This window comes from Stegostoma tigrinum, chromosome 23 (assembly GCF_030684315.1).
Source record: "Stegostoma tigrinum isolate sSteTig4 chromosome 23, sSteTig4.hap1, whole genome shotgun sequence".
Classification (NCBI taxonomy): domain Eukaryota; kingdom Metazoa; phylum Chordata; class Chondrichthyes; order Orectolobiformes; family Stegostomatidae; genus Stegostoma; species Stegostoma tigrinum.
The window spans coordinates 6,959,086-7,103,264 of record NC_081376.1 but is presented as its reverse complement, the minus strand read 5'-3'; the positions used below and the strand labels follow the sequence as shown (position 1 = coordinate 7,103,264).

Below are 144,179 nucleotides of genomic sequence, written 5' to 3'. Positions count from 1 at the left end.
AAATTGTCCCACCCCACCATACATACCACATGGGATGTACAGTGATAATATGGGAGCTCTATAACTTAGTGTCTGAAGTTCTGCATTCAGAATAATGTTTTGTTATGGTCTGATGCCAAATAAAGACAAGACTCACAATGCTCAAACTATTTTTAGCTTCTTTTTACTTAGGTTTAGTAGAACAAAAATCAAATCAGACTTACTCAAGGATGATCAAAAAGAATGGATCTAATTAGAAAAGAGCAAAATGCATTTAAATCTAACAAAGTAAATCAAATAGCCTGATATAATTTACCTTCTTGAAGAAAATCTTCAGGATCTCAACACTTACACTTGATGATAAATAATGCAGAAATAACTATGTATTTAAAACTAAACTCATTACCTCCTCACATTTCCGGTGGCGCTGGTAATGCTTTCACCTTGTGATTAGGCTGTTTGTTTGTGAATAACATATCTGAAAAATTAATGGACAGATTGCAGCAAAACTTGGTTGCACGGAGTACGGCCTAAGGAAGAACCGATTAACTCTGTTTTGGGGAAATGTGAATCGTGATCTATTCATATTGAGAGATATTCAAATTGGAATGTTTTGGCTGTTTTATTTCAAATGTTGTTGATTGTTTTAGAATACTGTAGATTGTCTCAGTGATGGAATTTGTCATAGCTGAGAAAATATGAGCAGAGTCTTTGGAGCAGATTGAAACCTAGAACAAAGAACAAAGAACAGTACAATACAAGAACTGGCCCATCTGCCCTCCCAGAGTGCAGCAAAACAGGATGCCTTTCTGAACTAAAAACGATTTGTCTCAATACAGTCCATATCCCTCTATTCCCTGCCTATTAATATATCTGTTAAGATTCCTTATAAACAATACTATTGTACACACCTCCACTACTTCCTCTGGCAGCATATTTACCTTAAACCTATTCCCTGTAGTAATTGATATTTCTATCCTGGGAAAAAGTCTCCAACTATCCATTCTATTCATGCCTCTCATAATTTTGTAAACCTCCATCAGTTTGCACCCTCATCCTTCGAGGTACAAGTAAAAACAAACTAAGTTTGCTCAATCTCTTTTCACAGCTAATAGCCTCCATACCAGGCAGTATCCTGATTAACTGTTTCTGTACCCTCTCCAAAGTCTCCAAATCCTTCTGGTAGTGTGGCGATCAGAACTGGGCACAAAATTCCAGAAGCTGCCTAGCTAAAGTTCTAAACAGCTGTAGCATGGCTTGCCAAATCTTATACTCTACACCCCAACTGATGAAGGCAAGCATGCCATATGCCTTCTTGACCACTTTATCCACTTGTGTTGCTACTTTCAGGGGCCTGTACACCTAGATCCCTCTATGTTGATGCTAATAAGGGTTCTGCCATTTACTGTATACTTTCCTCCTGCATTAAGCCTTCCAAAATGCATCACCTCACATTTGTCTGGATTAAACTTCATCTGCTATTTCACTGGCCTATCTATATCCTGCTGTATCCTCTGACAATCCTCCCCCTTATCCTCAGCTCCTCCAAGCTATGTGTCATCTGCAAATTTACTTATCAGACCACATGTGTTCTCCTCCAAATCATTTATATATATTACAAGTACAGGAGTCCTACCACAGATTCCTGCTGAATACCACTGGTCACAGATCTCCAGTCAGAAAAACATTCTTCCTCCACTGCTCTCTGATCTGTATGTGTAAGCGAGGTCTGTTTCCATCTTACCAACTCACCACTGATCCCCAAGTGACTTTGTCTTTTGTATCAGCCTGTCATGAGAGACATTGTCAAAGGCCTTGTTAAAGTCAATAGGAGAAGCATCTGTTGCCCTGCCCTCATCATTCATCTTTGTCACTTCCTCAAAAAACCCAATAAAGTTTGTGAGACAAAACCTTCCCCACACAAAGCCACGCTGCCTATCGCTGATAAGTCCATATCTTTTCCAAACGTAAAGAAATCATGTCCCTTAGAATGTTCTTTAAGAATTTCCCTACTACTGACTTAAGGCTCACTAGCCTATAACTTCCAGGATTATCCCTGAAGCTTCTTCGGTTAGATGGCAACTTTTATTAAAAATATTTCCTTTTTTTAACTTTGTGATCACAGAACATCAACCAGGCAAAGAGAAGTCTTAAGGAAGTGTTGCTTACTTGTAATAACATTGTGTTAACACAATGTGGAGGAGGTATGCACTCACTTAAATGCCCTCTTCACTTGTTCTTGATATAATCTACTAGTTGAAGACCTAGCAAGCCCATTTGGTTGAAAAATATCTGCCTGTCCACTCTTATCCAACATTCCAGCAGGTGACAACACAAGTGGAGATCTAGGTAACCTTTAAAACATACTGCAGATTTCTGCCTCCACCACCAAACTCAGCCTTGAATTCCAGAAGACCACCACTGTCTGGGTGGAAAGATTTTACATGTCCTCTCTAATTCAACTACCAATCAACTTAAAGCTGTGTTCCCTGGTACATGACCTCTCCTTTTGGGGAAAACAGGTCTTTCTTGTTCACTCTGTCTAGGCCCCTCATAGTTTTGTACACCTCAGCATCCTCTATTCCAAGGAATACAACGGCAATGTAACCAACCTTTCTGCATAGAAAATTTACAAACTCTTTTTGCAACATTACTGTCAATCTCCCCTGTATCTCACTGCAGAACATTCATGTGGTTTCTGTAATCCAGTAGCCAGAACCATACACAAAATTCAAGCTGTGACCTAACCAACTTTTTACACAGTTCCAGCATTAGATCCCTGTTTTTGTATTCGACATCTCATCAAATAAAGGTAAGCATTCCATGTGCTTTCTTTGCCACCTTCTCTGAATGTCCAGCTGCCTCAGGGACCTGCATTCCCAAGTCCATCACTTCCTTTCACTGACAATGAATTCCCATTTATTGTGTTTTCCCTAGCTTTGTTTGCCCTCTACAAGTGTATTACCTCATACTTCCCCTCACTGAATTCCATTTGCCACCTTTCCATCCACTCAACCAAACCATTGGTATAATTCTGGAGTTCATGGCTATCCTCTTCAACATCAACTAATCGGCCAACTGTTGTATTTCTTCAAATTTCCTAATTAAGCCTCCAAATCATTAATATATACCACAAACAGTCAGGGTCCCAGCAGTGGGCCTGCGGAATGCCACTGGAAACTACTCTTCATGTGTAAAACCATCTATTGATTATTACCCTGTTCTCCAAGCTGAGCCAGTTTTCGATCCAAGTCACCACATTCCTCTGTATCCCATGGACTCCTTCCTTGTCCAGCCTGCTATAAGGGTACTTGTGAAATACCTTACTACAATTCATGTGGACAAAATCCACTGTATACTGCCTTCATCCATCCTCCTGGCTTCATACAAAAAAAATTCGATTCCAACTATCCCTGATTAATCGATGCCTTTTTGAGTGACAGTGTATCCTGTCTTCCACCAGTGATGTCCGGCTGGCTTATAATTATTTGGCCTATCCCTCGTGCCCTTTTTAAGCAATGGTGCAACATTCACAGAAGCAGACAGAATATGGTTGGAGTGATTTGATGCAAAGGCGGGGGGCCGGACAAGTAGGCAGTCTTGGTGATAGGGAGAATGTGGGCCAGATGCTCAGCTTAGGGAGCAGTTGAACTGAACTTGGAAACAATAGAGAGAAATGGAACTACTGGAAAAGGGAGGTGATGGCCTAGTGGTATTACCGTTAGACTATCAATCCAGGAAACCCAGGTATTTCTGGGGACCAGTGTTCGAATCCTGCAATAACTGCTGATGGAATTTGAATTCAATAAAAATCTGGAATTAAAATTCATATAATGGCCTTGAAACCATTGTTGATTGTTGGGGAAAAACCGGGTTCAGTAATGTTGTTTAGGGAAGGAAATTGCCATCCTTAATTGGTCTGGCCTACATGTGACTCCAGAACCATAGCAATGTGGTTCACTCTGAACTGCCCTCTGGGTAATTAAGGACCAGCCTGGCCAGTGACATCCATATTCCGTGACTGACTTTTTTTTTAAATTTGAAGGGAATGAAGATTGTAATGTGGTTCAAAGAGAATGGTTCTGATTTTACAACTGTGACAGGAACTCTATTGTTGACAACGAATGAAGAACATCCTGAGTCAGTTGGGAATGCACCATTGCAACAGAAATACTTCATTATCATTTTAATTCCAGGTTTCTTGACACTAATTCCTGTGAATAATAACTTGCATCCTGACAATGCAATTTAACAACATAACTATTTGAAGGCCAGTTCAAAGATTGAATTTGGAGATTGAAATAATATTACTTGAAGGTGAAAAGGAAAACATTTGTCATATTCATTTGTGGCTGCCATTCCAAAGAACAACACTAGATGGAGCATTGAGGAGAAACAATGGAATGCTTGTTGAATTAACAGAATGAATGCTTGTGTTAATAAAGGAAACTAATATTCTGTTCTATTGTTTTCAAATTCTGAGACCAAAACACTTGTCCAAGTATATCAAATTAAGCAGCATCTATTCACCTCATATCATCAATCCACTTCCATGATGCATCACTGCCACTGCCACTGCCTCCGCCTCCAATTCTCACATCTGAAACCATCTCATTCGCCCCCTCCAGCCCTCAGCACATATCCTCAGGCAACACCATCAACACATCCCTCGAATACTGCCAGTGATGTTGGGCAGGCATCTGCTGAAACCCTCACTGAAATATCCTCCATCCATCAGAGGCATGCTTGCTTCAGAGACACCTATGCAGGAGAAAAGAGCACACAGATGAAGTCCCACAGATTGAACAGTTTTACCTTGAAAAAGAGGAGGCTTTAGAGATTTCCAGCTTCACTTTCTCCTGAAGCATCACAGATAGTGAGATTGTCCATTGCAGCAATGTGTCAACATTAACCTCACAGACCCACACCTTCTCAAGGTGATATAAGCACATTTTTAAAGATCCACGACAAAATCCTACCTGTGTTTTCAGGACTCTAAGCCTTTCATGCAAAGAAAATGGATTCTTCATTCGAGATGATATGGACACTTCAAAGGAATTTGATCTCGTCAAGGACACACCATGAGAGGACAATGATGTTATCAGAACCAGTGCAGACGTAAGCAGATCAGTGCACACTCTTAGACAGTAAGTTAAGGTAATGTGTATAACATAAAAGTGAGCCCACCCAGACACTGATGGCTCAGTGCATGTTGCTGAGCACTGTCCTGTCTATGCTCCAGCCAGCTAGACAGAGATCCTGGATTCAGGGCTGGACAAACTTTCTGAATCTGGAGTATGTAGCAAGCAGAGAGGTTCAGCAGCAACTATGTAGGGTAACGACAGTTCTAACAAGTGCTGTACACCAGGTCACAAAGGACAGAAGAGACCAGTTCAACATTTATAGAATAATGTCACAGAGCTCTTCATTCAATAATGGCCCTATGGAAGTGTGGTCACCTCCATGTCAGCTGTTTCAGTGAAAATAAGGCCCTGTAGATAGAGCTTTACATTTTTACTGGTTTCCAACATGCTGGCAGATATACCAGGCTCAGGCATCACTGAACAAAGCTGTTGTCCTGTGAGGAAGCAGGAGTGCTCTCCACTGATCTAATCCGTAGAAAACTGTGATTAGGTGGGTATAGGCTGCACACTTTTCATTTGTTTATCTCAGCCCTTCTTCCACATTGGTCTGATCTCCAGTACCTGAGTACCAAATATGCTACCTTCTCTACCGATGACCAGTCTCTTAAGTGCTGCAGCCATGGGCAGTGACCTCCTGGAATCCAACATCTATATGTTTTTCAGCGCAAACAATACAAGAAGAGAGTAAAGAACAGAGACGCCTTATACTACCATTGCCTAAGACACAGGGGCAGTCCATCCTTTCTGAAGGGCAATTCAGGATGGGCAATATAAATACTGGCTAGCCAGTGCTGCCTATATCCCATAAATAATTTATTTTAAAAATCAGGAAGTAGTGACAGAGAGGGATAAAGAAAAACTTTAAATTACATCAATGGTAAGCAATAGAGCATTTGATTTTTGTTATTTCAGTTAACATTTTACATCATATAAAATGCATTAATTGGTGCCAGTCTTAAATAGCCAACATGAGTTTAGATTTTCATTACTTTGGGGCTGAGTGTAAATTGGTCAGAGGACTGTTGGTGTGATTGATGGATGGTGAGTTTATTGGAATCCTGTGTGGGTGATTAACCAAATTTACAAGTTGTCACATGGCGCTGGCATTCCCACATAGCCATGTAACTGGCTGGTCTTGATTTGGGTGGCCCATCTCTTCCTTCTCACCAGATGTGACTATATTAGAGGTTTTCTTGCCTTCCTGGATGTACTCAGTTTCATACCATTTGTGGCTATAATGAAGATTTTGCATCACCCCACCACCCACCCCTCCCCCACTGAAAAGTTAGTCTACAATTGAGTACACTTTAAAATTCCCAAATATTTACCTGCTCTAAGTAGCTTGCTTAGTAATTTGCCTGGCTCTCAGCTCCTGGAATATATGAATTTTCAATCGAGGCCTTCTTCGTATCCTTTTCCAGCCCTCCATCCCAGTATCCATGCTCTATAGTGGCGGTATCTCATTAGAGCTATAAGTTGTTTTTTAAATTAATTTCCTTTCACCATGAATGACTGCATTGAGTAAGGTTTCCTCTATTGAAAACAGGCTTTTTGTTTTGACTCATGCGCAGGTTGACTCATTAACTTCATGTACGGTTCAATGCAGGACCTCTTCTTCAAACCACCACCTTGTGACATAGGGTTAGGAGCTGCAGATTTCTTACATTCCTGCAGGTCTCTCACAGGTCTGAATGGCCCATGCCATTCTCTAAAACTCTTTCATGTTGAGAGTTAACACAAGGTTTGAGGAGTTCATGGTCATCAGCAGTATCTGTTCATTTTGAAATCTTCTGGGTCACCAACCTGTGTCTCTTCCAAATTCTTTTCCTGAAGCCCGAAAGTCTCATTTCTCTTAATAAGCACCATTTAAAAATTCAAAAATGGTGTTGGTCATCTCGGCTGACTAAATTGTGGCATGAATCCACCACTGTCAACACACAACTGCTCACCATGCAGTATGCGGATTCCTTTAAGCCCAAATTGACCTCGTGTGGACGACAGCTGGATTTCTGGTCGAACTAGAAGAACCTTGTTTAGTAGGCAACATGAAGTTTATTGCATTACTGCAACTATTTCCAGATCAACATGACTACAGTGACCAATAGGAACACATTAGCCACACTGTATCCACTGTTCCTGAAGTGGCCTCCTCTACGTCGGGGAAACAAAGCAGAGGCCTGGGGACCACATTGCAGAACACCTATGCTCAGTTCGTGACAAACGACTGCACCTCCCAGTCACGAATCATTTCAACTCCCCCTCCCACTCTTTGGACGACATGTCTACCCTGAGCCTCCTGCAGTGCCACAACGATGCCACCTGAAGGTTACAGGAACTGCAACTCATATTCTGCTTGGGAAACCTGCAGTCCAATGGTATCAATGTAGATTTCACAAGGTTCAAAATCTCCCCTCTGCCAACTGCATCCAAAATCCAGCCCAGCTCACGCCGACTCCCTAACCTGTTCTTCCTCCCACCTATCTCCTACTCCCACCTCAAGCCCCACGCCCATCTCCTACCTACTAACCTCATCCCACTTCCTTGGCCTGTCCATCTTCCCTGGGCTGACCTATCCCCTCCCTAATTCCCCACCTACACTCACCTTTAATGGCTCCATCCCTGCCTCTTTGACCTGTCTGTCTCCTCTCCACCTATCTTCTCCTGTATCCATCTTCCATCTGCCTCCCCCTCGCTCCCTATTTATTGCAGAATCACCTTCCCGTCCCCCATTTCTGAAGAGGGTCCAGACTCAAAACGTCAGGTTTCCTGGTCCTCTGATGCTGCTTGGTCTGCTGTGTTCATCCAGCTCTACACCTTGTTATCTCTGTCTCCTATGAGTTTGTTTTTACTCTGACCAAGTCCTAGTGAAACCATCATAATGGGTGACATTTTCCTCATTAACTCTTTTAGACCTTTACCAATGCATGTATGAAGTAACTCCAGAGGCCAGCATCCTGTATCCAAGTAACTATTTATTTACATGTGGAGAGTCCTTGACAGTGACACAGATCCCTCAGAACCAGCTCTCAGAGTGAGTAGGATGTCTGATATTGCTGTTTATATCTGTCAGGCAGGGCTCCCTGATTGGACCAGGTTAACAGCCCCAATCAGGGAACTGATATTCTAAGAGGTCCACCTGGCTGACCTTGTTACTATCACTAAAATATATACAGCATCTCTAGACTAGTCCAGACACTTAAAGTATAGCTAATGTGTGTCAATGTCTTACTCAGTGATAATATCTGGCTGACAAATGGCTGCATTTGTAACGCTCCTGCCACTTCCTCAATATGTCATCAACCAGGTTTGAAGCAACCATTGTTCGCCACCTAACGACAACCCCATTTGTTCGAGCTTGGAACAGGTTGGAGATGCTGGGAGTTCACGGCAGCTGTGGCAATCTGGTGCAAACCTACCACCACTTTTATAGTTTCACTTTAGCTGCATTGAATTGAATCCCGTGCAGTCGATAAATGGTCCTGCTTCATGAGGTATGCTTGGATCTTGGGAAGCTAGTGAGAGACCCGGATCCAAGTCTAGGTTCATTCATCCCACAGTTATCACACATACGTCCCATATCATCAATATAGTTCAACTAGCTAACGGGAGGCAGTGAGAGGTAAATATATTGAGAGAGGGGTTAACGTTCGCAGCCAGTGACAGGGAGTTTGCCAGATTTAGCAGGCTCCATATACTGTATCCACTGGCTATGACAACATCAACCATTAGAAGCATTGTTGCTCCAACAAGTCACGGATTCTTGGTCTGCAGTCTTTGAGATGTGGATGGGGCGTCCTGTAGTCCTAACCCCTCTGATATTCTCTTCTCTCCTGGCCACCTATAGCTCTCTCCACAGTGCACCCTCATTGCTGTTTGTCCTTATTCTTCTCACCTTCCTCAGTTCAACTGAAAGCAGCTACAGCACAATCTATCATCAGTCTTTGAAGTGAGCACCTCAAAATTCTCCAAACACTTTCTCATACAAAGTACTCTCACCAACTATTAGTGGAACTGAGAAAGGATCAGCCTGAATGGGTGTGGCTAGCTCCCATATCTGGGGTTTGAGGTTTAGCTTGAAGCAGATGCTATTGGGGCCTCAACTGAGATTGAAGGCTTCAACGAATATCTCCTAGCTGCTACTCCCTCTGAATTTTCTCTAGATGTTTTTCCCTCCTGGATTGGAGAACTGCATGTGAGAATTTTTGTCTGAATCTTCCTTTTGCATAGGGGTGTGTTTATGGAATGTTACTACTTTGGAACAGATAATTAGTAATGGTTACTGCATCTATTTTTCTGTTAATTTTTTGAATAGAGTTAAGTTATTCTAAATGCTTGTTTCTTTGGTTGTATTTTAACTACAGTATTTAAATAAACTGTGTTTCACTTAACATTGAGTAGTTTGACCAATCTCATTGCGTCTGGAATAGGCACTTCAGGTTTGCATTTAAAAATAAGAAAAAGTTAACGTTTATGCTACCATCTTAAAGTATTTTGAGGATGTCTGGTCTGGTCCACAACACCATCCCAATAAAGTGTAAAGCCTTTGGGACGAGATAGTAGAAACTGCAGATGCTGGAGAGGCTTAGATAGCAAGGTGTACAGCTGGATGAACACAGCAGGCCAAGCAGCATCAGAGGAGCAGGAAGGCTGACATTTCAGACCTAGACCCTTCTTCAGAAAATGAAGCATTTTCTGAAGAAGGGTCTAGGCCCGAAACGTTAGCCTTCCTGCTCCTCTGATGCTGCTTGGCCTGCTGTGTTCATCCAGCTCTACACCTTGCTATCTAAGCCTTTGGGATCTTGGATTCAAAATAGAGCACACTGAGCAAGTTACACTGAGCCTTTATAAAGTTCCGGTTAGGCCACAATCAATAGAACATAGAACATAGAACATAGAACAGTACAGCACAGAACAGGCCCTTCAGCCCACAATGTTGTGCCGACCATTGATCCTCATGTATGCACCCTCAAATTTCTGTGACCATATACATGTCCAGCAGTCTCTTAAATGACCCCAATGACCTTGCTTCCACAACTGCTGCTGGCAACGCATTCCATGCTCCCACAACTCTCTGCGTAAAGAACCTGCCTCTGACATCCCCTCTATACTTTCCTCCAAACAGCTTAAAACTATGACCCCTCGTGCTAGCCATTTCTGCCCTGGGAAATAGTCTCTGGCTATCAACTCTATCTATGCCTCTCATTATCTTGTATACCTCAATTAGGTCCCCTCTCCTCCTCCTTTTCTCCAATGAAAAGAGACCGAGCTCAGTCAACCTCTCTTCATAAGATAAGCCCTCCAGTCCAGGCAGCATCCTGGTAAACCTCCTCTGAACCCTCTCCAAAGCATCCACATCTTTCCTATAATAGGGCGCCCAGAACTGGATGCAGTATTCCAAGTGCGGTCTAACCAAAGTTTTATAGAGCTGCAACAAGATCTCACGACTCTTAAACTCAATCCCCCTGTTAATGAAAGCCAAAACACCATATGCTTTCTTAACAACCCTGTCCACTTGGGTGGCCATTTTAAGGGATCTATGTATCTGCACACCAAGATCCCTCTGTTCCTCCACGCTGCCAAGAATCCTATCCTTAATCCTGTACTCAGCTTTCAAATTCGACCTTCCAAAATGCATCACCTCGCATTTATCCAGGTTGAACTCCATCTGCCACCTCTCAGCCCATCTCTGCATCCTGTCAATGTCCCGCTGCAGCCTACAACAGCCCTCTACACTGTCAACGACACCTCCGACCTTTGTGTCGTCTGCAAACTTGCTGACCCATCCTTCAATCCCCTCGTCCAAGTCATTAATAAAAATTACAAACAGTAGAGGCCCAAGGACAGAGCCCTGTGGAACTCCACTCACCACTGACTTCCAGGCAGAATATTTTCCTTCTACTACCACTCGCTGTCTTCTGTTGGCCAGCCAATTCTGTATCCAAGCAGCTAAGTTCCCCTGTATCCCATTCCTCCTGACCTTCTGAATGAGCCTACCATGGGGAACCTTATCAAATGCCTTACTGAAGTCCATATACACCACATCCACAGCTCGACCCTCATCAACTTTTCTAGTCACATCCTCAAAAAACTCAATAAGGTTTGTAAGGCATGACCTACCCCTCACAAAGCCGTGTTGACTGTATTTGATCAAGCCATGCTCTTCCAGATGGTCATAAATCTTATCCCTCAGAATCCTTTCTAACACCTTGCAGACGACAGACGTGAGACTTACCGGTCTATAATTGCCGGGGATTTCCCTATTTCCTTTCTTGAAGAGAGGAATTACATTTGCCTCTCTCCAGTCCTCAGGTACGACTCCAGTGGAGAGCGAGGATGCAAAGATCTTCGCAAGTGGCGAAGCAATTGCATTTCTCGCTTCCCAAAGCAGCCGAGGACAAATCTGATCCGGGCCTGGCGACTTGTCAATCTTAATGTTTGACAAAATTTTCAGCACATCAGCTTCGTCTATCTCTATCCATTCCAGCATGCACACCTGCTCTTCAAAGGTTTCATTCACTACAAAGTTTGTTTCTTTCATAAAGACAGAAGCAAAAAACTCATTTAGGGCTTCCCCTACCTCCTCAGGCTCCACACACAAGTTCCCTATGCTATCCCTGATCGGCCCTACATTTCTGAACATTTCTGATCACCATACTTCACTTATGATGTGAGGTCGTTGAGAGGGTGCAGATGAGATTTATCAGAAAGGTTCCAGGGGTGGAGATGATTTTAGTTACAAGATTAGGTCAGAAAGGCTGGAGTTGTTCTCCTTGGAGAAAAGAAGACAGATGGGAGAGCTGATAGCAGTCTAGAAGATTGTGACAAGTTTACGTAAGACAAATAAAGCTGTTTCCAATACCTGAGTTTGATTTGATTTGGTATTGTCACATGTACCTAGGTGCAGTGAAAAGTTTAGTTGCAGTACAGGCAAATCATACCATACAAAGTGGATTAGGGTAATCGAACAGAATGAGGAATACAATGTTACAGCTGTAGAGAAGGTGCACAAAGAGCGAGGTCAACATTACATTTAAAATTTGAGATGTCTGTTCAGAAGTCTGGTACAAAGACTAGGCGATTTAAGATTTTGAGAAAGAGTTACATGGGGGCAACGTAATCAAGAGCATTTTTATGTAGCACATGATAATGACACAGAAGTGATAACAATTATTTCAAAAGGAAACTGGATTAGCACCTGAGAGAAATAAACTCAGATTGATACAAGCACGGTAAAGAGCAATGGGGCTGACTGAATTGCTCTATAGCGACCTGGCATAGTTCAGGCGCTCTGAATGGCCTCCTTTTGTGCTGTTATAACTGTATCGCTTTCCAAGAACCCCAATTTCAAGTTTTTCCACAGCAGTAAATGTTGCAGATGCAAAAAACCTGAAGTAAAGCAGAAAATGATAAAGATTCTTATCATACCTGGCAGCATTAGTGGAAAGAGAGATAGAGATAGATTTGTGAAAAAGTTTTTTACGTAAAGTGCCTTTTTACATAAAGTGAAATAAGTTGGAAACATTCTGAGTTCTATTCAAGTAAAAAGGTGATGAAAGAAAAAAACAGAAGATCTGAAATAGGACCAGCTGCGATTTCATGCTGCAGGGCTAAAGGAAGATCATTACGATACAGTTGGAAACAAAACATATGTCAAAAAGAGATGTCACTAAAATAAAAGAATACCTAATTAAAATAGTGAAGGAATTTGGAATGAAATGGGGTCAGAGAATTTGATCTTCTTTACATTAGAGCGTCTAAATGCAGATTGGGTAACATTTTGCGAAAAACCTCTATTCAATTGCAAACATGACCTGAAAAGCTTGCAATCACCTGTAATACTAATTCTCTAGCTTGTTTCCACTTTGACCTCTCTGTTCTTGAACTGCTACAGTCTTCTTATACACAATGCAATTGTAACTCAATATTTTATAGCCTCTGGACTTAACGCTGAATTCAACAACTTCCAATCATATCCTCTGACCCATTTTATTTTGGGTTTTTTTCCCTGGTTTATTTTTATTTAGTTTCCCGGTTTACTGTGCATTCAGATGGCAGCTGTTGATCAAATGCTCTCTAGACAAAAAAAATTATTTTGTGTTACTTGCGCCATGAACCCCTTTCTCAATTAATTTGATGAAAAGTCACCTAGACTCAAAATGTTAGCTCACTGTCTCTCCACAGATGTTGTCTGATCTGCTGTGATTTCCAGCATTTAGTGTTTTCAGTACAGATTCCAGCACTTGCAGTAATTTGCTCCTCAATTAATCTTATCTGCCATCCACCCTATCACTGGCTTTCCTTTAAATTGCCTTTCCTTGTTTTCACTTGCTCAAAACTTACACCCGAAACTGACCATTTCTGACAAAATGCAACAAAATTGAAGTGTTAACTCTGTGTCTCTCTTCATAAATACCACCAGACCTGCTGAGTATTTCCGGAATTTTCTTTTTATTTCATGCCTTTCTATGTATATCATGTCAAATATCTGTGATTGTTGCAGCACAGACTCTGGACCAGCAATGGAAATCATACTGCAACTTTCTGGTTTCTGCACTTAGTTTCATGTCTTGTTTAATTTACTTCTCAATAATGCTGAATGCCAAATATTATCAGTACAGTTATCAATATACTCCCCTCCCAAATTAGTCACAATCTTTCTGGTCACTTTGAACCTGAAACCCATTTTGTTGCCTTTAACCATGTCGACCACAATCAACAGTGTCACAAAGTCTACCAACATTAAAATCAACATTTTAATGAGGTCTATGCTCTGGAGAAACGGCATAAGGTTTCTGCTTGCCATTTAGTGATATTTAAACTCAAAGCCTGGAAACAACTCCTTCCAAAATGAGCTGTCAATGCTAAGAAAATGGGACAAACTGCCGAATGCCTTGACAGATGCCATTAATGAATATGCACCATCCATACTTTCATTCAAAATTCAGCAGATTGCATCCAAAGCTAACAAGATTCTTGGATTTCTGAGAAGCAGTCTTTATAGGTGGCAACAAAAAAGTCAGTTACAGCTTACCAAACATTTGCTCATCCAGTGCTGGAGTACATGAGTTATAGGTGGTATATTTATATAGTGAGAGATATAAATAAGATTGAAGCATGTCGCACACAATTCATTCACAAATCAGAATGGTAGATACTCCAGCATTAGAGATGCAAGAGCCAGTCAGAGGCTAGGAGTACTGCAGTGAGTAACTTACCTCCTGACTCTCTAAAGCCTGTCCACCATTTACAAGGCACAGTCAGGATTGTGATGGAATACTGCCCAAACGCCTGGCTGAGCACATCTCCAATAACACCCAAGAAGCTTGACACTATACAGGACAAAGCAACCTGCTTGATTGGCACTACATCCAGAAGCATCCACTGCTGACACTCAGTAGCAGTGTGTACGATCTACAAGATGCACCACAGAAATTCACCGAAAATACTCAGACAGTACTTTCCAAACCCACAACCACTTCCATCTAGAAGGACAAGCGCAGTAGATATATAGAACACCACCATTGTCAAGTTCCCCTCCAAGCCACTTACCATCCTGACTTGGAAATATATTGCCATTTCTTCACTGCTGCAGGGTCAAAATCCTAGAATTCCCTCCCTCACAGCATGGTGCGTCTACCCACAGCAAGTGGACTGCAGCAGTTCAAGAAGATAGCTCATCACCACCTTCTCAAGAGCAACTAGGGATGGGCAAAAAATGCTGAGCAGCCAGTGATGCCCACATCCCACAAATGAATAAAGTAAAAAAAATTACATCCATGATTGAATATTTAGAATGGGAATCAATACGGCAATTGAAGGAGAAAAATAGACTAACCCTATTCTTTTAAATGCAGAATGCACGGATAGGAATTGATGAAAAAAGAATACTGGTGATTGCAAGACATAACGAAACATAATGTAGCCATCTACACAAACTTCAAAGACCATTTGTTTCCAAGACAATCAACGGTAATTTCTCCCAAAGAAAATTCCTGCCATTAAAAGAAATGGTCACAGCCTGATCACTTGAAATCTTCAAGGGCCATCCTCAGATTATTTCCATTCATAAGCTTTTCATTATGATGATTAGCATCTCAGCAGGTCACATCTGCTTCAGTTGGTGCTAAAACATAAATGTTGGTGGAATATGGCTATTAGTGTATATCACTGATCCAACCAAAGCAGAATCATAAGGAGACCACTAAAAATGGCTGTAAGCATTTCAAATCTACTTTAAGGAGTACATTTACCTATTTGAAATGAATGGGTTAACACCACAAATAAAATGCTAATTTAGAAGAATCTGATACAAACATGCCATTGGTCAAGAAAAAGAGGGAAGCATATGTCAGGTATGGGCAGCAGGGATTGAGTGAATTCCTAGAAGATGATAAAGACAGTAGGAGTGTACTTCAGAGGGAAATCAGGAGGGCAAAAAAGGGAACATGAAATAGCTTTTGCAAATAGGATTAAGGAGAATTCAAAGGGCTTTTATAAATACATTAAGGACAAAAGGGTAACTAGGGAGACAACAGGGCCCCTTGAAGATCAGCAAGGCTACCTATTTGTGAAACCGCAGGAGATGGGGGGGGGGATACTAAAGAAACATTTTGCATCAGTGTTTACTATGGAGAATGATATGGAAGATTTAGAATGTAGGGCAATAAATAGTGAAATCTTGAAAAATGCCCACAGGAGGAGGTGCTGAACATCTTAAAATGCATAAAGGTATTTAAATCTCTGGCACCTGATCAGGTGTACCCTAGAACTCTGTGGGAAATGAGGCAAGAGATTGCTGGGTCCCTTGCTGAGATATTTGTATCATTGATAGCCACAGGTGAGTTGCCCAAAGACTAAAGGTTGGCTGACATGTGCCACTATTTAAGAAAGGTGGTAAGGAAAAGCCAGGGAACTACAGACTAGTGAGCCTGACATTGGTGGTGGGCGAGTTGTTGGAGGGAATCCTGGGGGATAGGATTTACGTGTATTTGGAAAGACAAGGACTGATTAGGGATAGTCAACATCACTTTGTGTGTGGAAAGTCACGTTTCACTAATTTGATTGAGATTTTGAAGAAGTAACAAAGAGGATTGACGAGGGCAGAGCAGTGGATATGATCTACATGGACTTCAACAAAGCATTTGATTAAGTTCCTTTTGGTAGACTGGTTAGCAAGGTTAGATCACATGGAATATAGAGAAGAACTTGCTATTTTGATACAGAACTGGTTCAAACGTAGAAGACAGGGAGTGGCGGTGGAGGGTTACTTTTCAGACTGGAAGCCTGCGAACAGCAGTGTGCTATAAGGATCAGTGCTGGTCCATGGCTTTTTGTCATTTATATAACTGATTTGGATGTGAACATAGGAGGTATGGTTAGTAAATTTGCAGATGACACTAAAATTGGAGGTGTGGTGGACAGTGAAGAAGGTTACCTCAGAATACAATGGTATCTTGATCAGATGGGCAGATCAAGTTTAATTCATATAAATGTGAGGTGCTGCATTTTGGAAAGGCAAATCAGGGCAGGAATTATACTTAATGGTAAGGTCCTGGGGAGTGCTGCTGAACAAAGACACATTGAAGTGCAGGTTCACAGTTCCTTGAAAGTGGAGTTGCAGGTAGATAGGATAGTGAAGAAAGCATTTGATATACTTACTTTATTGGTCAGTGCAGTGAGCAATAAACAATAGGTGCTGGAGTAGGCCATTCGGCCCTTCAAGCCAGCACCACCATTCATTATGATTATGGCTGATCATCCACAATCAGTATCCTGTTCCTGCCTTATCCCTATAACCCTTGATTCCACTATCTTTAAGAGCTCTATCTATCTCTTTCTTGAAAGTATCCAGAGAGATGGCCTCCACTGCCTTCTGGGGCATAGGAGTTAGGTGGTCGCACAGCAGCTGTACAGGACATTGGTTAGGTCATGTTTGTATTACTGTGTACAATTCTGGTTTCCTTCCTCTAGGATGAATGTTGTGAAACTAGAAAGGGTTCAGGCAAGATTTATGAGGATGGTCCCAGGTTTGGAGGATTTGAGCTAGAGGGAGAAGCTGAATAGGCTGGGGCTATTTTCCCTGGAGGTTTAGAGGCTAAGGAGTGACCTTATAGAGGTTTATAAAATCATGAGGGATGTGATTTTCCCTGGGGTGGGGGAGTCCAAAACTAGAGGGCATAGGTTTAAGGTATGAGGGGAAAGATTTAAAAGGGACGTCAGGGGCAACTTTTTCATGTAGAGGGTGGTGCATGTATGGAATGAGCAGCTAGATGAAGTGGTGGAAGCTGGTACAATTACAACAATTAAAAGGCATCTGGATGGGTATATGAATAGAAAGGATTTAGAGGGATATGGACTAAATGCTGGCAAATGGGACTGATTTATACAGGTCAGGATGGACAAGTTGTTCCAAAGGGTCTGTTTCCGTGCTGCATATCTCTGTGACTCTATATGGTTGTTGCTCCTACACTCCAGGGAAACAAAGTCTTTCAAAGTTAGTATTGATAAAAATAACCTTTGAACAAATATACAGATTTACGAAATTTTTTTGGAGGAGTCCTTTAGTCTTCATTTCACATTCCTGTTCTTTTTTTTAAAATGTCATGGCCTTGTGGGTGGTAACAACATTTTAAACTGTGTGAAAACAGATTTTCATTACTTCTGTTTGAATCAAGAGTGCCATCTCCTGGAAACTGGCAGCAGAAGCCTAGCTAGACTGAGCTTGTTGTTATTCAACAATAATGCTGAACTGAATCACTGGATAACAAACTCGAAATTTCCATTTAGGCTCTCCAAAAATCTGAGGATCTCAAATGGCTTGCTTGCTTAATTTTGACCAATATATTCAGCGCAGGTACCTGATTCTGCAGCTACTCTTCTGACAAATTCTTTAACATGCAATTTTTATCTTAGATTTAGATTTTATTGTCACATGTATGGGGTACAGGAGTACAGTGAAAAGTGTACAATGTCGCCACACACAGCACTATCTTAGGTATAAAATACCTGGGTACAAAATCTTAGTTACAGAAGTACAGAAATAAAGAAATAAGTGAAAAAGTACAGCACTACAGTCTTCTTAACATAAAAAGTAGAAAAATAAAAGAAAAGTTGAAATGTCAAACATTACAATTTTTTCTTTAGCCATGGGACTGCAGGTGCTCCAAGCAGGGCTTCCCCAAGAGGGTTCGCTCTCCCCTGAGGTGGGCATGCTTTCACACACCCTGGGTTAAGACCCGCCCAGGCATACCGGGCTCAGGAGCCCTACTCTGCCATCATCTTGTGGGGAGAAACAACAGAGACTGGGAGAAAGATACAAGTCAGCATGGACTGGGAGATTTTATAAATACCCATGTAGGCCACTAGATCTGAATTAGAAACTTCCAGTCCCATGTTTGCAGCAAATGGTAAAATGGTTGCAGGTCCCAGTTTACCGCCAGCAGCTTTAATGTCTTTGTCCATCCTTCCAACAGATAAAAAAGAAATAGAATGATGGTGTATTTTGCATTGAGGCTAAAGCTGCTGCATGGCTTGAGATGGATAAATCTCAAATGCATTGTCGAATGCAATGCTAGAGAAACCACTAATCCAAATAAATAAAACCGCCTTCAGTGTAACAAAGTGTGAAGCTGGATGAACACAGCAGGCCAAGCAGCATCTCAGGAGCACAAAAGCTGACTTTTCAGGCCTAGACCCTTCATCAGAGAGGGGGATGGGGACAGGATTTTGAAATAAATAGGGGGAGAGGGGGAGAAGATATGTGGAGAGGAGAGTAAAGGTGGGGTGGTAGGGAGGGGATAGGTCAGTCCAGGCAGGACGGACAGGTCAAGGAGATGGGATGAGGTTAGTAGGTAGGAAATGGAGGTGTGGCTTGAGGTGGGAGGAGGGGATAGGTGAGAGGAAGAACAGGTTCGGGAGGTGGGGATAAGCTGGGCTTCACCCCCATCCCAGGCCCCAAGATGACTTTCCATATTAAGCAGATGTTCACCTGCACATCTGCCAATGTGGCACCCGAAGGTTGCAGGAACAGCAACTCATATTCCGCTTGGGAACCCTGCAGCCCAATGGTATCAATGTGGACTTCACAAGCTTCAAAATCTCCCCTTCCCCCACTGCATCCCAAAACCAGCCCAGCTTGTCCCTGCCTCCCTAATCTGTTCTTCCTCTCACCTATCCCCTCCTCCCACCTCAAGCCGCACCTCCATTTCCTACCTACTAACCTCATCCCACCTCCTTGACCTGTCCGTCCTCCCTGGACTGACCTATCCCCTCCCTACCTCCCCACCTATATTGTCCTCTCCACCTATCTTCTTTTCTCTCCATCTTCAGTCCGTCTCCCCCTCGCTCCCTATTTATTTCAGAACCCTCCCCCCATCCCCCTCTCTGATGAAGGGTCTAGGCCTGAAACGTCAGCTTTTGTGCTCCTGAGATGCTGCTTGGCCTGCTGTGTTCATCCAGCTCCACACTTTGTTATCTTGGATTCTCCAGCATCTGCAGTCCCCATTATCTCTGACCGCCTTCAGGGTAGGCCCTCTTCTAATCTACGATGAATATGGAAACAGGAGTAGGTCATTCATTCTTCAGGCTGCCATGCAGTTAGATCATGAGGGTAGCATAGTGGCAAGCCAAGAGACTAGTATTCATAGGCTCAGGCTGAAGTGCTGAGAACAAGACATTAAATCCCGACACTCCATCTGGTCAACGATCCTGGAATTGAAATTAAACTACCATTGATCATAAATTTGCTAATGCCCTTTCAGAAAGGAAATCTGCCATCCAAACGTACATGTGACAACAATGTCGTTGACTCTTATCTGCACTCTGAAATAGCCTTCCGAGCCATTCAGTTCAAGGGCAAATAGATATTAACAACCACATGTAAAATTCCATATAAGAATAAAGATTGGAATAAAAGGTCTGTAGGCAACTGAAAAATGGGTGACTTTTAAAGAAAAAATTGCTTGAGCACAGTCCAGGTATATCACCACAAATTGGAAAATAAGTACAAACAAATCCAGAGAAATAAAGGGGCTTATAAGAAAGGTACTGCAATAATTATAGGAGATTTTAATCTTCAAGGGCAACTAGGGAGGGGCAATAAATGCTGGTCAGCCAGTGACACCCACATCTGACACATGAATAATTAAAAATAAAAGATTGCGCAAATGAAATTGGCACATGTCATCCAATGATGAATTTATACTGTCTTCAGGGTAGTTTCTTAGAACAATGTATTTTAGAACCCATCGAGAAACAAGTTATTTTAGGTCAGTAACTAATTAAACACCTTGTAGCAAAAGATCTTTTAATCAACAGTGATCATAATGTGACAGAAATTTAGATTAAGGTTGAGAGTGAGAAAGAGAGTCTTAAAAATAAAGGTATGAAGACTGAATTATACTTTTTCCAGGTTGTTTTAAAGGTTTATTGCAATGAGAAACTAGATCTACATAGCAGATACACACTACATTCACGACTAACTAAAGAAATTTAGGAATGGTATAAAATTGAAAGAAAAGGTGCAAACACTGCAAAGGTTGGAGATAGCGTGGAGCTTTAGGGAAAATTTAGGAAACAGTGAAGGGTTACCAAAAACAGAGAGTGAATTCAGGGCATAAGACAGTGAGACGCCAGGGTAGAAAACAGCAAAACTTTGCTATATAAGATAGCAAGCTATCAGGCAGAAAGCAGTGAGTCTTTGGGCAGAAAACAGTAAAAATCTGATGTATAACTCTTCAAATATAATAGCGCGCAGGTGAATGGAGGCAGTCAGCATCACTTGAGTTACTTAGGAGAGCAGGGAGGCACGCTGTTTCAGTTGCAGATTGGTCAGAACGCCTGGGTTAAGAAATTAAACTGTGCCACTTTAGGAAAGTTGTAAACTATTCTTACTTAGGAGTAAGGCTAAACACTCAGGCGTTTAAAAAGATATAAAAAGTATCAAACGTCAATAATGTGAGAAATCAATAGTGACTGAGTCTTATTTTCTATCTTGACATTGGGTATATTAAGTTTCTGCAGAGCTTATCAGTATTACTATGGTTTATTAATGATTGCAAGGGTAATTATTTTTGGCTACGTTTTATGAGCATTGATAGAGCTTATTAGTAGTAACAAGATCATTCGTTAATACGGTAAGTAATGTCAGGGTGCCTCCCACCTTGAGAGTGCATGTTCTGTACCCTGTGGGAACTCCTGAATGCCTCCTTGGTCCTGGATTACCATTTGTGTGGGAAATGTCATCCATTGCAGTAGCTTGAGCTCTAGCTTTCCTAACTAAAGCAGAAACTGGTGCATTAGTGAGGTTGGGGGCCATCTGAATGACATGATTATGGATGTGGATACCTTGCAACTTATGTACTTGCAGGGAGAGGATGGCCACCAGTCAATCAAAAAGGAACAGGCACGTAGTGCGGGACTTCAATGAAGGTACTGATGAAAGTGATGGCTCATCTAGGGAATGAAGCCAGATCCATGCCCAGGGAAACAAGGGTGGCTTCGGGGAGGTGGCTTGGGTGGTGCAGAATGGAGAGGGTGAGGGGGTAGGGCCTGGCTTGGATGGGGTGGGATGGATGAGATCGGGCGTTGGGTCATGGTCTGATAGGAGCTGGGGGTTGGTGCAGATTCCTGGGGGAGAGGTTATGTTGGTCTGATAGAGAATGGGGTTTGGCGCAGCTTCCTGGGGGAGGGTAAGGGGAGTACTAGGGTGACAGGTGAGGGTGAATGTTATGGTCAGTGTTGGTCCTGAGAGAAGATGGGGGTTTGCATAGCTTCATGATGAAGGGGTGCTTATGGGCCTGTGGAAGGAGGGTGAGGGGGGGATATTGGGTTGACGGGTGGGGGTAGATCAGTGTTGGTCCTGATAGAAGATGGGGGCTGGTGGAGATTCCTGAAGGGAGGGTATCTGAGGGGTTATGGCCCTGTGGAGGGTGATGGGGGTATGAGAGGTTATTGGCCTGGGTAGGATGGGGGGGGGTGGTATCTGAGGGGCTATGGGCCTGTGGAGGGTGGGGAGGGGTAACGGAGGGGTTGTGGGCCTGTGGAGAATAACACAGGGTATCTGAGGGGTTATGGGCCTGTGGAGGGTGAGGGACTGTATCTGAGGGGTTATGGGCCTGTGGAAGGTGTGTAAGGGGGGTATTTGAGGGGGTTAATGGGCCTGTGGAGGGGAATATCTGAGGGGGTATGGGCCTGTGGAAGGTGTGTGAGGGGGGTATCTGAGGTGTTATGAGCCTGTGGAGGGTGTGTGAGGGGAGATTCTGAGCGGGTTATGAGCCTGTGGAGGGCGAGGGGGTGTAGCTGACGGGTTATGGGCCTGTGGAGTGTTGTGGGGTGTATCTGACGGGTTATGGGCCTGTGGAGGGTGAGGGGATCTATCTGATGGGTTATGGGCCTGTGGAGGGTGTGTGAGGGGAGTATCTGAGCGGGTTATGGGCCTGTGGAGGGTAAGGGGCGTGTATCTGACGGATTATGGGCCTGTGGAGGGTGAGGGGGTGTATCTGACGGGTTATGGGCCTGTGGAGGGTGTGTGAGGGGAGTATCTGAGCAGGTTATGGGCCTGTGGAGGGTGAGGGGCGTGTATCTGATGGGTTATGGGCCTGTGGAGGGTGTGTGAGGGGAGATTCTGTGCGGGTTATGAGCCTGTGGAGGGTGAGGGGGTGTATCTGAGGGGTTATGAGCCTGTGGAGGGTGAGGGGGTGTATCTGACGGGTTATGGGCCTGTGGAGGGTGAGGGGGTGTATCTGAGAGGTTATGGGCCTGTGGAGGGTGAGGGGGTGTATCTGACAGGTTATGGGCCTGTGGAGGGTGTGTGAGGGGAGATTCTGTGCGGGTTATGAGCCTGTGGAGGGTGAGGGGGTGTATCTGAGGGGTTATGGGCCTGTGGAGGGTGAGGGGGTGTATCTGAGGGGTTATGGGCCTGTGGAGGGTGAGGGGGTGTATCTGACAGGTTATGGGCCTGTGGAGGGTGTGTGAGGGGAGATTCTGTGCGGGTTATGAGCCTGTGGAGGGTGAGGGGGTGTATCTGAGGGGTTATGGGCCTGTGGAGGGTGAGGGGGTGTATCTGAGAGGTTATGGGCCTGTGGAGGGTGTGTGAGAGGGGTGCCTGGGTGGCGGTTGGGGCAGTCGTGTGTAGGTGGTGGTATGTGTATGGTACCTCCCGGCTCCGCGATCCTCTCTGATGAAGGGTCTAGGCCCAAAACGTCAGCTTTTGTGCTCCTGCGATGCTGCTGGGCCTGCTGTGTTCATCCAGCCTCACATTTTTATTATCTTGGATTCTCCAGCATCTGCAGTTCCCACTATCTCCGCGATCCTCTCTCGTGCGGCGGATGTGAGCGGCGAGCGGAAGTGCCTGTTGCCGGGGTAACCGACACCCGAGCCCGGCCCAAGGCCCCGACGAGAGAAAGTGAGAGCGATTCCAGAGAGGCCTGTAGAGTGGGGCCGGGAGAGTCCAGGCTGAAGAGAGCGGGAGAGAGACCGGCTGGACAACGAGTCGATGGAGGGTGAGTAACCCCGGAGCAGACATCCATAACCCGCGAGAGGCCTGAGGGCCGGGCCGCTCTCCCTGTGTTGCTCCCACGCTGCCCAGTTGCTAAGGTGCCGCCGGCCTTCAGCTCCCAGACTGATCCCACAGCAATTGCAGCCAGATTGACAAACCTCACCATCTCCACAAACAAAAATAAAAAAATCACTGGAATCTGTGGTGAGAAAGCAAGAGTTAACATGGATCAGTTCTGAGGAAGCGTCACTAGACCCGAAACGTTAACTCTGTTTTCTCCTCCACAGATGCTGCCAGACCTGCTGAGCTTTTCCAGCAACTTTGTCTTTGTTGAAAAGTTAACGTGGCCCTACCTCAGAACTCTCAATCTCCACAACCAGTTTCAGGGGGAAAACAGCTGTCTCTATTGATGTCGCTGGTGTTTTAACAAAAAATCTGGCTCAATTTTTATCCAGGGCGAACACCTCGTCCTGCACTGCTATCGCTGTCAGTTAATTCTATTTCAATCTGTCAGTCTTCCAGATAAATTCATGTAGTTGGGATCTTGTATTTGGACAACTTGTTATTTCCTAAAGATAGGGAGCAAACACTTGCATTTTTATATTACCACCTTTAGATTGTAAAACGTAAACATAAAGACCTGAAGGTGGATTTCAGAAGGAAATTAAAAAGTAGGACCTCAAAGCCAGTAATCTCAGGATTAATCCTAGACCCATGTGCTAGTGAGTGTAAATACAGGAGGATTCATTGAGTACGTAGCTGGAGAATTAGTGCTGGAGGGAGAAATCAAATTTCTGGGGAAGGTGAGGCAGGTACACACTGGTCACGTTATATATTAATGATACTGGAACTGAGATTTGCCAAATGTTGTTGGGCTGGAACTAAATTAACTTGACATGCAGGTGGGAACCTGAGGGATAACCGAAACAGAATGGAGGTAAAGTTATTAACAGGAAGTCAGAAAGCTGCAAAGGAGACTCGATGACAGGTGAAACAAAGCCAAGCGTCTAGTGTGCTTCAAATGTGAAATGATGTCAAAAAGACAAAGTTAAGTGCACCATTGATACAGTGTGGAGCTGGAGGAACATAGCAGATCAGGCAGCATCGGAGGAGCAGGAAAGTCAACGTTTCAGGTCAGACCCTTCATCAGGAGGGCACTCATCAAGTTAAGGGTACTCTAGCTGAAAGCAAAAACCAAAAGAACTGTGGATGCTGTCAATCAGGAACAAAAACAAAGTTGCTGGAAAAGCAACATTCTGAGGAAGGGTCACTGGACCCGAAACGTTAATTCTATTTTCTCCTCCACAGTTGCTGCTAGACCGGCTGAGCTTTTCCAGCAACTTTGTTTTTGTTCTAGCTGAAAGCATGCAGCATTCACAACAAGATTGATGAAAGGCACAGAGAAAGATACATGGGTATGATCCAATTGCCATTACAGAAAAATGGCTGCATGGTGACCAGAACTGCAAACGTAATATTCAAGGATATTCATGATTCAGGAAGGACGCACAAGGAGGTGAATAAGGTGGACGTGCTCTGATAAGAACAGATTGGCACAAAAATGTGTGGAATATGTTCGTGTGGAGCTAAGAAGCAGCAAAGAGCAGCAGATATTGGTTGGAGTTATTTGTTGGCCTCCAAATTGTAATGGCAGTACGGAGCGTGGAGTTATTGAGGATAGCAAGTTTTGAGAAGATTTGTAGCTCAGGTTGAGGTTCTAGATGCGAGTTTGCTCACTGAGCTGGAAGGTTCGTTTTCAGACGTTTCGTCACCATACTAGGTAACATCATCAGTGAGCCTCCGACGAAGCGCTGGTGTTATGTCCCGCTTTCTATTTATCTGGTTAGATAACCCAAGGAAACCTAACCAGATAAATAGAAAGCGGGACGTAACACCAGCGCTTCGTCGGAGGCTCACTGATGATGTTACCTAGAATGGTGACGAAATGTCTGAAAACGAACCTTCCAGCTCAGCGAGCAAACTCACATCCAGTTGTTGAGGAGATGAGAGAAGCATGTCACATGGATAACACAGTTATCATGGCTGTCTTCAATCTGCATATACACCATAAACATTGAAAATAGAAGCTGTGGAGGCTGTGTTTCTGGAAGGTGCAGGGGATCATTTTCTAAAGTAGTATGCTGATGTCAGGTAGAGTATGTGCTATTTTAGATTGAGCACCATACCATGAAAAAGGGATAATTGACAATCTTTGTTAAGGAATCTTTAGGGATGAATGCCCATGATATGGTAGAATTTTACATAATGTTTGAAGGTAAGGTAGTTCAACCTGACACAAAGGTGTTAAGTTTTAATGAGGGACATAATGACAGCATGAGGCACAAATTGCCTGAGGTGTGTTAGGGAAATACATTAAAAGACATAACTGTACATAGGCAATATATCATCTTTAAAGAACAATTTAAAGAACAATACATTTTGCAAGGGGTGCAAACCTTGAAAAAAAGTCAATCAGCAGTTGCTGAGAAAGCAAATTCAGGACTGTATAAGATAAAAAGAATAGGCATATAAAATTGCCAGGAATGACAGTAATTCTGATAATTGGGAGGTTTCAGGATACAAGAACTAAGAAACTGAGAATGAAATGGAGATTAGACTGTGAATGCAATCAAGTAAAAAGCATTAAAATGGAGTCTTAATGCATCCCCTGGAATATGAAAAAGAAACATTTGACTGAAATTGTTACAGAGATAGTAGGAACTGCTGAAGCTGGAGAATTTGAGATAACAAGTTATAGGGCTGGATGAACACAGGAGGCCAACCAGCATCAGAGGAGCAAGAAAGCTGACGTTTCGGGTCCGGACCATTCTTCAGAAATGGGGCAGGGGAAGGGGATTCTGAAATAAATAGAGAGAGGGAGGGAGGCGGATGGAAGATGGATAAAGGAGCATGTAGGTGGAGAGGAGACAGACAGTTCAAGGAGGCAGGGATGCAAACAGTAAAGGTGAGTTAGGTGGGGAGTTAGGATGGGAGTTGGTCAGCCCCACCTCAACCCCTACCCCCACCCCCACCTCCACCTCCTATCTACAGCCTCATCCCCTTGACCTGTCCATTTTCCCTTGACTGACCAACCCCGACCCGAACTTCCCACCTACACTCACTGGTTCCATCCCTGCCTCCTTGACCTATCTGTCTCTTTCCACCTATCTGCTCCCTCATCCACTTTCCATTTGCCTCCCCTCTGTCTCTATTTATTTCAGAAACCCCTTCCCCTCCGCCATTTCTGAAGAAGGGTCCAGACCCAAAATGTCAGCTTTCTTGCTCCTCTGATGCTGCTTGGCCTGCTGTGTTCATCCAGCTCTACACCTTGTTACCCTAGATAAATATAGTCCCATTTGCTAGCATTTGGCCTATATCCCTCTCAACCGTTCCTATTCATGTACCCATCCAGATGCCTTTTAAATGTTGTAATTTTGGCAGCCTCCACCACATCCATCAGGAGGTCATTCCATACACATATCACCCTCTGTGTGAAAAGGTTGCGCCTTAGGTCCCTTCTAAATCTTTGCCCTCACACCTTAATCATATGTCCTCTAGTTTTGACACCCCCTCCCCAGGGAAAATACCTTGTCTATTTACCCTATCAATGCCCCTCATGATTTTATAGACCTCTGTAAGGTCACCTCTCAGCCTTGATGCTCCAGGGAAAATAGCCCCAACCTATTCAGCGTCTTCCTGAAGTTCCAACCCTCCAACTCTGGCAATATTCTCGTAAATCTTTTCTGAATCCTCTCAAGTTTCACAAAATCCTTCTTAGAGCAGGGTGACCAGAATTGCACACAGCATTCCAAAACTGGCCTAAACAAAGCCCTGTACAGCTGCAACATGACCTCCCAATTCCTATATTCAATACACTGACCAATAATGGCAAGTATACCAAACGCCTTCTCTGCTATCCTGTCTACCTGCAACTCCACTTTCAAGGAACTATGAACCTGCACTCCAAGGTCTCTTTGTTTAGCCACACACCCCAGGACCTTACCATTAAGTCTAAATTAAACTCCATCTGTGACTCTTTGGCCCATTGACCTATCTGATCAAGATCCCGTTATACTTTGATGTATCCTTCTTCACTGTCCACTACACTTCCAATTTTAGTGCCATGTGCAAATTTACTAATCATACTTCTTATGTCCCCATCCAAATCATTTATATAAATGACAAAAAGCAATGGACCCAGCACCAATCCTTGTGCCACACCACTGGGCACAGGTTTCCAGTCTGAAAAGCAACCTTCCACCACCACCACTCTTTGTCTTCTACCTTCAAGCCAGTTCTGTATCCAAATGGCTAGTTTTCTCTATATTCCATGTGATCTAACCTTGCTAACCAGTCTACAATGAGCAACCTTGTTGAAGCCTTACTGAAGTCCATGTAGATCACTTCCACTGCTCTATCCTCATCAATCCTCTTCATTACTTCAAAAAACTCATCAAAGTTAGTGAGACATGAGTTTCCAGATACAAAGGTATTTTGACGGTCACTAATCAGTCCTTGCCTTTCCAAATACATGTAAATTTTGTCCCTTAGGATTCCCTCCAAAACTTGCCCACCACCGATGTGAGGTTTACTGGCCTATAGTTCCCTGGCTTTTCCTTATCACCTTTCTTTGTGGCCCAACATCAGGCAACCTCCAGTCTTTGGGCACCTCACCTGTGGCTATCAATGAAACAAGTATCTCTGCAAGGGACCCAGCAACCAGTTCCCAAGCTTCCCAGAGTTCTAGGGTACACCTGATCAGGCTCCAGAGATTTATCGACCTTTATACATTTTAAGACATACAGCACCTCCTTTTCTGTAATATGGACATTTTTCAAGATGTCACTATTTCCCACATTCTAATTCTTCTGTATCCTTCCCCACAGTGTGGTTTCACACATGTACAGCCTTGCTGATCTTTAAGGGACCCTATACCCTGCCTTTTGTGAACCTTTTATTCTCAATGTATTTATAAAATCCCCTTTGATTCTACTTAATCCTATTTGCCAAAGCTATCCCATGTCCCATTTTTCCCTTGCTGATTTTCTTCTTAAGTATACTCCTACTGCCTTTGTACTGTTCTAATGATTCACTTGATCTCTGCAGTCAATAGTTGACATATACTTCCTTCTTTTTCTTTACCAAAACCTCAATTTCTCTACTTATCCAGCATTCCCTACACCTACCAGACTTGCCCTTCACCCTGACAGGAACCCACTCTCCCTGGACTCTGATTATCTCATTTTGAAGGCTTCCTATTTCCAGCTGCCCCTTTACCAGCAAACATCCGCCCCCAATCAACCTTTGAAAGTTCTTGCCTAATACCGTCAAAATTGGCCTTCCTCCAATTAAGAAGTTTAACTTTTAGATCCGATGTATCTTTCTCCATGAATAATTTCAAGCTAATAGAATTATGGTCACTGGCCCCAACGTGCCCCCCCACTGACACCTCAGTCAGCTGCCTAGCCTTATTTCCTGAGCAAATGTCAAGTTTTTCACCTTCTCTAGTAGGTAAATCCACATGCTGAATCAGAAAATTTTCTTGTACACACGTAACAAATTCCTCGCCATTGAAACCTTTAACACTATAGCAGCCCCAGTCTATGTTTGAAAAGTTAAAATCCCCTACCATAACCACCCTATTGTCCCTAAACGTAACTGAGATCTCCTTACAAATTTGTTTCTCAGTTTCACACTGACTGTTAGGGGAGCCTATCGTACAATCCCAATAAGGTTGTCATCCCTTTCTTACTTCTCAGTTCTACCCAAATGACTTCCTGAATGTACTCCCAGGAATATCTTTCCCAAGTACAGCTGTCATATTATCCCTAATCAAATATGCCACTCCCCCTTTCTATCCTTGTTTCTTGGCCCTCTTTCTATCCTTCCTACAGCACCTGTACTGTGAAACATTAAGCTGTCAGCCCTGTCCATCCCTGAGCCATGACTCTGTAATTGCTATGATATCCCAATCCCATGTTCCCAACTGTACCCTGAGTTCATCTGCCTTAACTGTTAGGCCTTTCGCATTGGAATAAATGCAGCTTAATTTATCAGCCCTACCTCATTCTCTGCTGGCCTGACTGTTTGATTTGTTCCTTTCCCCGAGGTATCAGTCTCAGACTTAGGTGTTTCCTCACTGTCTCCCACACAGTCTTCCTCTCATTATTGGTTTAAATCCTCCTGAGCAGCTCTAGCAAATCTCAAACATCACTATTTCCACTTTCTTTGTAGCCTCATCTTCTACCCCAGAAGAGATTCCAAAGATCCAAAAATGTGAGTCCTTCTCCCCTGCCCCAGGTCCTTAGCCATCAGTCATCTGCTCTATCCTCTACCCTCACTAGCTCGTGGCACCAAGTGTAATCCAGATATTACTAGCCTGAAGGACCTCCTTTTTAAGTTCCTGCCTAACCTCCTATGTTCTTTCCTCAAAATTTCATCCTTTTCTGTTCCTATGTCATTTAGTTCCAAAGTGAACAATGACCACCTGCTGGTCCCACTCGCCTTTGAAAATATCCTGCACCTTCTCCAAGATATCCTTAATCCTGGTACCAGGGAAGAATTTCTTGCTGTCGGCCGCAGAAACGCCTGTCTGTGCCTCTGACTAGTGAGTGCCGTAGCACAATTGATTACTTGCTGGCGTTTTTTGATTATATTGCTGACAACATTGATAAGGGAGATTTGATGGGTATACTATACTTAGATTTTAAGAAGGCTTTTGATAAAACTCCCCACAGGAGGCTGGTTAGGGAAATTGAAGCACAGTGATAAGAGGTAATGTACTGACATGAATTGATGATTGTTTTCTGTAGGATGAGTAAATGGATCATTCTTATGTTGTCCGGCTGTGACGAGTGGGACACAACAAATATCAGTGCTTGGGTTGTAGATGTACATAATATATATTATACAACTGATTCAAAGCTGGGAGCCAAATGTAATATTTCCAAATTTGCCATTGGTACCTAACTATGAAGGAATGTGTATTGTGAGGAAGATGTAAAGTGGTTTCAGGAGGATTTGGACAGTCTTAGTGAATGTGCAAGAACTTGGGAGATGGAATATAATGTGGGGGAAAAAGGGCGAAGCTACTTAGAAGGCGAATGGAATGGTGGCCTTTATTGTAAGAGGATTTGAATACACGAGTAGTAAAGCCTTGTTTCAGTTGTATAGGAGCTTGGTTAGACTGCAGCTGGAGTATTGTGTACAGTTTTGGTCTCCTTATCTCAGAAAATATACTGTTTCTGTAGATAGTGTAAAATAGAAGTTTGCCAGACCTGTTCCTGGGATAATGTACGGTCTTAAGAAAGGTCAAATTAGACCTGTATTTTCAAGAGCTCTGAAGAATAAGAGGTGATCTAATTGAAGCCCACAAATTAATTGAAGGGATAGACATGGTTGATGCAGATAAGATGTTTCCCCTGGTTGGGGAGTTTAGAATCAGGGAGGATAAAAATAAGGAAAATGCCACTTAGGCCTGAAATGAAGAGAAATTTTGTTTAGTCTGAGGGCTGTGAACATTTGGAATTCTACACCACAGAGGTTGGTGAAAACTGAATCTTTTGAGTATGTTTAAGGTAGAGACTAATAAATTCCTGAACACTGACGATACACAGGGTTGTGGGAACGAGATGGGTAAAGGGAATTGAAGACTTTAATCAGCTATGATGTGCTGAGCCTATTAGTTCTTTGCCGGAGCATTCTAAAACTAACATCGCTACTTTCCACTTTCTTTATAGCCTCATCTTCTGCAACAAATATTTAACCAATTTTGTCTTTAAAAATGCCATAATGTTTGTGTCAGCTGCTGCTGATGGTATATAATTTCATGCTCCAACAGACTTCAGTGCAAAATTATTCTGAACCCCTCTCCTCAATCTTAGTGATAATTTTAAGATAATGACTCCTTCCTTGTCATTGATTCATCAAAATAGAGGAAATCCACTTTCCTTATCCAGTCTAAACATAATCATTGTTAACAATAACTATTAACTCTCTTCCTAGTCTACCATTCTACTTCAATGGAAAATCTGTTGAGTCTCTTCAGACTATAGATTTCCCTCTCTGCCATCGTCCTGGTGAATTCATAACTTTGATACAGCCTTTCTGTAATTGAATATTCAAAACTGCATTCAATATTTGGCTGCTGCTAATTAATATTTTGTATAAATTCTTTGTTACTTTTTAACTGTTGCTCTCTGTGTCAATGTCCACAGAATCGAACACTGCATGGCCTGTATTTTTAGATTAATATCTTTGTTCCTCGAACAAACTTTCCTTGTTTTCTATAATTGAGGGCACAGAAGCCAGGTTCATGCAACCTTGCCCCATAACTAGTTCAGGTACCCCAGCATGATACCATCTCCACAGCCAGTATATCCTTATTGGAGCACCAGCACTGAACAGAATACCTTCTGTGTTGTCTGATCCAAGATCAATGTATATAGTAGAAATTCCCCTTGAGATTCTGGCTAGTTTGAGGTAGATGCTCATATTAGCCTGTCTGAATTCTTTTTGTAACTTTAAATTGTTTGTTTACTTGCGTTCCTAAAGCTTTGTTTTTCTGTTTTCCTGTAATTCTCAGTTTCTCTCCAGTGAAAAAGTACTTTCTTGGGGCCCAAAGCCAATAGCCTCACACTTGCTCACACTGAACTCATACTCTCTCACAGTTACTTAATCTGTCTATGCCTCTCTACAACTTTTTGTATTGTCATTGCCATCTGCAGACTTGAATTTGCAATTCTCTTTCAACCAAGCCAGAATTAAGTATTGTGAAAAGTTGATTGCCTACAAAATTCCCCAAGGGAATTCATGTCACATCCTGACAACCTGAGTACCTACCTATTATTCCCATGCTGTTTCCTACTTTACATCCAACTGCCAACCAATTTAAAAAGATCACCACCAAGTGAACTGTGTGCTCACTGTCTGCCGCTAATTAATATTTTTTATAAATTCTTCACTACTATTTTAGTGTCTGTTCATTTCTACCAGCGATCTTTGCATGGAATCTTATCCAATCCATATAGATAATATCCATAAATGCTGCCATATCAGTGAACATCTCAAAAAAATTCAACTAAATAACTTGCCCTTTACAAAACCATTGGTTGTCTTTGATCACGTTATATTTTGTCTTGTTCTTGTTTATTACATCCAGACTGATCGGCTCTAGCAGTTTTCCCATAAATGCTAAAAGATCTAGGCTACCTAGTTTCTCTCTTGCACCACTCTTAAATAATGGAGTAACATTAACAAATTTAAAATTCTTTTTATTCATTTGATGGATATGGAAATTCTCTTTAGGGCAGAATTTACTGCCTATTCCTAATGACTCTTGAGAAGGTAGTAGTGAACTGTCATCTTGAACTGCTGCAGCCCGTGTCCTCAAGGTGTATCCACAGTGCTGCCTAGGAAGGAAATCCAGGATTTTGAGCCACTGAGAGTGAAGGAAATGCATTACAGATGAAAGTCAGGATGGGTGTAGATAGAAGGAAAATTTTCAGGGAATGGTGTTCCAGTGCATCATCTGCCCTTGTCTTTTCAGGTGATATAGGTCATGGGTTTGGAAATTGCGAAGGAAGGAAGTTGGTGAATTGCTGCAGTGCATTTTATAGATTGCACACACTGCTGCCAATATGCATTGGTGATGAAGGGAACAAATGTTGAAAGTGGTGAATTGGACTCTAAGCAAACTAACCATTTTGTCCTTGGTTGGTGTTGAACTTCAAGTGTTTTTGGAGCTGCACTCAGGCACGTGGGGAACATTCCATTACACTCTTGACTTGTGTCTTGTTAATAGTGGATAGGCTTTGGGAATGCAGGAGTTGACTTGCACACCACAGAAATAACAACCACTCTGAGTCTTCATGCACAAGTGATTCATGTTAGCTTGCCGATCATGGCAATGACTTCTGGTTCTGGGCGTTGCGGCCACGCAAGAACACAGAGGCCCCCTGAGTCAGAAGGAAATGAGACAAAGTGCTACTTGTACCCACAGTATTTATGTGGCTAGTCCAGTTCCATTCCTGATCAATGCTAACCTCCAGGATGGTGATAGTGGGGATTCCGTAATGGTAATACCATTGAATATTAAAGAGGTGATAGTTAGAATCTCTCTCATTGGAGACAGTCATTGCCTGGCACTTGACTGATGCGAATGTTACTTACCACTTATCTGCCCAAACCTGAATGTTGTCAAGATCTCTCTGCATTTAGGCATGGACTGCTTCATTATCTACACAGTAATGAGTAGTGCTGCACTTTGTGCAATCTTCTGACCTTGTGATGGATGAAAGGCCATTGATAAAGCAGAGAAGACAGTTACACCCAGTCTGCTACCCTGAGAAAATCCTGAAGGACTGAGATAATTGACCACATAAATCCACAACTATTTTACTGCGTGCTAGGTATGATTCCTACAATGGAGAAATAGCCTAGTTTTGTTAATGCAGGTTATCCTCATAACTAAGCATTTTGAGGCATGTTTAGTCTTCCATCTGTGTTTAAACTCATGGGAATTTCTATAAAAGTAACATACAAGAAAACTGTACTGTCAGTTAATGATTTTATGGTACACACTTTTGTTTGTTAATGTATTAAATATTTATGATTTTAACATAGGTGCTAGTATCTGTATGCCCAAGAAAAGTACTGCATTCTGCAGTGCCTTCATGAATTTCTTACCCTGGATTTGGGGCAATGTCCAAGTTTGTGGGCAACACTTGCTTCAGGCAAATTGAATCTTGCACCAATATAAAAGATCACAAATTACAAATGCAAGTAATTTGAGGTGCAGCTCAAATGAGTTTAAAAATTCCTTAATGTTTGCACTCCTCCATTGGGTTCTACCTAAAGTACACTAGAGCAAACAGATAGGAACTCAACTTCTCTTAGAGCAACAATGCAGTCTTTGTTAATATTTTTCACTAATGCTGAAATAATTGGGTAGGGAGATGAAAGTTATTTAGATTATACATGTTACCAAAACATTTCAAGGAGTGAAATTGTGTTCTGGATTTCTGGGAGCGATGTGATACAATTTAAGCCTTCAGAATAATAGTGGTGATGTACGCGTAGAGAAGTACATGCCATGTGCTCAGTAATGTACCATGCCGCATGCTGAGTAATATATCTGGAAGGAGGCTGACAATGCTATATTTGCAAAGGGTTTTGCATGCTCCCATAATGCCTGTCAGTAACGTGCACAGATGTCAATGGTCACCTGGCCAGACCAGTGACAAATAAAGTTCAACCACGAAATGTGTGATTGAATGCACTTGGAGAAGACTAACAAAGCAAGGGTTACAGTATGAATAGTAGAAGCCTGGAAGGTACTCAAAATCAGAAGGATCTTGGTGTGCATATCCACAGATCACTGAAAGTAACAGGGCAGATAGATGAGGCAGTTCAGAAGGTATATGGGATACTTGTCTTTATTAGCCAAAGCATTGAATGCAAGTACAGAGTTTACACTAGAACTGTATAAAAACACAGGTTAGCATAACTGGAGTGTTGTGTGCAGCTCTGGTCACCACAGTATAAGAAGGATCTGATTTCAGAGGATGTGTCTGAGCTAGGCAGAAAGCTTGGATTATTTAGGGTAGTTTTCCTTGGAGCAGTAAAGGTTGAGAGGGGACTAACAGAAGTAAATAAGATTACGAGAGGCATAGATAGAATGGTTAGGAAGGCACTTTTTCCATCAGTAGAGGATTCAATAACCAGGGGCATGGATTTCAGGCAAGAGGAAGAATGCTAAGAGGAGAGTTGAGAATTTTTTCACTCAGAATGTGGTGGGAGTCTGGAACTCCTGCCTCATAAAATGGCTGAGTCAGAAACTCTTGTAACATTTAAACAGTATTTCAATATTCTGTTTGTCATAGCTTCTAGGGCTATGGACCAGAAGCTGGAAAATGGGATTAATGTAGTCGGATCTTTGACTGATTTGGACATGAAGGGCCAGATCGCTGCCTCCTGTGCTGCTAGGAGTCTATTCCCCCATTCTTTAAAATTTTATTAGGGATCATAAATGCCACACTTGGTTAGACGCTGCCTTAATATCGAGGTCACAATCATTGTTGTCTCACCTCTAGAATTTTGTTCTTTCCAGATTTGAATCAATGTGGTTATGAGGTCAGAAGCTGAGTGTTTCTAATGGAATTCACACAGAGCATCAATGAACACGTTATTATTAAGTAAGTTCTGCTTGATAGGTGCCAATGATGGGGCTAGACTGAAGACGCGGTGACTGGCTGAAATTTGGTTTGTCCAGCTTTTTGAGAACAGGACATACCTGAAAAAGTTTTCTCCTTGTTCGGCGGATGCCATTATACTGTATTGGAAAAGCTTTATTGGGTGGGGGTGGGCATGGGGGTGAGCTAGTTTTGGAGAACTAGTCTTCACTACCACATCAGGATTTTATCAAGGTTCATAGCTTTTATGGCAGTCAGTACTCATGATTAATTGACTGAGCATTTGTTTCTATGATAAGGGAGATATCAGGAGGAGGCCAATCTGGATCATCCACTCAATACTTGTTGAAAATGGTTGTGACTTCTTCAATCTTTTCTTTTGCACCCATGTTTATTCTTTGAATACTGTACTGTATTTAAATATTCAGTAAACTAAGACTCTGAAATCTTTTATTTTCATGTTTTGGTACTTCAGCACCATTCATGGTAGGTGTTGGAGCTGCCCATATTTGAGAGACACAAAATAGCCAGAATTTAAAAAAGCCTGCTTCAGCATTTGGACACAAAATGGTTGACTAACTGCTGTTAACAAACTGATTAAAACAGAATTAAAAGCCTGCTCCACATTTAAGTGAATAATATTGCCTTTGAGAGGGGGTTATTCCAAGGCAAAGGGGAGCATTGTCTGAACAACAGCTAGAAGGAGTGCTGAGAGAGCCTTGGTAAAGAAATGTCCAAGAATAAACAGTTTGAAGATTTGTAACAAACACAGATGAAATAATGGGACTGTGGCTTGTAAAAGAAACTTTGAAGGATCATTAAACTACAATAAGTAATTAATTCCAGTCTCAATAATGAAAGGATGCTGTCCCATGAGGCGAACAGTGTGGGTTAAGCATCATGCAGTCATGAAAGCAGCAGCTAAAGTTATCTTGCAGAAATTAACTGTTTCTTTGAAACTATTTACAATATTAAGAAGTAGGTTCCAGTTTAAGGTTCTTCAAACAGTCACAGAGATAGATTTCAACATAATTACAGACACACTTATATAACCAAAGTATAATAAAAGCATTAGGGGAAAACATTAAACAGATGCCTGGCATATCGTCTCATTAGCGAAAGAGTGCCAACAGTGGAAGTAATTATAAAACTTTATAATTGAAGTTAATATTATGAATCTTGTAGCAGAACCAACATTTTTTTGTATATAAGAAGAGTGATAGGAATTGATAAAGATAGCAAGTGGAATGCAATAAACAATTGAATTCAAGCAGTCCTTAGAGATAGCAAGTCAGGGACATATCTGAAGGAATACCGTCTGTACATTTAAATGTGCATTTGTAGGTTACAAAGAAAGATCCCAGGCCTAACAATTACAATTTCTGTTAGGCATCATGAAAACCAAGGGAACCCAGGAGTGTCCACCATTGATCAGGTGTTTCACAGGATTGGTTGTATAGAGAAAGGGAAAGGGCACAGTAACCAGGCTGTATGTGATCATTATAACATAAAATGATTAAAAATACTGTATTTCACTGTAAGAACCAGAGAGTGCCATTGGTCCCAAGGGAACGATTGAGTTCTCATGTCGAGGCCAGACTCAGAGCAGATCTTTGTCCCTCTCTCTGCATTAACCGGTTGTTGATTGAATAAAGACTACCATGTACCTAAATCCTACCTGCCTCTTGAGTTTTTGTCCTGGTCAGGTATTTCGCTCTGACAGGTTGGCAAGCTAGCCAAGAGACTGCTTGAAGCTGGCATGCTTGGGCCACGATTTGGGTGAGTACGTTTATTCACCACCCTTTTAGGTAAGCATGGCACTCTGTATATGAAGACTTCTGTAAGTCAGAGCCAAAAATCATTTTTGATTGAGACAAACAGGAGGAGACAGAATTACTAAAAGGCCTATGCTTACTGATAAGCACAAGAGAGGCAAGAGGCGATGTCCTACCTTAAACAAAGCCTCGTGGTAATTGGTGAGTGCAGGAGAGACAAAGGATAGTATCAACAAATACCCTGGGGAGAATAAACGGCACCAATGCAACTCAATGCACAAAGTAAAAGGACTGGCCAAGTCTGACAGACAAGTGCCACTGGAGGCTGCCTCACCCATAGGCCTGGGCTGACAGATAAGCGCATGAGAGACAAAGGATTGTCTCCTTGTCTCAAAAAAAATTTATCAAAAAAACACTCCATTCAGGGTATGGAAAGAAACAGATGGAATAGTGAGGGCACAGAGTCAGAACAGAAAGCCAGGTAACTGGGTCAAAAAAAAGAACGGGAGCCAAAGGGACTGATCGTTCTCGCAGCCTTGTATAAACAAAGGATAGACAGGGACCACCAAGAAGCAAAGTAGCTGTAGCAGTAGCGCATAAGGACCATTAAAGACAAACTCTGATGGAAATTGTGTTTCCATCCCAGCCCTAAGCTCCGTAAGTCAACATTACCTGGCAGCAGTTGTGATGGTCCTGGAGACTGAGATCTTGATACCGAGAGAGCTTTGTGTGAGTACCACGATGATGATGGGCATGGGTTAGGGACTGGCCACCGCCACACTCCACGGTTGCCATCAGAACAACATACCACGCAGCTCCAAATGGACAGGTGACAGAAACACATATTGAAGCCCCACTGATCCCAGAGGCATTGTTGGACGGCCTCCCTAAACCTACCAGAAATTTCAAAAACTTGGACTTCTGGGGAAAAAAATAAAATAGCACGCTGATGGTCGTAGGTTGACCCTTGACGATCTGTAAGCTCTCACAAAAGTTAAAGTCTCAAGAGAGTTGTGGGAAAATGTAGCGACGCCTTTCAGGAACCACACATGGATTACAGATTAGGTTTACCTCACCACCACCGAAAAGTGAGAACAGTTTAGTGAGGAGGTAAGTTATGCCCTGGGCAAACCCTCTCCAAATTGAACAAAAGTGACTTTAATCACTCAGAAGAATGGGGAATCAGTAGGAGAGTACGCAGAATGAAAGTCTGAAGAATACAAAAATAAGAGGGTGATCCAGAACCCGAGACAGGACAATAAGATCTTCCTCCAGCAATTTAAAGATGGCTTAGGACCACAATTTAAAACAGTAATTGAGTTAGGTCTGCCAGTTGGAAATAACTTTAAGGAAATACTTTATTGGGCTTTGACAGTCAAAAGTAATCAAAACAACCAAACAAAAAGCACAAAGTTAGCAGCAGTTACTGCAAAGAATACCCACAGACAGGGAGAGGGAGCCCACCCAAAGCCAAGAAGGGTGTGCTACATGTGCCATAATAAAGGACACTACTCCAAAGATTGCCCCAACAGAGAACAAAGGGAATGGGATAACCGTATGTGTATTAGAGAGCTGTTAGGGGGCTGGCAGTGTGCTATGTTTGTAGACACAGGAGCCACTGTCTCAATTATTGATCTGGACTTACCGTCAAACAATAAAACTTTGAAAATACCGGTTGTGGACATTGGGACTTGACCAAATACTGTCAGCCAACGGATTGAAAAAAAATTGCATGTTGTGTGATTGATGCCTGTATGTATGTGTAAAAATACTGAAGGCAGTATTAGAATGGTTCTATTGGAACAGTTTGGAGCTATAATTAATGTATGAGAAGCCAAACCACAACCACAGAGACGCTGAACAAAGACTTCCCGACAGCACTAGAATCCACACCGAGAAACAATGGACTAAAAGAAGAAACACCACAAACAATCAGACAGAACATTATACCGCTACTGACAAGGAGAACACAAACAAACAGACTGAACAACAAAGAAAGGGATGCCCTGAAGAACCTCAAAAAGGACAAAAATATCATCATTGTTCCTGTTGATAAAGGCAGAATGACTATGATAATGAACAAAATGGACAAAAAGCCAAAGATCTACTTACAGATACACAAACCTACCAACAGAGAGAGTGGGATCCCACACCACAGGTAACAAACAGAATAACCAATACACTACGGAACCTACACAAAACAGGACAGATAACATATACAGAATTACAAAGGATGAAAACGGATGCCTGACATATCCCTCAAACCAATTGTGGCTCTACCAGGATCACCACCACACAAATTACCAAAGGAACTACAGCAAAAGCTTAAACATCTAACAGTGGTTCAACATACTCCATACAATCAACACAAGAATTCTTGGACAATATCAAGAACTCTAAAATACTCAAAGAAAAAATGATGACCTCATTTGATGTAACAGTATTGTTTACATCAATTGACAGACACCTAGCCAAAGAAACCATATCCAACCTACTAGACGAACAAAATAGACAACAAAACGAGGAACAAATCAACAAACACTGCATACTCAAATTACTGGACTTACGCTTAACAACAAATTTTTACATTCAATGGCAGGATATATGAGCAGATCAACAAGACTCCCATGGGCTGTCCTATCTCTGGACTGATAGCTGAGACAGTTATACAAAGACTGGAACAAACAGCCCTCCCACAGATCCAACCCAAGCTCTGGATCAGATATGTGGATGACGCTTTTGTAATTATGAAAAGAACAAAGATTGAGAGCACCCACCAACTCATCAGCACCATTCTCACAGGCATCAAATTTACTAAAGAAGAGGAAAGCAACAACAAGCTCCCATTCCTGAACGTGATGGTGGAAAGAAAAGAGAACGGTGACTTCACTACAAAGGTATGCAGGAAATCCACATATACTGACCAGGTCTTAAACTATCACGGCAACCACCTCAACTCACACAAGAAGACCTGCATTAGAATCCTGTTCAGAAGCGCCACTATACACTGCACACCCGACATGCAGAAGAAAGAAGAACACGTCTACAAGGTCTTTACCAGGAATGGATACCCCCGTAGCTTCGTCCATAGATGCCGAGCCAACAGACAACACAACCAGGACACACCAAAACCTGGAACAATAACAACCATGCCATATGTAAAAAAATTGAACTGTCAGCCAGACTACTCAGACTGCAAGGAATCATGACAACACACAAACTGGTAGCCACACTAAGACAGCAACTGACCAGGTTTAAAGACTCAATAGATAGCATAGACAGGATGAATGTGGTCTACAAGATACTGTGTTGAGACTGCATAAACAGTATGTGGGACAAACAATCAGACAACTAGCAACCCGCATCCTCGAACACTAGCGAGCAATTAAACGACACGACCGCATGTCCTGGTTTCAATACACACAGACGAGATAAAACACACTTTCAACATTGAACAACATTACTATCATTGGACAAGCCAAACAGAGGACAGCCAGGGAATTCTTGGAAGCTTGGCATGCATCCGCAGACTCCATTAACAAAAAACTGAATTAGACCCAATATACCAACCATTACAATGCACAGCCAGAACTAGCACCTACCAGAAGCAGCAAAAACTGGACTATATAAAGATAAGACAACAGTGCTTCACGGGAGGCTCCACAGCACCGAGGATGTCACCTCTTAAAGGGATAAAACATTTCCCATCAAACTTCCCAACTTGGCGAACTCACCAACATCCACAGGAAGCCAAAATTGGTTGGAATGCTGGTTTAAATTCAGCAAGTCAAGGATCGTGTACTTCGTTAAGAGTATCTGTGCCACCAAAATTGAATGGGAATGGCAATGATGTACCCCAAATTATGGACAAGCACCAAAACCGAATGAAGGCAATTGGACATAAAACCTATAGAGATACCTGGGAATGCACACCCATCTAAAGGACAGTCCCCCATTAGACCTGAAGCTGTTGAGGCAGTTAAGGAAATTGTGAAAGATTTAGAGAAACGGGATATCGAAAGAAACCCATTCTTCTTTTAACTCCTCAATTTGGCCAATCAAAAAATCTAACAGACTACTCAGTCTTACAATTGACTCTAGCAGCCTAAACAAATATGCAGATAAGACGGTGCCGATCATTGCAGACCCACCACTGTAACGAGCACCGTAGGGCCAGAGGCAAAGATCTTTCAAGTCCTAAACATAATAAAAGGGTTTAGGGCTGCACCTATAACCCCTGAACATCAGTATACTTTTGCCTTTACCATACGTAGCAACAGTACACCTGGCTGAGACTATCATAGGGGTTCCACAGTAGCCCAGTACATCAGGCAATGGCAGATGTAATAGCAAAAGTTCCCAGAACAGTGTGTGTAATATTACAATACATAGATTATATTCTGATTGTTTCTTCTACTGGGGTAAAGTGCTATAGGATGGTACTGAAGTGTTAAAAACCATCAGAGCTTTGGATTCAAAATAACCCTGCAGTAGTGTTACGGAGACACAGAGACGAGCTCCGGCCTTTGGGATACTACTTGGGTAAATGGACCCAATCATGTTGGGATGGCACTGGTGTACTCAAGCCATCCAATGTGCTACTTGGGCACTAACAACATCCTCCCTCTTGACACAACTGGGGAAGTTGATATTACATTCCTCCCATAGTATGGTCCAGCCATTGGAAGCTGGCAAACTGAAGGGTGACATGGACAGTCAGTGAGCCAATGGGAAGCCGCACTGTTGCCAAGAGACAACACATGGAAGTAGCTAAAGACAATAGAGAGAACCCAGCAAGCTACGTGAATCAGGAAGGAGAGACACATGATTGTATCTCCTACATGGAACAGGAAGAAGAGAGACAGGGTCGAATTGATGAAGAGCTGTTAGAGGGAGCAGATGTGAAATGCATGTTTGTAAATAGGATGTGGAAGTAATATGATGGTGAAGCCTGGACAGGATGGGCTGTTGTTAATTTAGCGGGACAACTGTTGGTGGATGATAGGATAGAAAGATGTCAGTCCGCCCAGGTAGCTGAACTAAAAGCACGTACTGCTGCTCTGCAGTAAGGTAGAGGACAAAGAGTAAACATCCACACAGACAGTGGATACGCCTTTGGTGCAGACCATGACTACATGGTGGCATAGGCAAGACAAGGTTATGTTACCTTGAATGGTAGTGTAATTTAGCATGAAACTCTACACAAGGACCTAGCAGCTGCAGCAATTAAGCTGAAAGAAGAGCGGTAAATAAAATTATAGCACACAGAAAGATTCAGCCATCAGAGAAGAAAAGGAACAACAATGCAGACAGTGCAGTAAAAGCAATGTTAGAACAGGAAGTGATAACGGTAGCAGGTGTGAGAGAATAAGAAACCAAAGTTGATGAACAGAATATTTTAATTTTACAAGCAGCAGCTAGCTCAGCGAAAAAAAGCAGAATGGATTAAAGATGGGGCAGCATTAGGAGCAGATGATATTTGGAGAAAGGAAGGCAAAGTGGTAGCTCCCACTTTCTGCCAACAATTCCTCTACATTGGGGAAACCAAGCGAAGGCTTGGGGACTGCTTTGCAGAACACCTCCGCTCGGTCCGCAATAAACAACTGCACCTCCCAGTCGCGAACCATTTTAACTCCCCCTCCCATTCTTTAGACGACATGTCCATCGTGGGCCTCCTGCAGTGCCACATTGATGCCACCCGAAGGTTGCAGGAACAGCAACTCATATTCCGCTTGGGAACCCTTCAGCCCAATGGTATCAATGTGGACTTCACAAGCTTCAAAATCCCCCCTTCCCCCACTGCATCCCAAAACCAACCCAGTTCTTCTCCTCCTCCCACTGCATCCCAAAACCAGCCCAGCCTGTCTCCGCTTCCCCAACCTGTTCTTCCTCTCACCCATCCCTTCCTCTCACCCTCAAGCCGCACCTCCATTTCCTACCTACCACCTCACCCCACCTCCTTGACCTGTCCGTCTTCCCTGGACTGACCTATCCCCTCCCTACCTCCCCACCTATACTCTCCTCTCCACCTATCTTCTTTTCTCTCCATCTTCGGTCCGCCTCCCCCTCTCTCCCTATTTATTCCAGAACCCACTCCCCATCCCCCTCTCTGATGAAGGGTCTAGGCCCGAAACGTCAGCTTTTGTGCTCCTGAGATGCTGCTTGGCGTGCTGTGTTCATCCAGCTTCACACTTTATTATCTTGGATTCTCCAGCATCTGCTGTTTCCATTATCTCAGATAGTATGCAGTGTTTCCTGTAGATTAGCATACGGAAAGAGTGATTAAATAACACAAGTAATATCTAATTGCTAGTGGTGGAGAGGAATGGGAAGAGGCATACCTAAATTTTGCCAGAGATGCACTGCATGTGCACAGACAGAATCAAGGCAGCAAATTAAAATCAAAATGAGCCATCAGTCCCCATCCACAGGGACCATGGGAACACATCCAAATGGACTTTGTAGGCCCATTCCCACAAAGTAGGAATGAGAAATTTTGTCTGATTATGGTTGACCAGTTTACCAGATGGGTAGCAGCATTCCCCACAAAGGACTGTGCTGCAACCTCGGTGGCAAAAATATTGGTGGCTGAAATAACACCCAGCTGGTGGTGTTCCCCTACAAGACTTAGACCAAGGGACCGACGTCACAGGCAAATGCCTAAAGGAAACATGTAAACTCTTGGGAATAACACAAAAGTATCATATTACCTACCACCTACAGAGCTTGCAAATGGTAGAATGAATAGAATGCTGAAAAATGCTCTGACCAAGGCAATGGTTGGAGAAGGAGTTAAATGGACCTTTTCCGTACCAGCCATTCTGATGGCCCAGATGGCAACACCTTTGAGAGCCACTAAACTAATACCGTTTGAGCTTAAGATGGAACAAGCAATGACACTTCCCCAGGACCTAATCATGGGGGGAGCAGAACTAACAGCAAAGAACTAGCCTGAGATTACATGAAATCCCTCTGTAAGCATTTACACATACTTTACAGAGAAGCATGACACCAGCAGCTTGTCAAGGACTGGGAGGCCGAGGGTTACCCAGGACAAACAGAAAAGCCAGCCTCAGGATTAAAGGTCCTGGTGAAAATATTAACAGGTAACAGGAGTGTACGTGTTCATGAAATGGAATTGGTAAATGGAGACCCAGGAGTTAATAGTATAACAGTCCGACCTGGTATTATTTTCTTGCTCTCTCTCTCGCTCTCTCTCTCTCTTGCTCTCTCACCACCCTCAAGGTTGTAAAGGGCCCTCAATGCGTGGATACCAACAAGCAGCAGGAACAGGATCCTTGACCCCAGAGCAGCACCCAGAATTGATTAGGTTAGGTGTAAATGTGTTACAAGGTTGCACAGCAACAGTAATTAAGTAGATTGCTGATAGTAGCGTAAACGTGAAAACGCTAACCCTCTGTGGGCTCCTGCTAGTTTTGATCCCATCAAAGGCTGAGAGGCACATGCTGGCACGGGAATTTAATGTTAACACATTTATATTCACATCATTTGCTTATACCAAACATATTACTGTCTCCTGCTGCTGGGTTTGTTCATACATCCCCATAAATTCAAAGGACGGTGTCTCTCTGAGACCTGTTTCTTCTAATGTATCTGAAGCAGCAGAATGGATCACTCACCAGAATGCATCCCTAATAACTGAAGATTGCATGGCTGGCACAACTTCTGCAAAGAGTGGGTTACATTGGGTGGACATTAGTAGTACCCGAGATAATTGGGAATCAGCAGGCTACAGCTTTTCTGTTTTTGGTACCAGTCCCAATTTAATATCTCCCGTATACCTAATCATTTGTTACCAACACCTCAACCAGTTGCCTCTATTTGTCTTGTTAGATCAGAGAAAAGGTGGTGGTCTGCAAGTCAGAGCAGCTGCACTCAATATTTCAATGTCACTTTGCCTACACCTAAACTTAGTTTTACTAACCTCACATCAGCCAGAATCTTTAATTACGTCTGGCATTCTGACTACATAACTAAGTTTATCCGTACAATGGCACCTACTTTGTGTGTAGACACAAAGCTTACACGTGGCTACCACCATCCTCATATTATCTAGGTTATGTGGTGCCATTTGTATGCCATACATCATCGCACCTGGAGGGATCATTGAGACAGCACAAATGTGTTATTATAGAAACAGAAAGGTTCTTTGCCATCTTGTTACCCAGGTACGGTGTGGACAAGCTAACTAGGAAATCTATCAATATGGCAGCTATGCTAGAACAGGTAGCAAATGATACCCCTTTGGCCCTTGCTAAGATTAATGATGAGATGGATGCCATCCAATCCACAGCATTACATAATAGGATTGGTTGGCTACTAGCAGAAAAGGAGGTATGTATGTACTCATTGGCAAGGAGATGGTGCACGTGCATCCCAGACAGTTCTGAGGAAATTACTAATTTGGCTGATCACATTCATTATGAAGTGATCAAACTCAAACCCCCATCTTCGAACCTGTGAAGTTGGGCAACAGGGTGTCCGGGATTCTTGGGGGTGTCGGTTGTCCAGGGAATAGTAATTATTGTTGTTATCATCCTTTTCTTTTGTATTACTTGTATTATGTTTAAATGTTGCATTGCTGTGCTCATAAACATTATGACTGTGGAATGGCCACAGACCAAGAAAGTGGCCTTGCTACATACTATAGCAGAATGGTGAAAGAAAATGCCCACCTCATCATATGACAAGAAAAGAGTCGGTGTCATGTCCACAATCCTCTTCTGGATGATCAGGCACGTGACAGTCTTTATTCAAGCAACAACTGGTTAATGCAGGAAGAGGGACGAAGATCTTCCCTGGGTCTGGCCTTGACATGAAAATCCATTCATTCCCTTAATCAGTGGCTGAGATCGGAAGAGAGACCAATGGCGCACTCTGGTTTTTACAATGAAATACAGTATTTTTAACAATTTTGTGCAACACTGATTACATACAACATGGTTTCTGTGCCCTTCCCCTTCGTCTATACAACCAATCCTATGAAACACCTGATCAATGTTGGACCGTCCTGGGTTCCCTTAGTTTTCATGATGCATAACAGACATTGTAATCTCTAGGACGTGGGATTTTTCTGTGAACCTGTTAATGCAGATTCAAAAGTTACTGGCGGTAGTCCTTCAGATATGTCCCTGAGTTGCCTATCTCTAAGGACTGCTTGAATTCAATTGTTCATTGTATTCCACTTGCTATCTTTATCATTTTATCAAATCCTTTCAGTACTCATAAAAAAAGTTGGTCTGTTGAAAGATTTGTAATATTAGTTTCTATTATACAGTTGGCTTTGTGTAAAGTTTTCTAATTACTTATACTATTGGCACTCTTTAGCTAATGAGACGATATGCCAAGCATCAGTTTAATCTTTTCCCCTAATGCTTTTATTATACTTCAGTTATATATGTGCGTCTGTAATTATGTTGAAATCTACCTCTGTGATTGAAAAATCTTGAACTAGAACCTATTTCTTAATATTGTAAATAATTTCAAAGAAACCACTAATCTCTGCGAGATACTTTTAGCTGCTGTTTTCATGGCTGCATTACACTTAACTAATGCTGTTCACCTCATGGGACAACATCCTTTCATTAATGAGATGGGAATTAATTACTTATTATAGTTTAATGATCCTTCAAAGTTTCTTTTATGAGCCACAATCCCATTTTTTTTATCTGTGTTTGTTACAAATCTTCAAACTGTTTATATCTTTGAATGTTTCCTTACTAAGGCTGTCTCGGTACTCCTCATAACTGTCAATAACAGGGTGTAGACCTGGATGAACACAGCAGGCTCAGCAGAATCAGAGGAGCAGGAACGCTGACGTTTCAGGCCTAGATGCTTCTTCAGAAATGGGGGAGGGGTAGGGCGTTCTGAAATAAATAGTGGAGAAGGGGAGGCGGATAGAAGATGCTTAGAGGAGAAGGTAGGTGGAGAGGAGACGGACTGGCCAAAGAGGTGGGGATGGAGCCAGTAAAAGTCAGCGTGGGTGGGGAGATCGGGAGGAGATAGGTCAGTCCAGGGAGGACGGACAGGTCAAGGGGGCGGGATGAGGTTAATAGGTAGGAGATGGGGTGAGGCTTGAGGTGGGAGGAGGGTATAGATGAGGGTAAGGACAGGTTAGGGAGGCGGGGACGAGCTGGTCTGGTTTTGGGATGCGGTAGGGGGAGGGGAGATTTTGAAGCTTGTGAAATCCACTTTGATACCATTGGGCTGCAGGGTTCCCAAGCGGAATATGAGTTGCTGTTACTGCAACCTTCAGGTAGCATCATTGTGGCATTGCAGGAGGCCCAGGATGGACATATCGTCTGCGGAATGGGAGGGGGAGTTGAAATAGTTCACAATTGGGATGTGCAGTTGTTTAGCAGTTCTTACTATCTTTGTAACTGTTATTCAGACAATGCTCTCCTTTGCCTCGGAATAACCCCTTCTGAAAGGCATTGTTATTTAACTTAAATGCTGGAGCAGGCTTTTAGTTCTGTTTTAATTAGTTTGTTAACAGCAGTTAGTCAACCATTTTGTGCCTAAATGCTCAGGCAGTCTTTTTTTGAATTTTGGCCATTTTGAGTCTTTCAGGTATGGGCAACTCCAACAGTAGGTGCTCCTGTTTTTCCAGTCTTTGTGTAGTACGATAAGTATAGTGCAAGCAATTGTAATCTATTATTCTGTCCACATACATATTGCTTGAATTTATTTTCTGCTTCAATTTAACAACTAATTTTCATCTGTTTTAATTTACCATTATAACTAGTTCCACTGATTTCTTCTGTATCCAGGTTATTAATATAAATTAGAAATACTTCCTAATGCTGAACACTGGGATATTAAGCACTACACAGGTTTCATCTGCTGTTTTTAACGACTGGAAATACCTAGCATTTTGTACCGTTTCTTATTCATTCCCAAAACATATGCTAAATTCTTGCTGCCTTCAACATAATTAATATTGTTTTATCTAGACATTTGTGAGATTGTTGTTTTACCGGAGGTCCCAGTGTTCTGAATGGGTTCCATTCCTGAGTGTGCTTATAAGGTGATTTGTACTCAAGCTGTAACACAATGCAGTACAGTTTAAACTATCTGTTCCTAAGTATGAGTGAACATTTGCATCTTGGATGCTTAAAATTACTAGTAAGATCAAATCTCATTCGTGAATACAAGCATTGTATTGTAAGTCAGGGTATCCCTGTATATCATGTGGTTAGGTTTTTCACAGGTCATTCAGATTGTCACTTACTGAAAGTAGCAAAGGATTCTGAATTAAGCTACCTGCTATTTACAGGTAAGCAAGATTTCTTCTAATAATTTCAGAATTTTCCACAGTCATAACAGTGAGTTTATGAAGTCATAACAATGAGTTTAATTGTGTAATGCCTCCTGCAGTGCCACAATGATGCCACCCGAAGGTTGCAGGAACAGCAACTCATATTCCGCTTGGGAACCCTGCAGCCCAATGGTATCAATGTGGACTTCACCAGCTTCAAAATCTCCCCTTCCCCCACCGCATCCCAAAACCAGCCCAGTTCGACCCCTCCCCCCACTGCACCACACAACCAGCCCAGCTCTTCCCCTCCCCCCACTACATCCCAAAACCAGCCCAGCCTGTCTCTGCCTCCCCAACCTGTTCTTCCTCTCACCCATCCCTTCCTCCCACCTCAAGCCGCACCCCTATTTCCTACCTGCTAACCTCATCCCACCTCCTTGACCTGTCCGTCTTCCCTGGACTGACCTATCCCCTCCCTACCTCCCCACCTATACTCTCCTCTCCACCTATCTTCTTTTCTCTCCATCTTCGGTCCGCCTCCCCCTATCTCCTTATTTATTCCAGAACCCTCACCCATTCCCCCTCTCTGATGAAGGGTCTAGGCCCGAAACGTCAGCTTTTGTGCTCCTGAGATGCTGCTTGGCGTGCTGTGTTCATCCAGCTTCACACTTTATTATCTTTAATTGTTTAAGTTAGGTCTATTTTGTCACCATTTCTTCTATATGGACCACGTTTTCAATGTGCTATTCTAGCTCGTGTCCAGTGCCCAATGATCATCTTGTTCATTACCAATGCCCCAGAGATCTTTACTCTAGTTTACTTCAGAAGTTTAGGATAAGCTAATGTTAAATATTGATTTATTTTGTGGCTCTCTATCTCACCTTGGACTTGAATTTCATTTATATCTATCATTAGTTGTTGATTTCTGCGATGGGTGTTACTTATCTTTACTTGTGAACATTGAAGAAAGTAACAAATCAAATTTTTTTTTACCTTTACTAAATCTGCGACGTGTCTGCCTTTTGCATGGATTCTAGTTTTTCTCCGATTTCCTCCTTTTCTTTGAGAAGCCTGCTGCAATTAACTACTCTAGTTTGGTTATTTCTGTGATGCGCCTAATTTTGGAAAGAAGCTTTGACTTTCATTACCCTATATCAATGGGCAAAGTAGCAGCAGTCAGGTCAACAAATTCCATTGTGAGCTGGACCTCTGTACTGTAATCGCACAAGCTGCTGTAAGCTTTAAACTGAGATATTGTGTTATTTCCAAGGTGTTCTGTTCAGGTAATAATCTTTTTTTAATGTTAGACAAATTGTTTAAAGAAACCCATGTGTGATGAAAATCACTAAGATCAGTTTAAAATCATTTATGACAGTTGCAAAAATAAAAAAAAATGCATGTGGCTAAGGCACTTTAGAACACTTTATGTTCCTTTTAATTATTTAGAGGCTGTGCAAAACACGTGTCAATCTGCATTTATAGTACTGCTGGATTGGGATTCTAGAACAACAAACCATTTCTTGAACAAAAATCTACTCAAAATACATCTTAACATTGCACATATTGGAGTCCTATTCTTGAGCAGAGAAATAGTCGCAAAATCCTAGTTGTGACAAAATAGACGTACTGATTTTTTTTTGCTTTCTAGGTGCCCTTGGCCACCTAATTATCTTTTAAACTTGTGTTTAGATGTTTTTGTATTTGTCCCAAGGAACCTTTTAGCCCAGAAGCATTTGCAAATTACTTTTTTCCTCTTCATTTCATTCTTTGTTAATCTATTTGGGTTCAAGCTGGTTTAGTTTGATCTTGTTGATTTGAAGTGTATATTTTGTCTGCATTCTCAACATTATCCATTAATGTTATTTCATGACAGCTGAAGTGTTACTGAACACCCTTTTCCAATCCATTTTCTTTCCTTCATCTGATTTCATTGAATTGCTCCTCATTTCAATAAATGTAAACCTTTTAAACGTGTATCTGGCTTTTCTCCTTTTTATATCTAACTCTCTTGCAACTCTCTATTTTGTGTTGGTTGTTAAGACCATTCATAAATAAAAAGTTAAAGAGAGTTGATTCTCCTGGTATCTTGACTCACTAAATTGTGAAGTAGTCACACAGTGCATTTACCAACTCTGACTCAATGCTGTTTGGGATTTTCCTGATTTTATTTAGTTGAGTTGTAATCTTATTTTCTTGTATAGTACTTTATTTCTTTAATAAGCCCAATTCCTTACATTGACTTGTTTATCTGTCGCACGCCGTAGTGTCAGTATGATTTTTTTTCATGTTTCCGATGTCTAACCAAGGTGGTTAGCTTTGTTGCTGCTCACCTTTGCATAGGTTGAATTACATTTAACTTGCCAGTACTTTGGCATACAAGGTTACATTTTTGCTTTTTCTGTCTACAATGTGTCTGGAAGTTAATACCATCCTCTGGATTTAGCTATGTTTCTGATACTCCCAGTATCTTTAATTATAATGCTTGCATCTTTTTGTAGGTTGACTGAAATTTATTCCCTAGTGTCTAATTATTTTGATATTAGACTTCATTGTATTTGTGAAAGTCTGGATTTATACATAATTCACAACCTTTGACCCCATATCTGTTCTGTCACAGAGTCTGCCTACTTCTAGTTCTGTGATATCAATTTGACTGAAAACAAAAATACTAGAATACTACTGGCAGCACCTGCAGTTTTTGTTTTCAGTACGGATTTCAGCATCTGCAGTAATTTGCTTCTGTAACATCAATTTTCTTGTCTCATCTGACAAAGCTTTCATTTATCCCCTTATGACTTCCAGATGTGACTGTCCATTACACCCCTGGCTTCCCTCCTGTCTTTCTCCTTTTGGAAACTTTTAATTGATTCAAAATTGCACTCCCTGTAAGTTATCTTGCGTCATCTCATTTGTCATTCCATTTGTTTGCTGATCAACTTTGGCTCCTAGTACCCCAGTGCCTCCATTTGAAAACCTTACCATTTAGATTTCAGAAGGCCGGTAATCCTGCCAGGAAATCTTTGCTCCTCTGACACTGTCCTTTTGTGCATCTCTGCTTTCTATTCACATTGCATAGCTGTGCGGCTAGCTCCCTGATAACCTCACATTCTGAAATCTGCACCCAAAGCCCACTTCTACATTGTGTTTCATCCTGAAACACACACCATGATCTTTACCTGCTGGGCCTGCAGTCACCTGTCAGTCATCGTGAAGCAGCACAACCTGTTTGAATACATGAGTGTTTGTGTCTTTATTGTAACAGAATACATCTGGAGGCTAAGGGATCACGAAAGACTTTTATCTATTATTTCACACTGTTGCAAACTCAAGAAAATGACAGGGGAAAAGAAGGGGATTTAAAAATGATGAACCCCAGTTTCCAGATTGGTGGTATATTTCATCTCCTATATTTAACTTCCTCTGCTTGTAAGCCAGTTAATTGGTTTCTGCTAGACTTTTAAACAAAAAGGAAAATCTATCTATTTTTGGCATCTGTTTTTTCTAGTAATTGTAGTCCTTATTTTTATTGCACATTTAATGATATCTTCAAGGTATATTGTTAATCACATATTATGTTTCTTCATTCCCCAAAGGCCACTGTTTACACAGACAATCTGCCCAAGTGAAAACAGACAAGGATAGCTTAAAAGAAAGGAGTGAGGTAAGATTAAAACATACCGAAGAAGTTTTTTGTCATTTAACTGTGTCAAGATTTGGATGATTTAGGAATTTTGTTTATTGTACTAATCTTTCAAAATCTCCTTGCATCTGTCCCCAGTATATTATTATAGCTTCATTTTGGATTAAGATTGGATAAAATAAATTGTCTTCTTTCGAAGCGAAATGACAGCTCATCTAAATTGAAATAAAACTAAGTGATTAAGTGGCAGCCTGTATTTTAGGATTGTGAAGTAGTTTATCTGAACAGCATTTTGCTACTGAAAGGAATACTGACAGCTCATGTGAGTACATTCATAAGACGTATAACTGTAAAATTTAAATGTCAGTGTGTTTGAGGTCCATCTGTTTTAATTTTATTGAGATTTTGATTTCGCTGGTGTGAATGGTTTACCCTTGCATTTCTTTCTGTCTCTTGCAGATGCTGTAATTCCTAAAGCCATCATATGTGAGGATGTCCCACTATATTTCAATCCTGTGTAATTAAAAACAAAGTGCTGGAAAAACTTTGCAAGTGAGACAGCATTTGCTAGAGGAGAAAAACTGAGCTAGCATTTTGGGTCAATGACCTCTCATCAGAACAGGAAGAAGTTAACGATATAACAGTTTATAAGCAAGCAAGTGGGTGGAGTAGGGTGAGAAGGACACAAGGGAAGGCCTCTGATTACACTGAGAGCAAGAATGACCAAATAACGGAAGGAGTGATGACTAAAGACAGTGGGAAATGCTACGGGGCAATAATAAATAAAAGCTTATCCAGTGTAGGTTTAAAGGCAATAGTATTACTGAGCCACTATCAGGATGTGTTTAAAAAATGGAAGTTGTAGTTATGAGCATAAGTTGTTGAACTCATTGGTTGAAGATGGTAGGTGAAATGCTTCAACAAACGATGTGGTACTATTCCTTGAAGCTGTACTGACTTTCATTTAAACAACCATAGAGGCCAGAACAGGATGAAGAATGCAAGCAGCAAGTGACCAGTATGCATGTCTCTGGCATTGAATCTCCTGTTTTTGCATGGGATGGTACTGAGAGAGGAGAATGAATATTGGAGTATTGAAGAAGAATTGAGGATGCTTTAGTGGGAATGGTGCTTGAGCAGTGCATAAAAGATGGGGAGGTGAAAATTGTGACATTGCTGTGAATCTTGGTATTTAAAAAGGCTAATTAAATTAAGAGGCTGATGGAGTGTGCAATGAGGACAAAGAGAATCATACTGTCATTTTGTGAGGTGAACAGAACGAATAAGGGTTTCATTATAGGATAAATTGGATGAACCAAGTCTGATTCATCAAGTGGAAGCTTTTGATCAGGAAAATTGAAGCAGCAATGTCAAGTATTAAAATGGATGTGACTGAAATGGAGAAACTAGGAGAATGGAGTAGAACACTTACAGAATGTGAGGCAGATGGAAGTGTAATCAAGGTAGCTTGTATATTGCAAGTCACTGAGCTTATAATAGATATTGATAACAGCTAATCCTGATTTGCAGGCTCTGAATAACATCTTACTATGTTCTATATCTGTACTATGTGAATTATGGATACTTCTTTCTTTCTTCAGTATCTGGTCTGCACTATGGTTATTTTTAATTTGGCATATTTAGCAACTATGAAATGAAGATAAGAGAATGAATGTCATTTATCTGTATTTGTCTTTGATACTAACTTCACTGTAATATTCTGGTCTTAATTATTTTTCTGTAAAGTAAACAATTTTCTCTTCATTGCCATCACCTACATGCTAAAGTATAAATCTGCATGCTAGCCTCCATTGTGCTGGCTTAAACCATCTCCACATCTGACTGAACCACATGACTCAGTGAAGAATTTTCCCTTATTTCCTGCACTACTGACGATTTCCTGACTGACTATTTGAGCTGCAGCACTAGGGAGAGCACACACAGCACATGTCTGGAAGCAGTGTTACTCTCAGTTAATCAATCCATGATTGTTTAAAGCAGGAGATGCATTTTTAATTTATTTGCTGCACGGTGGCACAGTGGTTAGCACTGCTGCCTCACAGCATCAGGAACTTGGGTTTGCTTCCATCTTTGCAACTGTGTGGAGTTTGCATGTTCTCCCCATGTCTGTGCGAGTTTCTGCCAGGTACTCCAGGCTTCTCCCACACTGCAAAGATTTGCACATTAGGTGGATTGGCTATGTGAAATTAACCGTGATGTTTAAGAATGTGGAGGTTAGATGCGCTAGCCATGGGAATTACAGGGTTAATGGGATAGGGAGGGGGATGGACCTGGGTGGCATACTCTTTGGATGGCCGGTGTAGATTGTTGGACTAAATAGCCTGCTTCTACCCTCTATGGATTCTATGTAGACAGACACCCTGAATTTCAGATGAAAGCTGAACTAACAAGTAAATTAAAATAGAATCGTTTTAGGACTGTCTGTTGCGTAAAGTGTCCCATTCACATTATTATTAAAATTCTCATCGAAATATATCCGGTCTGCTTTTTTAATAGGAATTTTTGCAGATTCTTTCAAAAAGACTTTGAGAAATGTCACGATATATGGGTTTCCTCCATCTTCATTAACTTTCACAATTTTCTATAAATTAATATATTATTTGGATTTTCGTGAAGCCTCTGGGCACACTTAGAACTTACTAGTACAATGGCCGTTATCGTCTCCAATTCTTTGGTATTTTGAATACTAAATCAATTAATAGTTGAAGGATGAATAACATGGACACTATTTTAAAGTGGAAGACAGGATGTTTAGAGGGGATTTGAAGAAAATTTTTTTCACCCTGAGGGTGGTGGGAATCTGGAATGCATTGCCTGGGATGATCGTTGAGGTGGGAAACCTCACAATCTTTAAAACGTACTTGTCAAAACATTTAAGGCCATGGGCCTAGTGCAGGAAAGTGGGCCGAGTGCAGGTAGTAATGAATTTTTGGTGGTACAAATTTGATTGGCCAAATGACCTCTTCTGTCCTATACGATTCTATGATTCTAAGAGTTAAGGAATTAACACCATTACGCTTATGGGATTAACAACCCTAGTAACAACCAACTGACTGTGATGGGAATTGCCTCCACATAGTCTATCCAACTTGCTCAGTTGTGTTTCATAAAACTGCATAAAAATTAATTAAATCACTCATACCGTTCTGTATATCTGTGATACATTGTAAATTCTGCAAGTATAGTAAAGCAAAGACTGAAATGACATTTGCTGCTCCACAGCCAGCCAGCACCATGGATGCTCCTGCTGTTGGACAGAAAGAATTCATGGTCAGTTCCACATGGACTGGCAACAGCAATGCTGGCATGTGTAGTTGTTTCTCTCACGTTTCTAGTCAGTGGCAGTAGTTACTGCTCCTTAAATGCTTTTGCCTTGAACAAATTGTAGGAGCTTATGAACTCTGTAGACATTTCTGACTATCTATCAACCTGTCTCTTCTGCTTCCATCTTCTCCAGTGAGCCACCAAACCAAACTTCGACCTCAATCTTGCACTTGCTGAAAGCTCTAAATCTGTATCTCTATAGGTTTTCTCCCCTAGTGTAATTGAGCCCATTTTGTTGATGATCCAACTTGATGCTCCCTTGACCCTCATTCCACTAAATTGCTGACCACTGAACCTTGTGTCTGACTGACATTGTAAGTTGCCCCCTCTCCTCATCACTGTTTCTATCCTTTCCAAAGTCATCAGCTCTATCTTTAAAAAGTACTGTCTTGGCCCCTCGCTGCTTCCAGACTGTCACCCCATTTCTAATTTCCCTGTCCTCCCCAATATCCTTGAATATGTGGTCAACTTTTGCACCAATTCGCATGAATTTCTGTGCAGGTTTCTATCCACTCACAGCAGAACAATGAGCTAACAAAAGTCATAAACTATATCCTCTGTGACTGCAACCATGATGCATTTTCTAAATACATGTTGCTGAATATGAAAACAGAAATGTGATCCCAGAATTGAGGGTGGTGGCTCAGTGGTTGGGGCGACATGGTGGCTCAGTGGTTAGCACTGCTGCCTCACAGCGCCAGAGATCCAGGTTTGATTTCAGCCTCGGGTGACTGTGTGGAGTTTACACATTCTCCCTGTGTCTGTGTGTGTTTCCTCTGGGTGCTCTGGTTTCCTTTCATGGTCCAAAGATGTGCATCAGGTGGATTGGCTATGCTAAATTGCCCATAGTGCCTAAGATAGAAAATGCAAGTATAGGATAAGGGGTTGGGCCTGGTTGGGCTGCCCCTTGGAGGGTTGGTGTGGACTCAATGGGCCAAATGGTCTGCTTCCACTGTAGGGACTTTAGGATGACCACATTTGAAGTGACAAAATATTTTAGGTTAACTACACTTTTTCACTTTTCCAAGGCCCTATATTTGTTCTCTCTAAGAAGTTTTCTGGGAAGGCTCAAAATTATAAGTGACCATAATTTTGGAAGAACGAGCTCTATGTTTGCTGAGACGACTGGCGGGTGTGTGAATGCTTGTCTTAAGACACATGGGCTAGTTCAGCTCTTGCTGCTAATTGTAAAAAGGTGTGCCCTGCTACTGATTTTTGCATTAAACATACAGTAAATACTTTGTATCTGTGAGTTCATGACTAGGGAATTTGCCTATCCACATTAAAAAGTAAGAAGCAACAAAATTCAACATCGATGGCAAAACCCACATATCCGCTATTTTTAATCTGTATTTTTAATGGGCTCTGCATTTGTAAATTTTCATATTTTGTGGGGTTTCTCAGAAATTGAATCCTTGCAAATACAGAGGAATGACTGTACAAATGAATTTCCACTTAAACATGTCGCAACCAAAAGAAATTATTCTTGACCTGGGATTAAATACTGAGGGTTCTTGAATGCATTTCTGTGAGCTACTTAAAATAGAAGGGTCCAAAAGAGATTTCCTCCAATGAGAAAGAAATCTGGTCACAGTTTATCTGCAGGCCAGGGATGCTACATCAATAAAAGCAAACATTTGGACCTACTCCATTGCCGGCAAAGCTAAAATGTCTTTACAAATGTAATCAAATCAGCGTGGTATGGCAACTGCTCTTCTCAAAAACCACAAGCTACAGAGTCATGAGTTCCACCTAGACCATCACAAAACCAGCTTTTATCCATCAACCCTCGCTATACTTCCTGCTGCCTTGGGACAGCAACCAATCAACTCACCTCGTACACTCTCTTCCACCCTCTTCTGCCGGGCAGAAGATATACAAGTTTGAATAGATGTATGTACAGATTCCAGAACAGTTTCTTCCCCACTGTTATCAGATTTTCAAACAGACTTCTCAAATGTTAAAGCTGATCTCTCTCCATCTCTGCACTTTCTGTGTGGCTGTGACACTGTATTCTGCACTGTGTTCTGCTATCTTGATGTATTTTGTATGGTACAATCTGCCAGCATAGCCCACAAAACAACACTTTTCACTGTTTCTCAGTACATGTGACAACAATAAATTAAATAAAATCAATAAAGTTTAATGTATCAAAGTGCTTCTCACAAAGACAACTTTTTATCAAAATATCCTGTGGATTCGGAAATGTATCTTTTTAAGAACAGAATAAAATGTATTGCCAAATCAGTTGCTCAGGTAGCTTCTTTGTTTTATAGGTAGTTGATTTAAACAAAGTTGACCAAAATGTGTTAATGGACTTTGATGAAAAGCATGATCAATATCTGATACTCCTTCAATGCAGAAACAGGTAATATGTGGGTGTTTTTCATCTTGGCTCCTTTATTTTGTTAAATGCATTTGGGTATTTGAATTCATTATAAAAATAGAATGAAATTGTTGAATATGAAGGTGTCACTTTGTCATGCTTTTAAGCAGGTTCTGAATGTTTGCAATGAGATTGTGCTATCTCCTTAATCGTCATGTCAGATTTCTCAATCCTACTACCAATGCTGTTTGATCATACCTTTCTTGTAGTTCAACTTTTTAATGAAATTTGGCTGATCTAAAAGTGAATGTCGCTTTGCTGTGTTTTGCCTTATTTTAAGTGTAAGGAAGGGAAAACTGTTTTAGGTTATAATTTTTGCTTTTTGAGACAGCTCCACCTTTAATCTTATGTATAGCATTCAAGCGGTCACTGAGTGCTTTTCTATCGCTGTCCCTTTAAGAGTTGATATTTTCAGAAAATAAAGCAAAATATTGGCATTGAAATGTAAAACAAAAACAAAAAAAACTGGCAATTCCTCGACTTTGAAATGAAGAATAAAGATTTAAATTCTTCTTGTACACGTGCTGAACACTATGCAGATATCCAGAATTAGTCTTGAAGTAGTAAAAACCAAAATAATTGCAGATTTTGAAAATCAGAAACAAAAACAGAAAAGTTCATCAGGTTTAGCAACATCTGTAGAGAGAAATCTGAGTTAATGGTTTGAATTCAGTGACCCTTCCTCAGAATAGTGCTTCCTAAATCTATTCCAATTGTGACCCCATTTTGGTGCGTGAAATTTGCTGAGGATGGTGGTGGGTGAAGTATGTAAGGGAGATTTTCAGACCATTGAGAACAGAAGGATGGAATCAGGAGGGGTGATGCATGGTGGGTATGAGAGGGTGTGAGAGAGCAGAGTTTGGAGAAGGGGTGGTAGTTCCTGGTTAGTCTGCTGGTTTTAAATGAAACGCACCTTTTGTTCGTCGGTTTGCAAGACAGCAGTCAGGCCGTAGTGGTTAGCAGGTTGGTCCAAAGCCAGACTTAAAAAATCTCTGATGATTTGAAGGGCCCACGCAACTGTTTCTGTTTAGTCAGAGCTGCATGGCAGCCATTTCTGCCACAGAGCACATGACTCCAAAATTTCGACTTCTGGCCTCATTGGTGCCGCCATGACCCACAATGTGGTTTGGGAAGCCCTAACTCAAAGGGTTATTTTTAATTTTAAAAATACTTAATTAATTAATTGATCCAAATTAACAGGTTTCATCTTTGCAATTTTTTTCTCCATTCTGAAAGGTCTTTTTGGCAAAAACCATGTCCTGCAATTCTGATCAATCTGTGACTCACTGCTTCATTTTGCCGTCTTATTTCCACTGTGATCCTTGTCATTTTAATTAATTTATTTGCAGTTGAGTGGCAATTCAGAGCAGAAAAGAAAATAGTTTTCTCTAATTAAAGCCATGGAGATTGCTTTTGACTGGTGCATACACAATAAGCCAACTGCGTTTTTCTGTGCAATCACCTACTATTCTAATCCCATTTTCCAGCATTTTGGCCCATAGCATCCTATGCCTTGACATCAGAAGTACACATCTAAATACTACTTAAATGTTATGAGGATTTCTTCCTCTATCACCCTTACAAGCAGTGAGTTCCAGATTTCCTCTGGGGTGCAAAAGTTTTTTGTCATATGTCCTGTAAACTTCTGCCCCTTAACTTAAATGTATGCTCCCTGTACATTGATCCCTCTGTCAGGGAGAAAGTTTATTTCAAAACCCTACTTTCCTATCTACTCTGTCCATGTCCATCATCTCATTCATGTCCCCTTTCTGACTCCACTGAGGAAAACAACTCCAGCCTGTCCAATCTCTCTTCTTAACTGAAATTCTCCAGCGAAGGCAACATCCTGGTAAATCTCCTCTGACCCTCTCCAGGGCTAAAATGTGGATTCCAGAACTGGACATAGCATTCGAGCTGTGGCCTAATCCCTGGCCTAACTGGATATATTTCCAGCATAAACTCCCTGCTTTTCACCTCTATGGCTCAGCTAATAAAGACAAGTATACCATATGCTGCCTTATCCACTTTATCAACCTGCCCTAATAACTTAAGGAACCAGCGAGTTTTGAGAAGATTTGTAGCTCAGGTTGAGGTTCTGGATGTGAGTTTGCTCGCTGAGCTGGAAGGTTCGTTTTCAGACGTTTCGTCACCATACTAGGTAACATCATCAGTGAGCCTCCGACGAAGCACTGGTGTTATGTCCTGCTTTCTATTTATCTGGTTAGGTTTCCTTGGGTTGGTTATGTCATTTCCTGTTCTTTTTCTCAGGGGATGGTAGATTGGCTCCAAATCAATGTGTTTGTTGATGGAGTTCCGGTTGGAATGCCATGCTTCTAGGAATTCTCGTGCGTGTCTCTGTTTGGCTTGTCCTAGGATGGATGTGTTGTCCCAATCTAAGTGGTGTCCTTCCTCATGTGTATGTAAGGATACGAGTGATAGTGGGTCATGTCGTTTTGTGGCTAGTTGATGTTCATGTATCCTGGAGGCTAGCTTTCTGCCAGTTTGTCCAATGTAGTGTTTGTCACAGTTCTTGCAAGGTATTTTGTAGATGACGTTCGTTTTATTTGTTGTCTGTATAGGGTCTTTTAAGTTCATTAGCTGCTGTTTTAGTGTGTTGGTGGGTTTGTGGGCTACCCTGATGCCAAGAGGTCCGAGTAGTCTGGCAGTCATTTCGGAAATGTCTTTGATGTAGGGGAGAGTGGTTATGGTTTCTGAGCCCGTTTTGTCTGTTTGTTTGGGTTTATTGCTGAGGAATCGGCGGACTGTGTTCATAGGGTACCCATTCTTTTTGAATACGCTGTATTGGTGATTTTCCTCTGCTCTGCGTAGTTCCTCTATGCTGCAGTGTGTGGTGGCTCGTTGGAATAATGTTTTTTTCATTATTTCATTCATTATTCTAACGAGCCACCACACACTGCAGCACAGAGGAACTACGCAGAGCAGAGGAAAATCACCTATACAGCGCATTCAAAAAGAATGGGTACCCTATGAACACAGTCCGCCGATTCCTCAGCAACAAACCCAAACAAACAGACAAAACGGGCTCAGAAACCATAACCACTCTCCCCTACATCAAAGACATTTCCGAAATGACTGCCAGACTACTCGGACCTCTTGGCATCAGGGTAGCCCACAAACCCACCAACACACTAAAACAGCAGCTAATGAACTTAAAAGACCCTATACAGACAACAAATAAAACGAACGTCATCTACAAAATACCTTGCAAGAACTGTGACAAACACTACATTGGACAAACTGGCAGAAAGCTAGCCACCAGGATACATGAACATCAACTAGCCACAAAACGACATGACCCACTATCACTCGTATCCTTACAAACAGATGAGGAAGGACACCACTTAGATTGGGACAACACATCCATCCTAGGACAAGCCAAACAGAGACACGCACGAGAATTCCTAGAAGCATGGCATTCCAACCGGAACTCCATCAACAAACACATTGATTTGGAGCCAATCTACCATCCCCTGAGAAAAAGAACAGGAAATGACATAACCAACCCAAGGAAACCTAACCAGATAAATAGAAAGCGGGACATAACACCAGCGCTTCGTCGGAGGCTCACTGATGATGTTACCTAGAATGGTGACGAAACGTTTGAAAACAAACCTTCCAGCTCAGCGAGCAAACTCACATCCAGAACTTAAGGAACCATTGTGCATCAGTGCTGCCCTTGCCTTGTTTGTCCTGCCAAAGTGCATAACTCTCACATATCATTTGTCACTGGTCACTCATCTGACCAACCCAACTATGTCCTCCTGTAATCTAAGACGATCCTCTTCACTCCTTACCACCCCACCAGTTTTTACACTGTCTGTGTAACACTGCCAGATTATTTACTATGTTTACACCACTTACTACATAGTTTAGCATTTTGACATTTTTGTGGGTTCCTACGAGTCAGATTGTCAGAAATAGCAGATGGTTTTCTGCTTTGGGTCTGCGTCCGTTTGGAACTGAGTAAAGTATTAGCGCTTTCCTGTTTAGCTTGAATCTCCAATCTGCGTTTTTTTTGTTGCCTCAGAATCTATATCTCTTGTATCAGTGATCAAATGTTATTTGACATATATAAGATTTGATACATTGCAGTATCTGAAGTTGTTCACTAATAAGTTATGTTGCCCACCCGTGCTTTGCGTAGAAGCCACCGCAACAAGAGGCTTTACCCTGTGACTTGAACTGCAGTTCATCCTCAAAATGTCTCTTGAAGTCTTCTACACCTTCTGTCTGTTTAGGTCCTATTTTTATAATAGAAAAACAGCACAATTTTGTGATACTCCTGGCTGACATATAGTCATTACCTTTAGTCATAGAGCTAGAATGTACATTAATTGCATAACATATTTGCTGGAATTGTTGTCAATGTTGTTGTACCAGTGCAGAGTGGCATTTTTTTATACCAGCCTTGATGGTCCTGAATGAGTCTAGCTGTAGACGACCCTCCCACCACCTCTTCTCTGCCCCATAAGCATGCTATCTTGAACCAATCCCCCCTTATTTTTTAACACATTACAGTTTAGGTCTGTATTAACACAGGAATGCTATTGTCTCTCCTTTCCGTTCTTATATTTATTCTGTTTATATTTTCATCAAATTAGCCATATAACCATGACTCAAATGTCTCATTCCACCTGAGTTAAAGCAGTGACTACACTTCAAAAGTATACATTGTATTTAAAGTGTTTTATGATGCCTGATGGTTATGAAAAATGCAGTATAAACACCAGTTTACCTTTCTGATTACTCTTCATTAGTGCTATCCACATCTGTGCTGCACAACAGTTTCTTTAGTCAAGGTAAAAGTAAAATTAAACAAAATGTTTACAGAGGTATTCTTGAGATTACGTGGTGGCGGTAGTATTCCAACAAACATATTTCCTAATTAAGCATTAACCCTAATAAGAGGACCCATATACCCCACCAGTCAAATAATTTGGGACTCATTGGTGTTGAAACATTTCCATATCTGCAACTCAGGTTAATTATAAGCAACATTATTCGTTGAAGCAAAATATTATGATATTTCTCTATTTGGGAAATTATGCCTTCCCTGAATTGATATGCAACTTTAATTCAGTCTTCAGTTACAGTATGAAAAGACTAAAGTATCCGGGTATTGGCTTATATTCCGTAGTCCAGTAATCTTATGAATATTGTATTGGAATTTTACTGGAAGCTTATACTATTTGGTTAGATGCAGCTCGGTACTGTGAAAAGTGTTCAAAATATAATTATTTCTGATACTAATAATAATGACTTATGCATTTATGAAGTGTGATCAGTAAAATTGTTGATTTTCCAAATTAAAATTAACCAGAGTGCTAATTTTATTTAGAATATTGAAGAGATTAAAGACAAAAGATCCTAAAAAGATACAACTAGAACGGTTAGAGCAAGGATTTTCCGTCTATGTAAATGGCGCCAACTCTGAATTAAAGAGACAACCAAGATTTCAAGCAACTTCAAGAACAGTGAGAACAGCTGGTGCGTATTAGCTAAAATATAGCAACAAGTTCTTGTGTTGACCAAGGGAATAAAATACCTCCTTTCATCAACAGACGTGATATCTCTGTGCTGTCTTTACAGAATAAAGTAGAATATCATTCTTTGTCATTAAGAAAGAAGCTTCAGTCATAAGATGCATACGTAGAAGTCTTTTTATTTATTTTGTGTTCCCACTACGCTTTGGATTTAAAAAAAGCTCCTCTGGATTCCCTTTGGAATTCTTAATAACTATCTTCTAGGTATGCTCTTTCCCACAAAAGGAAATATTCTCTATTTATCATTTATTAAAACCCTTCATATTTTTAAAGACCTCAGTAGGCCATCTTTTGTTCATTTTCTTTCAAGAATAAAGAGACCCAGCATGTTTGTCCTCCCCTAATGGGTATATACATACATTTCTGGCATCATCCTTGTAAATATTCTTATGCACCTTTTCTAGTGCTTCTATATTTTGTTAATAATATAGCAAACAGAAGTGGAAGATGCAAACTATGGCCTAAACTGAAAGGTCGATAATAACTTGCTTCTCTTTAATTATATTCTACAGTTCCATAAATAGATAATGGTGGCGTTGTTTAATTTTTAATGTGTCCTTGCTGACTTGTGACACAATATTTCATGATCAATGTACTTGTACTCACAAAATCGTTTTGTTCATCTATCCCATCCAGACTCAGACCTCCTAATTAAGGAGCAATTTCCCTACTCTTCCTAACAATATCTACTATCACACAGTTTGGTTGAACTTAATTTACCAATTATTTTCCCATTCTACAAATTCACTAATGAACTTATTTCAGTCCTGCTCAATGTTGACTACTACCCTAAGTTTCGTTTCACCTGTAAATTTAGAAATTGTGTTTATGGTTTCAAAGTCCAAATCATTAATATTAGTTGTGATTAGAAATAGTTCCAGAACTGATCCCTGTGGAACATCAGTCCCTACCCTCTATAACTGACCAATCTTTCACTATTAAAGAATCACCCTTTGCTTCCAATATCTGTATTCTGTCTTAAAACAGGCTAATTCTCTATTCTGCCACTCGTCCTGATTCCACATTCTTTGATCATATTCATTAGTCTTTGATGTAATTTTAGTAAAGTGCCCCATAAATGTTACCAATGCCTCTTATCAAGGAGGTTGGTTAGCTAAGCCGGCTAGCTAGCTGGTTTGCAATGCAGTGTAATTCTATCAACGTGGGTTGAATTCCCACACTGGCTGAAGTTACCCGGAAGGATTTTTCTTCTCAACCTCTCCCTGAGGCCTGGTGATTAATAAGATTGCAGCCCTATGGTCCTGTAGGTCAATGGAGACTTTACGTTTGAATCATGTGTAGAAACAGACCACTCGGCCCAACAAGACCACACAGTTTCTGTCAATCTTTAAAAATTCACTCAGTCCTGCCCACCACAGTGTAGGAAAGATGTGATTGCTCTGGAGGGATTACAAGGGAAATTCACCAAGATATTACCTGGGATGGAGCATTTCAGCGATGAAGAGAGATAGGATTAGCTCATTTCAGAGATAGTAGGAACTGCACATGCCGGAGGGTCTCGGCCCAAAACGTCAGCTTTCCTGCTCCTCTGCTGTTGCTTGGCCTGCTGTCTTCATCCAGCTCTACACCTTGTCATCTCAGGATAGGCTTGGCTTGGTTTCTTTAGAGCAGAGAAGGTTAAGGGGGGACTTGTAAGAGGGGCATAGGATTATGAGAGGCTTGATCAAGGTGAACAAAAAACAACTGTACCCCTTAGTCAAAAGAATCATTAACAAGGGGACATCATTTTAATGTGAAAGGCAGGGGTTTAAAGGGTATTTGAGGAAAAACCTTTTCACCCAGAGGGTTGTGGGGGTCTGGAATGCACTGCCTGGGAGAACAGTTGAAGCAGGTGACCTCACAATCTTTAAAACATACTTGGATGAACACTTGAAGTGTCATTGTATTAAAGGCTACGGGCCTAGTGCAGGAAAGTAGGACCAGTGTCAGTAATAGTATATTTTTGGCAGTATGATGGGCTGAAGGGTCACTTCTGGAATGTATGATTTTATTGTTCTATGGAGTTTGGTCAAGCAAGATTTTCCCTTTTGAAATCCATGTTGACAATTCATTGTCTCCCAATTTGTTCCTAGCTGCTAATTTATTCTATTTTGTTGTAGAAACTCATCAATTTTCCTGCCTCTGATAGTAAATTGACTAATTTATTATTCCCTGAACATGTTCGATCCTCATGTTCTATAAATTCTCTTTCTGTTTCAAAAATACTGAAGCAAATCAGCATTCACAAAGCATTACTTATAATTTAACATTTGAATATGTTATGTAAGGAGAAAGCACTGGGTACTGACAAAAATAAAGAAGTCAGGGTCCAGCGTGAGTAATACAGGTAGGGATATCAGAACAGAGATCCCTGGATATCAGGGACTTGAAGGAAAGAATAAAGAAAACAGGGAAGCTTATGAGCACTTGGAGGAGTATATAAATGTATAGCTGAAATTTAGAAGGTAGGTAAACAAAGAGCAGGCATGAAAAAAGCTGTCAAGTGAAAGAATGCCCAAAGTATTTTATTATTACATGAAGAGCAAAAGTATAGCTAAAGAAATAGTAGGGCTTATTAGGTACCATAATAATAGCCTAGAAAAGACATAAGCTATTTAGTTCTTTGAGTCTACACTATAATTTAATAAAATCATGTCTGCTTGTGGTCTCAACTCTACGTTATTGTCTACTGTGCATAGTCCCGGACTCCCTTGTCTATTGAGGTGTATGGTTTTCAATGATCATTTTACATCTGGTTTCACAAAATAGAGTCGTTCAAATTGGAGAAGAAGAACATGAAATATCTGATGTGGATGACATATTGAAAAAGGAAGTATTATGTGGGTTTAAGCTTTTTGGAAGTGGATAACTCCCAGGCTTCGATAGAATGTATCCCAAGCTGCAGAAAACAAGAGAAGAATAGGAGAATCTCTGACAGTCATTTTCCAGCCCTCTCTGGCTACAGTTCTGGAAGCATTATACCATTATCCTTTTTTAAAGCCGTAATCTAGATGACAACATTATGGGCTAATCATCATAACATTAAGGGTGGGAATATTATTAGGAAAATAGGGTAATTGTTTGCTTGGATTTAAAAAAAAATCACTCATAGGAAATCAGTGTGGCTGGTTGGGCCATCCCTAGTTGCCACCGGATAGTTTGTGGTGATCTACCTATCTGAACCCCTGCCATCCATATGTTGTAGCTAGATCCATAATGCTGTTAGGGAGGGAATGACAGGGATAAATCAAAGCGAATCCACCTGGATTTGTTAAGGGACATCCTATCTGACCAACATGACTGCATTTTCTTTTGAAGAGGTAAAAGGGAGGTGAGATGGCCAAAGTGTATTTGTTATGGTCTAAATAGATTTTAACAAAGCTTTTGTAGAAGCCTGCCTGGCAGACTGGCTGCAAAATAAAAGCCTGTGGGATGTAAGGCAAGGTGGCATGTTGAACTCAGCAGTAGATCAAAAGCTGGAAGCAAAGGTAATGATTGATGGATATTTTTGTGATTCCAAAGGGATTCCACAGGGCTCAGTACAGAGTCCCTTGCTTTTTGTGGTAAAGGTTAATGATTTGCGTATAGGGAATATAAAAACGAAATTTGCAGCAGATTTTCTTAAATAATTAGTCACATGGTTGACCATGAAGAAGAAAGCTGGAAACTGTAAGAAGATATCAATGGACTCATCAAACAAAAAGAATAATGGCAAATGGAAATCAGTCTAGAAAAGCGCGAGGTAATGCGTTTGGGTAAAGCTAACAGGGCAGGGGAATACACAATTAATGATTGGGTACTGAGGAGTTTAAGAACAAAGGGAGGCGAAGGCCTATTGATATTATTGCTGGGCTGTTAATCCAGAGACCCAAAATACATTCTGCAGACCCAGGTTCAAAACCCATCAAGGGAGATGGTGGAATTTGAATTCAGTAAAATATCAGGAATTAAGAATCTAATGACGACCATGAATCCATTGTTGGAAAATCCCACCTGATTCACTCATGTCCTTGAAGGAAGGAAACTGCCATCCTTACCTGGATAACAAGATGTAGAGCTTGTTATCGCGGATTCTCCAGCATCTGCAGTTCCTATTACCTCTGCCATCTTTACCTGGTCTGCCTTACCTGTGACTCCAGACCCACAGTAATGTGGTTGACTCTGAAATTAGGGATGGGCAATAAATACTGCCTAGCCAATGACGCCTTCATTTTGTCAATGAATAAAGGGGGTGAAAAAGGGACCTTGGGGTTCACAGATCACACATCACAGTGAAAGCAGCAAAGCAATGGTTGAGAAGGAATGTGGCATGTTTTTTCCTTTATTGGTTGAGGCATTAAATAAATGATTTGGAAATGTATATTGGAACTATATAAAATTCTAGTTAGGCAACAGCTGGGGTACTCCTGGCAGTTTACTGGTCTCTGCACTGGGTGAAAGATGTGATTGCATGACAGAGGGTACACCAAAGATTTGTGAGGACGTTGCATGACTGGAGAAATTTAGTCAAGAGGAATGATTGGATAGTAAAGGAACAAAGGAAGCTCAGGGGATACCTAAAAAGAATATAAAAATGGTTTAGCTAGGTCATTAGGGGAAGGATTTGTTTCTTGCAGTTGAAGACACAGCTTTAATTTTGAGAGGCAGGTGTTTTAAAGGCAATTTGAGGGGAATTATTTTTCACTTTGGAGGTGATAGAGATCTAAAACTCACTCCCTAAAAGGGTGGTAGAAGCAGACAATGTTATAACATTTAAGAAAGTACTTAGATATGTACTTGTGGAGGCTTTGGCCAATGGTATTAATGCTAAACAACTAAGCCAGTAATGTTTGGGGGTCCTGGGTTTAAATATAGTGATGACAGATAGTGAAATTTGAATTCAATTTTTAAAAATATGGTATTAAGAGTCTAATGACAACTGTGAAACCATTGTTATTTGTCAGAAAAACCCACTTGGTTCACTAATGTTCTTGAAGTAAGGAAATCTGCTGCCCTTACCTGGTCTGGCCTACATGTGACTCCAGGCTCGCTGCATGAAGCTAGATCAGTTTAGGATATCTCGTTGGCATGGGCAAGTTCAACTGGTGGGTCTGTTTCCATGCTGTATTATTGTAGGACTTTCTCTTCCAAAAGCTACCCAATTTAAAAGTTATTGTCCATGTAAGTTTCTCCAAAACTTGATCCAACCTATTCTAGCAATTTCTTCCAAGTGCTTATAGAAGCTCAGCTTCTACCACAGTTCCTCATACTTAGGATTATTGATGGTTGCCACCCCTTGCTGCATGGTTTTTATTTGTCAACTTCCCCTCACTATCTAGAATTCTCACCTAAAACCACATTACGTTTTCACTTTCAGAGCATCTTAAAATAATTTGTTGAGAGACCATGATATTTAAAATCCCTCCATTCTTACTTGATGGTCACAACTTCCCCAATTAAAGAAAGTTATGTGTATATTTACAGTACAGGTCATTATTGGCTGACTCTTAACACCCCTCTGGGCAATTAGAGATGAGTATTAAATGCTGAGCTAGCCAGTGACAGCCTCATCCTAAGATTGCATAAAATAAATACACACATCGAATGGTCATAACCTATAAGTCTCTAGTCCAGGGAAGTGCAATTAGCCTGGTCTGCCTCTTGTTGGCCTATGTGGATACACAAATCAGATTGTCCTATGCTGTAAATTTCTGTGAATTTCCTTAATCGGGGAAAATGTGGCCATCGAGTTAGAATGGAGGGATTTGAAGAGGATGGTTGCTCAACAGATTATTTTAAGAGGCTTCTGAAAGTGAAAAGGTAATAGCAAGGTAACATGGTTTGAGATGAGAATTTGAGATAGTAAGGACAAGTCGACAGAAACAAAACTTCATGTAACAAGGGTTGGTAACCATCAATAATCCTAAGAATGAGGAACTGTAGTAGAAGCTGAGCTGCTATAAATATGTGGAAGAGGTTGCTAGAATAGGTTGGATCATGTTTTGGAGAAATTGAAATTGACAATAACTTTTAACTTGGATAACTTTGAGAAGAGACGGTCATAAAGTAATAAAGCATGGAAAAAGACCCTCCCGTACAACTTGTCCATGCTGACCAGATGTCCTAAACTGATCTAGTCCCATTTGCCAGCATTTGGCCTATATTCCTCTAAAGCCGTTCCTATTCATGTATCTATCCAAATGCCTGCTAATTGTACCCACCTCCACCACTTCCTCTGGCAGCTCATTCCATACACCACCCTATGTGTGAAAAAGTTGTCACTCAAGTCCCTTTTAAATCTGTCTCTTCTTACTTTAAACCTGTGTCATCTAGTTTTGGATCCTCCTACCCCAGGCGAAAGACATTGGCTATTCACCCTATTTGTATTCTCATGATTTTTAAACCTCATCCCTCAGCCTTTGACACTCCAGTGAAAGTAGCTCCAGCCTATTAAGCCCCTTTCTATAGGTCAAATCCTCCAACCTTTCTAATATTTTCTGAACCCTTTCCATTTTCACAACATATTTCTTCTCGCAGGGAGATTAGAATTGAATACGTATTCTAAGAGTGGCCTAACCAATGTCCTGTACAGCTGCAACGTGACACACCAATTCCTGTAGTCAATGCAGTGACCATTGAAGGGAAGTGTGCCGAAAGCTGCCTTCAAACCATGTCTGCCTATGACTTCACTTTCAAGGACCTGTGCACTTGCACCCCTAGGTCCCTTTGTTTGGCAACATTCCCCAGGGCCCTACCAGTAACTATATAAGTCCTGCCCTGATTTTCCTTACCAAAAAGAAACACCTCACATTAATCCAAATTAAATTCCATCTTTCACTTCTTAGCCCATTGGCTCATCTGATTGATGTCCTGTTGTTCTCTGAGTACTTCTTCACTGTCCATTACACCATCAATTTTGGTGTCATCTGCAAACTGACTAACATATCTCCTATAATATTCACATCCAAATCATTTATTTAAATGACAAAAAGCTGTGGACCCAGTACTGATCGGTGTGACACACCACTGGTCACAGGCCTCCAGTCCTAAAAACAACTTTCTACCACCACACTCTGTCTCCAAGCTTTGAGCCAATTTTGTATCCAGTAAGCTAGCTTTCCCCTGGATTCAATGTGATCTAACCTTGCTATCCAGTCTACTTTGCCAAAGCCTTGCTGAAGTCCATACAGACAACGTCTACTGCTCTGCCTTCTTCGATCTTCTTTGAGACTTCTTCAAAAAACTCGATTGAGTTAGTGAGAGATTTCCCACGCACAAAGCTATTTTGACTCTCCATTATCGGTCCTCACCTTTCCAAATGCATGTTGATCCTGTCCCCCAGAACCGCCTCCAACAACTTACCCACCACTGATATCAGGCTCACTGGTCTATAGTTCCTTCGCTTTTCCTTAGCACCTTCCCTAAATAGGTGAGTCTGCAGAACTTGATGCAGAATACAGGGCTATGGATGAGCTGAAATTTGTGAAAGGCAACAACGTGTTACAGCAGCCATGCCGCATCCTATTCTTAGCTGCTTTCTTCATATTACAAGTTGAATTCACCTGTGTTTAGATTATCTGCTCCAACCAGCATCTAAATTATTTTTGCAAGGTTTAAAAATGCCATTACGTTCCCACAGTGTTGGCAATCTCTTGGGTAGGCAGTGGGGAATGCTTTTCAATTCATATTTTTAAAAGGCCATTACCAACAATTTTATTACTTATTTATGAACAGAAACAGAAGTTACTGGAAAAGCTCAGCAGTTCCGGCAGCATCTATGAAGAAAAGATCGGAGTTAACATTTCGGGTCTGGTGACCCTTCCTCAGAACTGTTCTGAGTTCTGATGAAGGGTCACCAGACCCGAAACATTAACTCTGATTTTTTCTTCATTGATGCTGCCAGATCTGCTGAGCTTTTCCAGTAACTTCTGTTTCTGTTCCTGATTTACATCATCTGCAGTTCTTTCGGTTTTTATTACTTATTACCTTTACTATTCTCTTCAATTATTGTTTCATATTTTATGAACTAAACCAAAAACTTTAAGTCCGTATATTAAAATTATTCATGAAAAATTTAATTTCAGATTCTGCTGCAAGAATAACTTCGCACACTGAAAAGCTTCAAGAATTAGATGAAATAAAATGTAGAACCCAAACTGCACCAGGCAAAGTTCATCGTAAAGGTTGGGTGCAGGTAAAGTCAAAGTATGATTGATCCCACAATATGAGCAGTTTTAAATTTTTGCTGCCTACAGGGAATTTTAAGGCCAGAGTCTACCTGCTTATTCTGCACATCATAAATTTCAGTATAAGATAATATAAAACAGATAGTATCGTCGTGGTGTCAGTGCTTCTTTGAATATTAAGGGTGTTCCTTTTCACCCCTGTCCTTGGAAGAAACAATCTCACATTGCTTTGGTTTTGATAAATAATCATAGAATCTCTACAGTGTGGAAGCAGGCCATTCAGCCCATAGAGTTAACACTGACCCTCTGAAGAGCATTGCACCCAGGCACAATCCCCTACCCTATATACGTAACCCTGTATTTTCCACGCTCGTCCACCAAGTCTGTACTTCACCGGACACTATGGGTAATTTAGCATGGCCAATCCACCTAACCTACGCATCTTTGGGCTCATACTAGTCAAGCTAAAAGCTTTTAGGTGGCTGGCTGGCCCTCTTGGATATTTCCCAAACTTTTTAAGCAGTCTTGCTGAACTGTCAATGCATTTAAAATAGTCCCAGACTTGTTCCTAATGTCGGTTCAGTTTGATAGCAAGCAGTAAAGCTGAGTCATTGATATTTGTGAAGAGATTAGAGTACACAAGTTATCTTCCCTTAAACACTCCCATAGAATCAAGAATATTTTATTGCACTATGATTCAATGGGTTTTGAGATGGCTGATAAGTAGAATGGGTAATCTGCAGACAATGTCACGTGTAGGGCGGTGTTGTTTGGACATTAGTGCACTTACTCTGATGCCTCAATAGCCTCTGTGTGCTCTTGACAAAGTCTATGTTTGTTGCCTTCTCACATGAGCCTTTGCCATTTTGGTCAGTCACAAGATTTGGACTCCAATGAGTCAATAGAAATTTTTGATCTCTTGAGGGATGCTTTCAGGACATCTGTATCAATTAGAAATTTAGGTTTTTTTGTAAATTATTTAACATCAGCTAATTCTCAATACTTTTTAATATTGTTTCCTCTTCACAATTTACTACATCAAATTTTCCGAAGTTATTGTGTTGCTATATTTAGCTCGAATCAGCTGTTATAAGTTTTATTATGGGCTTTGGTAAAATTATTTTGTATTTAAGAGCATAATGGGATATACTACTTAAGGCAAGTTCGGTTGAGATGTCATGTATTAGTTCTTAATTATGTTTTGCAATGCAGAGGAGTATGCAACACGTCCTGTTTTTTTCAGTTGCCCATTTTTGAGCCTATATAGACAGTACCAGGTCAGCTCATTTAAACACCTTATGAAACTCCATGTTCTTAGAATTGAGGCATCCATCATCCACATAACAGAACATCAGCTTATGTTACTTGCAAGCTGTTGCTTATTGAGCAAATTGGACATGAATAACCTGCACCTTTTGATTCAAGGCCACAGTACTGGAAGTACCCAATGCATTGCATTGTTGACCCAAAAATGTGGATCTTGCTCATTCTTCAAGTACAGATGATATTGTCAGTAAATGTTTCAATGTAACCTTTTTCTCTGCTTGGTCTCTGTTTTGTGTTTTTACGCAAGATTCAGAAAGTTTACCATGGCTCCAGTTCTGATGTCCCTTGTCTGACAGATTCACTTCTGTTCTTTTCCTTGTCTTGCCCTAGTACTACTTTTCATGGATTATGGGAGTGGCTGGCAAGGTTGGTATGTGTTGTCCATTAGTAATTACTCTTGAACTGAGTTGCCTGCTGGACCATTTTAAAAGTCAATCACTTTTCTGTAGATCTGAAGCCACATATATGCCAGACTCGGCAGACTTCCTTTCCTAAAGGCCATTAGTGAACCAAATAATTGTGAATGGTTTTTAGGCCACCTTTAGACTGGTTTCTACACCAGATTTTTTTAAAAGTTGGATTTAAATTTTACCCATTGAAACTGTGTTCCTAGCACGTTCATTTGGGGCTCTGAATTACTAGTCCAGTGACAATATCACTATGCCACTGCCTTCCTTTATACACACAAAATTGCTAAATTCTGACAGGCATGGGGCAAGGTGGACTATTGTGTACCATTGAGATTTGAGTACAATTTTCAGTTCCGATTTTGTATTTGCCAAGCTTTATTCATTTCTGGTGCAAATAACGCTTTCATATTATTACAGAGTTCTGTCAATATTAAAACTGAAAAAGGAACGCAGTTGCACCTTGGTCCAACCGTAGATTACTCTGATGATTTTGAAGCTTATGAAAGTGTTGATATGGAGACAGAGGATATACCATGTCACTGTTCTCAGGTAATTTTAAACAAGCCGACAATATTGAAAAGTTTTGTCTGTTGTAGTATTTTAACAACGTCATTCAGCAGATGAAGTTTGTATTTGCTGCACTAGGCTGCCTTGCAGAGTGATCACAAGCCAATAGGATCGAAATTTCTTTAGATATTAATTTGTTTCTCTGATATCTATATGTTTAACCCGACTGGTATATATAGACTAAATGAGCTTGCTCCCACTTTGATTATCCCTTTTTGTGTTACCCTTTTTTACTCTAATCTGTTCATCTACCTGCAGGCCTTCACCCTTAGGACCCTAAGAATAGGTGTAGGCTATTCAGCCCATCATGTCTTTGCCGTCTTTCTAGGTTTTGATTAATAATTCTGTCAATGCCTGCACTGACTCCGTATCATTTAATGTTGTTAGTCTCCATAATTCTACCACTCCTTACTTGAACCAACTCAATGGTTGACTTCTGTGTAGAGAATTCTGTGGACTCATCACCTTCTGAGAGAAGGAATTCCTCCTCATCTCATTAAAGTTTGCCCATTACCCTGAGAAAATCTCTGGTTCTGAGCCACAAGCCAGTGGAAAAGCCCAGTCTATATCCAACCTGTCATGCCCTATGAGAACTTGGTCTTTCTAATTGTGGCCTTTAACATTATAAAGCAGGTTGCCAAGGTAACCATGTTAACTGCATTTCCACTCATGGAGCTAATCCAAATCTCAGGGTCAAATTCAATTAAATAAAGAAGTCTGGAGGAGTTTCTTTACTCGGAAAGAGATTTGAACATGGAGTTTATGGCCATAAAGGTAGTAGAAGTAAATAGCACAGATGCCTTTTAAAGAAATCTGGATAAACATGAGAAAGCTCTGGAAATGTCTTTGATGAGCTCAATAAGGATGTCCATTCATGGAGTAATTTATTTATTCAATGAGTGCTATGATTCATGCATGGTTCTCAACCCATATTGCAATCAACAAACATAGAATTGGATCCCATATACAAACCCACACAGAACAAAACCGGAAATACTCGCCATAATGGACCAGACAGTATAAATTCCAAGCGGAGTAGAATAACATCGCTTCATCGGAAGCCTCACTAATGATGTTACCTACTATGGTGATGAAACGTCTGAACAAAAACAAGCCAGCTCGGTGAGCAAGTCAACAACCTGAGCTACAAATCTTTCCTAAAACTTTGAGGCAACCAATATCACGTCGACAGTTCTCAGTGAACAGATCCAGTGCAGGGAAAAGGCCAAAGGGAAACTTCAGGTGAAGAGAGAGTGTTTGGATGGGAAAAGGACTCTTGTCCAAAGAAAAGGGCGCAGAGACGAAGATGGCAGAAGAAGAGTTTGATGTCATGTGGTGCCCGGAATTCGTAAGCTGGGGACACAGAGGAATAAAGCTGAGGCCTTTGCTGAGTACAGAATGTTTAGCATCAGAGAGCAGAAGGTAGGAGGGTTGGTGAATACCCAACTGAAGGTGGGGTTGGGGGAAGAGATGGCGTCAGAAGGAAGAGGAGGAGAGGAAGGTTCCAGAGGACCATGGGTATCTTGAAGTTGTTGCATCTTCTGAGCCTTGATAGCTGAAAGGAAAAGAAGTAATTTCTCATAAGCATGACAAATGAGCCAGAGGATGAAATGCAACTGTGAAACGGTGCACCCCTGAGCCGGTGTGACGTCAAGCCGTTGGAGAGAAAGATCGAGAATGTCCATGTGACGCCACGTGGCACTGAGTGTGGATCTCGGGATGTGGTAGAGCAGCTGTCTGTGGAACGTTGAATGTCATGGAGATATCTGTGATCGTGGGCGGATTTAAACATAGGGGGAGAAATTTCAGTTGGAATCCATATGGGGTGAGTCTGAGCTGGAGACAGTCACTGAGGAATGTCATATGGCCGTGGAAACAAGTTTTAGCAAATACTTGGTCAAACACCAGGCGTGACAGTGAAATTAATGTCAGTGGGCAAGAATAAAGATTGGAAACCCCGTCAGAGAGAGGAGCAGAATGTCTTCAAGGTTGGCATGCCTAGAAGAGATGTGGCAGTGAGTTAAATACTAAATAAAAACCGAAAGAACTGCAGATGCTGTGAATCAGGAACAAAAATAGAAGATGCTGGAAATGCTCAGCAGGTCTGGCAGCATTTGTGAAGAAAAAGTCAGAGTTAACGTTTTGGGTCCAGTGAGCCTTCCGCTGAACAAATACTTACTTTACTTCACGATATTCATACTTGTTGAGTAATAGAGTCATACAGCACAGAAATGGATCCTCTGGTCCAACCAGTCCATGCCGAACATAAGCCCAGACTAAACTAGTCCACCTGCCTGCTCCTGGCCCATATCCCTCTAAACCTTTCCTATTTATATATCCATCCAAATGTCTTTTAAACATTGTATTGTACTGGCATTCACCACTTCATCAGGAAGTTCATTCCACATGCAAACCACCCTCGGTATTCAAAATTTGCACGTAATGTCTTTTTTAAAATCTCTCTCCTCTCACTTTAAAAATGTGCTTCCAACCTTGAAATTCCCCATCTTAGGGAAAATACAATTACCATCAACTCTATCTGTACCTCTCATTATTTTATAAACTTCTATCAGGTCACCTGTCAACCTCTTGATCTCCAGTGGAAAATGTTCCAGCCAAGCCAGCCTTTCCTTATAACTCAAATCCTACATGCCCAGCAACATCCTGGTAAATCTCTTCTGAACCCTATCCAGCTTGATGGTATCCTTCCTATAACTGGGTGACCGGACCTGGACACAGTATTCCAGAAGAGGCCTTACTAATGTCCTGTACAACAAGTTCCTTTACTCAAAGGACTGAGCAATGAAGGCATACATGTCAAATGCCTTTTTAACCATCCTGTCTGTATGTGGTGCAAACTTTCAAGAAATATGTACCTGTACCCCTGGGTCCCTCTGTTCTGCAACACTACCCAAGACTCTATCATTAGTTGTATAAGCCCTACCCTTGCTTTTATACCAAAATGCAATATCCCGCATTTATCCAGACTGAATTCCATCTGCCATTTTTCAGCCCATTTTCTGACATTTTTAGTGAAGAACTAGTAACTGGTTTTATAATGCATTTCCTAATTGAGAGCGTCATATCACTTACATAATCTTAATTTCTTGCATGGTCTACTACTGCTGCTAGATTCTGTAGTTCTACAGTTAAATGCCTGTTGCAAATGCTTCATTGTTGTTCTGGACACAGGTCATAGATGGGGAAACCCTATTAACAGTGGAAGAATTTTGTATCATTTTAGAGGGTGTTTGGGGCATGTACTACCACAACAGAAACTTGAATTTTCATCGTGCCTTTAAAGAAATGACAGTTTTGAAGGAGCATGAGTGTAGTGCATGTGACTGTTTTACAAAAGAAAGAATGTGGAGGATTTTTGGAAGTGTCTGAAGGCAAATGGTTTTTGGGAGGGGTCAAATACAGAGTGTCGTGGGGAAAGGGCAAGGGCACCATGTTCAGGGAGAGGTGCGAGGCAGTGGGTTTCAGGCTGTGATGACAGTAGAGAGTTCTGGGGAGGGAGTGAGGATTTCAGGAACAAGGCATGGGGTTGGGTTTTGGTTAGTGTATGAGGCTGTTGACTTCAGGGCAAGGGAAAGGGCAGAGTGAAGGTAATTCTAAGATACTAAGCCCAATCATTTGATTGATTTTGCTAATGCTTTCAGGAAAGGCACTGGGATTTGTTCCTCCATGTCATTAATATTGGGTTTTTGCTTTTTTAATTACTTGCAGATTCTTGCTGATGATTGTTCGAAGATCAGAAACAACCCTTGTTTCCCATCAAAGTCTTCCTTCGTAAAACCTGGAAGGATAGCCGATAACAGCGATTCTGATGGAACTGAAAAAATACTGCTGAACTTGCAAGAAGTTAAGGTATGCACTGGCAAGTAATCCCCATTGAATTCCAGTAGAAAAGAGTTAATTAAAAAACTTCTGTTGTTTATATGTAAGATATTTTGGGCATCCCAAGGTGCCCATGTCAGCCATGTAATGGAGTCATTTGTGGGACAAATCCTGAAGGATATTACTATATGATCAAAAAGGAACAGAAGAGAGACTTGTATTTATTTGCCTTACCGTTAGATGCCCCAAAACACTTGAGCTATTGAAGTGCTTTCTGAAAAGCAGTCACTGTTATAGTAGAGCCACAGAATCATACAGTACAGAACCAAACTCTTTGGTCCAACTCGTCCATTCTGACTAAGTTTCTCAAACTAAACTGATGAATTAGAATCATTTAAGGGCCTGTTCTGCACTGTATTGTTCTATTGTTCTATGTTCTAAGCCCTGGAGTGGCACTTGAACCTTTTGACTCAGGTGAGAGCACTACTGACTAAGCCACTGTTAACACTGCAGCAATCCTAATACCAACATCTAATTAACATTCTGATTGTAATATTGTTGGCCCACTACTTAATGCATTACTTTTTTTATTAGATGTTGAGAAGAAGTTTGCAGCAGACTGCTGACCTCCAGCTTAGTGATGAAAAGAGCACTGGCAGTGAGGACTCTGATTCCCTGGAAGACGAGAAAATTGGAGAGCAGATTGAAACTCGAGAATCAACAGACAGTCTGGAGAATCTACAGCTGAACAAACAGTCTTTCCAGAGGGGGCCAGAGGCTAAACAGTGTGCTTTTCACCCTGGAGATCTGATTGTACTTGAATTTGGGCCTGGTACAAAAAGTAAGTCTGGTAAGATTTGAGAAATGTAATGCATTTCACCCTTCATAGAATTTTGAATTACTGTTTAAGATTTGCTTGTACAGCTTTATTGGAATGGAACTTTAAGATTTCTTCATTGAATCAACTGCTTTCAAGCTTTTGCTTTTAAAACAATGTTGGCATGGTCATACCAAAACATACACGATTTCATATGTTGCTTTACTTTCTTTACAAGAGCAAGGATTTATCTTTGCCAACATGATTGCTTTAAGTCTGACTGCCTGTGATACTTCCCAAGAGTAGAGTAATGGGATTAGCTTGGATAGCTCCAGCATAAAACTGGAAGGAGTAAAGAACAGATGCCAATACCATGAGCCAACTAGCCATCGCCAATGCCATTCAACTTCTATGATATTAGTCACTACTCACAATTTTGTTCTTTTCTGGTAGTGTCCGGCCATTAAATTATATTTATGCACAATATTCTGTTTGCACAAGTGCTGAGTGTTAGCTTACGTTTACTTGGTGGATATAGAGGTGGGGAGGCAATAGCCTAGTGGTATTATCGCTGGACTGTTAATCCAGAGACCCAGATAATGTTCTGGGGACCTGCGTTCAAATCCTGCCATGGCAGATGGTGAAGTTTGCATTCAATAAACATCTGGAATTAAGAGTCAAACGATGACCATGAATCCATTGTCGATTGTTCGAAAAACCCATCTGGTTCACTCATCTCCTTTAGGGAAGGAAACTGGTATCCTTACCTGGTCTGGCCTACATGTGACTCCAGACCCACAGCAATATGGTTGACGGTTAACTGCCTTCTGGGTAATTAAGGATGGGCAATAAATGCTGGCCTAGCCAGCAACGCCATCATCCTGTGAATAAATAAAGAAAACACAAGATAAATATCAGACTATTTAGCAGGATGTCAGGAGTTCATGCAAAATGGATAACCTTCTTTTCCTAGAGGCATCGACTCTTCTGAATCGGAGGATGAGAGAAAAAATCCAATGTAGGCATATAGGAACAGCAATCAGATGATCCATCGTCTAACTTGGAATCCAGTCCGTGTAAAGTTTCCAACATACAGATGTCCCAACAGTGTTTATCCTGGTGGTTTGTATGAAAGGCCACAAAATGGCAGAAGAGATAAGAAAAATGGCGAGGTTACACCTCAGTTAATGCATACAATCTGAGGGAGCTTCATAACCATTGCTTTTTATTTGTCAGAAGGCATTGGAAGTATATAGAGTGTAGTTGGATAAAAGGACTGTTGTACCTGACAAGGCTGTATTACTATTTTTCCCCTCTACCATTAAGTTGCGGTAACAACTTAAGCATAATTTTATTCTTTTTAAGTACTGAATTAAAAATGAAAACCAAAAGGAATAACCAAAACCAAGCAATTAAAATGTTCCTACACTTCCAGTCTGTCCTTGGATTGTATTTGCCATTGTGCTCAGCACGCAATAGGTAACAGTGTGAGGCATTGAGTCATGTTGACCAGAAAAGCTCCAGTTGAAATCTTGGCTGAGGACATTAAAAGTCTATCATTGCATTCTGCCCAGTTATTAGAAGAATAGCAATTGCATGGGATTTAAGAGTGCGCTGTTACTTATTATATAAATATGTAACATAAATGATACAAAGAAACTGGCAGGGTGATGGGGGAAGATTGGGCTGAATCAGATAGCTATTCAATTAAAGCCATCACAGGCCTGAATTGGCCCCTTTTATACTGTCTGATTTGATGACGTATTATTTTAGCATGCCTGTGCCCCCTCCTTCAGAGAGGAAATGACTGAAAGGAGAAAAATCAGAGCTAATTAAAATTATTCAAACTATATAATGTTGAAGCGTTAGAATATGTGTTAACAGAGTAAGGTAGGTTTGAATTAAAAATAGATTAATTATTAATGCATCATTTGCAGGCAGTCGAAAAGTGCGAGCTTTGACAGCAGCTAGGAAAAATGATGCAGGATCTTGCATTCCTTTGAAACCCAGTCTGGTGAAAAGTAAATCTTTTGACAAATTCACCTCTTCTTCTAACCAAGATGCAGCAGACCTGATTTCAAGTAAGGTTTCTTTCTGATAGTGCGAATGTGGAATTTCATGTTTTCTCTTTAGAATTGAATTCTGCTGACTGAGTTTTAACAGGATTATATGGTGAGAAGATAGGACTGTAAGCATGAGGAATTGTGAATCTTTCTTGGACAAATATCTGAGCAACTGAACAACTAATTGAAAATATACCATTGCATTTTGTTTTAAAGAGTACTAAAATTAAATACCTACGCATGGAGCACTGAGGGTTTGTTGTTTAACATTCATTTTAGAAGGAAGTTTTGATTTTTTTAAAATATTCATTTTCTGTCCCATTCAGTACTGAAGTTACATTGGATTACATGGTATATAGTTTTGTATTTGTTTATAGGATGTGGCATTAATGGTAAGGCACTTATTGTCCATCTCAGTTTGCCTTAAGCAGTTGGTGAAGAGTCACTTCTTCAAATGAAGCAAATTTTTAGCCTCTAATCTGTTCTCATGGCCACAGTATACATAGGTCTGGTCTGGTTCAGTTTCTGGCCTCGAGAAACGAGAATGTTAATGGGGATTCAGCGATGATAATGCAATTAAATGTCAAGGGGTGGTGTTTAGATAGGCCCTTGCAGGAAATGGCTGTTGCCCTGCCACTTGTGTGGCATGAATATCTTTTTTAAAAATTATTTATTTACAAATGCCACTTATTAGCCTGGATGTTGTCCACATCCTGTCGCATATTGCTTAGATTGCCTCATTTTCTGAGGAGTTACAAGTGGTGCTGAATATCATTCAATCACCAATGAACATCCCCATTTCTGACCTGATGTCAGAGGAAAATCAATCCTGAAGCACTGAACGTGGTCAGGCTTAGGACAGTATCATAATCCTCGCTTAACATAAACTGAAAGAATATTAAATTGAATGTTACTGTGGAGTCAGTATATCTAGTCAAACAATTCACGAGCAACAGCTTCAATGCTCACATGACTTTTGCACAGTACTGCTGCTTTCGCAATCAATCCCCCTTGTTCCTGGTAATGTCACCCCTGCTTCCCAAGCCTTGCCTCCTGCCCTTGTTCTCAGTCTTTTCTCCCTGCTCCCATCTCACTCCTCCAGCCCTTGCCTCTTACCAGCATTGCTTGCCACCCTCGCTCCATGTGGTTGCTTCTTGCCTTAGCCTTGCTTCCTGTTTTCTGTCCTCTTAGTCCTTGGGTCTGTTATTCTAACTTCATCTGTTCTGAATTCACACTAAAGCCCTCGCCTCCATGTACTTACAGATGTTACTCTGAACATAGTCTTCAGACTTCACCAGAACACCTTTACCGACCAATGTCAATCACTAGATGACACCTGGTCAATCAAGCCTTACTGTGGATACTTCTTTATTCAGTATGTTTGGATATGTTATGACACGTGTCTGGGGCAGATAGGACTTTAACCCAGACTTTCTGGTTCAGAAGTAGAGACACTACTGCTGCACAACAAGACCTCTATTCTTAAAAGTCTAATGTTCTGCTGTTTGAGTTTTAACATTATAATATGGTGAGTCTGTTTCATACTTAGCAAGTTTCTTCAACAGAAGTATACAATGCTGTGCAGGTGTTTTAACTTGGATATTGTATTTTCTGCACGAGATATATCCAGTAATATTGATTATTATGGGAACATATGACCCACTCTGAAGTGATTTCACTTAAATTCGCCATTTTAAGGATGGCGACAACAATTTTAAGTGAGGATTTATTGTCTAAGGTTCTTGAGCATATCTGTAGTTTGGTTTGTGGGTGTTGTGGCTGTTTGGCTCGCCGAGTGGTTCGTTCGTTCGTTCACGAATGTTTAATTACTCTGCTGGGTAATATCATCCGTGCAGCCTCTGATGAAGTGCTGATGTGTTTTTCTGCCTGGTATTGAAGCTCCAGGGTCCATTGGAATTGGTTACCTCATTTCTGGTATTTCTTCACAGTGGTGTGTATAGAGGGTCTAATTCTACGCACTTAGTGTATCCAGGGGTGGTCCTGCAATGTTCCCCTCAAGCTGAGATGATGAACCTCCATGAACTACAACCAACTTCCTTTTTGTTAGGTATGACAACAATCAGTAACGATTTTCTCCCCCACCCCTCCCAATTCTCATTGATTCCAGTACTGCTATGATTACTTGATTTTACACTTGGTCAAATGTTGCCACAATGCCAAGTTAGTTATTCATGTCTCACATTTAGTACGGCTCTTTTGTTCATGTTTGGACCAAGTCTGTGAAGAAATCTGGAATCAAATAGTCCTCGTAGAACCTGGGTTATTTTTGTGTAAGTGCTGCTTGATATCACTGTCAACATCTTCTGTCATTTATTTACTTGTAATTTTACTGATGGGAGATTGGTCAGATTGGGGTTCTAGTGCCTTTTCTCATTGTTCAGTGAATGCTGGTGTTGTAACTGTCCTGGAATGGCTACATTTGTGGCTCCAGGAACAGTTTTCTTAAATATCTACTAGGATTTTAAATTTTGTACATTTTGTTACTGGACTTTTCCAATTTCTGGTCTGTGAATAGTGACCTGAAATTTTATAATTGTTCAGGACTGAGACTGATAAATGTTGACATATTAAAAATATATAGGATACAGGGATATTGCAGGAAAATGATGTTGAAGTAGGTGATCAATTCATGATCTTGTTGAATGGCAAAGCAGACTTGATGGGTCAAATGGCCTATTCTTTCTTTTTCTTATGGTCCAGTGACAATAAGAACCAAAAAGTATTGTCCATTGTCCATAAGCAAATATGACTGCTTGGTAATTTGAGAAAAGAGAAATTTTAGAGGCGCAGAACTGTAAACAGTGTGCTGAAATCAACATACATAGCATCACCTACTAGTCCCTTAGCTTTCTCCTGTTTGGTTTCTCATCCTGCACCTTGTAGAAACTTCATATTCACTTTTCTCATATTTTATTGTGCACTAATTTCTGCTAACCTAAATGTTGAGTGAGCAGATGGGTCACAGGAGAGGTAATGTTTCGTTGATGGCTTGTCAATTCTTTTAGCCCATTAGTGAAAATGAGGAGTCTCGGTTTTCACGAGCATCATTTTAACCCAAGATGAGCTTTCCAACATAAGACCCTGCCATCTCAACTTAATAAATTTGTAATTTAAGTTGGTTTCAGTTATGGTGACTATAACAGCTATCGTCCTTTGTTATAAAAGCCCATTTGGCTCACTAATGTCTCACTTCAAAGAAGGAAATCTGGTCTGGCCTACACTTTATTCCAGATCACCAGTAATGCGGTTTGACTCTTAACTGCCGTGTGAAATATCTGAGCATGTTGCTCAGATCAAGGACACTTGAGGATCAGAAACAAATGACAGCAATTCCCGCAATGTATGAAAGAATGAAGAAAAATGCTTTGTTATCACCCTGCTTATTCGACAATCTTTCAACCTGACTGTTAAGGGGGTCGATAGTTGCTTTCCCTATTCAGTCAGGTCCCGGAAACCTGGTTCCTCAAAAAACAATGTTAATTGTCAGCTGAGACTTCTAACAACATGATCAGCAAAATTAAATTGAATGTGTTAGGACAATTGTGACAGACATTGTAGGTAGTGATGGGCCAATATTTTTTAACCCCTAAATAGAAATCTCAAAACATTAAATGGATAATCATTTGAATTTTAGATCATGCATCCTGATTTTCATTTTAATATCAAAATAAAGTTCCTTGCTTAACTTTTTAAAATTTTGAGTTTGAGTGTATTTTTAAATGGTTAGTCCCAGTGTATTCAATAAATGTAATATATACACTATTTATCTAGCTCAAGAAAGTCGTCAAGAGAGGGTACTTTCTGCTGCAAGAAGGAATATATGCCAGGTGAAGGATCCAGAATTATCTGCTTCAAGTGTATTTCAAGCCATGCAGAAAGAAAATGAAGATATGCTGAAAAGTGTAGAAAAGCAGAGAACAATCACAAAAACACCTACATGTTGGCAAGTGGTATGTAAGAGTGAGGAACAATACTGAAGTGCAAGAGGTTTTGAAATACATGTCAGATACTGGAATGGATTAGAGTTATTTCTTCCATTCTAGTAGAAATTCTCTAAGCCTTTTCTGCTTACAAGTGATACAAAGTTTCATGCATTACAAATCATATTTCATGGGAAGAAGGGAAGTTCTATCACAAACAGAAGTTCTGTCTCTACAGGCATCATAAGAGAAGTGATCTTACCTCAGCATAATTGGTTGCATGGTTTCCAGGCTTTCTATTAGATGTATTTTTTTAACAGGATTGAGGAACCTGTAGCTCATTGAATATTATAAATCTATTTATGTTTGAGAGTCAATATACCATAGAAAATGTGTGTGTGCATGGAGTCTTCCTACTCTGAGGCATGGGTTAAGCAATTTATGTGCATGTACATTATAGTGACTGAAAATAATCATTTTAGTTTCCTGGAAAATCATTCTGTTCTTTCTTAGTCATCATTGGGTCAAAAATTTTCAAGAGTAATTTGAAAGAAAGGGAGATAAATTCTGGTTTTGTGTAATTTAAATTATGATATTTGATCAAGTATTTTGTTTGTTAAAAAACTACTTTTTCACTTATCTAATTGTTTCATTATTTAGCTTTCGCCTTCAGAACCAGCAAGAAATGGCACACTGCAGTGTTTGCCTGTACCAGTAAAGCACGATGTGATCGGTAAAGCTATTGAACGAATCAGCTATTTGGAACCAAGGTAATTTTGGGCTTCTTTGTCTTTATATCAGTATACCGTTAAGGTATTGAAAACGTAGATCGGTACGCATTTTCATTCAAACTATCAGCTGTCCAGCCATCATATTTTTGTCACTTTTATACTGACTGTTCTGTTATGACTTCCTATTAAACACATCATTCTGTATGGTCTGTCCACAGGAAAATATATTCTGCACAAACTGTTTTTGCGGAAAAAGCTTAAGTCTTTTTGAAATGTTTAATATTCTCTTATTTCAGTAACTGAAGTGTTCAAAACGTGTTTAAACATGTATTCATGAAGCACTTTAACTCATTTGCCCTTGAAATTTTGCATTTCCCAGAGTGCATTAGATCAGCCCTGTCAGCTCCACTAGAAATGCCTTTTATTTAATCAGTGTGATGTACACTGTGTGTTTTATATAACTTTTAGTATTAGTTGCAGTAAGCTTGGATTTATGGTTTGAGTTAGCAACCGGTTTTTTTCTGTGTCTGAAGTTAACTGTTACCCTGTAATTGTATTTCTGTAACTTCATAATGATTTCCTCAAAATATTTTTGAAATCGTGCTGTAGAGTGAATGGATTTTGTGTAACAATGGACTTTTATTTATTTTTGATTGTTTCTGACTCAGTCTGCTGAGTCTTTTGAGGCTTCAGAAGTTTGTTAGAGAAAACTGTGATCTGTTTTTAAGATCAAGGGAAATATCCACAGCTGAGGGAGCAAGACGTTTAGTGCCACTTCTGACTGCATAGTAGAGGATAGGTGTGAAAACACAAAGTGTGCTTGCAGCAGAAGATCAATAATCTCTTTGAATAGCTAATGTTGGGCCCTTCTTTCTATGATCGTCATGTTCAGCTGTGAGTGGGTAAGAAATGAATGGCTGGAACATAGAGTTTTAATTGCAAGCCTATCACTAGAATCAAATCCATATTGCACCAAATGGTTTAACGGTGGTAACATTTTTTTCCCCTCAAGATGTGATCATTTCTTCACTCAATTCTCAATTCTCAATTTCCAAGCAATCAGCCCGTAAGACACACTCGTTTTGCAAATTTAATAATTTTAACCTAATCAATTTAATCTTACCTAGAGGATCGGCTTGTAGGTTTTTGACCATTTGGGTTGTTCAACAATTGCACTGCAACAACACGTTAATCATGTTACAGGCTTGGAATCCAGATAGCCCAATTTAGTAGTTAAAGATCAATTAAACTTTGATTACCGTAAACAAATTTCATATCAGATCTTAAACATTGATAGGATCAGTTGAACCTCCTATTACAGATTCAACATGTTGCACAGTACTCCTGAACCCCTGCCCCCTCCACAATTCTTCAGGTACTTGTTTCCTTTATCTCAGTTATTTGTTATTTATGTGCATCACTTCCTTATTCACCAGCTGTCATACCATTCACTGGGGAAGTAGAAACAGGAGGGTATCACTTCCATGGCTCATTGAGCCTGCTCCAGCATTCAGTAAATCATGGCTAATCTGATTGTTCCATTAACTCCCCTTTCATGACTGCTTCCTTTAATCTTTAGTTGCTTCTTAAATCAAAATTTTGTCTGACTCAGCCCTGAAGTTATTCTATGATTCAGATTGCACTGCTCTCCAGGGAAGAGAATACCAAACATTGATAACCCCCTAAGAGAAAACACTCATCCTCATTCCTCTTTTAAGTGGAAAGCCTGTCATTTTGAAACTGTGCCTCCCCATTCAAGCTGTTCCCACTAAAGCAAACAGTCCAAAGATGTGCAGGTTAGGTGGATAGGCCACTCTAAATTGCCCATAATTTCCAGGGATGTATAGGTTATGGGGATTTGCCATGGGAAATGCACAGTTACACGGATAGGGTAGATGGGGAGAATCTGGATGGGTTGCTGTTTGGGGGATCAGCATGGACCTGATGGGCTGAATGGCCAAATTCCATGATTCTCTGAATAGAAATTCTAATGGAATGGTGGTAGAGCCTTGCCACTGAGGAACTGAGTCCAAGTCTAAAGCTGTGAAGGTAGACACAAAATATTTAACATCTTTGTCTACCCCTGATGATTATCATGTTTCTGCTGACACAAAACCAACATTTACTTGAACAGTTTGGGACAATAGTGTGTGGATGGGAAAGCTGCTTATTAAACACTTGTTGCCTCCATGGATGACGCAGATGTTTTGAAATTAAAGGAAAACTTTGTTTGGTCCCATAAGCAAATGTTTGAAGCAGGCGTACAGTAGATTTGCTTTTTTTCAGATGCTTTTGGATGGAGGTAAAATGTAAAATGATACTTTGGGATGCAGTGATTGCAGAGTGTGTTACTATGTAGGAATTTTAACTTTGTAATTTCTTTTACTTACCACCTTCTGTTTTACAGTCAACAAAAGAAACTTCTAAAGGTGTTGGAGAAAATTGAAGTGCCTTCCAGTGATAGGTCAAATAGCAGTACCATAAAGGCAAGAATTGGAATGACCACGGAGGTGAGCAACCTTCAAGTTTTACCCACAGTGGGGGGCAGTGGTCTAACGTAATAATCCAGAACTCTAGGCTAATGTTCTGGAGACCATGAAATTTAAATTCAGTAAAAACCTGAAATGAAAAGCAAGCTTAACAGCAACTATATCAGCAATAAGTTAGGATCCGTATTAATTATGCTGGAATGTATTGTTTACCACTATTGTTTTCTGTAATGATTAATTTGACTTAACGGATGCACACCATCCTTACTTGCTGCAAAAAAGTCATGAGCACCACCTCATCATAAAATATTTTGCCAGCATCTCAATACCCAGATTTTTACCTTGCCCACACTAGAATGCTTCACACTGTAGAATGACAGTAGATTGATCATGTATGTAGGAAATATCAAATAAAATTGAGCCCAGAAAAATATGAATTAATGTTTCTGGGGAGGGCAAATGAGGCAAGGGAGTGTACAAAATATTAAAGCATTTTGAAGTGTAAAAGGACAAAGGAGTTTTGGAATACATGTCTACAGATCCCGGAAGGCAGCTGGACAGTTTGACAAGATGATTAAGATGACATAGATAAGATATAGATAAGGTATTAAAGATAAGGTATAAAATTCAAGAGCAAGGGAGAGGGTCCAGAAGAAATTTACCAGGCTATTGCCAGGAATGGAGTGTTTGAATTATAAGGAGACGGTGGATAGGCTTAGGTGTTTTGCAATGGAATTTGGGAGATTGATAGCTGACCTTACAGAGGTTTGTAAAATTGTGAAGAGTAATAGATAAGGTGAATGACAGGTGTTTTTTTTTGCCCTAGGATGGCGGATTTCAAGATTAGATGGCATATTTTTAAGGTGAGAGGAGAAAGATTTTAAAAAGACACGAGAGGATTTTTTTTTGCACAGAGAGTGGGTCACATATAGAAAGAACTTCCAGAGAAAGTGGTGGATGTGGGTACAGTTACAGCATTTAAAAGACATTTGGATAAGTATGTGAATAAAAAATGTTTGGTGGGATATGGGCCAAGCACAGGCAGGCGGGACTAGTTAAGTTTGGGAATATGGTCAGCATGGACTGGTTGGACTGAATGTCTATTTCCATGCTTTATGGCTGTATCTCTATAACTGATAAAACACTAGTTAAGCTAAAGCTTGGAGTACTGTGTCCATTTCTGGACACCACATTACAAGAATTATGTGACTGCACTAGAGAAGGTGCAGAGTTATTTAAAACTGTTTTGCTATAATCTCTGCGGAATGACAAGTTGGAGTGATTTCTTCCGATGGGAGACACTGACACGTGATTTAACTAAGCTGTATAAAATTATCAGCCTACTTCTGTTAGAGAGGTCAATATCCAGATGACATAGATTTAAAGTATTGGTAGAAGGATTAAAGAGGAGGTGAGAAATGTTTTCTCCCAGAGGATGCTGAGGTATGGAAGTCACTATCTGATAGGATGGTAGCAGCAGAAACCTGTTATATTTAAAAAGCATTTGCATTTGCACTTGAAGTGATGTAACCTTCAGAGTACAGACCAAGAGCTGGACAGTGGGAATGGGAATGGATAATTCTTCTTAGCCAACATTGAGTGTGCTCTGCCATTCAATGAGATCATGGCAGATCTACTAATTCTGTGCTGTCCTCAAAAATGATCCTGAGCTTTTGGTTGCCTACCATTAGTATACCCCACTGTATTCCCTGGCCAACATCTCTGTTTTGGGTTTGCTCCAGCAAAGCTCAGCGGAAACTGGAAGGACAGCATCTCATCTTCTACTTGGGGTCCCTTTAGCCTTCAACACTCAATATCAAATTCAGTAAGTTGAATTGAGTACCTTACATGTCCTTACCCCAAACTCCACACACAAGTCCTTGTTATCACATGGACTGCAAATACAAACAATTCGTTGTCAGCCACTAATAGCAGTTATGGCCCCCATTAGCGTCACAGAGTCCTACAGCACGGAGACAGGCCCTTCAGCCCAAATTGGTCCATGCCCACTGAAATGTCCATCCATGCTAACCCCATTTCTCTGCATTTGGCCCATATCCTCCTAAACCTTTCTTATATATGTATTTGCCCAAATGCCTTTTAAATGTTGTTAATGTACCTGCCTCAACACTTCAGCTGACAGCTCATTGCATATACATATCACCCTAAATGTAAAACAGTTGACCCTCAGGTTCCCATGTATTCTTTCCCCTCTTACGTTAAACTGATGCCCTCTAGTCCTTGATTCCCCAACCCTGGGAAAAAGATTGAATGCATTCACTCTATCCCGCCTGTCATAATCTTATATACTTCTATACGATCCCCCCTCAGTCTCCCACACTGTAAAGAAAAAAGTCCTAGCTTGTCCAACCTCTCCCTATAACTCGGGCCTTTGAGTCCAGGCAACATCCTTGTAAATTTCTTCTGCATTCTTTCCACTTTAGTGACATCTTTCCTATAGCAAGACGACCAAAACAGAACATAATATTCCAAGTGCGGCCTCACCAACATCCTGTACACTGCAACATAACTTCCCAATTTCTCTACTCAATGCTGTGACTGATGACGGCAAGTATGCCAAAAGCATTCTTCACTGCCCTGTCTACCTGTGACTCCACTTTCAGAGAACAGTGTGCCTGTATTGTAAGGTCCCTGTGTTCCACTACACTCCTTAAGGCCCTACCATTCATCATGAAACACCAACCTTGATTTGACTTTCCAAAATACAACACCTCACACTTACCTATATTAAACTCCACTTGCCTTTTCTCGGCCCACTTCCCGAGCTGATAAAGATTCTGCTGCAATTTCTGATGACCTTCTCACTGTCCACAGTACCATCTGTTTTAGCCTCATCTGCAAACTTATTAATCATGCTTTGTACATTCTCATCCAAATCATTGATATAGATGTCAAACAGCAATGAGCCCAGCACTGACCCCTGACACATGCCACTAGTCAGAGGCCTCCAGCTTGACAAGCATCCTTCCACTATTACTCTCTGCTTCCTACCATCAAGCCAATTGTGTATCCAATTTGCCGGCTCTCCCTGGATTCCCTGCGATCTAATCTTCCAGAGCAGCCTATTATGTGGAATCTTATCAAAAGCCTTACTGAAATCTATATGGACTACATCTACCGCCCTGCCCTCATCAACCTTCCTGGTCACGTCATCAAAGAACTCTAATAAATTTGTCAGGCATGATCTCCCACGCATGAAGCCATGTTGACTACTCCTAATCAAACCATGGATTTGTCAAACTTGATCCTCAGGTGGATAGCTCAGCCATGGCATCAAGACCTTGGGTGTGAAGGTCACACTTGCATTCAATTAATCAACTGTCTCCCATTCTCAGTTATCTGCTAAGTGCAGTTGGATCCCAAGGGGAAAGTGTTACACTCCAAGGAGGCAAAACTCTGTGCACAACACTGTGTGGGAAAAGCACCAGTTTCCGCGAGCTCTCTGAGTAACTGTGCCTCAAGGTGTTTGCAGAACTTTGCTACCTCTTTAACGAAGACCACAATCCAGAGTAAGAGGTAGACAACAATTGCAGGTGCTTTCAAGGTGACCACAGCACTCAATTTGGTTGTGTTTGCATCTTTCCGGGGCTCAGTTGCTGTCAGGTAGGATGTTGTGATCTGCAACAGATCACTTCTTCAGCTAGGCCACCAATGCCTTTTTATCATGGCTTCCAACTATATTCACTTTGAGGTGGATGATGCTAGGCAACCCCAGAGGCCTGTCTGCTCTACTGTGTTTCCAGAAGGTCCAGAAAGTTTTAGGCACACTCGTGGCAAGGAAATGCCATCAAATCAACTGGGTTTTTGTTTTGTTAATGGAAGTGATTCCAGTCTCTTAATGTGCAGCTGTTACGTGATGACTGCAACTGCATGCATCGGATATCTGGAGCTACCATCATTTGCTCATCTTTTGGCTACCTCATATTCCCAAGGTCTTCTCTCAGTCATATAGCTTCAGTTTTCATTCCTGGAGGACAAAGGATTCCTAATCTAGACCTGGCTGGTGACCTCAGTGAAGCACCAGACTACGAAGGCACCAGGGAGGTAAAACCAGCGCGATCTTAAGATGAGAATCTCAACTGAACAAGCCATTGATATGAGCTAGAGTTGTGGGACTGCAGTAATGTCTTGTATTTTGCAGGACACAATATTTATAGCACTGTCAAGATAAGGCCAAGCGCCGTGAATTATAGGCAAGTTGGGGAGATCTCCCAATGCCATCATCCCTCCTCTATCCCTCCCCTTGGGATCCATCTATACTGAGAATGGGAGACAGTTGATTAATTGCAAGTGAGTCTGGCCTTCAGACCTAAGGTCTTGATGTCATGGCTGACCATCCATGAGGTTGGCCACTATTTCATAGCATGTGGCCACCAACCCAGTAGGCTGGGAATCATGGCATTGCACTTTTGCTGGAGATGTGTACTGTCTTTGGAAATGTTGACAAATGACTACACACTCTGTATCCCTGCTGCACATGTTGATGCATGATTAGTGAGGCTCAGCATCATTGACCTGTTGAGCAGAGCATGGAATCTCCTGTATCACTCTGACACGGACTCTCCACTGCAGTCCTTGGCCCCTGTTTCTGTAGGTATCACTCCTTTCACTGCCCAATGACTTTCTGCAGGTTATTAGTTGGTATGAGAAGCGTCTGTCTCTCTTCCTGTCTCTGGAGAGAGATTTCTTTTAGATGGTTCAAGATGGAATTTCTCATTGACCACAAGACTTCCCTTTCTTCTTGGATGGCCACTTTTACCAGGTGACCTTGCTAAAAACCAAGCCACATTCCATATATGGTATTGATATTCTGGAAACTAGTTCTTTCCCCATCCGTGATAATGGGAACTGCAGATGCTGGAGAATCCAAGATAATGAAATGTGAGGCTGGATGAACACAGCAGGCCCAGCAGCATCTCAGGAGCACAAAAGCTGACGTTTCGGGCCTAGACCCTTCATCAGAGAGGGGGATGGGGTGAGGGTTCTGGAATAAATAGGGAAAGAGGGGGAGGCGGACCGAAGATGGAGAGAAAAGAAGATAGGTGGAGAGGAGAGTATAGGTGGGGAGGTAGGGAGGGGATAGGTCAGTCCAGGGAAGACGGACAGGTCAAGGAGGTGGGATGAGGTTAGTAGGTAGGAGATGGAGGTGCGGCTTGGGGTGGGAGGAAGGGATGGGTGAGAGGAAGAACAGGTTAGGGAGGCAGAGACAGGTTGGAGTGGTTTTGGGATGCAGTGGGTGGAGGGGAAGAGCTGGGCTGGTTGTGTGGTGCAGTGGGGGGAGGGGACGAACTGGGCTGGTTTTGGGATGCAGTGGGGGAAGGGGAGATTTTGAAGCTGGTGAAGTCCACATTGATACCATTGGGCTGCAGGGTTCCCAAGCGGAATATGAGTTGCTGTTCCTGCAACCTTCGGGTGGCATCATTGTGGCACTGCAGGAGGCCCATGATGGACATGTCATCTAAAGAATGGGAGGAGGAGTGGAAATGGTTTGCGACTGGGAGGTGCAGTTGTTTATTGCGAACCGAGCGGAGGTGTTCTACAAAGCAGTCCCCAAGCCTCCGCTTGGTTTCCCCAATGTAGAGGAAGCCACACCGGGTACATCTGTGCTGCTTTGTTTTTGCTCTGGTCAGTGCCTTGCCTAATTTATTTTTAACAACCCATCATCAAGGAATCATTGTATTCTCTTGGATGAGAGTCTGTACATTGTCAGAGTCTGTACATTGTCTGAGCCTGTCTCTGTTATCCACTTCAAGTTTGCAGTCAGGTGATTTGGAGCTGCTGCGATTTTAGTTTCTTGTGACCAATTCCAATCAAATTAAGTCAATACAGTGTGGAGCTGGAGGAACACAGGTCAGGCAGCATCAGAGGAGCAGGAAAGTTGATATTTTGATTCGATACCCTTCATCAGTACTCATTACTGTATCGACTCTGATGCCAGCATTCACGGTTCTTGCTATCTTCAGTTAAATTAACATTGTTTTATCAGCTATTGTTTTTGAAATCATTTTTAGAAAAATCACTGTCAGATCATAACTGCGCAATTGTGCCAGTCGGTCAGAGAGGAGGAGAACACTAAGAAGGTGAGACAGCGAAGGCTGCCAGCTTAGTATTGAAGGATATGCATTTTATCAGATCTCTTTGAGATCATTGACCTTTTCTGGCATTGAATCTAGTTCCTGGACATTGCAATCTGGCTACTGATCAACTCAGCAACTCCAAGTGAGGCTGTTTTGTGAAACTGACGGACTTTCTCTTGCCATTCTCACTGCCTGAACCAGCAGCTATGGTGAAGAGTCTAAGAACTGGAATGAGGACTCCCATGCGCTATCATGCATTACTCCTTCCTCTCCTCCCCACTGTTGCTCTCTGACTGGTGTTGCCATTGAAAATACCACCATGGTCCCTTTAACAAATGCTTATGTGCAGCGTTAGATGTGTAACCCTCCCCCCACCCGTGCCTCAATTAGCTTGGGAATTCGGAAGCAGATGGTATTTAGTTTGCTCTGCAGAGGATCCACGACTGGGATTGCAAATCAGCGAATCTTGTTCCTGCCCCAGGTGCAAAGGTAGGAAGATTCAACCCACATATACTCACCCATTTGGAGAAAGAAAAGGTTCTGGCATTTGATTAATTGTGTACCAGTTGCTGAACTGCATCTTTGAACAAAAGTAAATTTAGGTAATTTCATGATAATTGATTTAATTTTCCTTGGGTTCCTACTGAGTGGAAGTATGTTTCAATTGCATTTTTTTTAATTAATAGTTTTTTTTCTGATTATGAGTAATTGAAGCATTCTGTCTTGTTCTCGAGGGAATATTTTGTGAGATAGGATTTCTTTGACATGTGATTCCTTCAACCGTGGATTAGAAACAGGACTTTGAATTATGTAGATATTGTTCTTTTACAGGAAATACCTGACTAAATCAGACTTTCTTTGCAATGTGTAACTGGTAACTTATTGCCTGAAAGTGGTTTTCAGAGAAACCGTAGACCTATTTGTTATGAATACCCTGAAATCCAAATACTTTGGAAGAGCTTCTTTATTGCTTCACACAGAACTTATTGTTCCATTCAATAACACCCCTAGCCTCCTCCAGATTGGCTGTTCTTTAAAAATTACTTTGTGATGCATTTGGGAGTTGAACCCAGATATCCTGGTCTTGGAATGGGAGTTATCACCCCTTACACCTTAGTATTTATTTTAATAAGCTGCTTAGATACGTTTTAACACGGTGCTGTGGCAGTTTGGCCTTGAACTTGGACCTTCTGACGCGACCACTGCCCCGGAAGACCCCCCCCCCAACAAGTACACGTTAACAATTATTTTAAACAACCCATTTGAACACACAATGAGACACATCTGGGCAGGTGGAACTTTAACCCAGACCTTCTGGCTCAGAAGGAAGAAGACTACCACAACACCACTAGACTCTTCAGAACTCACTCTTACGTTTCTTAATCAACCTGATCAGATATGTTATGACACACCTTTAGTGAGACCATGGCACCTTTACCAGAGGCAGGGACATTATATCTGTGTGTCTTAGTTATTTTAAGCAACTTCGAATCCAGGCCTCCTAGTCCACAGATTGGGATGCTATCACTGCACCACAAGAGCCCCTTTTTTTTTAACTGACATGTAGAAAGTTTGTGAGTGATGGAGGGCCAGGGTAGGGGACTCACCGGATACATTATGACATATCTCCAGAACTAGTGGGACTTGAAACGGGATGTTCTGGCTAGAGGTAGTGACATTACCACTGCATCACAGTAGCTCTTCTTGTACACCGTATTTTTAAAAAGAAGTGTTCTGATCAATCTGTTTAGAGATATTATAACAGACTTCTGGAGCAGGTGAACTTGAATCTAGGCCTCCTGGTTCAGAAGTCAGGATACTACAGCTGAGCCATAGGGGCCCAGCTCATATAGTTAACTAAATAATACACAGCACTTATTTGCTTGTTACTTTCAACCACTGTGTATTTGAACTTTATCAACTGATTTTGATACTAAGTAGGAACATGGCATTGGATTCTTCAGACTTAATTAATCTATGAAACACCTTAAAAAGAAGCATTTCTTTTACAGTCATAGAGCCATTTAGCACAGAAACAGACCCTTTAGTCCAACCAGTCCATGCCAATCATAATCCCAAACGAAAGTAGTACCTCCTGCTTGCGTTTGGCCTCTATCCCTTGAAACATTTCTTAATCATGCACTTAACTAAATGTCTTTTAAACATTGTAACTATCCACATCCACCACTTCTTCTAGGAGTTCATTGTGCACACAAACCACTGTCTGTGTAAACGAAATTGCCCCTCATCTGTTTTTTAAATCTTCCTCCTCTCAGTATGGAAGTATGTCCCCTACTCTTGAAATCCCCTACCTCTGGAAAAAAAAATACATTTGCTATTCACCTTATCAATACCCCTCATGATTTTATAAACCTTCATAAGGTCACCTCTCAATCTGCTCTCCTCCAGTTTAAAAAAAATGTCCCAGCCTATCCAGCCTCTCCTTATAACTCAAACTCTCCAATCCCAGCAACATCCTGGTAAATCTCTTCCGAACCCTCTCCAGCTTATAATATCCTTCCTATAATAGGGTGACCAGAACTAGACACAGTACTCCAGAAAAGACCTCATCAGTGTCCGGTACAACCTCATCTACACTTGCATTCTATCATTTGTTCTCTTGTTCGTTGACTGTTCTATGATGTTAACTTTCTGATATTTATGTACAAGATTACCCGAAACCCCAGATGATAATGTTTGATTAAAAACGAAAGAACTGCAGATGCTGTAAATCAGGAACAAAAATGAAGATGCTGGAAAGGCTCAGTAGATGTGGCAGCATCTGTGAAGGAAAAAAACAGAGTTAACATTTCAGGTTCAGTGACCCTTCCTCAGAACAATGTTTGATAATTTCTTACCATTTCAAATTGAAACTTTTTTATTATCCTTCCCACAAAAGTGAGTTGCATTTCACCATATTATATTCAACCTGTAAATCTCACTATATATGGGATATCGCAAACCCTGCTGTACTCAGTACTTTCATGTTGCTATATTATAATATCCAGTCAGAAAACTGCCTTCCCTCAGGACAAAACTGCACTGTGTCTCGAAATGTGAACTGGTTAGGGAGCAGGTTTTGAAACATCACTGAGTTAGTTTGGAAATTTTTGCTGAAAATGGACATTTCTCCACATTATATTCCTTCTGCAAATTGCTTTCACACTCAGTGAACCTGTCCGTATCTGTTTACAACCTCTTTAGTCATCGCCACAGCTATCTGTCCCACCCAATGGTGTGGGTCTTGTCAGTGAACCTGGAGACATTACATGGAAACATAGAAGATAGGAGCAGGAGTGGGCATTTAGCCCCTCAAGCCTACTCCACCGTTCACTGTCATCAAGGCTGACCATTGAGCTCAATTCCTAAATCCCACCATCCTCCCATATCCCTTGATTCCTTTAGACACAAGAGCGAAATCTAGTTTGTGCATGAGATAGAGAGATATAAAGATTGTGTATGAGAGAGTCTTCTTGATCACCTTGTCAATCTGTTTGGCTGCCTTTTGGGATCTGTAGACATGTAGTCCAAGATACCCTTGTTCCTTCTCACTTTAAAATTGTTTAATATTTTGTATACTTCCTTGCCTTGTTTGTCCTCCCCAAAAACATTAATTCACATTTCTCTGGATTGAATTCTGTTTTAGATTTTCCTACAAGTCTGACTTCTCCAGTCCATCCCTTCAGTTTGATGTAGTCCAATTCCAGACTTACAAATTGAAAACACATGGAGAACATTGTTAAATTTAAACAAAACAATTCTTTTCATGTCACCACCTTTATAACAGTTAATATTTTAAACTAAGCGACAGCAAACTCAATCAACAAATAACGAAGTGTGTAGCTGGATGAACACAGCAGGCCAAGCAGCATCTCAGGAGCACAAAAGCTGACATTTCAGGCCTAGACCCTTCATCAGAAAAGGGGGATGGGGAGAGGTTTCTGAAATAAATAGGGAGAGAGGGGGAGACGGACCGAAGATGGATAGGGGAGAAGATAAGTGGAGAGGAGAGTATAGGTGGGGAGGTGGGGAGGGATAGGTCACTCTGGGGAGGACGGACAGGTCAAGGAGGCGGGATGAGGTTGGTAGGTGGGAAATGGAGGTGCGGCTTGAGGTGGGAGGAGGGGATAGGTGAGAGGAAGAACAGGTTAGGGAGGTGGGGATGAGAGTTGCAGTGGGAGAGAGATTCCCTGAGGTTGGTCTGGAGGGAGGAAGGGTATGTTCTTCAGGTTAGGGATCCCTGGAAGAGGCTTCGCAGTGAGGTTAAAATTGTGATCAGAGATAATGGGAACTGCAGATGCCGGACAATACGAGATAACAAAGTGTGTAGCTGGATGAACACAGCAGGCCAAGCAGCATCTCAGGAGCACAAAAGCTGACGTTTCGGGCATAGACCCTTCTTCAGGGAGAGGGTTCTGAAATAAATAAGGAGAGAGGGGTAGGTGGACCGAGGATGAATAGAGAAGAAGATAGGTGGACAGGAGAGTATAGATGGGGAGGGGACAGGTCAGTCCAGGGAGGACGGACAGGTCAAGGAGGCGGGATGAGTTTGGTAGGTGGGGACTCTCGTCCCTGCCTCCCTAACCTGTTCTTCTTCTCACCTATCCTCTCCTACGCCTCAAGCCACACCTCCATTTCCCACCTACCAACCTCATCACACCTCCTTGACCTGTCCGTCCTCCCCAGACTGACCTATCCTCTCCCCACCTCCCCACCTATACTCTCCTCTCCACCTATCTTCTCCTCTGTCCATCTTCGGTCCGCCTCCCCCTCTCTCCCTATTTATTTCAGAACCCTCCCTCCATCCCCCTCTCTGATGAAGGGTCTAGGCCCAAAATGTCAGCTTTTGTGCTCCTGAGATGCTGCTTGGCCTGCTGTGTTCATCCAGCTTCACACTTTGTTATCTCGGATTCTCCAGCACCCGCAGTTCCCATTATCTCTGACCTCAATCTCAAATACTTGCTTTTTTTTATTTATGAACTACTTTGTACAACTAGAAAAGAACTTACATTTATAACTTAACTTTTATGCCTTTGGATGTGCAAAACTGATTACTTTTGATTTTTGAAGTGTGTTTCACTATTGTTCTGTGGGCAGACATAGTCAACAGCTTACAGTAAGGTTCCACAAACAACTCCCTTAATGATATTGCTCAAGAAATAAATGTTTCAGAACATTGGATAAATGACCCTACTCCTGTGGAATAACACCAGAGAATCTGTTATACCTACCTAAATAGTTAAAGCCTCATCTGCCCAATCTGAATGGCACTTCTTTCAATAACACAATCCTCCCTCAGAACTGCACTGAAGTGTCAGCCCGGACACCAAGAAATAAACATAATAGTAAAACTGAAGTGGATGTGAACAGCTCTTCTCTAGTTCCCAGATTCACAGTAATCCAACAAAAGAACGTTTTTGTTTTCTATATGCAAAGAAAATTTATAAATGTGCCAAATCTGACATGGTACCATAATTTTCCATTTTTAACATGTGCAACTTTGATTTTTTTGACTCAACAGAGTAATGGAACATCAGGCAGCACACTGATGAAGGACATAATTTATGTCACGCTGGAAATTTTGTCGAATTGGGGCAATGTTGACAAAGTCGGCCTAACAGAAGTGCAATTTTTTGACCTAAAACATCAGAAGATTTTTGTTTCTCCTCATGATGTCGATGTCAGAAATGCTCACAGTCCTGGGAACTTGAATCGTTTAGTGAATGGAAAGACAAAAGTAAGTGAAATGGATCTATAAAGGAAAAGGTATTCTTTTTGTTTTCTAATTGTATAATATAAACAAGTTGTCTTTGATTCCACCGATACAAATAACTGCTCCTTTGAAAAGTTAAAATAAATGCTAAATTATATTTTCCTGGTTAAAATGAATTGTTTTCCCATTTCCAAATTGAATTTCATACCAACAACCCTTATAATAAATAAAAAGTGAGATGAAAAAAACTTTAAATAACTGGCTGCTTCACATCTGTCAGATATTGGAATACCAGCTTCCACAAGAAATTTGTTCAGTCCTCCTGTCTTATGGAGTCTTGTGGCTTTCAGGATATTTGGTTTTTCAGGGAGTGTAATGGAATGCTTTCCACTTGTCTGGATGGATGCAGTGAAACAACACTGAAGAAGCTCAACACCATTCAGGTCAGAGCCACCTGCTGGATTGGAACTCTATCCACAGCCTTCAACATTCACTGCCTTCACCATGAATATATGTGGATGCAGTACAGGAAGACTCTGACAGCATTTTTCACATCTAGAACCACCACAGCAGGAGATGAGTGGGAACACCACCACTTCCAAGCCACACACCACCCTCGTTTGAAAGTACATTGCCATTTTTCTGCTTTCACTGGATCAAAATCCTGGAACTCCCTCCTTAACAGTACTGTGGGTGACTGTACACTGCATGGACAGCGGTAGTTCAAACAGGCTGCTCACCACCACCACACAGGAAAGTAGGGATGGGCAATTAATGCTGGCCTAGCAAGTGATACTAATGTCGTACAAATGAATAAATTAAAAAATCAGAACAAAATGAGAAGCATCCTCCTATGCTGTCAATTCAGGAGGACTGGCAGTACATGATCTTTTTATACATTATTCATGCGTAATGTATAAACGTTTTAAAAATTCTATTCAATGCTCTTAATTAGTATGCTTCTTATTTATGCTTTTTAATGTCCTTCACCACTCCAATAGTGATCCGCCCAAGAGCAGGTCCTCTCTTCGTTTCTCCATGTCTCATGCTCTTGACCTTTCCTATGTAGCTGCTCATATCACAGTATCACTACAGTGTGGGAGCAAGGCTTTCAGCCCAACAGGTTCACACCAACTGTCTGAAGAGCATCCTGCCCAGACCACACCCACTACCCTATCCCTGTAACCCTGAATTTCTCATGGCTAGATCCACCTAGATGCTATGGGCAATTTAGCAATGGGCACTCCACCTCTTTGGACTGTGGGTGGAAACCAGAGCACCCAGAGGAAACCCGCACAGACACAGGGAGAATATGCAGACTTCACACAGACAGTCACCTTAGGGTGGAACTGAACCCAACTCCCTGGCCCTTGTGAGGCAGCAATGCTCACCGTAGAGCCAATGTGCTGACCCAATATCCTCCCATTTTAAATTTTAGTGAGCAATACAACTGGGACAGTGGTGGTTTCTCATTGCCTTCCTCATATGTACTTAAAGAAACACTGTCTCTCTTCCTGACTGATCTTCCATTTGCAAAGCCATTGTCCCTGGAGCTTCTAGATTTTCCATCATCACAATCAAAATGTTATGGTCCTGAACATTGGTCAAGGCTTATAATCTTCAGCATAGGGCTTTTGTTTGGATGACAAAAATGAGATCTTAAATGAACCTTTCACCTTAATCTATTACCTATTAACAGTAAAATATAGTGCAGTGTCTTAAACTTTAAGGTTTCTAAATCCTATTTTAAGATTCAGGAAAGAGAAAAAGTTCTAGGAGATGCTATCACTCTTGAAAGCCTACATTTAACTTGTTCTGAAGCTGCCCACACCAAAAGAAGATATTAGCTGAGGGATTAAAAGCTTAGCCCAACAAACACGTTCAAATACAGGTGTCCAAAGGATGAGAGAGCTGTTTCTCTTTTATATTTTCTTAAGTTTTGGTCAGAAGTAATAAGAAATGAATCGATTTACAATAATTGGAAATATGTTTGGTAAGGTATTATGTTTCAGTTGTCTTCCACGAATATTAGCTGATTCTGAGTAAGGCGTAATGCAGACTAGACTTTAGCAATATTCAAAGTATGAGGTAAAATCATAGAATTAAGATGTTCATTTTTATGACAGCAATGTATCATTGAAGCAATTGCCCGTTGACATTCTGCATTAGTTTCTGCACTTCCAAATTTCTTTGTTTTTCATTTAATTATATTGATAGTTGTAAAAACATGTTCTTCCCTCAGTTAAGAAAAGTTTAACCTGATGATGTTATTAAGATCTAACCTTTCCTCTTTCCACAGACTACCAAGGAACGTCACATGTGGACGTGCCCTTTCCATCCACCAGTTCAATTATATTTTGTTGTGCGTAGCCCAATCAAATCGTGTGACTTCGGTATTTCTAAGATCAAAATTTGGAATTATAATAGAAGTCTTAATGTAAGTTGTTTTTATGTTTTCCTACTTTTGTGCAGATTATTACAAGGTACGTCTTAGAAAGTAATTTTTTTTAGATTTACCAATTAAGCAAAATATATGGGTTTTCCTAAAAGTGAGTGAAAATATCAAGTGTTTGTTTGGATAGGTGGACAAATCCTCTAATTGTTAAAACATGTATCTGGCACTGTGTAATGAAATAATGAGAATTTTGACACTTGTTTGCCTTACATTGGAATAGATAATAGGAAATCTCATAATGCATTGAAGTTCAGCCTATTGACATAATACGTAAATGAGTAGAATGTAGAACACCCAGGGATTAACATAGTGGATTATTAAGCTTATCCTTACTTTACTTGCACTCCACCAATAATAGCAATAGAATGTGCTATTGCTTATCCTGAACCAAGGATCCCGTGCACAACATAACATGTAAAGCATATTGGTGTCTTTCTGCTATGTTGCAAGACAAATGTTAGGAGTCTACAAAAGACATTTAAGCAAATAAATTAGCTATCATTTTTATCTCTAAACCTTAAAAATTCAATTCTTAAAAGTAACTGAGAAAATATTAAATGCTCAAATTAAATTACATTGCAGTTCATTTGTTACCACCAATGATACCAGTACAAATTCTGATTCATAATAAACAAGATCTCAAATCAAATTTGTGACTTCCAAAGTTTCCTAGGAATGTATGTAAATATTTGAATACATAAGCAATGCCGTGAATTCCTGATGTTCATGAGAATCAGAGTACGAACAGTTGTAGTCAGAGAACTAGGAGCATGTCAGCCAACTTGTCCTGTCTAAACTTAGAAAAGAGTCAAATTCTCAACTATACCTAAAGTGTTTGTGATAATGAAGAAGTTATTTTATTTTAAGTTTTCAGAAATTGTAAATAAGGAAATCAGATAAAATGTGGCTTTTCTTGATGAGAATATTGTAGCCATTATAATTTGACGGTTACGACATATTAAATTAGGATGGGACAATATGATTGTAGTGCTTTAAGTAATGAGGAATAGCAACAACTGGCTAGAAGCAGATTGCTTCCAGCAGTAAACCAGTCAAGAATGGGGGATTGTGCGTGCAATGCTAAATGTACAACATTTTAAAAAGAGGGTGAAAATTCTTTATAAACTTTGATGCCCTGAATCCAGGATTGGTTTGAATAGGTGTATAAGAGAAAAGGGGATACTGGAACAAGGGAGAAGTATGTTATTCAAACTATTTGTTTGAATGCGTGATAAACACCAACGGGATTGAAAGAGCTAAAAGGCCTATTTTCTAGCTATGTTGTATTTCAACATATCACAATAAAATGCATTCTACATTTTTTTTTACTTAATGCATTTGTAATATTGCAAAATTTGCTTTCATTGTCTAAATTCCTTTAGGAGCTTGATGTTGGGGCAAAGGATGTAAGGATTTATGTGGACAGTAATCTGGTATATGAAGAAGAGCTTGAAAAAGGCTGTGGAAATCAAGTGTTTGATTACAGTACAACCATTGACTTGAGAACCACCAAAAGCAAAGCTTCACTTGATACTTCCAGTGGGAGTGATATGGAAGAGCAAACTGAAGAAATGGTGAGCTCAGAAAGAGACCCAAGCATTGAGCCGCCAGAACAAGCAACTTCCTTATTCTTTCGAAATTCAAGTTTAGAAGAGAGAAATACAGTTGGTGCTTTCAGTGGGACTGATACAGATGATCAAGCTAATGTAATTGAGAGCTCAAAAGCAAATCTTAATATTGGTTCTCCACATCAAGCAAGTTCCTCATTCTTTTTAAATTCGCACTTAGAAAATAAGAAAACTACATTAGTTGATTTGAATGATTCACCAAAGTGCAGAATTTCTGCCATGGAGGAAGACACAATGTTAACAGCCTCAGTTTCACTGGAGACATCGCTCCTGCGAGTAAATATTTCAGAAACCAATAAGGAGGAAGAAATTTATGCTGATGAAGAACCAGTTATGAAAGACCAGGTGGAGAAAATAACAGGAAAGAAAATAACAGAAATGCCGTCAGCTTCAAAAATACCATCGTGGCTAAAATCACCAGAGAAAGAAAAACCCAAGCAATGTAAATGGAAAAAGCCTCCATGGCTCAGTGATGAGAAACTCGTAGATTTAAAAGTTGACAACAACTCAGCTAAAACTAGTGAGGCAAATTGTAATTGGCCTGATCTATCTGACCCTGTCAGTAGTTACAAAAACTCAATTGGTGGAACTGACAAGATTTTAAAATGTAATAAGAAGAAGTTAGTTAACTCTTCTGAAAAGGACAAAGTACTTACTGACAAGAACTATTTAGATTTCCTGGATGACTTCAGTGGAAGTGACTGTTATATACCCTCGTCACAGGATGAGGAGAATCAAAGAACTGACTTTCCTGTAAGTGGAAGGAGAAGCTCTATGAAAAGTGCAAGAACTAAAGAACTTTTTAATATTAATGACACTGAAGGACTTCTTAAAATAGGTACAGTGGTTTTATCATCTGTCATTTTCTAATTTTTTTCCTAAAAATCATTTAAAACCTATTATGCTGCAGTTTAATGAGCTTTAAAGTAAAATGGATGTACATTTTTCAACATTATTAAATAGAATGGATCAAGATTTTTTGTGTCTGTATTACTAGATGTGGAGGCTTCCAAAATCTAGTGTTTTTAAGACTCATAGCATTGGCCAAGATATTTTAAGTACCATCTGAACAGATTCAACCAATAGTAATACCCTTTAATATTACCACTTATCTGTCTGCTATTTTTTGCAGCTAAGAATCTAAGGCTGACCTGTCCCCAATGCATCCATCAGAGCAAATCAGGGAGTAATTTACTCAGCACTTGAGTAGTATTCCTCTTTTTCATGACACCTGCTGCTGGAATTTTTGGAATTGAAAGTCCCATATGCACTTTTACAGCAGCTGAGGAATGATAAGTGAGGGGATGAGGTGGCACATGGGTAAGTGACTGGGTAGGAGTTACGGTGTCAGGTGGGTGGGGGTGTATAGGGTGCTTAGAGTAGGTCAAGTGGTTCAGGCCAGGCAGGACGTATTTGGACCGGCAGGTTTGGGCACATCTCAGTTGTGCTGGACTGGTGGTAAGAACATAGAACATTACAGCGGAGAACAGGCCTTTCGGCCCTCGATGTTGCACCGACCTGTGAAACCAATCTGAAGCCCATCTAACCTACACTATTCCATTATCATCCATATGTTTATCCAATGACCATTTAAATGCCCTTAAAGTTGGCGAGTCGACTACTGTTGCGGGCAGGGCATTCCACGCCCTTCCTACTCTGAGTAAAGAACCTACCTCTGACATCTGTTCTATATCTATCACCCCTCAATTTAAAGCTATGTCCCCTAGTGCTAGCCATCACCATCTGAGAAAAAAGGCTGTCACTGTCCACCCTATCAAATCCTCTGATCATCTTGTATGTCTCTATTAAGTCACCTCTTAACCTTCTTCTCCCTAACGAAAAAGGGAAGGAGTTTGAACCCAGTCAGGTTGATCTGGAACAGGTTCAGGTCCAGGATTGGGAGAGTGTGGTTGGGGGTCACAGGTAAATTGGACATTCAGTTCAATAATTATCCAGAAGTTGGCTATGTTTTTGTTCGTCAGAATCTCTGAATTCACTGACTTTAATGGACTGTTACGCAGGGCTCCAAACACAGGGGATTTTCCCATCAGAGAATTTTATTTCCTGGGCACTTTCTGCAGAATCAACTATGTCGGGATTTCACTGGTACTAACACACAACTGTAGCCTGTCCTGCTCCAACGATTCTCTGATATTTGAATACCTGTGCCAATGTGTACATTTTGAATTGACATGATCTTACATTGTGCAGTCAGGTACCTTACTTCAGTGATCAAAAACTTCAATTTCATACTGTAAAATATTGTTTAAGTAACAAGATGGAAAGTCTATAATTCTTTATGTCCTGTGTCACACATTAATTTTGCTGGTGTCAGGAATTATTTATTCACTGCCATTAGATAGTCATATTTGTGTACTTCAAAGCAGCACAGTTAACTTTACAATCCTCTATTTTATGTAAAATATTGCACGCATTGAGTGTGTAAGTGTCTAAGTTATCCTTCGCTCTCCATTTATGTTCAGTTTTAATATCTCATCTCCCCTTGCCCTCCCGGTCTCAAATTTTCAACGATTATTAGCAAGCATCTCCCGATCTTTCAATGCTGCCACTCTTCAAGAAGAATTTCGAAGTATATTTGTAGCATTTTCTTTTCCCTTTTCTGGAAAGCTGACAATTTGAGAGTTGAGAAAGCAGGACTTTGCAGGTAAAATACCTTTTGTCCATTCGGAATGTGTCCAGTCCATCAAAGTTGATTTTGCAGGAGCAATGTCTGAATACTTGGAGGTAGCTTTAAGGGGAACGCTGGCATTTGTTTGACCATCCTCCTTTTAATACAGAAAATGTGGTACATGGAATTTCTCTAGTGTTTTTGTGTGTCAGTAATATATAATTCAGATTTTATTTTTAGCTTTGTTGAATTTAATTTGAAAATTATTTGCCCATCCTACAACCTTGAATACCTTCCACTTTTACATTGAACTTCCTTTTTGTTACTTCCCCCATGTCTAGCTTTAAAAACTTTTATTTGAGTTCTCCTGGTTCTGACAAAAGTCATCTACATTTTCTGAAGAAGGGTCTAGGCCCAAAACGTCAGCCTTCTTGGTCCTCTGATGCTGCTTGGCCTGCTGTGTTCATCCAGCTCTACACCTTGTTATCTCAGATTCTCCAGCATTTGCAGTTCCTACTGTCTCATCTACATTAACTCTGTTTATGTTTCCATACGCGCTGTTGGACCTGCTGAGGATTTCCAGATTTTTTTGGTTTTATTTTGGATCTCCTACAGCCACAGTATTTTGCTGTTGTATTGGTGTTGTTGACTGTGTGCGTTGCAAAGTGGACTAATTAGAACAGAAACGATTCAATGTAATTCATCTTTTATGTTGTCTTTTTCAGATAATCAGGGAGCTACTTCAAAGACTTCAGGGTCTTCAAGACCCAAGTGGAAAAATGAACAGGATGACACACTGATGGAATCATGGGATTCTTTATTAAAGTTTAACAGATCACAGCGAGGTCGGATAGCCAACATGGATTTTGAGGGAGACATTTTTGATGAGTTTTTGCAAGAGCAACGAATTGGAAGAGAAATAGGATTGAAATCCTTGTATCAGGAATCAATGCATGAAGTTGAAGAGGAAAAGGAAGAGCATACAACTGACCTTGAAAGAGATGATGATGGGAGTGATGATTTTGAAATTCCAGTTTTGCCTTTTGGCTGTCATTTAGTTATTAATATAACATCAACTTGGGGTGACAGACATTATGTTGGACTTAATGGGATAGAAATATTCAGTTCAAGTGGAGAACCTGTACAAATAGCACAAATAAGAGCAGATCCAGCAGATATTAACATCTTACCTGCTTATGGCAAAGATCCAAGAGTTGTTTCAAATTTGATTGATGGTGTAAACAGGACACAAGATGATATGCATCTCTGGCTTGCACCTTTCACTCCAGGAAGGCCCCATTTGATCTATATTGACTTTGTAAATTACTGTCACTTGGCCATGATTCGAATTTGGAATTACAACAAATCGAGAATACATTCTTTCCGTGGTATTAAAGATGTTGAAATCTTATTGGATGGGAAACTGATCTTTAGAGGAGAAATAGCCAAGGCATCGGGAACCTTAAATGGAGGTAACTTATGTTCTATTCATTGTTTTTCTCTGTACTGTGTTTAAATTGATTCGGTACAGGTAGTCAAATAATGTTTTCTTATTCTTGTTAGCATCAAGTAAACAATTATTCAATCACTTTACAGCATTATATTTGGCAACAATAGTCAATACTAATTATATTGTTCATGCAAAATTTAAAACCAACTTTTCTTTGCACCTTATTCATTCAACAACATCCTTATATTTAATCCTTTTCTTCCTTATCTCTTTGTTTGAAGTGTATCTGTGCTACTTAAGTTACTCTCTTTGTGATAATGCATCCCACCTTCTAACCACTTCCTGGGCAAGGAGGTTTCCCCGAATTCCCTTTTTATATTCATTGGTGACTTATTTATTTATAGTCTTTGTTTTGGATTTGTGAATGGTAAAAACATTTTCTTGTTGTTTATCTTGTAAAACCTATTCAGAAATTTCTGTCAGATCTTTTTCAAGGAAAATATTTTTGAAGGAATATTACAAGAAAGTAAGTACTTTTTTAAGTAGGCATGTGAAAGTACACTATTGGATATTATTGTAAAAAGGAACATTTTGTTTAGGTTTTTCACCTGCACTCATCAAGGCAATTCATGAGAAACACCACTGTAAAGGGAAAACAATCCTTTTAATGTATGAGAAGATTGAGCTTGGATTGATTGGCAAGTGCACTCTGAATGACACAGATATTTTCATGGAGAATGCTGCACTTAGGTAATTGCAATTAACTGAAAGCTTTGTTCAGATTTATAGTGGGTAGATTGATCATGGCATTACCCTGAGAAATGAACCACAGATGTTGGTTGTTAGGCTGAAACAAGTGTAATGTGTGTACGTGTTCTTTCTGTATGTAAGAACAAGCTCTGTGTGTTAGTTTATGTAAGCTTCAAGCACACACAAGTGCAGCACTCTATGAGCCTGACTGACTATCTTAAATCATTTGTCAGTGTATATCTCAGTGCACTCTGGATGATTTAGCAAATGATGTCCAATCATAGAATCATGTTGGACACTGTAGGTAGAATCTCATAGGGCTCTAAATGATGTGGGCAGTGATGAGAAATCTCTCTGGGCCTCACAGAAAAAAATGCTCCATGAAACTCAACAAAATCGACACTTACCCAAAATTTGACAAGACTTGGCCCTACATATTTTGTGTTTTGCACAAGAGAGTAATTGGACAGAGGTGAGTGTTGTGATGATCTCTGAGGAGAAGGTATTGGAAAGCTGAAAGATCTAAAGGCAGATAAATCACCCAGATCAGACTGACTACCCCCCAAGGTTCTGAAGGAGATATCTGAGGAGATCATGCATGCATTGGTGGTGATCTTTCAGGAATCACTGGAGTCAGGGAACCAGAGCCAGACTGCAGGATATTTGGAAATGCATGTTAAAATAGTCAACAAGATTTCATCAAGGGAAGGTCATGCCTGAAAAATCTGATATAATTCTTTGAGGAGGTAATGAACAAGTTACACAAAGGAAAGCCAGTGGATGTGATCTGTTTGGATTTCCAGAAGGCCTTTGACAAGATACTGCACAGGAGGCTGCTAAATAAGATAAGAGCCCAAGGTGTTGGGGCAAGGTGCTGGGATGGATACAGGATTGGCTGACTGGCAGTTGACAGAGATGGAGATGGAGGTAAAAATGTCTTTTCAGGATGGCAACTATTTTCAAGTGTAGCTCCGCAGGAATCAGTGCTGAGACCAGAACTATTCACATTATACATTAATGATCTGGAGGAAGGAACTGAGGACATCGTTGTTAAGTTTGCAGATAATACAAAGATAGGTGGGGAGACAAGTAGTGTTGTGCAGGCAGGAAGGCTACAGTAGAACCTGGACAGGCTAGGAGATTGGGCAGAGAAGTGGCAAATGAAATAAAAAGTGGGAAAGTGGGAGATTATACACTTTGTCTACACCCCTATTCTTCATATCAATGTTCTAAATGGGGAAGCCTTCAGAAATCTGAAGTACAAAGAGACCTAATTCAGGATTGTCTTAACGTTAACATAGAAGTTCAGTTGGCAGTTAGGAAGGCAAATGCAATGTCAGCATTCATTTTGACAAGAGCCAGGATGTACTGCTGAGGCTGTATAAGATTCTTGTCAGACCACATTTGGAATATTGAAAACAATTCTGGACCCCGTATCTAATGACAAATGTACTGGAAAGAGTCCAGAAGAGGTTCACAAGAATGATCCTGGGGAGAAGGAGCTTGTCACATGAGGAATGATTGAGGACTCTGGTTCTGCACCGGATGAAGTTTAGAAGAATGAGGGAGGAATTTGATCGAAACATACAGAATATGAGAGATCTTAACAGAGTGAACCTTGATAGCATGATAGAGAAGATGTTTCCTCTATGTTCTCTATCAAGTTCCACCGCCTCTACCCTGAATCCTGAGCCGGCTCACCAACAACACTCGCGCTGCCACCCTTCCTCCACTGCCTCCCCACTGCCTGCACTGGACCCACCCCAGGAGTCACTGTTCTTTAGGCATCGTCTCTTCACCATCTCACCAATGCCACTGTCAAGTCTCATGCTGAACCCACACTCATTGCGCAACCAGGAGACCCCGGCTCTGCTACTGCCATTGCCTCACCAATATCTAGGAGTCCCTAGCTCCCCTATTGGCTCAATGACTCCAGAGGTCCCTGTTCTGGGCCTACTGCCTCCAGGAGTCTCTGCCTCTATTGCCAGGCCAGGCCATCCTTGCACCAAGAGTCCTATTCTGGCGCCCTCCTCAAGGCATTACCAAATTTAAGAGTCTGCTGCTGCCTCTGATCGCTGGAGAAGCTTTGCCATCGAACACTAGGAGGACACCTTAGCTGCACTGCCATCACCGCCACTCCCACTCTTACTGCCGTGCCAATGCCACCGACTAACCTGCAAATGAAAACAAAAGAAAATAAAAAGAAAAGAGCAGAAATAAAAAGAAAAAAAAACGAAGAAAGCAGGTGGGAGCAGTGAGGCCCAGGCAAGAGCCCACACATAGCCCTGCTTGCTGCTGTGCTGCCATCTTAGAACCATCTTGCGAATTATCCTGATGAGTGTAGGATAGAAAATTTGATAAAATGTGTTTTTAACCTCATTCCTATCTACCTGCACAAGTCTCCGCAGGTTGAAGTCCAGTCTGGAGGTTTCAGCAAGTCAACCGAGTTGGCCCTTTTGTGTAATATAGAGCAAGTTTTGCCTAGTCCTATGGCATAGGAAGAGGAGTTAATTTAATTGTTTAATACCTTTACAAGTGAAAACATTGTTTTTGATGGTTGTAGAAATAAAACATTGAAAATGTGATTCTAATAGACTTTCCATATCCATTGTTTATGTGCAGAACCTTTTCTTTTGTTAACTTTGCAGCTGTTTTAATTTGTTTATATTGAGGAAATATTTCTTCTGGACTCACTTGTGTTTGTTCCTTATTCCAGCTCTGGAACAGTTTGGAGATACTATACTTTTCACTACAGATGACGAGATTCTCGATGCAATGTCTCAATACGATGAAACGTTTGCAGCTAATATTGATTATACTCAGCCACTCACATTTGAGGAAGAACTCAATAGACCTAGTACTGCAGATGGTGAAGGAGATGAGAGGCCATTCACACAGGCCGGCTTTAGAACAGAGAGCAAACAGGTAAGTCTATAGATGGTGACTTCAGCACCCTGGACACTGGATGTGAGTTTGCTCGCTGAGCTGGAAGGTTAGTTTTCAGACATTTCGTCACCATTCTAGGTAATATCATCAGTGAGCCTCCGACGAGGGCTTCGTCGGAGGCTCACTGATGATGTTACCTAGAATGGTGACGAAACGTCTGAAAACTAACCTTTCAGCTCAGCGAGCAAACTCACATCCAGAACCTCAACCTGAGCTACAAGTCTTCTCAAAACTCGCTACCCTGGACACTGTCACTTCCAGAAATAACTCTGGTTTTAATAGCACATAATAGATCTGTTTGAAAAATGTGAGCCCTTGGATTAAAGTGGCAGTGACCATATGGATGCAGAATTCTCCAAAAGTTTAGAAATGTGGTGTTTGTCTGGCTGGTGAAAGTGTGTAGTCATACCCCTCGGTGATAGTGATGGGACTTTTTAATATATATTAATGAGCTGGACTTGCATGTATAGAGCATAATTTGCACATGAAATACAACTTGTAAATATTATGTCTAGGCAGAAGGATGGTAACCAACTTCAGAAGGGCATAGATAGATTGGCAAAACAGGGGAGACTTGCAGTGAATGAAAGTTAATGTAATTAAGTGTCATGATTAATTTTGGTCGACAAATGAGAAGCAGGAGTGTAAATGAAATGAGATAATTTTAGAGGGAGTTGAGTAGCAAACCTCGGGAAGGCACACAATGACAGTTGCGTAGGACTTCCAGAAGGCTACTTAAAAAGTATAGATGCTTGGCTTTATAATTAGACACTTAATTCTGTTTCTTTCTTAAATTCAAGCTTCACCATCTGCCATGGTCCCCAGAACAATTCTGGGTTCATCATGGAGGATAATATCACTAGGCCAATGCTGAGCCTGGAAGAAGGAGTTCAGTAACGGGGCAGGCAACTTGGCATTTGAGAGAGGTAGGAACACCACCCTCAAATGCCCCCTTTCTACACTCCTCTGCAAGGTCTACTCCTCTCCTCAGTGGATCCTCCCCACTAATAAGCCCAATCCCTCGCCTCTCTCTCACTGTCACACTTACCCTGGTTGCCATGAGACCAGTTGGAATTACCTTGGTTCTGAACTCTGAGACTTTGAGTCCAGAGACTGAGTGTAGTCACAGTCCTGACCAGTGCTGCTACAGAGACTTCAGGTGCTGGATGTCAGTTCGCTGGCAGCTGTGAGGTGGGCCTTCCTCCTGAGTGAGGGTTACAAGTTCCATCTCCAACAAATGAACGTTCCTTAGAGCATTAAATGATTGGGGGGCAGTTGTAATTGCGGATGCACTACCAGGATGATGGTGTAGGGAAACCCTGCCATTCAGAAAATCCTGCCCATAGATTATGAAAGCAAAGGATTTGTGTTAAACATTTATAATAAAATAAATTGGTTAGGCCCCAGTTTGAATTGGGATCAGCTCTGGGCAGCACACAAGAGGAAGCCTTGCATAAGGTGTAGAGGTGATTTACTAGATAGTTGTCATCAAAGGATGAAAGACTGAATTTGGATGTCGAGACTAGAGAAACTGTTTACCTCCTTAGTCCTGGGCAATATTTCTTCCTCAGTCAACATCATTAAAGCAGGTTTTCTGATCATTATCGCATTGCTGCTGGTAGGAGTTTTGTTTGTACACATTGGCTGCTGAATTTCCTACCTTGCAATTTTAATAACTTAGGTAATCTGTTTCAGTGATATCCATTCTCTCTTTCTCCATTTTTCTCCAATTTGATCCTGTGTCTCTTGCAAGGAGTAATTGCAGTAGATCTAGGCACTTTTATCATCCAATTGGCAAAGGAAACACGTACTATTTGTGCTGAGAATTTGGGTTCCAGAGTTGAAAAGTAGATTTTGGAAGAGATGCATTTCATCTGAAGAGCAGAAGGCCCTGCTTTTGTTGCCAGTATTAACATTCATTGTGGATGAAATTGCTTGTGTGTAGCTAAAAGAAAAAGAATTACATTAACAAAACCTACATTACAGCAAAGCACAATAATGAGAGATGGAAAATAGAGAAAGAACCTTGGGTCTTTATGCTCCCTTCCTAGCACAGACACAACCAATAAATATATAATGTGACTATGTTCTCTAAAACATCTCCTATATCAGGTGTTGATGATGTATCAAAGGAAATGTAGGTGAGACAACTATACTACAAATTAATTAATGCACCTTTAAGTTCAACACTTAAAACAATGCTACTAATGGAATGTTGCCACTCAGTTTGTGTCTGGGTGATGAAAACTGGGACCAACTGTTGCCCACAAAATTTTTTTAGGGCACTCTTGGGCAGGTTTAATGCACAATCACAGTAGGAGAAAGTTTAAGTTATCAAAATGATTGGTTATTTGAAAGTCTATTGGGTTAACTAAGTCACATGAACCGGTATGGTAGAAACTGGCCAATCCAGTGATCATGACATAATCAGCAGATTTAATGATTACAACTTGGCCAGACAGGATGGTCAATATAGCAAGTCTTAATTTTTTTTATACCAAAAGCAACTTTTTTTTAAGATACTTGATGTCTCTGGTAAACATCACCATAGTTTTTATTTTGGCATAATCTGTTAGCAAAGTATTACTGTTGCAATTAAACCAATCTGATGGAAATGTAGCTAATGATAGTGATAATCGTGATGTTAGAAGTGGCCTCAAACAATTCATAAATCTAGCCTTTTGAGATAACAGCATGTAGTCTCTTTAACTACTTAAAATCGGTATTTTCAGGAGCAAGAACAAACCCCATTCCTGTTGGGTGGAACAGCCAGTCAGATGCGAGAGGAGTACACTGGGAAATGTAAGTATGGGTTGACAGAGCAAAGTTCTGATTATATCAGGGTTATGTTTGAAATTAATTCTTGGTCTTGTAGAGTTCTGATGAATCTTAATGAATTTTAAATGTATCTGTCAGATTTTTCTGGTTTAATGGTACATTATTACAGTACAATATTACAATACAGTATTACAGAAAGAATTCTAGTTCGATTTTGCTGTGCACTGGATATCCAACCCAGTGGCACCAAAATTCTCCTTTGCAGTGTAATTCCGCTGAGAACCAGCCCACTTCTTATTAAAATCTCAGCACACTTGGCCAGTGACTGACTGCCTGCAGGAGCAGACCAAATCCATGTGCTAGAATAGGGAAGAATGCCTGAAGGGAGTATGTCAGAAGGTTTTAGTTTTATGGCCTACTGGTATCAGTACAGAGAGAGATGTTCAAATAGAAAGAGGAAACGGCACAAAAACAAGGATATCTCCGTTGCCTCTGCAGCTTCAGCTAGGGAAAATGGTAGGTGTGCAGGCTGACTTTCACCAGCTCTTTAGGGTCACCAGCCTCCACAGCCATGTTTGCAGGATTTCAGAGAGATGTCAGTGTCAGATAATGGCTGGTCTGCGATTTCATGCAGTGGCTTAGCCTATTTCTGCTCTAGTTGGCTGGTGTGGTCACCTAACAAGCTGGCATGAATCCAGAGTTGCCAGGCTGAAATTTCGATTTATCAGGGCATTGCCTTGTTGGATTTCCCATTTTCTTTTCCAGGAATGACTTGACAATTTTAACACAGCTGGAGTTCCGGGCTATCTGATTTTGATACATCACAGTTTCACTATAGCTTTAAAATATCGTGTTGAACTGGAACGAGGTTGTGTGTACCTCTTCTTGTTTATGAATTATGTGTATTTGTGTTTAAAAATTAACATTTTGTTATATAGACTTGAAGTTTCTCTCTTTGAATTCCAGGTATACAGCTAAATTTCACTGTTACTTGGGGAGATTCTCACTACCTTGGGTTGACTGGACTGGAAATTGTAGGCAAAGATGGTCAGGCACTATCTGTCACAATGGATGATATTGAAGCTTCACCGAGAGATCTAAATGAACTGCCAGAGTATAATGAAGACAGTAGGACATTAGACAAGTATATCTTATTCATTAATTTGACAAGAAAATCAATTCAGTGATTACATTGCTGTTTAAAATGCATGCTCAGATGTTCATAAATCATATACACATTCCAAAACCTAAACGTGTTTCACCCCTGATCACTGTCATCTGTTGCAAGTGACCCAAATGTCTATTCTATGTTTACTTGTTGATTTGTCCTTTTTGAACTTTGTTGGTTTTGGAAAATTATGTTCCCTGTGCCTTTGCCTCCTAAGTAGACAGATCTGGCAGTAGGTCCCACTCCAGGCTTGAACACAAAGTCAAGGTTGACACTGAGGTGTAGTACTGAGGGAGTGCTGCACTGTCAAAAGTGCCATGTGCATGCTTGGGTAGATGCAAAAGAACTCATGGGAGTGTTTCAAGGAAAAGCAGAGAGTTACTTGTTTGACTTTAGGGCACTTTGAACTATCCAGTGATCCTAAGAAGTGCTATACTAAAATAAATAAAATTTCAGTTCACTAAAATTTGTTTCTATCCATATCTTCAGGTAGCAATTAATGAGGCATGGCATTTAAACTTGTATGGTTAAGGTGAATTCATAAAATGCATTTAAGCAATCAGAAAGACAGATTAACAAAGATTTGACATTTTGCCTAAGGCTGTATGTTCATATTCTTATCGATGGAGATATTCCAATTCAGAGCAAGTGTTCACTTATTAAGCCAACAATATTAAATGTGAAGGAAATGAATCAGTATTAGAAAATAATTGTTTTCAATAGCAGCATATCCAATAATTGATACTGTACGGGAGAGGAAGGAGACCAGATCTCCACTGCATTTATAAATGAGTGTGATGAGTGATAAATGGCATTATAAAATCCCAACACTTTTAAAAGCCAGAAAAACCCACCACATGTGATGAAAAAAGGCACACAGGTAGGAGTAGGAGATTCAATGAGCATCAACTTCCTGAACTCTGATAAAGCTCAGCACATTAGTGCAAGAAACATGGTTGATGGTTTTGTATGTTCTTGAATGCTAAGTGGATTCTCCAGTTAATCCAAATAACTTCACCATCATAAAGACCAGTTTAGAAAAGTCCATGTGACATTATCAAGTATCTTAATTTGCTTGGGCACAGCATTGGATAAGGGCTGTGGTCAATCCTAGGTGTAGTACCAAAGGAAATAAGCACAATAGCTACCTGTCACATCGAGCCAAGTTGTTGCAGTATCTGCTTGACTGGAAGGTTACCAGTTCCATAAACTTAATCCCTAAAGCTAGGTTAATTCTATCCTAGCTGATTAAATCTTTTTCACCATCTAATTCTTGTTTCCTTCCTTTACCACCAGCCCTTGTTACAGTCCCTTTTATCCTCTTTTTCTTTTTGCAATCTCTCTCTCTCACACATTGTTTTATTCAATAGTTACAGTGTATGCCATCCTGATGTGTCTGTTCTTGCTGTTTCACTGGCATCACCATTTTCTCCTGATTCATTACTCTTCTTTCTCATTCACACTCTCAATCTCTGTGTCATTATTACCCAACCCGTTTCCACCACTCAGTCCCATCTCTGTGTTTATGGATGCTCCCTCTGTTTTTTGACTTCCTCCAACCAGTTTACATACTCTTGCACGTGTTAACCTTGCATTTTCCCTTCTTTCTCTGTAACACACTTACTTTCAGTCTGCCCTCTATCTTCTTCCACATGTGTCATTTTCATTTACCTAAAAAAGCAGAAACATTCTGTTTGAAAGATTATAAAAATAATTTTTGTAGTTATGAACCTACTCCAATGCACCTTGATCTTGTGTACTTAAGTCTCCCCTTCAGATTCTGTTTGCTGTTTTACGCAGTGGTTGAGGATGAAATTGAAATGAAAAATGAAACACAACGAAATTGAAGGGAGCAGGGAATTTACATGTTCAAAGACAAGAAGATCGAGGAGACAGCTTAGATACAAAGTAGAAATTCAACCTAACCATAGTTTAAAGGACTAATTGATGCCTGGTACTTATTTGTTAAAGGCTAATTGATGGCATTAACATCACTTCAGAAGATGGACACATGTGGCTGATTCCTTTCACCTATGGAGAGAATCACACCCTCACAATCAATTTCCATAGACAACAGACCATTATTGGACTTCGCTTCTGGAACTATAACAAGTCGCCAGAAGATACGTACAGAGGGGTAAGTCTTTGGAAAGCGTTTTCAGATGGAATCTGGGAGAACATAAAAGACAGATTTTATTCTAACTTAACTGTTAAGCAGTGATATAATTTGACAATTTGATGATGTAATTTCCTAGTTCTTCTTAAATTTAGATAAAGCGTACATTGTCATTATGAGAAATAAATCTTGGTATCTTATCGCAGTATTTTATAGTTAGTTTGTTCCCTGTCTTGAAATTATCTCGTGCCTACTTAGGGTATCTTAGAACACATGAAAACCAAAGGGTTACTTTTGAAATTATGTCATTGTATAGCTAAATGCAACAACTGACCATTGTATGGGTAAATTTTTCTGATACAAGCTGAGCATAAATGAGGAAGAAAAACAGTTTGAAACACTCACTAAATCATTCGGCAATTTGTCCTGAGAATTCTGTTCTTTTAACAGTATTGTGGGACTACCATGGACATCAAAACAAAAATAAAGTGATCAAAAATAATGCCACAACTAAAGTTTTGGAATCAATTTTGCAAATGAGAATTAATAATATTTACACGATACCTTCTTAGTTCTTGCTCTGCCTCAAACTTCCAAATCACATTTATCTTATGAAGAAAAACTATTCAAATGTAGCACTGTGCCTAGAATTAGTTGGAGGCAGTGATTCTGACGAACAGACATGTAAGGAAGTGTCCCAAGTCCACAACTTCAGAAACTGCTTCCCTCTTTAAATGCGCATAGTAGGCCTTTTTTTATTCACTCATTGGACTTGGGCTTTGCTAGCTGGCCGACATTTATTGCCTGTCCCTGGTTGCCCTCGAGACGGTGATGATCTTCTTGAACTACTGCAGTCCATGTGCTTCAGTACCAATCTCAGGACTGGATTTGGATCTTTATCGCAGACCTGAATAGGGAAGATATACAATTTCCCTGCCAGGCAAAGCCTGTCAGAAAGCAATATCGCACTGAAAAGCATCCAAAAGACTGAGTTTATTAGGTGCCTCCTGTCTCTAATATCCTGCTTATTGCTGCCATCTGTCTCGTGAATTTGGGCTTAGAGCAGTAAGCTGATGTGACATGAGAATCAGAATCTCCTAAGTTCTATGCAGCAAAAGGCAGAATTGTTTTCCTTTTTCTTGTATCATTGCTAGATGGATGGAGTTTAATAACAAGGAGGTTATGATGCAGCACTTTATGGTGCTGGTGAGGCCACATTGGAAAATTGAACAGTTTTGGTCTCCTTGCTTGAAAAAGGGTGCACTGGCACTAGACGGGGTGCAGAGGAAGTTCACTAAATTGATTCCGGAGTTGAAAGGTTGGCTTATGAGGAGAGATTGTGTAAACTAGGACTATACTCATTGGAATTCAGAAGAATGAGGGCAGGGGGAGGTTATAGAAACATATAAAATTATGAAGGGAATAGTTAAGATTGAAGCAGGGAATTTGTTTCCGCTAGTGAGAAAAACTAGACTTGGGGGCATAGCCTCAAAGTAAGTGGAAGTAAATTTAGCACTGAGCTGAGGAGGAACCTCTTCCAAAAGGTTTTGGACCTGTGGAAGTCCCTGCTCAATGAAGCAGTTGATGCTACCTCATTAACTGTTTTTTGAGACAAAGATAGATAGATTTTTGGAGAGTAAAGGAATTGATGGTTGTGGTAAGTGAGCAGGGAACTGAAGCTGAGTACATGAAAAGATCAGCCATGATCTTATTGAATGACAGAGGAGGTTTGAAGGGCCAGATGGCTTACTCCTGCTTATATTTATTAAGTTCTATGTACTCTGTGCCACTCTAAGATAAAATCAGCCCCAGGTTATCAGTATATTGCTCTTGGAGTGATCTGCAATAAAAATATACAATGACTCACAAACTATGGATCTTGTACACAAATATAGCACTTTCAGTTGTCAAGTTACGGTGCTTCCGAAGACATGCTCTACTTATAGTGCCACCTTTATATTGCTCATTGCAATTTTCATAAGACATTTGGGTGTCAATTTATCTTTAGAAAGTGGAAGGCAATATCGTGCTGGAAGCATGCTCCCAGGTAAACCCATCTCTCTTGGGTGCATTGGTGAAAGGGTTTCTGTGGGATTTCCTGAGCATTTCATGAACTTGAAACAGTTCATGCAAAAAGCTATTAATCACGCTTTTCACGAGTCAGTTATGATTTATTACTTTAGTATTATTTTACCCAGGACCCCTTCTCCCACAATTCAATGGAAAGCATTATTCCGTCTATATTGTTTGCTCCTTATGCATCTCAGTAAGATGCCTTTAACTTGTTTTCTTCCAAGACAGAAAATCCTAAGTCAGCTCACCTTTTCTTATAAGTCAGACTGTTGAAACTCGGGATGAACTTTGTCTCTTCCCTGCACTGTCTGCTTTGCTTGTTTCTTCAATACAAAAACTGGGCACAATGTTCAAATAATGATCTAACCAGAGCAGTTTGACAACTAGTTTCTCAGATGTCTTGACTTTTCTAAGTGAACATGTGATTAGCTTCTTTGATTGCTATGCCATAGTAGATTTCCAGATTCGGTTTACTAAGACTCCAAAGCCTTTTCCCTTGGTAAAAAAGATTGGTAAAAAAAACTAGTGTAGGCTTTTTGCACACTGAAATGGGGAAATTTGTAATGGGGAACAAAGAAGTGGCTAACAAACTAAATTCTTACTTCATTTCTGTCTCCACAAAGGACGACATGAATAACGTAACAGAAATGATGGAGAACACAGGCTTTAGTGGGAGGGTAGAACTGAAGCAAATCGTTATTAGGAGAGAAATGTTGTCAGAGAAATTTATGAGATTGAAGGCTGCTAAATCCCCAGAGTCGAATAATCTACATCCAAGCATACATAAGGAAATGGCCCTAGAAACGGTGGGTGCATTGGTGGTTATCTTCCAAGATTTCTTAGACGCTGGAACAGATCCTAAGATTAGAAGGTAGCTAATATAGCCCTACTATTTAAGAAGGGAGGTAGACGAAAAACAGGGAATTATAGACAGTGAGTATGCCCTCAGTAATGGGGAAGATGCTGGAGTCCACAATCAATGATTTACAGCAGAGCACTTAGAAAACAGCGATGGAATTCGACACAGCATGGATTTACAAAAGGGAGATCATGCTTGCAAATCTACTGGAATTCTTTGAGAATGTAGCACGTAGAATAGATTGTGGGAGCCAGTGTATATGGTTTATTTGGACTTTGAGAAGGCTCTTGACAAAGTCCCACAAAAGAGATTGATGTGTAAAATTAAAACACATGGCATTGGAGGATAGTGAATTGACATGGGGAGAAAATTGTTTAACAGTTTGGAAACAAAAAACAACAATAAATGGGTCTGTTTTTGAATGGCAGGCAGTGACTGGTGGAGTACTGCTGGGCACTAAGTTTGCAGCTTTCACAATATATGTTAATGGTTTAGATGAGGGATCTAAATGTAATATCTCAAAATTTGCAAATGACAAAAGTTGGGTGGAAGGGTGAGGTGTGAGGAGAACGCAGAGATGTTATAGCGTGATTTGAGTGAGGGAGAACTCATAGCAGATGCGGTATAATGTGGATAAAAGTGAGGTTATCCACTTTGGTAGCAAAAACAGGAAAGCAGATTATAATTTGAATAGCTGTAAATTGAGACGGGATTGAGAGTAAATACACAGGTGCAGTAGGCAGGAAAGACAAACCTTACGTCACTTTAGTGAGTGGATTTGAGAACAGAACAGGAAGTCTTGCTGCAATTATACAGGGTATTGATGAGGCCACACCTGAAATATTGTGTATAGTTTTGGTTTCTTTATCTGAGGAAGGAGGCTGTTAATATAGAGGGACTACAGCGAATGTTTCCCCAATTGATTCCTGGGATGACAGAACTAATGTATTCAAAGAGATTGAGTTGGTTGGGATTGTAGTTTTGTAGCTGAAAATGAAGTTTTGAAGAATGAGAGGGGAAATCCCATAGAAACCTAGAAAATTCTAATGGGACAGGTTAGATGCAGGAAAGATTCTGCCAATGGAGAGGGGAATCCAGAACCAGGGATCATAGATTAAGAGGCAATCCTTTCAAGACTGAGATGATGAAGAGAAGTTTATTTACCCAGACAGTAGTGAGCCTCTGGAATTCACTACCACAAAGTGGTTGAGGCCAAAACATTAAGTGTTTTCAAGAAGGAGGTAAACCCAGCCCTTGTAACTAAATGGATCAAGGAATAGTAGGGGTTCAGGAGCAGGGCAGCATTAGGGTCTTGAACTCAATGATCAGTTATGATCATAATGAATGACGTATCAGTCTCAAGGGGTCGAATGGCCTACTCCTGCACCTTCCTATGTATGTTTTTATGAATTTCAGCAGTTTGTAAAGTATGCATGTCACTTTCCTTACTTTCCATATGCAATACTTTATGTTTTTCTGGACAAATTGTAACCTGTAACCAGTGAATAATTGTAACATTTAAGTAAAAGCATTTCTCACTTCTGAATAAAATTTATAGACATTGTTGGAGAAAAGATGTAACTAACATTTAATGCTACGTTTACATCTGTAATTTCCTTAACTGATCTTTCACCAACAGTCTAATATAAATCCGGGAAAAGAAAAAGAAACTGTTTGGTAAAGTGGTATTTCCTTTAAATCATAACTAGGCAAAAGTTGTCCATGTTACCCTCGATGGATATAGCATTTCACCACCAGAGGGCTTCCTCCTCCGAAAAGGGCCAGGCGTATGCCATTTTGACTTTGCTCAAGAAATTCTTTTTGTAGATTATCTCCAGAGGACCAGCAAAGTAACAGCAAAGCAGCAGACCGGGTAAAAGCATTTCCATTACATATTTTCTTGTACGTTATTTTGAAATTATTTAAAACCAGCACAGACAGGCCAAGACAATTCTGAATTTCTCACAGCTCTAATACCATTAAAGTATAAAATTGATAAACGCTAGAAGCCATATGAGTTTTCTCAGCACCAAATGTTTATTCCTTTTTAGTTGCAAACACATGAAATCTAAGGTGACAATCTTTAGATTAGATTCATTTGCGTTAATTTAGTTATGTTTGAAACTATATAATCATGAAATTATATGAAATATAATGTTAAACCTTTTAAGAATAAATGGTGACTTTCCAACTGTTCATTATATGTTTGTTTTACAAAAGTTGGTTTGTGGATTTAAAACATTTTGTAAAATTAGTAAGAATGCAATTGTGGAAACTGCAACCAATCATTCAGTATCTTTAGCGCAATGTATTGATAACAATGTAAGATATTTCCTGTCTCCTAAATTCTGCACATTTCTGAATTGCACACTAATATTTTTGATAGTAACTGTCTTAGGAACGTGGAACAGGCTAGTATGGATTATGAATCTCCTTTGATGCCATGTGGCTGTATCCTTTAACTTCAGGAAGTCTGCTACCAAAAGAGTGTTACTCTCACCCTAATAGTGTATGGGTTTGGAATTTCCTTGTGACTTTCACTTGGGCCACAGAATTAAATTAAATAATCCAAATGAGCATTGAATTTAATCACGAGTCATGCCCTTTAAGCTGGAGTTTGCACAATCTATTATTCGAATTCAGATGTAGATATTTTTAATCATCCTGTAATGGCACATGTCAGGAGCAGAAAGAGACTTGACCCCGCAGAGGTAGGGTCATTACCAGTATGCCTTAAGAGTCCTCATGATCTCTGTCACCAAGACAGACCATGTCTTCAAGTTGGAAAGGAGTTTATGCCATTTGTGCCCTTTGGGAGCATTCATCATGGGTGACTATGCATTAATAACCATGTTAGTCCACTATTAGTTATCTGTAGCTGCAGTAACTAGAAATCAGTTACAGCCTCGCTTGGATCTGTTTCTCATACTAATCAATAATTACTCTACCTTCAATTTCATTAGTCCACATTTGGTAAATTGATCTATTCTTGGTACATGAAGCCAGTACCACTGAGTAAAAAACAATTCAAGAACAAAAACAAAGTTGCTGGAAAAGCTCAGCAGGTCTGGCAAATTCTGTGAAGGAGAAAACAGAGTTAACACTTTGGGTCCGATGACCCTTCATCAGAACTGGGCCCAAAATGTAAACTCTGTTTTTGCCATCACAGATGCTGCCACATCTGCTGAGCTTTTCCAGCAACTTTGTTTTTGTTCCTGATTTACAGTATCCGCAGTTCTTTTGGGTTTTCTTAGTTAAAAAAATTAATTGACCTATTTGTGCAGCTGCAGCAATTGCTTAAGTTCAGTTTAAATATAAACACCCACCCCCCATTTAAACCTTCAGTAAAATAAATATAAATGCCTCCCTTTTTAATGGTTCAGCAGGTCGCAGTCTTGCCTCTGGAGACGGCATGGTGGCTCCGTGGTTAGCACTGAATCCGCACATTCCTATCGGTGGTTAGCACTGCTGCCCACAGCACCAGGGACCCAAGTTCGATTCCAGCCTCGGGTGACTCTGTATGGAGTTTCCTTATTCTCCCCGTGTCTGTGTGGATTTTCTCTGGATGCTCTGGCTTCCTCGCACAGTCCAAAGATGTGTAGGTTAGGTGGATTGGCCATTCTGAAATGCTCATAGTGTCCAGGCTAGGTGGATTAGCTATGGGGAATGCAGGGTTACAGCGATAGGGTAGGGGGTTGGTCTGAGTGGGGAGGAGTGCTGTGGACTCAGTGTGCCAAATGGTCGGCTTCCACACTGTTGTAGGGATTCTATGAATCTGAGTTGCAAGGTCCCAGGTTCAAGACCCACACTGGAGAGGAAATTCAATAAATGAGACCGTTGAATCCAATGGCCATGCCCCTCCCTCTGGGCCAGAAGGCCTAAGGTGACTTTCCCCATGCTCCAGAGCTAGGTCTGAACATGTTGCTTTTTAAAAAGAAGAAATAAGTTTGAACAGAAAAATGGACATCACTCCGTTTCAGCAAATCAAGCACACTGTATAGCATGTTCTGGGATGCACTTTACCGATTGCTATGGTCTGTGGTGAACAACAGATCAAACTCTTCTCCCTTCTCAAGATTAGTTCTCATTTTAGTTTATCTTGCTGAATTGCATTAAATGACTAATGACCACATTTTGTGTGAGCAGAATTGTGGACATTTTGGACCAAATGGTCTGTTTCCACACTGTAGAGATTCTGTGGAAGTAGGTCTAAAAATAAGTTGTTTATCTATTTTGAATCCCGTACTATTCTCAGCCAGTAGACTCTTTATCTTGAAACGAATATAGTGCTGTTATGAAATGTGTAAATTTGATTGAGTGCAGATCAATGCACGTCAAATGGATGTGTATTAAGAGTATGTGTATTATGAGAGATACAAATCCAATATGTTTCAAGTTCTAACACAGGCTATTTAAACATTAAAACTTTAATTAATACAAGCAGTCTGTTTTAGATATGCAAGACTTTTTCTTCTTTCTTAAAATATCCTTGGTTAACTTGTGTAAATTTGGAATTACTTTGACAATGTTAATAAACGCATAAAAATTATATTTGCATGACAGCCCTGTAATTACTATTTTAACAGCAGCATAACTTGTTTAAAGTACTTTGTTGAATTAACAGGCATAAAGGTTTCAAGTAAAAATATTTGTGAGCTGATACCTTTGTAAAGACAAACAAATATGTTTGCAGTAAATTTGGAAGTATTTAAATTCCAGTGCTTTAATGAAGTGATTTATAATCCAGGGTACCAAAAATAATTCTTGACAAAAACTTTTACATTTAATTGGCAGTAGATTTTATACTTCATTTATCTTTTGTTTAAAATAAGTCCTATTGTTAAATATTATGTTGGCATTTGAACATTAATAAGAAATATTGTGCTAATACTGGTAAAATTTAGTCTGATATTTTTTCATGCCCATGACTAGATTACTTTCCTTGATCTAGTTTCTGCCAGTTATTTTCCAGCTACAGTTGCTGACAAGCTGGGGAGATCCTTACTACATCGGCCTTAATGGACTAGAATTCTATGGTGATGATGGAGAAAAAATTCTTTTGACAGAGAATAGTATCCTTTGCCAAATCAAAAAGTCAAATTATTGATTAGCTTTCTGAATAATATTTACAATTAAAAACTCATTCCAGTACTGCTGCCTTTTAACAAAGCTGAAGCATTGTTTAATCTGATACAAGGGTGAATATTTTAGACATTGCCTAACTTCTTTCATAGCACAATATTTTTCATTGTCAATATGAAAGGAACTATTCAACTTTCTGAAGAAGTACTTGTGGTTGAATTTCTACATACTTTTCCAATTTCTCTTCAATCTTTCAAGACTGCCCAACCTTGCATGTAATTTCTGTTCTATTGACTCCTGCCTTGTGTATTCCCTACGTCTCTTCTCAATGCACACCCACTTCATCTATAAACAATTTCAGTCACCTAGGTTTAACTCTGGGATTCCCTCTTTGAAACGCAATGCTTATTCCTTGCCTCCTATCCACTGTACTCCTTTTTAGGAGAAGTTTGAAAATCTATCCCACATGTCAATTGATGCTAAGTTAGTAACAAATAGTTGTCAAAAATTTGTTATCAAAGGGCATTAAGGGGTATGGGGAAAAGGCAAATGTATGGAATTAAGCCACAGATCAACCTGCTAATTGCACAAGGTTCAGACACAGACTGGAACTGTCATAGAGTTAAGAGATTGGATGGGGAGTGTTATGTAAATCCTGTTAAGCATGCACAAGAAAGCTTTCTTAATCAATATGTGGGCCTTACATCAATGGTGGGTGGATTTGCATGCATTTGGAAAGGCAAGGACTGATTCGGGGTAGTCAACATGGCTTTGTGTGTTGGGAATTGTGTCTCACTATCTTGATTGAGCTTTTTGAAAAGGTGACAAAGAAGATTGATGAAGGCAAAATAGTAGACATTGTCTATGTGGACCTCAGCAATGCATTGGACAAGGTTCCGCATAGTAGATTGTTTAGTAAGGTTAGATCACATGGGATCCAGCTGGAGCTACCCAATTGGATACAAAATTGGCTAGAAGGTAGGAAACTGAGAGTGGTGGTAGAGGGTTTTTTTGGACTAGAGGCATGTGATCAGGTATGGCACAAGGATTGGTGCTGGGCCCACTGCTTTTCATCATTTATATAAATGATTTTGGAGTGGATATCAGAGGTATGGTTAGTAAGTTTGCAGATGACCCAAAGTAGATGATGTAGTGGGCAGTAAAGAAGCTTATCCCTGAGAACAACGGGACCTTGATCAGATAAGCCAATGAGCAAAGGAGTAGCAGATGGAGTTTAATTTAGATAAATGTGTGGCGGTGCATTAGGTAAGGCAAACCCAGGCAGCACTTACACGTTCATGGTAGGGTCCTGAGGAGTGTTGCCGAACAAAGAGACCTAAGGGTGCAGGCGCATAGTTCCTGAAAGTGGAGTCACAGGTAGACAGGGCGATGAAGTAGGCGTATGGCACATTTGCCTTCATGGCTCAGAACATTGAGTATAGGAGTTGGGATATCATGTTGTGGCTACACAAGACATTAGTGAGGCCTTTTTTAGAATACTGTGTACAATTCTGGTTGCCCTTTTATAGGAAAGCTGTTGTTAAACTTGAGAGGGTGTGGAAAGCTTTACAAGGATTTTGCTGGGACTGGAGGGTCTAAATAATGTAGAGAGGTGGAATAGGCTGGGGCTTTTTCCCCTGGACCATTGGAGACTGAAGGGTGACGGTATAGAGGTTTATAAAATTATGAGATGCATGGATAGGGTGAATGGCCAAGTCTTTTTCCTCAGATGGGCGAGTCCAAAACTGGAGGGCATAGGTTTAAGATGAGAGGAGTAAGAGTTAAAAAGGACTCGAGAGGTAACTTTTTTACGCAGAGGAGGATGTATGTACGGAACAAGCAGCCAGAGGAAATGGTGGTGGTATGTACAATTACAACATTTAAAAGGCATCTGGATTGGTATATGAAAAGGAAGGATTTAGCCAAATGCTTGCAAATGGGATTAGGTCAGATTGGGATGTCTGTTCAGTGCAGATGAGTTGGACTGAAGAGTCTGTTTCTTTGCTGTATAACCCTAAAAATAGCCCTATTCCTATAACTGAAACACTGTAAATTAAAGAGGACTTATCAGAAAGTTTGACAAAACTAGAGGCAATTGAGTTTCCAAACTCTAACACCTCTGAGTCCAGGGTCAGAATGAATTGAGCCAAGAACTGCAAGTCTTTTTTTTAATGTTTTACTGTAAGTGAATTCATATAAAACTGTAAATGTGGCTCCTAACTTTGAAAATTTAGTTAATTTGAATCTTTAGATTCTGGATTTGTTAATCTTATTTTGTGTGTTTGCTGAAAGCATTTTTGGTATGTTTGCCTTTTAGTTTCTTACAAACCAACTGCACAGCCCTGAAATAATTTGTACAGACTACGCTTGAATGCGCTCTTTCCTCAGTGCTACTGACCCATGCGTGGCCAATTTTACTCCCTGTCCTCAGTTCCCCATCAGTCATTATTTGTCTTTTGGAATTGATAGATCTTGATTGAGGGGAATGAATTATTGACCTATTTGTTTATATTAAGATCACACCCTACATAAAACAGGGTATATACTGTGTATATAAAGAAAAGGTACCAGTCAGAGCAGAGGAAGGCAGGGCTACCAGCCTTACTACTGCAATACATAACATTCATTTGGATGCAGCCAAAATATGAACTTAATCACAATGTTTTAATTGTGTATGTTGAATCATGATTAGTGAAAAATTGCAGTTTCGTACTTGCTGTTGATTAAATGTAGCTGAGCAATCTATGTTCACTATCATCAATTGAATTATAAAGAAAAATGATTGTTACTGTTAAAGTTTGATCAAATAAATTTGTTCTCCAGAATATTCTTAACTGTTCACTATCAGACATTTCTGCTTTTCCAGATAGTGTGAATGTTTTAGAAAGTGTTTCGGGAGATGTTCGAACCCCAGAAAAATTAATTGATGGAATAAATGACACAAATGATGGGAGACATATGTGGTTAGCTCCAATTCTTCCTGGTTTGGTAGGAAACACATTTTCTCTCCAGTGGTTGTTCTATCTTGAAAGGAATAAAATCTGATTAATTATGTGCACCAGTTGCTCCTTATTTGATTGTCTTTGGTATAATCCTGTCAGAATGTCGATAAGGTTTGTTTTGTGAAGCTGTACAACTGTGGATTGATGATAAAGGATAATGGTCTCTCAGCTATGTTAATAAATTATCAAGAGTTTGCCATTCTCATCATTGCAATAAAAGCTACTCTCACTGATCCATTTGTTGTTGTGAATCCAATTAGAGTTCATGAATCTTTAAATACTCTTGCTGTTGCAGGTAAATCGGGTTTATGTCATTTTTGATCAACCCGTTGCTGTATCAATGATTAAACTCTGGAATTATTCAAAAACCCCTCAAAGAGGGGTCAAAGAATTTGGGGTATGTCATCTTAAGTATATTAATGTATTTAAAGTTATTGCTTATATGCTTCTTAGTAGCTAACTTTTATACTGGATCCACATTCATCACCAGCATAGTCATCTAATTTATATTACATAATCATACCTTTTCAGGAATCTCTGTGTAGCAGGCCTTTTTTTTGCAGCTGATGTTTGTTATGAAAAGATCTTAAGTGCATTATTTTTGATGCTACAACTGGAAGGCATAGCGAGTGAATTTTGGTCAGCAGCCACTTCTTTTAAAATAGAATTAAATAAACAATCTAACTGGGGAGTTTAATTAATGAAAATTGCATCACAATTGTCATTCAGAAATATAATAAAACAGTTTTTGTTTATAGTTTTACATCAGCATATTTACTGTGACTATCGATGCAAAATGTAAAATTATTTTGGTGTTCAGTATTGTCTGTAATATTATTTCATATTCTGTTGTTTCACAGCTGCTTGTTGATGATTTATTAGTCTACAATGGAATCCTAGATATTGTGAGTCATGTGGCTCGTGGTATCCTGCCAACTTGTGAACCTATTATCCCATATCATACAATCCTTTTCACCAATGATGAGAAGATTACACATAGAGAGAGAAATACACTTATAAGGTACATCAAATCAAATAGAATATTTGTTGTTGCTAAATAAGGTTTCTCTGTCTCACATTTATGGGATAATCAAATATAGTCCTGCTTTGCTGGATAATGGAGGAGAAGTATTGGAAGAAATTTGTGACTACAGAGTGCATAGTGGACAGGTAAGGGAAATTTCAGTTGTCTACCACTTCAACACATCACCCTGTTCCCTGGCCAACATCTCTGCCTCAGACTTGCTGCGGTACTCCAGAGAACCTTAGTGCAAGCTGGAAAGCCACCACCTCATTTTCCATCTGGAGACTCTGCAGCCTTCTGAACAGCATTGAGTTCAACAGCTTCAGGGCTTGACCTCTCCCATGTCCTTACCCCAAACCCCACACACCAGGCCTTGTTATGACAATAAAATGTGAGGCTGGATGAACACAGCAGGCCCGGCAGCATCTCAGGAGCACAAAAGCTGACGTTTCGGGTCTAGACCCTTAAGGGGTCAGCTTTTGTGCTCCTGAGATGCTGGGCCTGCAGTGTTCATCCAGCCTCACATTTTATTATCTTGGATTCTCCAGCATCTGCAGTTCTAATTATCACTTGTTATGACAGTCTGCTATTACACACAATCCATTGTTAGCCACTAACTTTTTTTCTAGAGAAGGGTCCCAACGCAAAGCATCAACTTTCCTCCTGCTCTGATGCTGCCTGGCCTGTGTGCTCCTCCAGCTCCACATTGTGTTGTGTTATGTCATCTAATATAGCTAGTTTGCTTTCCAGACACTTTTTTTTTCCAAAAATGAGATGTGTTGGGTATCCCATGCTTTATTTGACAAAGGTTTTGTTTTCCATTCATTGAAATTCGTAGTCTGAGTTTGAATTGATACGAGGTGATGTATCATTTTCAAATAAAACTTGGTTCACACAGTCTTCCTTCGGTTTGGTATCTCTGTTGGAGGTGATTGACTAGTGGTACTACCATTAGACTATTAGTCCAGAGACCCAACTAATGTTCTGGGACCTGGGTTTGAAGCTGTCTCAGCAGATGGTGGAATTTGAATTCAATGAAAATCTGGAATTCAGAATCTAATGATGGCCATGAAGCCATTATCAATTGTTGGAAAAGCCCATCTGGTTCACTAATGTCTTTTAGTGAAGGAAACCGCCATCCTTGCCCAGTCTGGCCCACATGTGATTCCAGACCCACAGCAATGTGGTTGATTCTTAACTGCCTTCTGGCCAAATAGGAATAGGCAATAAATGCTGACCTAGCCAGTAGTGTCTACATCCTGTGAATGAATTTTTAAAAAATCAGGCATATACTATCAGTTCCCAAAAGAATATTTTTAAAAACTTGAAAACAGAAAAAAACCACCAAAGCTCAGCAGTTCTGGCAGCATCTGTGAAGAGAAAGCAGAGTTTGTTTCAAGTTTAGTGACCTTTTTACAAAACTGATCGCAGTAGGGAACATGTTGTATATACCTGATGATGATGGTCTGGGGTAGGGGAGGTGAGGACTGAGCAGGTAGGTGAAGAGGGATTGATCAATTGACCAATTTGGCCAATTCCCCTATACTTTGCCTGTAGCCCTGTAAAGATTTTCATTTTCAAATATTTATGCAGTTTCTTTTAGAATTGGTTTCTATCACTCTTTCAGGCAGTACATTCCACATCTTTAAAAACTCAGTGCAAAAATAGTAAAGTGTATGATATTCACCACTAGAATTCTGACAGTAGCATGAGTATTTCTGGTAATCTGAGTCATTTGCTGGCAGTTATTTTATTTAGGACAGCCATTATTTCCTGATACTGTAACAATCCTAGAAATATACATTCCTGTTTTAAATGTGCATTTATATTTGTAGTGTAGGCAGAGGGAAAAAAAGAAGGGAAATAAAATGAGCTGCTAACATGATCCTTGTAATTTCGTTTAAATGTTGACTGAGGTTCTGGGCCAATTATGATGCCAATAACTGGATACATTTCAGCTTTTGTGAAGAGACCAAGGAAAAAGCACCATAAGCTGAGAAAGCTCTGGTGAATAGCCATCTAGACTCAAAACATTAACTTGCTGTCTCCTCAATGGATGCTGCCTAACCCACTGTGATCTCCAGCATTTGTTTTCAGTTCAAAGAAACAGCATATCCCTGTTAAACCATTGAACATATTCACTGATGTTTTATTGAATTATCCTTGTACAGTAACCAAGTGGAAGATCAGGATGTGAAAATGACCAATGAAAACCAAATTATTCAACGTTCCAAGAAGAAGCAAGCGGCTGATCCAGGTTGGATTTTCACTTTTTTCTCTGTTTCAAACAGTTAAATGGAGGATAATGAAAGAAAAAGACTTAGTTTATATAGTACTTTTCAAAACTTAGGTCATCTCCACTTTGCACATGCAGCAGCTAATTTACATCAAACAAACTCTTGTCTCCTTGATCCATCAAGGGAGGAGCAGGCCATAGCAAAGTACATAAGGCACCTTACTTGACATCTGTGAAAGATACTAAGATTTTGGAGCCCAACCATGAGATTGTAAGTGTTGGTACCTCAGTGCCTGAAGTTGAAAACCAGACTTTTTGGATTGTTACAGACTCACAGTGATGGGAGAACCGCTGTAACCCTGTTACTTAATCTATAAGCCTCAAAGTAGATCAGCGAGCAACACTTGAATTTTCTGGTCTAATATCGTGTGGTCCATTGCAGAAATGCAGTCTCAATGTCCTGAGGTTCTGGGAATTTGGAGCCAAATTTGAGAAAAATGATCTTGAGCTCCCTGGGGAGTGTAGACACATTTGGTGGATTTTACATCATCGATGATGTCTGGCCTCCTCTGGTAAAAGCACATAATATCTACATTATCATTTGACAAATTTTATTTATAAAACAGACACAGATTTTGTTTTCAGTTCTGTCAATATAAATGTTTCTTTTAGAAAATCATATGCAATGGCAAAGTTGTATCAGTCATCAATTGTAAGAAAGCGTGTGACTTCATTTAAGTGCCTGCAGGATTGATTTTTTTTTATTCATGGGATGTAGTTGCTACTGGCTGGGCCAGCATTGCTCATCCCTAGTTTTCCTTAAGAAGGTGGTAGTGATGAACTGATTTGAGCCACTGCAATCCATTTGGTGTGGTGCCATTTGTGTTTCCCTGTCAGGATGGGGAAAGACCTGGAGGGAACTTGTGCTAATCAAGTGGCCTGCTTTATCCTCTATTGATTTGAATTTCGAGTGTTGTTGGAGAGTATTCAGTCACACTCCTTTATGCCTTGTAGATGGTGGACAGGCTTTGGAGAGCAAGGTGGTGAGTTACTCGCTGCAAGATTCCTGGACTCTGACCTGCTCTTGTATCTACATGGCTAGTTCAGTTTCTGGTCAATGATAACCCCCCAGGAAGTTGATAGTTGGGGATTCACCACTAGTAATGCCATTTGAATGTCAAGGGGTGATGGCTCAATTGTCTCTTGTTGTAGATGGTCATTGTCTAGGCTTTTATGTGTCATGACTGATATGTGCCACTTGTCATCCCAAACCTGGATTTAGTCCAGCACTTGCTGCATTTAGACCTTGACTGCTTCAGTATCTGAAGAGTCACGAATGGTGCTGAACACTGTGCAGTCATCAGCAAACATTCCCACTAAGGTTTTAGAGTAGATTTGTAGCTCAGGTTGTGGATGTTGTCGTTGGTTGGCTCGCCGAGCTGATTCGTTGTTCCGCAGATGTTTCATTTCCCTGCTGGGTAATATCAACAGTGCAGCCTCCGATGAAGCGCCATTGTGTGTTCCCTCCTGGTATTTAAACTCTGGAGTCCGTTGAGCTGGCTTACCTCACTTCCAATTTTCCTTCAGGATGGAGTATATATGGGGTCTAGCTCAATGTGTTTATTGATGGCCTTCTTAGTGGAGAATCAGGCCACTAGGGATTCCCGTGCTTGTCTCCGCTTCACCTGTCCCAGGATCCTGGTGTTGTCCCAATTGAATTGGTGGTTTTCCTTATCCATGTGGATGATGATGAGTGAGTATTGGTCGTGTCTTTTTGATGCCAGTTGATGTTTCTGTACCCTTGTGGTTAAATTCCTTCCTGACTGTCCAATGTAATGTTTGTCGCAGTCTTTGCAGGGAATCTTGTAAACGACATTGTTCCTGTCCATGGTGCATAGTGGGTCTTTGGTTCAGGTTCATACTCACATTATCTCTGAAATTCATCTCAATTGTTCATGTCTGGACCCATGTTGATAGCACTTATCATCATTTAACTGATGAATATGACTAGACTGATGGGACAGTAATTGGCAAGTTTGGATTTGTACTGCTTTTTCTGTGTAGGACAGACCTGTGCAATTTTCCGTGTTGACTACGTTGTAGCTGTCCTGGGATGCAGCATGTTCTGAAGCACTTCAGCAGTATTCATGGAATGTTGTCAGGACGCATTGCTTTTACAGTATCCAGAATCTCCAACCATTTGTGGATACCACATGGAGAATATTGAATTGGCTGAATATGTGAATCTGTGGTGCTGGTGACCTCTGGTGGAGGCTGAGATGGGTCATCCACTCAGTACGTCTAGCTGAAGTTTGTTGCAAATGGTTTGGCCTTATCTTTTGCATTGGTGGAGAAGTTTGTGGAGCCAACTCCTCCAGTGAGTTGTTTAATTGTCCGGCAGCATCCACGACTGGATGTGGCAGGACTGCAGAGCTTTGATCTGATCCAGTGGTTCTAGTCTGCTTCTGCTTCCGGGACTGTCTCCTGCACTCTAAACTGAGTTAGGGTTGATCCTCCATCTTGATAGTTATGGTAAAGTGAAGGATATGCCTTTCCATGAGGTCATGAATGTGTTGGAGTACAATTCTGCAGCTTGCTAATGGCCCATAGCACTTTATGGATGCCCAGTCTTGAGTTGCTCGTTCTGTTTGAAGTGTATTCCATTTAGCGTGGCGATTGTGCGACACAACACAATGGAGTATATTCTCAGAGTGACAATGCGACTTCATCTCCACAAGGACTGTGTGGTAGTCATTCTTATTCATACTGTCATGGATGGATGTATTTGTGGCTGCAGGTTACTAAGACTGAAGTCGTTTTTTTTTAAACTATCTCCTGCCACAGGCCAGTCTGGCAGCTATGTCCTTTAGGATTCAACCAGTTCAGTCAGCAGCGCAGCTACTGAGCCACCCTTAGTGGTGGACATTGAAGTCCCCACCCAGACTACATTCTGAGCTCTGTCCACACTCAGTGTGTTCAACATGATATTGATTCATCAGCCAAGCAGGGTGAGGCAAGGCGTCCATCTGATGTGATGGAATTTGAATCCAGGTCCCAAGAATATGAGTCTCTGGATTATTGGTCCAATGACAATAACTCTAGGCTATCACCGCCCCCAGGAACATAATTGATTGTGTTTACAAAATGGAACTTCTATGACTTACGGAAAAAAAAGACCAGCAACAGTTAGTGATTTGAGTCTAATTCAGGAGATCAGTTTATTTCCAGCAAAAGGACAGCCTTTTACCTGTGTGGAGGTCTCTAGACTGGGAGAATATAGTTTGTAGAATATCCAGTTGGTGAGGCTTTGCTAAGTCTTCAAGTGTGTAAGGTGTTCAAACTGGCGGAACTAAAATGAGGTATAAGCCAACAAAACTAGAAAGAGTCAAATAAGACAATAAGGGGTTAAAATAGGAGTCATATTTCACTGGATCAAGCATCTGGAAAGGTTAAAGTGTTATTTTTGCTCTACATTTCCTTTCTAAACTTTTTTTTATTTGCTTTTGTGTAATAAACTTGTTTACTGTAAAAAAAATCACATTAGCAGCCTTGTGTGAACATGCTCAGTAATTAACCACCATTGCAGCTAAAAAAATTAAACTTCTGAACTAGCAAGCCAGATTTCGCTTTGAGATTTGACTTGTCCAAAGTTGTTATCAGCAGGGATCATAACATCACTGAGATTTTTCAGTGCTTTTGTTCTTATTTCAGACATGACTAGTAAGGGTTTGGTCAAGGGGTAGGTCATGGTGGTTTAAGCTAGCAGTTAACTTGTCTTTAGGGCTAAAGTGCATCCATTATTTGGTATTTCAGCCACTTGAAGAGAGGATAGAAGCAGGGGGGTGAAAGAGCAAATGATATCAGCAGTTAGCCAAAGCTGTGCGCACAGCTTCCTTCAGGAGACCTCACCTTCCTACTCCTCAATATTACTTTGATTTCCTTTAAACACAAATGTGTAATTTGTTATGTGTGATCTTGTATTTTCTGGTGGATTTATTGTCAGTATCACTCAAAAGCTATCTATGGGCGTGGAATTTTGGGAAAAACATTTGGAAAAATCTATATATAGTTCCGGAGTTATAACTACATTTCTATGTTTGCGTTTGGAAACTTCGAAGTGAGTGGAAGCCTTAAAATTATACAATGCACACAGACTCCAAGTTCTCACTCACAGTTGAAGAATACATAAGAAACGGGAACAGTAGTGAACCAAACAAGCCCCTGAACCCGCATTCACACTCAATCCAATCATGACTGTTGTTAAACTCCAGCCATACTTTGTACCCTTGATTCCTTGACATCTCAAATCTGTTGACCTCAGCCTCAACAGGATGGGACTGTGGCTCGGTGGTTAGCACTATTGCCTCACAGCTCCAGGGACCGGGTTCAAATCCAACCTCAGGCAACTGTCAGGTGGAGTTTGCACGTGCAGCAGACTGTGTCTGCTCCAGTTTCCTCCCACAGCCCAAGGTTAGGTGGATTGGTCATGCTAAATTGCCCATAGTGTCAAGGGATGTGTAAGTTGAGTGGATTAGCCATGGGAAATGCAGTGTTATGGGGATGGGATACTCTTTTTGGAGAAACGGTGCAGACCCGTATGGCCGAATGGCCTGCTTCCATATTGTAAGGATTCTATTCACAGCCCAATGGGGTAGAGAAATGAAAAGATTCACAAAACTTTGAGTGATGTAATTTCTCCTCTTCTCAGACCTAACTCTTAGATGGTGATACAGCTGATACCACCCTGCCTCTATGTTTGTTTTCTCGCTGACACTGCCCTCCCAACCCTCCAATCACTCTGACCCTTCCAAAACCACAGCAGCTGGTTGATAAGCTACCACACTGACCACCCTTTGCAGCTTTAATTCTACCCAGCTTTCCTACTCTTCCCTTACCACTTAAACACCTACATTCATCCTGATAAACTCACACTAAAACCCTCTGATAACAAAGTGTGAAGCTGGATGAACACAGCAGGCCAAGCAGCATCTCAGAAGCCCTGTCTGCCGCGTTCTGAAAAACCTCTGATGCATCTTTTCAGAACGCGGCAGATAGGGCTTTAAAAATTGACGATGGATGCTGCACAGATTTTCGACGCTGCTCCTTTGGAAGAAACAGATAGTTCAACTTTGACAGTTAGTAGATGCTTATCAAGAGGTACAGATTGAAGAAGGCGATTAGAATCTGCTAGTGAGGCATAATTGGGCTGGAAAGCTGGCTTCCATTATAGGTTATGTAATGTGCACGTGTGCTCTGGCCTATTTTTTTCCAACAAAATATCAAAATGACAAGAAGAATTACAATTTAGACAATACCACTGCTTCCCTGCATATTATCATAATTTCACTGGACTTGCAATCCAGAACCCCAGGCTAATGTCCTGGGGACATGGGTTTAAATCCCACTATGGCAGATGGTGAACTTTGAATTCAATTTTTAAAAAAGCTGAAATAGAGATCGAGCGATCATGTCATAAGAACCCGTCTCATTCACAAATGTCCTTGAGGGAAGGAAATCCACTGTCTTTATCCAGTTTACTGGCCGAAACATGACCCCAGACTCTGAGCAATGTGGATGACTCCTCACTGCCCTCTGGGCAATCAGAGATTGGCAATAAATGGCACTGGTACTCTCATCTCTGTCAATGAATATTTTTTAAAAATGTTTTTATAAATAATGGCATTGGTTTTTGGTATACATGGTTAAAATGAAAATTAAAACTGAAAAATGTATCACTTATTTTTCATGTCCAATGAGTGGATGGATGCAACAAAAGATTTGAGCGTCATTTTACTTCAGACCTTTTGTTGAAACTTGTACTGTGAGTTATCCAAAGAGTGAAGTTAATTTTTTACTACTGGCATCCAGTTTTAGTTTATTTCCATTAACCAATTCTTTACTATTGGTCTGTGTTTTATTTGGATTTGGTGATATTTAGAAATGTCATAAAATGCAGCGTCACAACAAGATCAGTTTGGTCCATCAGGCTAGCCCAGTTTCATGTTATAAGATGCTTTAATGTGTTATTATATTGTTAATTTCTTGACATTTGTATTTGTGCACTGAAGGTAATCATTAAGAACAAAAGTTTTCTATCACTACCAAAGAGATTTATATTTCCTGTTTCAGATTACAGTATCTAAACTTGCAATTTGGTCTGCCCTATTGTTAGATTTATTTTTAAGTTGGCCCTCACATACTGTTGAAAAGTTGAGTTAAATATAGCAAGTATATATTATAGAGAATAATATGTGACAGTAGAAAACTATAATCAGAAAGCATACATTCCACTACTGAGTTGTAATTATACTAGCGTCATTTTTGTGTGTTATAATTATCACTAACTTTGTTTTGTATTGTATCAGCATTCTTTGCCAAAAAATTTCTATGAATTTCACCATTGACTGCTCTTGTACCCAACAATAAAAAGAACAGGGCAACACTTTGGAAAGGATATGGATAGGTTGTTTACTCTGGCTTCTAGGACAAAGGTTATAGTTATGTGGATAGATTGAATGAATCTGCATTTGTTTTTCTTTGAACAAAAAAGGCACAGGTGAAATTTGATAGAGATGTTTACAATTATGAAGGGTTTAGCTGGAGTAAATAAGGAGAAACTGTTCCCAGTGGAGTGACTGGTGGATTACCAGGGGTCGCAGCCTTTAAGGTGTACTGTATTCATCTAGTTCTGGTTCTTTCTGATCCATCAAAATGTGGCCAAAGAATCATACGCAATTTGCTTCTCTCCTCCACTTCCCATAGGAATTATCTTTTACCATCCACTATTCATTTTCTATACACTATTTGTATTTTGATTTCTCCCAAAAGCTTATCTGGGCTAGTTAGACAAATACTATAACTGTGAGAGCGGATCAGAGGATGGGAATTCTGCAGGAAGTAACTTGCCTCCTGAAACCCCGTACCCTGCATCCAATCGATGGTACTGGTCGGGCTATAATGGAATACAGTCCACTTGATGATCACCCCATCCACCACCTTCAAACATTCATTCCCTGCACCACTGACATAAGTGGCAGTAGTGTGTACTGTCTACGAGGTGCACTGCAGCAACTCTCCCAGAGCCCTCTGGGACCACCTTTCAAACCTGTGACCTCTACCATCGATAAGAACATGAGCAGCAGATATATGGGAACAGCACCACCTGCAGGTTCCCCTCCTTCAATGTCACTGGAGCTGCCTGTCTTACAGCTGTGATATATTTGCACCAAACTGACTGCGGCTCATCACCCACTAAAAAGCAGCGAGGGCCTGAAACAAATGCTGGCATTGGCAATAAAGCTGATACCACATCAACAAATATTAAGCTAGAGAAGAGATTGCTGGGCCTCTTGATGAGATATTTGTATCATTGGCAGCCGCAGATAAAGTGCCAGAAGACTGGAGTTTGGCTAATGTGGAAGGCTATAAGGAAAAGCCAGGGAACTATAGACCAGAGATCCTTATGTAGTGATGGGTAAGTTGTTGGAGGATATTCTGAGGGGCAGGATTTACATGCGTTTGTAAAGGCAAGGACTGATTTGGTATAGCCAACGTGGCTTTGTGCATGGGGAATTGTGTCTCACCAACCTGATGGAGTTTTTGATGAGGTGACTGTAGTGATTGTACAAGGTCAGCTGGCTGGACCTCATAGAATACAGATTCCCTGATTGCACCTGTTACTCAGTTTACTGCCAAGGTAGAAGGGTTTAAAACTATGATTTCATAAGTTCACAAGATATAGAGGCAGAATCAGGCCATTCAGGCCATTGAAGTTTCTCTGCCATTCGATCATGGCTGATTATCTCCTCAACCCCATTTTCCTGCCTTCTCCCCATAACCCTTCAACTCATTACCAATTAAAAATCTGTCTAACTCCTCCTTAAATTTACTCACTGTCCCAGCATCCATCACACTTTAGGATGGTGAATTCCACAGATTCAGAACCCTTTGGGAGAAGGAGTTTCTCCTCAACTTTGTTTTAAATTTTCTACCCCTTATGAAAAGACTATGACCCCTTGTCCTAGAATGCCCCACAAGACGGAGCATCTGCTCCCCATCTATTTTATTTGTACCTTTCATCATCTTGACTACTTCAATGTGATCTTCCCTCATTCTTCTAAATTCCAGAGAATATATGCCTAAGCTGTTCAATCTATCTTCATACAACAAGCCCCTTATCTCTGGGATCAATCTAGTGAATCTCCTCTGAACTGCCTCCAATGCCACTACATCTTTCCTCCAATAAGGAGACCAAAACTGTGCACAATACACCAATGCCTTGTATTGTTGCAACAATACTTCCTTACCTTTATATTTCATTCCTTTAGCTATAAAAGCCAACATTCCATTTGCTTTCTTTATTATCTGCTGTACCTGCATGCTAGTTTGCTGTGACTCATGAACGAGGACACCCAGATCCCTCTGCACCAGAGTATCCTGCAGTGTCTCCCCATTTAGATAATAGGTCGCCTTCCCATTTTTCTGACCAAGTGGATAAACTCTATCCGCTCTCCATTTGTAAGGTTCTTATTTCCTCATTGCAGTTTAGTGTCCAGCCTATTTTTGTGTCATCCACAAATTTGGCTATAGAGCCTTCTATCCCTGTACCCAAGTTGTTAATGTAGATTGTAGATTGCTGGGGTCCGAGGACCGAATCCTGTGGCACTCCACTTGTTACTTGCCATCCATAAAAAAAACATTTATCCTGACTCTGCCTTCTGTCCATCAGCCAGTAACCTATCCAAACTAATAAATTACCGCAATCCCAAATGATAATGTTGACAAAACAGCCTAGATAGAAGGTGGCTGAAGAAGTTAAAGGGTCTAGAGCAGAGCATACAAAGCTCAGTTTCCAGGTAGATACAAAGCTATGGAATTCATTTCCAAGCTTAGTGGTCTAGGCAGAATCTCTTTAGTTGTTTTGAGATTAGAATTTGATAAGTATGTGAAGGAAGATACAATCAAAAGATATGAGAGCAGAGTGGATTAGTGTAATTTGGATGATTTGCAGAATATAAGCTAAATTGACAGACTGGTTGAGCTGAATGGTCACTCTATGCTGTAAGTTTTATGCAATGAACATTTACTATAGCTTTTATTTAAAGAAACATTTTCAGTCTCTATTAAAAAAACATTGCAACAAAGCAGTTGATTTTAAGCTTTTCTTCTCATCTAGTTGCACGTCATGTTAAATTAATGGATTCTCTTTTGTAAACTACTTTTACCAATAAATTTAATCTTCGAATTTCTTTTAGCTTTGCGACCAAAGACATGCATGACCGACAGAGGATCATTTGGGAGAAGAAGGTTTTTATAAAGATCTCATCGGTGAATTATCTGCAAGTTTTTGCTTTTGGTTCCGATTATACTGTCCATGTTTGAAACATAGTTTTGCTTTCTTTTTAGCAAAAGCGGACAGGAATTTCTCATCAAAGTAACCATAGATTGATCACACTAAAACTCTATTTACATCACATTCCCTGTACATTTGATTATTTTCTCCTTTGTGTTTTCTTGCCTGTTTAATCTGTTAAAGTGCTGAGTCACCTGCAATTACAATTCAGCACCTTCAAGTCAAGTACCCAGTGAACTTTCTTTGTTGTATGTGGTAAGGACTGTCTTCACAATATCAGCTGTAAAGAAATTGATGAAGTGGCAGAATGAGCTCAAAGTCAAAATTATACTCCTCCACCCTCTCATTGGTGTGCCTATTAAACATTTGTGCCTAACTCTGCATTGTTGCCATTCGGTTATATCTTTGCAAAATTGAATTTGAACAAAACAACTATATAATTATTAATTCCATCATTTTTAATTTGGTTGGGATTTGATGAAAGTCATTGTTTTGAAATACAGTCATCAAGGTTAAATGCAATTGTATATCCTCTGTCAAATATATTGCCCTTCACTTTGAGAAAATCCATGATATTCATGTTTAAACAAATATTCAATCACTTTGCAACATGCTGAACTCCAGCTCAATTGAGACAAAAGTCCTATTCAGAACTTTTGTTTTAAAATTCCCTAGTTTATCCATTAGGAACACTCTGTTCTAATAAGTTCTAGAACTTGTTAGTACTAATGTCTGTTTTTGATAAACTATGTTCCTGTCATGAGAATATAATCAGTATTGATCCAAATTACCACGATTTCAAGATGTAATTTCTTCTTAAATTCAATGAACACTAAATGATTTTTAAGCAACTGACTGCTAATATGGCAATATTCTGTTGAAGAATGTATTTATTAAGTCATCTGATGACTCTACCCTTCCAGCAATCCAGTGGACTAATGAAAAAGCAACATGCAACTATGTATATTCATCAGCTATGCTGAGTCAAAATGGCTTCTTCTCACATTGAGAACTCCTACTAATGCCTCATTTGGAAATACAGCAATTGCAAAAAGCAAATACAATCTAACTCCAAAACGTGATCAATTGCATTGCACAAAACCAGTGCTGATGTCTTATGAACTTTGTGACGTTTTTGTAGCATTGGAGCAATGTATAATGTACCCCTAATGTCTTGTACTTAGACACATATCAGAATTTATTCTTTCAAATGTTTTCCATGTAATAATTGTACATATGTATGTGATATGTAAAGAACAGCAGTACTTATTAAAAAAAAAATTTCCAAATCTGATGAGCAATTTAAGTAGTTTTAATGTTACAGTGTAAATGAATATCAACTTCTGAGCAACAAATATATTTTGTAATGAAATTAAATCTATTTTTCTCCATAAATTAACAATTTTAATCTTTGGGTCGCATTAAACTAATTCTGACTATCATTTGAAAAGGTTACACCCATTAGAATTACATTTTGTTACCTTATTCTATGTAGAATTCCTGATGTGTGTAATTGAACCTTTCTGTCATAACCAAATTGCCTGGATGAAATAGTATCAGAGATAATGGGAACTGCAGATGCTGGAGATTCCAAGATAATAAAATGTGAGGCTGGATGAACACAGCAGGCCCAGCAGCATCTCAGGAGCACAAAAGCTGACGTTTCGGGCCTAGACCCTTCATCAGTGAGCTCTCTGATGAAGGGTCTAGGCCCGAAACGTCAGCTTTTGTGCTCCTGAGATGCTGCTTGGCCTGCTGTGTTCATCCAGCCTCACATTTGCCTGGATGAAATACCAATTATCTGTAGAGCTGTAGCAAAAGACGGTTAAGATTAACAACAACCAACCTGTAGATACTTTGAAATAACTCTTGCAGGAGTAGAGTGAGACCACTGGACATTTGCTCATATATTCAGAGGTTAATTGAGAGCATTAACTGGAATTCTACAAGGTAAACACTGGCACCAAATCAGTGCTGCATGCTCACTGTTATCATGCTTTGCCTTTTTTGCATATTTCACTGACTGCACAGATGCTGCCACCAGTACAAGGTCCAGTACAAGTTACACCACGGACAATGCACACTTCAACGGCACCGTTTCATAGCTCTGCATACGTTCATAGTATCATAGTATCATAGGTGTCAATTGACCCAACTGTTTGCTCCATGTTTATGAGAATTTAGTGCAACACAAAGTATATTCTTCCGTGTATGAAGTGACTATATACAATATATCACGGTTATTTTGCAGACTGGTAGAGGAAATGTGAGCATTCTATTGCATTTGATTATTGTTGGGATTTATTAAGTGAAATACTCTTACATTTTGAAGTGTCTTTTGGTCTATTCATTCCCCCTTCCTCCCTCTCAATCATGTACTTTGCTGTTTGGGCTTACTAGTGCCAAAAAGGTAGTTTTTAAAAACCTGCTTGTTTTTGAACAGCTTTACTTAAAACATGGTTGTATGAAAAGGCCCTCAGTGATAGCAAAAACATACCAAATGCAACATTTATTGTCTCAAATAAAGAAAAATGGTTAATTCAATTACTACCTCAAACCTGTCATGATGTGTGTGGAGAGAGATAATGGGAACTGCAGATGCTGGAGAATTCCAAGATAATAAAATGTGAGGCTGGATGAACATGATGAAGGGTCTAGGCCCGAAATGTCAGC

At 40.6% G+C, this 144,179-nt stretch overlaps 1 protein-coding gene across 3 annotated transcripts; it reads left to right on the top strand.

Moving 5' to 3' along the window:
* The first annotated feature begins 23,241 nt into the window (after window positions 1–23,241).
* LOC125462367 (katanin-interacting protein) lies at window positions 23,242–142,764 on the top strand. Of its 3 annotated transcripts, XM_048552359.2 has the most exons (29): window positions 23,242–23,623; window positions 35,729–35,813; window positions 52,457–52,524; window positions 58,125–58,216; window positions 63,594–63,742; window positions 71,862–71,971; window positions 74,117–74,248; window positions 77,996–78,136; window positions 78,701–78,947; window positions 80,861–81,004; window positions 84,779–84,957; window positions 85,588–85,697; window positions 88,066–88,168; window positions 99,767–99,982; window positions 102,258–102,395; window positions 103,796–104,879; window positions 107,396–108,142; window positions 111,587–111,795; window positions 114,549–114,618; window positions 115,561–115,738; window positions 117,734–117,899; window positions 122,520–122,683; window positions 123,197–123,261; window positions 125,772–125,882; window positions 128,741–128,880; window positions 129,190–129,291; window positions 129,755–129,915; window positions 132,090–132,175; window positions 141,409–142,764. In XM_048552359.2, the coding sequence occupies exons 2-29, from the start codon at window positions 35,795–35,797 to the stop codon at window positions 141,468–141,470; spliced, it is 5,193 nt and encodes a 1,730-aa protein (XP_048408316.2). In that variant the 5' UTR covers window positions 23,242–23,623; window positions 35,729–35,794; the 3' UTR covers window positions 141,471–142,764. The 3 variants fall into 3 exon arrangements, with proteins under 3 accessions (XP_048408316.2, XP_048408317.2, XP_048408318.2); XM_048552360.2 differs by lacking the exon at window positions 35,729–35,813; XM_048552361.2 differs by lacking the exon at window positions 80,861–81,004.
* Window positions 142,765–144,179: the final 1,415 nt, after the last annotated feature.

What these genes read in the sequence shown, in the direction of transcription:
- LOC125462367 (XM_048552359.2), top strand. An exon ending in TACCATGTCACTGTTCTCAG is followed by an intron (nt 74,249 to 77,995) that starts GTAATTTTAAAC and finishes AATTACTTGCAG; the next exon opens with ATTCTTGCTGATGATTGTTC. An exon ending in GAATTGGAATGACCACGGAG is followed by an intron (nt 88,169 to 99,766) that starts GTGAGCAACCTT and finishes TTGACTCAACAG; the next exon opens with AGTAATGGAACATCAGGCAG.